The sequence below is a fragment of the Dioscorea cayenensis genome, chromosome 15 (assembly GCF_009730915.1).
Source record: "Dioscorea cayenensis subsp. rotundata cultivar TDr96_F1 chromosome 15, TDr96_F1_v2_PseudoChromosome.rev07_lg8_w22 25.fasta, whole genome shotgun sequence".
Lineage (NCBI taxonomy): Eukaryota > Viridiplantae > Streptophyta > Magnoliopsida > Dioscoreales > Dioscoreaceae > Dioscorea > Dioscorea cayenensis.
Genome location: NC_052485.1, coordinates 2,932,838 through 3,070,217, shown reverse-complemented (window position 1 = coordinate 3,070,217; position 137,380 = coordinate 2,932,838). Strand labels below are relative to the sequence as shown.

Sequence of the window (137,380 nt, the reverse complement as noted above, 5' to 3'; positions counted from 1 at the left end):
CTTCATTTTCCTTTGCACTTGCAGCAATGAAGCTTGCTCTCTTTGCGCAGCGGCAATGCTTCCCGGCGGTGCCATTTCAGTGACACAAGACTCAAACTGAAAACCAACTTGAATTCCTCCAATGAATCTCTTCAAACCATTAACATCAACACTGTTGTTTCTCTTCAGCTGAGGTTTAGGCTTTGGTGAAACTGGAGGAGAGACCTTGGCATTGATCACCTCATTAGCATTATTATTATTATTATTATTAATATTATCATTGACAATGAGCTTTTGGACAGGCTTCTTGGCAAGGACTGAGACACGGTTGCCACCGGGCTGTAAGACTGGCCTTCCGTTGATGTCCATGACTCCGGCATGGCCGGACTTGATCTTGGAGGTGCACATATTGTTTAAAGGATCGTTTGAGAAGGAGATGATGAACTGGATAAAATGAAATTAAGATGGTGTGTGTAATTTGTGAGTATGTATATATATATATATATAGAGATATGAATGAAATAGAGAAGAAGGGGGACAAGTAACATGGAGAAGATGGGCAATGCCATACAAAGCTTGTGAGGGGCGGCTTTCAGACTTTCTTTCTTTTTGGTTGGGCTTGTCAGACACATGGGTTCCATGGCCACTAGCTACTGTGTGATTGATGCCTTCTGATTAAGACCTCTCAAGTATAAATTATTTCATGCAGTAACTATGAAAAGACAAAGTAATTGAATATGATCATATCATTCGTTTATAATAATATGGTGATTATTGAATTGCAGGTTTGCAACCCATTGATTTGATTTAATTTAATTTAATTTATAAGGAAATTAAAGTTGATGTTTTATTTAAATCCCTCTTTATTTCCATTTTTGGTGTACTCAATCAGTCTTTTTCCACATCCTTTAGAATAGCAAGGGATTGGTCTAAGTAATTAAAGAGATTTAATTTGCTTGTTTAATTTTTATTTATATAAAAAAATTATTAAGAAAAAAAATATCTATCTCACTGTAGAGTTCGTCCTGTTTTGTTAGTTAACATGTTATAAAAACAAAAAAACAGAAAAAGTGCATGCATGAACAGGGTAAAGCATATCATCTAGAGTTTTCTGTCCATTGATTTGGCACACTTGAAAGGGACTCTTCGAAGGCTCTTCATTGCATCCTAAAAAAAAAAAAAATGAGATGCATGCATGCATGCATTAAAGTCTTAAATTTTCTTAAATCACCATTTTTTTTTACTAATTGACATGCAAATCAATCACATTCATTAGGAAGTAAACCAATGAGCCAAAGTGCTTTGAATTATTAACTACAATAAACCATTAGAGATCTTTTATCATGGACATTTTATTATGTTTTGAAGTGATATTTTAAGATTTATATATCCTTATTTCCAATCTCATCAAATTTCATTTTATATATATATAAATATAACTAATTTAAGGGTGTTAGAATTCATCATTAATTTGTAAGTTTTGTAATAACAAGTTGTTTGTTTTTGTTAAAATTATAACCAGGGGGTTTTGTTCCAACAAAACAAAATAAAAGTTTTGAAAGAATTTTTAAATTAAAGATAAATTACATGACGTTATAAAAGAATTGCTCATATTTTATTTTCCATATCAAAATATTTTTATTATTGAAAAATAATAATCAAAACATGTCAAATTTTGTGATTTATTCATGTTTATAAAAAAGAAAGAAAAGTAAATTATCTACAATTTTTAATCCATATATTGATCACATAGTACACTTGAAAAAGACTCTCCAAAGGCTCTTCACTGGACTCATTAAGCTTGATCCTCCTTGTCATGGCAGGCAAAGACAATCACATAAATGCCAGGGGGGTGAAGAACATGGCCATATTTCTCATATTTAGAACTTTATTAATCAATAACACACTACATGTGATCATCCAACTCTTTTCCACATATAATCACTTGTGTTGTCTTTGCTATTTAACTTGCATGTCCCTTTCCTTGTTAACCTTGTGCCAATGTAGTGGGAGACCAAACACTAGAACTCCAACTTAACTTCATCATGGAATCTAATGTTTAACTTGCCATTAGAATCTTATTCATGCTTATCACAATGTGAGACATTGCATGTGTCATCCACTAAGACCCTAATTAATTACAAGTTATAATATATATATAGTATTATATTGATTAATTAAAATATATAATCCTTAAATTTGTCATGCTAATTAATCTTTGTTTTATATGTATATATAAATCTATCAAACATCGGGAGAAGTGGAAAATTAAAAAGGTTATGAATATATAATTTAGTAGTGTTAGTTCTAAGATGTTTCCATTTGGACTTGTTTTATGGATGTGTTGTGGTAGTACAATGGAAAGAGGAAGCTTCTCATAAAGAGTGAATATGGACATGAAGATGAAGATGTTTTGACAATGGCCCTCACAAGATGAGACCAGATCCAATTGCTAGTACTGCTCTTGTTTTAAACTTATCAATGAGGTTATTTATGGGCACTAGTACTGTTTTCTATTTGCCAAGTATCATATCTCTTTTTTTAAAACTTAATAATTGAAAAAAATAGATAAATTATTTTAATATATTAAAAACATATTATTTATAATATAAAATGTAATATTTTATTCTGTTCTCAAATCAAATTTAAAGTTCCTGTTTCTTAAAAAAAATAAAGAGGTGTTTTTTTTTTTAAACTTATAAATGAAAATGTATTCTCTATTACCTCTTAACCCATTTTATTTATCAATATAATTGTTCTAATCTATGATTTTTATTTTTTAAGATTTTATAAATATTTATAAAATTATTTTTTACCCCCTAACAGTTTAAAAAATTCCCAGACAACCCCTCTGACTTTTGAATTTGCCAGACAGCCCTTCCTTTTTTGTTTCACTTCATTTTTTCCCCTTTCAGCTAATTCCGTCTAATTCATTTGATTGAATTCCATTTTTACTCTCAACAATGGTGGAAAAAGGCACATCATCTTTTTTAAAATAACCCAGTTTTTTTCCATCTTTCAAATATTTTTTGAAAGACCTTGAGCCTCATCGTGGATCTCTAGTGGCCTTCGACCATTTTCATCACCACCTTCTGTTGCTATAGGTACTTCGGGTTTGCCTTGACGATGAAGTCGGTTGGAAAGGCTCGGCCTTGTAAAGGAAGAGGCCGACGAGAATCGATATACTAATGAGAGATGTGTTGTACTTTAGAGAACCGAAGAAATCGGACGAACGGAAGGAGGATGAGGAGGGGGAGGGTATTCGGTGTTTTGTAAGAGAGGAAGGAACGATTTAGAACTTATGTCGATCCCCTTGGACATTCTTAATTGGTATGTGTGTGTTTTTTTAATTCAAATTCATCCAATTTATGTCGATTCTTTTTGTATGGATAAATTTGAAATTGTTGGAATGTTTTATCGTGGGGTTGATTGCACAACCAGGATTGATAAAAGAAAACAAGGTAATTTAAACAAAAATAACTATTGTTAAACAGAAACCAAGACTATTAAACGGAAACGCGATACCTTAAACATAAACCCGAATTATTAAACAGAAACAAGATAACTTAAACAAAAACCTATTGTTAAAGCGTAAAAAAAGTGTATTCATGAAACAAAAAACCAAAAACTATTAAACAAAAAAATTAGTAAATTTAATCGAGATACGCATTAACATATAATGTAAAAACTATTGAAACACAACAAATTAAAAAGTAAAAACATTTAACAATGCGCTCTAACATAATTGGATAAACAAAAACGAGTAAATTAAACAATAACCGAGACTGTTAAACGAAAACGTGTTAGCTTCAACAAAAACCCGGATTGATAAACGGAAATAAAATAACTTAAACAAAAACAACTATTATTAAACGTAAAACGTTAAAATTTATCTTTATGTTTAATGTACTTCTAATTTCGGAAGAAAATATTGATTGAAATCTACAAGATTTAAAAGGGTACTGGTAAAATAGTCTAAAGTTTATAGAACAAGTATTAATCCATGGTAAAATAGTCTAGAGATTTATCCATATATCCATAAAAAGGTGATTCTTTTATGTTCTAATTCCCTAAAGTTCTTATTCCAAGATATCTTCTTTTAAACATTATTTTAAACATTTATTAAAAAAGGCCAATTGAATTTGAGTTTAATTTTTATTTTTATTTTTACTCCAATAATTTCTAAAGAGTTTTGGGATCTAAATTAATCAAAATATAATGTATTATTGTACTAGTAGCTTAACTTAGTCTGCTTCCACTTAATAGTGTATGTTTGTGTGTAACTAACCTACTTTCTGCTTAAATAACCCAGTTTCTGCTTAAGTAACCCAGTTTCCGTTTAAAATTGTATGTTTGTGTTAAACGCTACTCTGTAACTTAAACATGAATCAATATTATTAAACATAAACAAATTTTTTTATACATAAAATACCAAAGTTATACGAAAACACATATATTTAAACAGAAACATACTTTAATATAAAGTTTTCTCCTAATTCATCTCTGTCTATCTCCTCCGCAACTACATTCTCCCTCTCCTTTGTCTCTTCAACCAGAAACTTATATGATTCTCCAAGTTCTCACCTTCCTCACTCTTCTCCTTCTCCTCTTCCAATGCCACTAGCTCCTCAACCTCTCCAACGATCTCCACGACCTCTTTCTCCTCAACCCCAACACCAGCAGAGCTTGTCTACAGATCCAACTTTCCACCAACGGAGTCCTCTAAAGGGTTCTCTGACTTCAAACCATTGATCTTTGTGTCTATCGTTTATTGCAGGCAAGAAAATAAAACAACATGGCAAACACCCATAAATCCAAGAAACGATTGAGGTCCGCTCCGGCGATGGTGCACTTCCGTCGAACTCCCACGCTGTCGCCGGCGGATCTAGGTGTCTCCACCATGACTCCGATCTCCAGATTGGATCCGCCAACCCAACCCGAGATCTCACAGATTCCAAATGGAACGAGCAAACATGCCAAAAAAGGACAACCAAGACTCCGGTTAGAAGAAGACCTTTCTTACAAGTACATAAAAGCCCGTATTAAAAAAAAGGTTGCGCTAGTAGATGAAGGTCATTGTTGTCAAAAAATTCTCAACCAACTCCGTTTAGTCATTTTAACGACTTGAAGGGTTTAAAAATAAGTGGAGAGAAAAAGAGGGTTTTTTTGGGGATACCAAAATTAGAGAGGGGAAAATGTATATAAACGAAACTTTCAAGGGGTATTTGGCAATTAACACTTTATTTTATAATAGACTTTCAAAAAATAAGTACCATCAGTATAGAAATCTAAAATCTAGTGTTTGTTATCATTTTATTTAATTTGTATAAATAAAAACTTTGACTTTAGTATTTACATCTCTCCATAAAACAGTGGAACTTTTTATATGCACTGTGTAATTCGAATTGAATACTACACAAGATGTAAATGGTAAATCGAATGTACATGCAAACAATATATATATATATATACATATACGTATATTTAATTCTGTTAGTTCAAGCATAATAAATGATCATGTGTTGGTTATATATATGTTTGTTAATAAATAAAATCAATAAATAAATAAAACCAAAGCCACATTCTATTTATTAAGTTTGAAAGGGGGTGATTTACCTACTTCTTTTCAGACAAAAATAACTAATTAATAAATTTTGAAAAGATGTATCATCTAACCAATCATTTACAAATTCATAATTACCATTAGTATAACATTTTCAAAAATAATCATGCTAGAAAGTGTCAATTTTGATTCTTCTTAAACAAAGAAAAGGTTTTGTTCAATAGAAATATAACATATAAGGACTATTCCAAATCAACCCTACAAATTTGAAGATGATAAAATTAATCTTTGTCTTTAGTCAACTCCTTTATAAAAAGCCTTTTAAAATTGTTTAGGATTATTTGAGCCTTCATATTAATTATTTTTCTAATAAAATTATAATTGTATTTTTATTATTTTTCAAATTACACTGTTACTATCATTTCCATCTCCTTTACAGTTGATCCTATTTAGGCACTCCAAAATTATGTGGCCTTTTAAGTAAATTTTTTTTTACAAATAATACATCTATTTATTTCCAAATAAACACTGCATAAAAAAATGCATATAATAATTTCACCGTGTGTGGCATTCTATAATTGAATATTCGCATAAAAAGAAAACCAAAATTTATAAATTTCATTTTGACGGATGGCATTTTATGCTGAATGAATCAACTTCAAATAATTTTAAAGATATTGTTATTTTACTCAATCAACAGGTATTATTATTTTTATTATTATTTTTTTTTAGAACCAAAATAACAGTAAGAATATTCTTATTAAAACTACAATCCGGTCTTATATATAGTTTTTTTCAATTTTAGTCAATTTAAAACATTATGTTAGAATTATAATTGTGGTTGTGTGTATATATAAAATAAGTGCATTTAATATCACATGGGAACCTTTTACTCAGTGTTCACATGTTTTGGTTGTTGTGATTCTTCTCTTCTAATTCTAATATTTTAAAAAGAAAAAGCTCCACATGAAATATCATGCTAATAATTGTAGTTAATAATTGTCATGCTTTACACTGTTGTCCAATTTAAATGAAAATTATAGCAATGGTCCAACAATTATAAACCAAAAAAAAAAAAAAATGAAAATTTATTATTTATGAGCATGTGATATATGGCATGAATTCCATAACCCATGGGACACACAATGCCTTGCCCCCATGCAAAGTCTCCCATCAAGTGTGGAAGAAGGAAAAAAAGGCACCCTCTTTATTGTCATTGTACAAGGTCCAAGAATCCATATTGCCATCAGAGTTGGGAAGAGACCTCGTTTCATGGGAAGAATTTGACTGTTTTTTTTCCCTTCATTATTTCCTAAATATAATATTTTATTTTTAACATAATATAAGTTTAAGGTAAATAGTTTTATTAATTCTTCTAATTTTACAAATTAGCAGATTGGATTTTGCATTTGTTGTTCTTCATTGGATGATGCCCTGGTAACTCATACTTTTCAGCAGATCTTTTTCTTTTAATTATATATATATATATATACTGGTTAAATCATCCTCTTTCTTTTAATTATATATATTGGTTGGATCATCCTCTGACCAAATTAAGTAGTAGAAAATATCTAAAGGTATCTAATTTCTTTCCTCTTAAGTTTGGTATATAGTATCAAACTTGTAATCCTAACAAAAAAACTATAATACAAATTACAAAATGAAATGGTTAAATAATAAAAATTTAGATCATTTTATTAAGTAGTTTCAAATTTTAATACATATATAAGAGACTTAATTTTAAAATTGAAAAGATATCTGTTAAAAAAACTATTATTTATTAAATTTAATATTTTATCTCAAATTTGTTTAGAGTAAGAAAATAACCAAAGACTTATAATATTATATTTATATTTAAATTTTTATAAATTATAGATGAAATGGAATGTATCTAGATATGAAGTTAACATATTTATATTTTTATTTAATATGAACTGATTTTTTTTATATATTAAATATAAATATTTTGTATAAAAAATTCAATACTAGTAGACCATACATATATAAAAATTTATTTATTTTGAAAAGAAACAGAAGTTTCTTTAAAAAAAAACAAAAAAAAGAAGAAAGAAACCAAAGTCATGAACGGTAGGGCTATGGAACCAGACAACAGTCAATCTCCAACCCACAACCACGTGTCCACCGCTATTCAATTTATTTTTTATTTTTAATTCTAATATTAATTAATTAATTAATTAATTAAGAAAAAACTCAAATCCCTTCCTAAATTTTAAAAAATAATAATAATAAAAAAAAAAAAACTCTATTATACAATTCCTGCACCACCTTCCATTATTCATTCACACTTCACAACCTTTTTTCTCTTTCCTTTTTTCCTTTCAAAACCTTCACAACCATCTCCATCTCCATCACCATCTTCACCATGTCCAAAGAGAAGAGCGTGGTGATGGGCATTGTATGGAGCTTAGTCGACGTCAAGCTCCTTATCACCACCATCCTCATCCTCTGCTCCATTGCCACATTCCTCCAGCTCCTCCCTTCTACCTCTTCCTTCCTCTCTTGCCTCTCCTCTCAACCCCCTCAACCTCTCAACTTCACCATTCCCAAACCCCCACAAGAAACACTAACCTCAAGCTCCGGCGTTCTCAAGCGCTCCTTCAACCCCATCGGCTCCGCCGCCTATCTCTTCATCCAAATGGGCGCTTACCGCGGCGGCGCCAACTCCTTCGCCGTCGTCGGCCTTGGCTCCAAACCCCTCCACGTCTTCTCCAAACCAACCTTCACTTGCGTCTGGACCCCTACCAAAGACTCCACCATCAACTCCTCCAAAACCACCGTCGGCTCTAAGATCCTCCCTGACTGGGGCTACGGCCGTGTCTACACTGTCGTCGTCGTCAATTGTTCCTTCCCGGAGGACATCAACGTTGACGGATCCGGCGGCCAGCTAACCATCCACACCACCACAGGAGCTCAAGGCGACGATAAAGTTGAGAGCTTTGTTGCTTTAGAAGAGTCACCGGGGAGCTTCAACGTCACTGAACTCACGGCGGCGCCGCCCAAGTACGACATCCTCTACTGCGGCTCGTCTTTGTATGGCAACTTGAGTCCTCAGAGAGTCCGAGAATGGATGGCGTACCACGCGCGGCTGTTCGGCCCACGCGCGCACTTCGTGTTCCACGACGCCGGCGGTGTTCACCCGGCCGTGCTCGACGTGCTGAGACCGTGGATGGAGTTGGGTCTGATCACGTTACATGACATTAGAGAGCAAGAGAAGTTTGATGGGTATTATCATAACCAGTTCCTTGTTGTTAATGATTGCTTGCATAGATATCGGCATGCGGCTAAGTGGATGTTCTTCTTTGACATCGATGAGTTCCTTTATGTTGAGCCTAAAGCTACGCTTAGATCTTTGTTGGATTCTTTGTCGGGTTACACGCAGTTTACTATTGAGCAAATGCCAATGTCCAGCGAGCTCTGTCTTTCATCTGATTCAGGGAAAACGTCAAGGTATGTGTGGTTGTTAAGTTGTTCGGTGCTTTGGTTTTTTAATGTAAATGAATTGAAGGGATGGTTATGGTTTGCAGGTTGTGGGGGTTTGAGAAGTTGGTGTACAGGGATGTGAAGAGAGGTGTGCGAAGGGATCGGAAGTATGCGATCCAGCCGGGAAACGTGTTCGCAACGGGCGTGCACATGTCGCAGGACGTGATAGGGCGCACGTTGCATAAGTTGGACGGTCGAATTAAGTATTTTCACTACCACGGAACGATTGCTCAACGCCGAGAGCCTTGCCGCAATTTTGTGAACGTTACCGTTACCGACGACTTGGTTGTCGAGAGCACGCCTTACGTTTTCGATGATACGCTCCGCTCGATCGTTGGTAGTGTGAAACGGTATGAGTACAAGGCTATTGGGTCACGCCTTGGCCGAACGAGACAATAAAACAAACACCTTATAGTTATAGGCATTGTTTTTTTATTCAATAATTTTTAGAGGGGGTGGGGTTGTTTAATTGATTCTTTTTTACTATGTTGATATGGAAATGGTTGGAATTAGATGGTTTTTTTTTTAAAATATATATTATAAATATATTTGTATGCTTGCTACCATGAGGATTGAGGAGATCATTATCTGGCGACATTTGTTGAGTGTTGTCGGCTATAACTCAATTGACAAAAAATACAGATGCGCCAGGTTGGATTGAAATAATCACGAGAAGTGGGACTAATGGACAACACGCGTGGGTCCCACTTTTTGGCTTCGTGTCACTACCTCCGTGCATCTTTACTCGGTGTTACAATCAACTGACACGTTAATACAATTTGATTCAGACCGCATCATTGATAGGAAGGAACCAGAAAGTCAAACACTCTGAGCTTCTAAGAAAGCATTGAAATCTTCTCTGGCTTTGAGAAGCCTGGGAGTTATGCAGGCAGAGGTTGGAGATGGGGGGTAAGACATTGGAGCTGAAGTAGAGAACCTAACATGACGGTTTGATGATTCATGAGACTTCCTTGGGGCTGACCTTGATGAGCACTTCTTCAGTACCCCCTTCCTATCTTTGTCAAACAGAAAGGCTGCCTTAACTGGAGAGTTGGCTTCATTTGCAGAGCTCTTTATCAGCTCCAATGGCAGATCAAAATAAGACCTAATACTTTCACTATTTTCATCACCATGCAACACAGGAGAAGAAGACCATGACCCACATTCAAATTTTTCAAGGGAGACAACCCTGGAAGCCACACTTACTTGATCTTCTCTCATTTTAATGGCTGGCATTGCTGACTTCTTCTTTGAAAGACCTGGCAAGAACAAGCACAATGCGCCACATTTGAAGCTTTCTTCTTCAACATGTGGTTCTGCTTCTTCTTCTTCTTTTTCTACTTCATATTCTTGATCCTTGTTACAGTCCTTAACATCATCATCATCATCTTTGCATTCGTAAAGAACTTGAACTCCATTCTCTGAAGGCTGCTGTTGAAAGCTGAACCTCCTTGACAAGATATCAACAAACTCATCAGATGGCATGCATGATCTCCCTTCACCACAAGACTTACTTTTGCGTAAGTTTGTGCTTTGTTGCAGTGATGATCTGTGCAATGCAGTGGAACGCTGGCGAGAAAAGAGAGATGTCTGATTGTGACCCTTCCATTTCATCATGCTCTTGATCAATACTGAATCAGAACGAGGTGATGAGCTCGTTGAACATGGGAGGCTGGCACTGATGAACTTAGGCTTATAATGGTTGTTGTTAACCTTTGTTATTCCCTTGATTGATGCTGGATCCACTGATATCTGCTTCTCCATCTCCATCGGAAAATTCAAGTATGCATCAAAACCATAATCCTCTTGTTGATGGAGCTTCTGAAGATTAGTAGGAGCTAAGCTTCCAAGGCTGAAGAGGTTGTCTTCGTCAATGTCACCAAAATCTTCTTCAGTTGCTGGTTCATTGTTTTTTGATGCAATGGTGGAGGGATACATGGTTGGTTGCTGCAAATGCAAATGGCTGTTGAGGAGCAACCAAGGATGAATTTCATGTATTTAAAGTGATGAGAAGTTGACTGACTTGGGTGATGGTGGAGAGCACGATCAGCCATTTGCTCTGCATGTCAGGCTTATCAAGTTCTCAAACCCACAAAAGAACTTAGTACTAGAATACATTAATGACATGACAGGCAAACTACCTGGAGAGAGGTCAATGACTCAATTCCCATGCATGAGTTTCAGTTTTCCTGTTATCAATTCAAGCCAATCCTGGAAAGACAACAGAGAAAGAGAGCATTAGCATTGAGGTTAAGAATTCAATGCAACCAAGGAAACAAAATGGCTTACTGCACCTAATATAAGAACAAGGATCACCTTCTCACGGTATATTAATCACAGATCCCTGAGAGTCCTCATAATATTGACAAATGGCACGTAGATCTATCATAAAAAATGAACCATGTGCTATTTGAGCAGATGATGAAACAAATACAACGTTTATGATATAATAGCTGTTAATTAAGATCATACTGCCTCTTCTTTTCAACCACCATAACTAGAACATACAATACCTTGATAAGAATACATAAAAATAAATAACAGATTCCATCTGAGGAAAGCATTCCAAAACATATGTATACAGACACAGACACACACCCACACATTCTCGAGGCCAGATCAGATTCATGGACTCTAAACATAAATTTTCTACATAATAGTAAATGGGGTGGCTTTAGCCTAAACAAAATTTCTCTAAAAAAACAAGTGACAATTCAAACTTGTCCCCGTCTATCATTACAACAAATATAAGCTGCAGGGTCGATCATGTAAGTGGGCTGCCTAATCTATCATGGATCGTTGACTTTATACATGGAATAGTAAAACCTGAAAACCTCTACTGGAGAGAATTATAGAATAAAATTAGCACGACAGAGATTCCAATCAGAACAGGCAAAGCGGTCACCAAGTAAAGAGCGCCATATCCCTGCATGATGCATATGAAGGAATCAGAACTTATGAAGATGACAATGAAAATCAACCATCTGTACCATACCACAATCTATCAGAGATACTAGTGGAGGCTAGTGATGGGGTGCTTTATACTAGAGTTGTTCATGAATTACAGGTACAGTTTTAGAAAAAGAAAAGAGCATTGCCTACAAAAGCATACCAAAACCGGAGGCACTTCAACCTCATCTTCATCATCTTCCTCCTCAATGTCAGCAGCTGAGTCCCAGTCCAGATTAAGTCTCTTGGCAGCTTCAGCTGGATCTACTCCGGTGTCAGTTACTTTGGCATAAAGGGATTTGCTGCGCATACCCTTTTTTGGTGCTTCAACCTGTTCAATGAATGTAAATATATCAGGATTAGGAAAATGTACAAGTTCATGCAATCTTAATGGACAAGATCAGGTTCTTTTGGACGTGTGTATAGACACCACATATAAAAATTGAAACCATACATAAAAGTACGATAGTGCTTGAATTTGCTCTTAAAGTTCAACCTGCACTCTTAAAGAAAGTCTGATCATGATGCAAGCATATAATGATGCTCATGTACCAGATGATTAATCTCCTCTCAGTGCATGTCTTACATCAAACGCTTGGTCCATTCAAGCAGAATAACGTTACAGTTAAAAACAGGATATGATATTTTCTCAACTATTGCGTTCATTCATCCATTTTTCAAGCTAATGACTTTAAGTCTTTCCAGCAAAAGAAAGAGAAATGATTTACCTTTTACACTATGTCCCATACAAGAGTGAAAAAAGAAATCGGGTAAATCAATAAAATATTCAATGCCATCATGCCTCACTTGGACCAAAAAACATTATTGCCTCTGCCTCCAGTATCTTCTATGGAGGAAATTGCTCTTGGTAAAGAGTGTCCTTTTCTCAACTTTTGTTAATGGGACTAGTAAATTGCCTTTAGTTGGATAACCCAACCCATGCTACTAATGGAAATCAACTAGCTGCAGCTTTTATAGATTAGTAGATGGTACTCTTACCTCAAGATCAGGCCATTCATTCATCTCTGCAGCAAGCAACTTAAGAACAGCTGTGTCTTTCGGAATTTTTCCATCAATCACCTACAAAATGCATGATCGACATAATACATACACTAGATACAAGATTACGAAAGCTTAATCTAAGCCATTTAATCATGGAACGAGACTTGCAGATGCTTCAGAATATAGAGGACAAACGCTTGTGAATGGCATGGTGTACAGGATCGTGTGACGACAAGCACAACAATTTGTTGGTTAGGCAACCTGATACTGATAAATTACATTGCTTTTCAATTTGATATCGATCAAGGAATTTAATCTGGTTTTGAATTTGCATCTCATTGTTTAACACTTGACAATGAGGAAGAACACATATCACAGAGCATTATTCCCAGAGGATAGGCCGAAACAGTGTCATATAACTGACCAAATGGGTAAGCGAAAGCGAGATGATACAACATGCCCCATGATTTCACAATACAACAGAGAAGTAATATCAGTTGATGGCCAAAGTATGAACACATACTCAGAAGGTCAGCATCTTCGGATCCTAAACATTATATTTAAAGTTTTGAGAAAGATTTGATATCAGATGATATCACATACTAAATTTTTCAATACAAAATATGACTTCATGAAAACAATATAGACAAAAAGAATTGAAACCATTTGCTCAAAAAAGCAAAAACCATGCAACAGTTACCTCTTGCAAAGCATCAATCAAGTTTTCCTTGGTAATTTCATCATCAGGATCATCAATATCAAGCAATCTCTTGCGCTCAGAAAAACTAGAATCCTCAATCAAAAGAACTAACTTAACCTAAAATCACAAAACAGAGGAAATCCAGTGCCAATAAATTTACATCCTTTAATAACTCATATCACAAGTAACACTAAATATCAACTCACCTCACCAATGGTCATGTCTCTGTTCTTCCTTAGAAGATCCAGCACCTACAACCACACCAACAAACCATTAGAGAGGGAAAACAAGCAATGGAGAGTGAGAAAAAAAAAAAGATACCGACTCGTTGGATATCCTTAACGCATTCCAAGTCCTCAGGGCTAGCATCTTGCAGCTCATCACTAGCAACAGGAAGCTGGGTCTCTTCCTGGTCGACAGAGGCGAGAAGGCGGGTAGTGGAGCGGCGGTGGTGGAGAGGCAGGGAATGGCGGGTGGAGAGAAGGACGGGGATGGAGAGAATGGGGGCAAGAGGGCGAGGATTGGTGTGGCGATTGAGGGTTAGGGTTAGGGTTTGGACATTGGGGAATCGAAGATGGAGTGCCATGGCGATGGCGGGGTCTCTCTCTTCTCAAACATCGTCTATCTTCATTCTCAGCCTCTATCTTGGTCTCTGAACCGATATTTGGTGCCACTTAACCACGTTCACCTTATCTTGAATTGAGCTAGCTCAATCTTTTATTAAACTTTTTTTTTTAAAATAAATAAATAAATATAAAATATGTATTATTTATTCAAATACTATAATACTTTTAGCTATTTTATTTTATTTTTTTATTATGGTATAATGTATGGAAAATGAGAGGAAATTAGGAAAAGGAGAAGAGATAAAAATTAAAAGCGAAATTCTTTCTCACAAACAGGGTTTATTTAACAGAATGCAACTCCATGCATGCATGCATGCATGCAAGCAAGCAAGCACGCATCTCGTTGCATTTACTCATGAACAAGAAACAGGATTTTGATTGTAGGACTAGAAAGAACAAAAGCTTGAAATCAATCTAAGAAGGTTTCCATTATATCAGAGTAGATGCCAGCCTCGGAACCTCTGTATTCCATGGCATGAGGTGTTGAAGCTTGGTGTTGTTGTTGTTGTTGTTGCTGATGCTGCTGATGGTGATGGTGATGGTGATGATCTAAAGAAGAAGAAGAGGCTGAAGAAGAAGTCATTCTGGCAGGTAAAGTGAAGCTCCTCTTGAACTTGCTGGTGTTTTCCATCTTCCGAGCTTTGTTGGAATTGCTCTCCAGGCTCAGGTAGTCTTCAGCTTCTTGGCTCTGTTGTGGTGCTGACTTGTTTCCTAAACCTTCAGAGCCAAACAAAAGTTTGGCATCATCTGGTCTGCCAGTGAGTGCAGTGAAGAAGGACAGGCCGTTAGGCCATTTAAGGTCTGCATCATGGTCAGGGATCATGTCCTCCATTGGAGCTTCAGAGGAGTGGGGAAGAAGGAAGAGATGAGTGTCCTCTTTGTTGTTGGGTGGTGCCATTCTTGGAAAGTTGGGCATGGTGAGTGGCATGGTTGCAGGGAGTGGTGCATGGCTCCAGTTGAAGATTGGAGGAGGAGGAGGACGTGTAGGCATTTGCTTCAATGGAGTTGTGGATGATGATGGAGAAGTGTTTCTAGTGGAGGAGAAGAGCTGGGAAAGATAGAAGCCTGATTGATAACCCAGTGACTCAAACATGTGTCTCATTCTCAGCACAAAGTGCAGGTCTTCAGGTATCTGAGAACCACCAAAGTTTAAAACTTCATCCATTAATTTGGCTTGCAATATTGATGAAGAAGAAGAAAGAAACTCAGAAACTAATAATTAACTACTCACAATCTTGCAAGAGCCAAGCTGCAGAAGTCCATGTCCAGCTTGAATCACAGCTATAGTCTGTTTGTTTGTTTGTTGAAAAGTTTTAATTCAGTAATTTTGGATGAAAACTAAACTTCAAAAGGTAAAGAGCTCTGACAAATAATAATCACCTGTATTCCAGAAGCAAATTGGTCAGTCCATTCAGAAGGAAGCTGCAAAGACAAAGAAAACAAGACTCAGAATTACAGTGTTGATACTGTTTAGTTTTAGTACTATGGTTATGGCTATAGACTGAAAACAAAAAGAGAGAGAGAGAGAGAGAGAGAGAGATGGCAATGGCATCAATTCTGTTTCTGTTTTCAGATCTGACCAAAACCCTGCAAAGCTTGGTCAGAAAGAACCTTATCATCTTCTCTCTCTCTCTCTCTCTCTCTCTCTACACACACACACACACACACACAGTACTAAAGAGAAAGCACAGAGTGCATGTCTAGTCCACATACAGCATCAAAGGAGCTCTGCCAGTAGTTAGAAATGTTGGGCTCGCATTCAGAAGGTTCTTTGAAAACCCATTTGTGACACTTATCAGAGGCCACCTTTCCCATCAACCTGTTTAAATCAGTCAATCAATTAACAAATCTCATGAAAATAAAACATAAAGCAACATCCACCCACTCCCTATTCAGTTTTATTCACCATTTTTAACTATCTCTAATACACACATAGACATATATATATATATATATAACTGAAAAAAACACCTACCCAGTACCCACCCTTCTCCATAATTGTAGAGTTGAATGGACATCTTGCTGAAAGCTTTGCGCACTGGATCCTCACCATCAATGTCTTCCAAGCACTCTGCCACCCTTGTCCGGCAAAACCCATCCTCCCACATCAACATCCTTTAAACAAACAAACAAACAAACAAATAAAAACAAAGTTGACAAGCTTTTCATGCAAGTGGAAAAAAAAAAAGCATAGTGATAATTAGAGCTTACAAGCTGCCATTATCATCTCCCACCTTGCATCCATTTCCACCTCTACACCTTCTACTCATAAAAACCACAAAACATTCAAACACACCACCCCATAAACCACAAGTAAAAAAAACAAAAAACAGAGAGACAAAAAATAAGTTGAAACATACGGGCGTGGTCTTATAGTCCAGAAAACAGAGTAAGTCCAGTCCGAGTTAAGGCAAACGTTGCGTAGTGCTTCATGGAGGGCCATCATCCCCACTGCCTCCTTGCTCCTTGTCCCTGTATCACCTCCTCCTGCTCCTCCTCCTGCTCCTGAGCCCACCATCTCCTTCTCTCTCTCTCTCTCTCTTTGTTTCCCCTCCTCAGTATATATCTTTAGCTCTCAACTCTCTCTGTCTCTCTCTGTCTCTCTTTCTAAAGGTGAGGCACAGGGCCCATATCTCTGTCTTCTTGTGTATGTATGTCTCTGACTGAGTAAAACTCTCTTCAAAGTCTTCTTTACTTGAAGAAGAAGAAGAAGAAGAAGAAGAAGAAGAAGAGTTTGCAGGGGAGATGGAGAAGAAGAGGAGTGAGAGGTGGAGAAGAGAAACAGGGGAAGGGGGGTTTAGTTTGTTTGAGTGGAATTGCTGACAATAAAATAAATAAAAATAATTAAAAAAATAAATGAAAAATAAGAGCTTTGTTACTTGTTAGGGTTGATGGCTTTATATGGGTAACTGGTCCTCCTAACCTGTACCCACTTTTCCCTCTCTCTCTCATGACAAACCTACTCTTTTTCTTTTCTTTTTCTTCTTCTTTTTTCCCCCCACCACCTCTTCTAAAATATTACAATTAAATTAATCTTTACTATCAGTTATTGTTGTTATTATTATTACATGGGAAAGTAAATTTGTGTATTTTTTTTAATAAAAATAAAGTGATATGTATATATATATTTTTATATGTATACTTTGGGGGACGAGGGAGGAGGCACGTGAGCACGTGCCATGGCAGTGGGGCGGTGCATCGTTAGGCATAAAGAAAGAAGGGTGAACAGAGAAGCTGACTCAATCGCTTTGTCCTTGCACTTCCATTCTTATTATTATTATTATTATTATTATTATGAGCTAGAGAGAGAAACTGAGTGTTAGAGAGGGAAAGTTAGGGCACGGATTGCGGGGTAGTGTGCCCTAGAGACGCGACATCCTCCGCCTAAACAAATCCATACTTCGCTCCGCATTGACCGCCCACTTCTAATTACACCTATCAAACACCCTATTTTTATCTTTTTATCTTTTTAATTTTTTTAATTTATTTTATTTTCTCTTATTTTATTTATTTTAGTTTATAAAAAAATCCCTCTAAACTAGATAAAAACAAAATATTAGGAGTTTAGGAGCCCTATCAAAAAAATTATACTTCTTTTACGTTTAACAATGATACTTAATTTTTGTTAACCATGTAAAAAATAATGATAATATAGTATAAAGGAGTCATTATATATACATTATATTTATATAATGTATATATAATGATGAGTGAAATGCAAAAATTTTTAAAATTTTTTATCGGATAAAAATGAAATACTAACTCTGCAAAATGGTAATAATGAATATACGTTTATATAACCATTTGATAACCTAATAGTATGACACAATAGTGCTAAAGGGGAAAAGTAAAGGTTTGAAACTTTCCCCCGACGGTATTGTTCATGTATTGTTAATGCTCTAAAGATGTAAAAGTAAAGATAAAAGTAAAATTTTAGGGAATTAAATGGGGTTTCAACCCCCATTTCTCAACCTTCCAACAAAGAGATTGAGGAGGTTTAATAAATTTTATAACTTACAATACCTTTGTAGTTTTTAATATTTACTATTATGACTTGCCAACCCTTGGCCATCGACAACCCTTCGGCACTTGTCACTGGTAATTTGGGCTACTCGCCAGTGCTTGGGAGGGGATTTCTTAATGTAAAAGTAAGGTAAGATTTTTTTTAGATACGATGCTCAGAGAGGTAAAAATAAATGTAAGGTTTTGGGGATAACATAGAGGTTTGAAAACCTCCATTTAACCTATATTTCTCAACTTTCCAAATTGGTAAATTGAGTCAGTTTTATAAATTTTATAACCTAAAATGTAAGTTTAAAATTTTTACCAATATAGTCTGCCACCCACTATATCCACCACCATTGGCTAGTAGCCACCTTCTCGTCATCGCCCTTTAGCCACCAGCAACCTATTGCCGTACGCTTTTCAATGACTCATTACGTGAGAAAACACTACATGGTTTAATAATCTTCTTTCACTTTAGCTTTTTCTCAAACAAAATATAATTTTAAATCTTTTTCCGATACTCTACTATATTTTATGAATCATACATATAGTCAATCCAAACGGATCTTAAGAATCACGAGTTCTAAATCATTCCATATAAAATACTGAAAAAAACATATATAAAGAGAGGAAGTCACCCAAACCTCTACCATATAGGCTAAACCCTGTTTGTTAATAATATCAACATTAATGATATTATTATTATTATTTCATTTTTTTCTAGTGGAGGCTCTAAGAAGTTGATAAACCTCAAACAGCTAGCTTGAACAGAGGCTATAATAAGTAGAATTGAATGAATTAAGTAATCTCACATGAGATTTGAGGTGATAAAAAATTTGATTGGGTGACAGAGGAATAGATTCGTTTAGGAGCAAAATACAAAGATAGGGTGTGATTGGGACTCAAAAACCAAGAAGATGTAGATGGGGAAGGACTGTCCCTTCATCAAAGTCAGTGACACCTTCTTATCTTTTCCACCACTGCTCTTAAACACTCTCTTATAATAAACTTCCTTTCTTTTTGCAGTGAGAAAAAGAGGGAAGACGTGTGCACTTCCTCATTACTCATTTACCATTTAATGATTTATTTATTTATTAACTATTGTCTTTTAAACTCATTGATTAATCAATTGTCAATGTGTACATGATTTGTACTTTGATTAAGAAAATAAATAATTGAGTTAGTGCCAGCTATCATTGGCCACAGTGTTCTCTAAAATATGACTGGTTGTATGGGATTTGGTTCAGTATCAGAATCAAAACTATTGATGCTATTGCCAAGGACTTGGTGGAACCTTTTCTCAAGATATATATGTATATATATATATATATACTCACATTAATGTGCTTTCATTGAGTGTATTGAACTTCTCCGGATATCATTCATGTTATTTTATTTTATATTATTTTCTATATATGATTTGGTTTGAGGTGGGAGTTTCTATAGTTGTTGTACATGACCATTTAAAAGGTTTGCGCCACAAGAGACATATCTTCAATGCCATTTATGAAATAAAGATATAATTTCTCCATATTCATTTTCTCGCATTATCCTTATGAATAATTGTTAGAAATATATATGATATGTATATATATATAGAAGGTGGGGGAGGGGCTTCAAAGGGGCGCTCTTCGGCCCCATTTTAGAAGTTATATATATATATATATATACACATACATAATATGTATATAAATTATTTTACATAATATATAATATATTAATTAATAAATTTATATTTAATATGATCTTGCATGTCATGCAGACTTATTTTTTAGATTCTATTGTAATAAACTACTTCAACCTATTAAAAATTTATTATAATGGTTTTTCTGTATAAAATCTTCAAATTTTAAAAAAATAACTTTAGAAGAAGTTTTGATTTTGTTAAATGCTATGATCTTGCAAGTCTTACTATGAAGCTAGTTAAAACTATATTGTATTTGGCTGAATGATTCAACTTTTATTGTGTAATTGCCATTAGTGATATGTATATTTTATATTTTTTAAAATATTGATTGTTATTATTTTCTAGTTTGAATTAATCTAGAATTTTTCTTATTTAAATTGAAACTAGATTGCGTTTGACCAAATAATTCCACTCTCATCTCACAGTGGTAATCATTAGTGGTATATTCTTCGAAATATTAATTATTATAACTTTACAATTTTAATTAATATAATTTTTTAAAATTAAAGTTAGCACCCTTAGTTTTGGTCCTAATCACGCTATTGTATATAAAGAGAGAGAGAGACATAGATTGTAATGCAAAAGAAGTACATTTTATAAAATCGATAAACTATAATTTTATTAAAAAATAAAGACAAATACAAATACGTGACAGTACAACTGGAATCAAAATATGAAAGTATTACCGAGATACAGTCATGATGGTTAAGAATCCTAAAAAGAGATAAAAATGAAAAAATAATTTAAAATAATAGACAAATTCTAAGTGACAATGGCTTTAGGGTTAATTTTTTTGTGACAACGTGCGAAGAAATAACAATTTTATTATAAGAAATGAAAAAAAAATTGTTACAAATAAAAATATAATGGTACTCCATATAAGATCAACTTAATATGATTAATTAGGAACTTAAATTTCACAAGTGAAGATGGGATCTTGACGAACAAAAAAGAAAAAACAAAAAAAACAAAAGTTTAGGTAAGCGGAAGATACAAGTGACACCAAGAAAGAAAATCTTAGCAATAATATCTACAATTTTTTAAAAGCCTTTTATAATATCTCATGATTTTAAAAATATGTATGAAATAACATTTGAAATAATTGAGAAAGAAAAACAATAAATATGGAAGAAACGAGAGAAAGCAGACAAATTAAAAAAAAGAGAGCTATCAATGTGAATAGCTTGTTTCCAATTAATGATACCAAGGAAACAAGGAAACAAAAGAATTGACAGGGTACATAAATGTGACCAATTTGTCATGCGTGAATAATGCAATGAGCCCTTTGACTCCCTTTCTCTGACTTGCAAATCATTCTCTCCCCCTAAATCAATGAAATCAAGCACACAATAAATAAAAGTGGCCAAACATATCAATCCCCAACTCATTCTCCCATTTTTGTCTGGTTAATGTTAAGCATTCAAACGGTTGATGTTTGTTGGGAGGTTTTTATCACTCCGGGGTTTTATGCCCGTGTTTCATGCTTAAATGTTTGTTTGCAAATATGTAGGTTTTTATTTCAAACTCTTTGCATTAATTAGACTTTGTCTTTTGTATTTTTTGATGTGACTTTTTGATTCAATTACATGTTTTTTTGTCCGTGTTTTTCTAATTTAATCGTATGTTGCAGAACAAACCATCGCATGTTTCTTGTTCCTTCACAACGTGACCTAATTTTAATTAGTTTTAAGTTATAAGAAATTTCTTTTTCGATGTTTGAATTAAGTGTTTTTTCAATTAGTTAGAATTTAATGATATATTGCAATAATAATTTGCTAACAAAAATAGATTTAAGATTTAAAAAATTTTAGTTATTTAAAAAAAAAAAAAATCAATTCAAACAAGTTTTATATATACCGTGTCTAAGGCTTCTTCCTTGACAAAAGCGCTTTATAAAACAACATGTTTATCATCACTATTATTATCAATGAATTATTCTGTATTTTATTAATATTTTTTAGCTATTTAGAATGCCCACAAATATTTTCAAGTGAGTTTTATTATTATTATTTTTTTACAAGCTATGAACTCTCAAACCATTATGTTGGAAGAGATTCTAACCCTTCAAATTTTTACTTGAGATGAAAAAAATATGTTACTTTCTTATTACGCAGATGATAATATTAATATTTTTAATCATTTATTGTTATTTATAGAGAATAAATTATATTCAATATTATTATTAATAAATATTCTCCGCAAATGTTTTATGAGTCACATTGGTAGTTCTATATATAGTACATTTTGATATATTTATTATTTAACTTTTGATATATTTTTTTCCCATTTCACTATATATATATGAGAGAGAGAGAGATAATTTATCAAGCTTTCAGTTTATCATAAAAAAATGTTTGTTTGTCCCCAAATTATATTAAATTTTATAATCAACTAAATAATGATTTTATTAAATATAGACAAATAGGAAAGAGCAAGAAAACAAAAAATTCAAAATGAAATGGGTTAATAAATAGTAAACTCAATGTAGGTTTTGTGGTTGTCCATATGGCTTGTGAATACAGTTGACTAGGTCAACAAAATTGTACCTCACAATTAATTAAAACATATAATTTTTTTTTAAAAAAACAATAATTCTCTAAGTTAATTTTTTTTAAAGAGAAGAAGAGGCGGAGGAGGAGAAAGAGAAGAGAACCTAAAAAATATAACAAAGATGAGCTCAAGTCAAAGAATAAATGATATGAAATGCATGTTAGGGTTGTTAAAGGTGAAGGTCATCCGTGGCATCAACCTCGCCTACCGTGATACCAAGGGGAGTGACCCTTATGTGGTTCTACGATTTGGTCATCAGGTATTACCATCTTAGATTATTTTAAAAAAAAAATAAATCAAGTTTATTTAATTCTAATGATTTTCCATATATTTTAAAATATTGATTTAAAATCTTTTCGCTTCCCTTTATGTTTATTTAAATTTTGATTTAGGAGCATTTTGCAAAATGGCAAAGTATAAGATATATAGATACATATATATCATCATCAAACTCCTTTTTCAAAAAAATCATATGAAAAAAGCACATGACTTCTAACTCCATATCATCATTTTTCTTATAAAAATAAAAAAAAAATAAAAAGTCTATTATGTTTTGCCCTGGCGTATATTGTTGCCATGTCATTATGTGTTAAAATTTTGTTTTAAGAAAAAAGAAATCCATTTGAATCCTGTACTTGTCATGTTATTATTACAAATAAAATAAATAAAAATATAAAATACATATATGATGATGGAAATTTTGAAAATATTAAAGTGACAATGAACGTTTTAATAAAATATATAAATTAAAATTGCTTAAATTTTATAATAAATATTGATATGAATATCTAATAAAAAATATTCTATTCTTACAGAAACTTAAGACGAGTGTAAAAAAGTCAAATGTCAATCCGGAGTGGAATGAATACCTCACGCTATCAATATCAGAACCCATTCATCCTATAAAAATAGTAAGTTTTTATTAACTCAAATTTTTAAATCATCAAATAAATATAAATGCTTATGTGTTTATAATATATTTTTACTTTTACTTAAAGTAAATGAGAATTTTGTTTTTAATATGGTATGAGAGCTATTTTTTTTTGTTCTCTTGTTCTCTATGACATAGGAAGTATTCGATAAAGATACATTTACACGTGACGACGAAATGGGCGATGCCGAGTTTGGAATAAGGCCTCTTGTGGATTGTGCTCAGATGAACCTTGAAGGCATGGCAGATGGGTCTGTAATAAGGAGTGTCTTGCCCTATAGACACAACTGTTTGCTTAAAGAGAGTCCTATTGTTTGGAATGATGGAACTCTAACACAAGATGTTGCCCTAAAGCTTAGAAATGTTGAGAGTGGTGAAATTGAATTACAACTTCAGTGGGTTCAAATTCCTTCTTCCGCTCACTCTTTGTAGAATGAATAATTCATTCATTATATGATAATGTTTGTGTTTCTTTACATGGCCAAACATCATCATGTATCCTCCTCCTCCTCCTCCTCCTCCTCCTCCTCTAATACTCTTGATGATGATTTGTGATTTAAATAATAAACTTTAATTTTATGATGATCCTTTGACTTGATATGATATTTGGGTTGTTTTCATTTATCAATTCTATTCAGATTTATTTTGTATCCATATATAATTGTATAATTCACTATTCTAGAAACTTATTTTTATTAGATTGATTAATATTTTCACATCGGTTAGGTAAAAAAAATATAGATTTAAAATATATTAATTTAGTTTTTTTATCTTATTAGTTTTAGTATTTTTAATAAAATTGAACGTAAATAATATGTTTGATTTAAATTTAACATATTCTCCATGCTTAGTTCATTTACAATATAGCTAAGGGGGTGCATTAGAGTAATTACCAGTCTCATATTAGTAAACTTAAAAAAATACTGATTTGAATATATAAACTTTAATTTTAATTTTCAATCTAATTAACTTAAATATTTGAGTTAAAATGGACCGAAATAATATGTTTCATTTACAACTAGCAATTTTTAATCAAATAAGCTATTTGTTCGGAATAAGGACATCTCAAAGTTAGGGAATAATAGCCTAATCTCTAATTATGTTCTTAATATCATGTCCAAATAACTTTAATCATATCATATGGCATCAAGAACAATTGATAGTCTTATTTCTCTTTTTATGCTCATGAACTTTCACATCAAGTCCACTATTTTTTCCACCTCTCTTTTGCATGCAAATCGCTTCCCACAACTCATTTTGTCACCATAGAAACTTGACTTGACCCATTGATGACTTATTTGGTCGGCCTTCCAACTTTTTTTTATCTTAGGAAATTTAAAATTCAATGGAAAAAAAAAATAAAAAAAATTCATCTTTGATCAATGAATGAAATAAAATTCCATATGTCTTTGTTCCTCATAATGAAGGCAAGCATAGTGTTCACTTTTGTGTCCATTATCAACTTCAAATGTTTCTTATTCTCCTTCACAATTTGCAATCAACACATATATTCTCTACATTTTTTTTCATCTAAAAGCAGATAAATCATTTAATATGTATTACATGATAAAATTAACAAAATACAAGAAAAGGAAAATAAAAATATAAAGAAAAAAATGCAAAAGTTTTAGAAGCACACTGAGAATGATTAATCAAAACACAAGATAAAATTTTAAAATAATTACCACTCACAAAATTTATCATTCATAGTCATTTTGATATATAAAAATGTCAGATATGATAACTCGAGTTTAATAGAAAGTATTCTCTATATTTGCTTAAGCTACTTTAGTTAAATGGAATTATGCTTAAGATATAATTTCATTCAAAAAATATAAACATAAAAAACATAATTATAAATTTTCAATAGATGCTCCAAAACAACATAAGAATAAGAATAATAAAGAAAAATTAATAAACTATATATATATTCCATTAAAATAACATCTATTTTTCATGGTAAATTAGGACAAATAGAAATTATGTCTTCTCTTTTATTTCTTCAAAATACAAAATTCCCAAAAGGTCCTTCATCTGTCAACAAAGTCAATTGCAAATTTACTTAAATCTCATAAACTATATCACTGACCTTATATAATTTGTTTTAATAAAATATAATTTTTTTAAAAAAACAAACATAGGTTGATGTTTAGTGTCGTTGGATCTGTTAATTTATAAGAAAAAAAAATATATGTTTTTTCATTAATACCTTGCCAAGTTCCCGAAGTTGTTGGGAATATCATGATGGACCCCACATCACCACCGCCAACTTAATTGACCAGCAGCACCGGCCTCCAAAATAATACATTTAATTATCTAAATATGAAATTTCAGATTATTTTTTTTCCAAAAATAATAATTATATAAAAAAAAAATCAGAGAACCCAAATTCTTTGCGCAGTGGACCTGTTCTGGAAAAGCCGGAGTTGATTCCGAGGGGTTTACGTGTTGTCATTTTTTAGATAACCTTGCAAAAACACCCCTATAAAAACAACAATTTACAAATTATAATATTTTATATTTTAAAATGATTTAAAAAAATAAACAAGGGCCCCATTTCCCCCCTGCCGTACGTGCGCATCAATCTTTACCTCATCTGAATTATTTTAATTTAATTTAAACCAAATAATAATAATTCGGACAGAAGCAAACGTGGCGTGGCGCACACCTCAGTCCACAGATGCGCCGCAGTACTTATCTAACCACCTTTTTTTTTTTAATAATAAATAATTATGTCAAATATCATGTCACTATTTAGATTTCATAATTGTGAAAAACAACTACGTTTTGTTGTGAATGGTCTTGGGCATCAGGGTCCATCAATCAATCAATCAAATAAGTAGTGTTTTAATTTAATACTAATACAAATTTAATTAAGGACAAAAAGAATAATTAATTAGTGAGAAAAGGTAGCGGAAATTAATGGAAAAGCGAAATCTCCTGCGTGGATTCCGACAAGTGAGAGAGGCCGGGCCCACCAAAAGCGGCCGCCGCGGGTTGGCCACTTTTTCTGGGCCGGCTTTCATTCCACAAACGTCCAAAATAATAAAACCCAAAAATAAAAATAAATAATTAATTAATTTTCATTAATTAAGTTAGAGGTCGCTTTTGGCCAACTTTATTATCTATCAGATCTCGAGACAGACTTTGTCAACACGCTCAGTCACTTCTAGAGATTCGTATTCTAACCTCGATCAACGGCTGACAACATCCACACCACCATTATTTTTTTAAAATATTATTTATTTATTTATTTATATTTCATTAAAAAAAAAGGGGGTTATTTCGTGTCTGAAAACGATGTAAGATAAGAGAGAGCAACGACGAAACGCTGCCGGCTCCTCCACCAACAAACTGCCGGCGCTTTGCATCATTATAAACATAAATAATTTTAATCAAATAGTAATTGTAAAAATAAAAAGAATTATTTAATATTTATTTATTTTTCATTGAATTTTTTTGAAAGGCTTTGGCTGGCAACACTGATGAACTTTCCGGTTTCCTCAGCGCAAAAATAAAAATAAAAATAATAATAAAAGTTAAAATTAATATTTACAGTAATTTTCCGATCGTTTAAGATCCATTTTTTTAAAAATAAAAAAGAAATTACAGAAAAGGAAAAAAAAAAAAAAAACCCTTAAAAAATTTGTTCCTCTTCTTCTCACGTTAATCTAATTAAGCTTCGCCGGCGGAGAAGTTCAAGCGATCTCGGGAGGAGGGGGGAGATTGAGATCGAGATCGAAGGGGAGACGCTTCGCCGGCGGCGGGGAAGGGTGGAGATCAACGATGGAGGATGAGTCGGAATCACTCTGGACGCCGCCGCCAGCGTGCAAATCCGAAAGAAACACCGGGCGACCAACGATCGCCAACGCCGACTTCTCCGGCGTGACGATCGAGTTAAAGAGGAAAAAGGGCTGTGGCGCAGCCGAGTAGGGCTGGAACGGGAACCGCGAGATTCCACGGTGGAGATCAAGCGGGGGTGAGATCGGCACCGGCGCTGCTTCCCGACTTGATGACTCCACAGTGCTACTCTGACTACTCGGGACTACGACCTTCCACAACGCCGGCGACCGGCGTCTGATACGATTCCGGGTAAGGAAAATTAGTCTTAGCTTTAGATCCACGAAACTCTCTAGCAGCGGTGTCGTAAGCCCTAGCGGCCTCCTCGGCGGTGTCGAAGGTGCCAAGCCATACTCGGCTCTTCTTGCCGGGATCTCTAATCTCCGCCGCGTATCGTCCCCATGGCCTCTTCCTCACTCCTCTGTAATGCATCTCCTTCTCCTTTCGGCTTCTCTTCGATCTCCTTCTTCTCCATCGTCGTCGTCGCCATTAGAGTCTTCTCTTGATTCCTTTTTCTTTTTAATCAATTTATTGTTATTATTATTTTTTTTTCTTATTTAGATCGAGATAGAGAGGGAAGCGAAATGGGGTGATCAGTTTATATAGAGACGAGATGTGTGCATCGATGGATGAACGGATGAAATCATTCGAGCCAGTCAACGCTGTGTTTTGACTGCCGCCGCCCTCACGCTCTTATATATTATAAGTTGCACTCGTTTGGTGACGCACGTATTTGTTTTTATAATTTTAAAATAGGATTAGAAAATTAATTAATGTGGGTTTTAGATTAATTAGAGAAGTGGGTGAGAGTTTTGGGTTTCTTTTTGGGTGAAAGGAAGGAGAGGATCACGGAGAGTGTACTTAACGTCCGGGAAACGGGGGCGGCTGTGTTTGGAGGGAATGGACGGCGGGTCACGGCGTGAGAGGTACAGGTGTCGGCATCGTGAGGGGGCCATGGCGTGTAACTCGGATCACGGAGAGGGGGGGGCCATTGAAGAGGTCCGTGGGGGAGAGTAGTTAGGTTAGGAAGGGAGCCAGTGAGGTGGGGACACGTGTAAGATCCGCGGGAAGTGGGGTATGGGGTTTGGTCGGCGGTGGGAGACTGAGGATGGTGACCGGCAGGTGGCGGTTGAGGAAAGAGGGACAATGACGCGGTGGAAGCGGGAGGGAAGGGAAGGGAATGGAGGGATTTGGGGGCTGTCCTTACGTGCCGCCTATTAATTAGGGTTTGGGTGGATACGCACGCAAGCAAGCATAATGTATGTGACGCGGTGCTTACTGTTTCTCTAGACAATTTCATGGCTTCCTCTTCTTTATGTATATATATTTATTTATTTATTTCTACCATTATTTGGTGAACATTTCGGTTAATTATGGTGGTGTGAAACCGGAGGACTGGTGAGTGATGATTTTTTTTCTTAATAAAAACTACAACCACTATATATATATATATATATATATGGCATATTTTGTTATTTTTAATAATTTTAAAATTTTGTGAATTATTTTTTGACAACATTATATATTAAATAATATAATTAAATAACTTCTACCATATAAACTATTTTATAATTTTAATTTTAAAAAGATTTTATGAATATTTATTACATAAATAATTAAGTGTAATTAATATTATAAGTAATATAAATAACAACTTAAAATTATTAAAAAAAACTAAAATTATTCATTGAAACGCTCTCGGCGCGGATTATACGTCTATTTTTATGATATGTATAAATAATATATAAAAGAAGTTTGCATACAAGATGAAAAATTGATCATTAAACCAGTACATCCTTACCTGAGAATGAATTGTAAACTTACACCTATAATTAATGATCTATTATTAAATTTAAACTTACATCCATAATTACTTATCTATTATCACTAATATTTTTAATGAATCTGAAAGATCAGAATTTAAATATAAATTCATTTCTAAGGGAGTGTGATATAGTGCGGAGTACCTAACTATACTATTCTCTGATGTTTCTCGTTGTGAAGGCAAATGTTGACATGAATTGAGATTGATTAAGGTTCTTATCTTCGATTAGAAGCTAGACTTTTCAAGAATGCCTTTTTGGGTTTGGAAGTCTTTTGTTCTTCCCAAAATATATATATATAAAAGATGTTGAAAATTTGATCCCACATCGGATGTGTGATAAAAATGTAATGAATTTATATATAGGTATAGAGGTTGAGCCACTAAGTCTTGAGACTTTTTAGTGTAAGACCCTTAAGCTCATATAGAGCCCATATAGAGCCCACTAGTAGCAAAAATATAAAATCTAAGTTGGTATCAGAAATTCAGGAAAAAAAATGATCATGATAAAAAAGACAGTTATAGTAGGACCTAGTAAAAGACCTCTGAGGTTCCAAAAAGAACACAAGTCAAATTAAAATAAGACCTCTGAGACACAAGTAGTGTACAAGTCCATGTGTATAGGACATCTGAGACACATAATAGTGTACAAGTCATGGTAAAAAAACAGACCTCTAGGTGTACAAGTCTGAACAAGTTTAAACTGAAAAAAATGACACAGTTGAACTTGAGGGAGGGTGTTATTAATTTGGTCCCACATCGGCTGTGTGATAAAAGTGTAATGGGTTTATATATAGGTATAGAGGTTGAGCCACCAAGTCTTGAGACTTTTTGGTGTAAAACCCCTAAGCTCATATAGAACCCATATAAGGCCCACTAGTACCAAAAATATAAAATCTAACAAAAAAAAAACCATAATTCTTTAAATCATAATCAATCATTGTAAACAATATAATTAGTTATACATCTCCTAAAATTATTATTTATATCTATTTGATCATTAAAATTATATATTTACATATATATAGACGTATAAGAATCAATATACTGTTACTCTATCTATTTAAATAGATTGGAAAATATTACATTTTGTCGTATTAGTAAGTAAACAGACAAATATTTTATTAGTAATTAATAGTCACTTTTATAAAGACAATACAGAGCCTTTTTCTATAAATACACTTCATTGTTGCTATTATTGGCTTATACATGACCAAAATAACACAATTCCATCTCCTGACTGTTTCCTTCTAATTAGACATAGTGACTGAACGATCCACAACTAATTTTGTTTTTCTCATAAATTAAAAAAATAATAATAATAAGGAAAATAATTGCTAGCATGGAAAATCATTTTGAAAAAAAAAAACAAATAAAAAATAATTAAAATGGTTTTTTATTCAAATACCAAGAGATTTTAAAGAAGCACATGCATGTAAAGAAGAACAAGCAAAGGAAAAGTAAACAGGCAAGAAGTATCATCTTCCATTTTCAGGGGTCCATTTCTAAGTTTGGATTTTCATAAACATGGAAACATGGAAGAGTCCTATGCATTCAAGAAAAACAGAAACCTAAAAAAAAGGAGAACAAACCAATGGTTTTATCAAATGGATGCATTCACGTGAGCTTCAAAGTCATGTCGTTAGTGATGTACATTATCTTCTTTGGTTTTTTTTTGTGATGTCTCTAACTAGTCATGCATGTGATAAAGGCCAATGACTTAACCAGATCAAATCAAACTCAACTACGTCTCCAATCAACATCAAAGATAAGGTTAATTGCAAGTATAAGAATCTAATGAAAAATCAAGAATCAATATGGTGCTTTAGATTCTAATTTTTCATGTACTTGAAAATGCAAAGCAGATAAACATAGCAAGATGACGTGTACTTATGAAACATCTTAACATGAAGAAAAATGGCACAAGAATAAAGATATATATCAGTGTTCTCATAATCCATCTTTTTAACTCAACCAGTGACTGATTATAACTACCTATAGACATCTTTACTCAACTGGCCTTTGATTTCTATTTGTACCTTTTCTTTTTATAGAAAAAAATTAATAAAATGCAACAGCAGGGAATTAAACCAAAACCACAGTTTTCGCAATTTCTTCTTTTTTTTTTAAAAAAAAAAATCAACCAATACAGATGAAAAACTTTCAACTTTGATTCTTAATGGCTTCTTCCCTTGCCAACATGGTTCTTCTAAATCAACACCAGCTTGATAGGAGAAGAATTCAATGCATATCAATGCCAAATCACACAAAAAAAGAGTGAAAAAAGAAACAAACTGATCTCCCTGACAATGTGATATATAATCTAAAGGCAAGATAACAGCAGAAGAAAGAGAAACAGTAAAATTCAATGAAATCTTCAAAATGTAGAGCATGCTAGAGCTATCTATGAGGTAGAAAATGGCTTCTGTGGTTTTGTGTACCATGGTTCTCTCTTTTACAAGAGACAATTTCTCCTCATGCAGGAAACTTTTGCATATAAGTTCTTCAACAGATCATTTCAGGTCATACTGGGCTTAAAGACATATTGTTCTTTTCTGCGGATATAAAATTATAACTACCACCATCTTTTAACACTAATAGCAGTGAAAATATTCTATGGTAATAGATTTCTTTATAGCAAATTTCTGATATGAAAAGGTAATTACAGGAATCAAGAAACAGAGATGATCACAAACAGGAAAAAAAATATTAATGTTTACAGAGGACTGTAAGCTATGATTTCAAATTTACAACTTTGCATCAAATACTAAACTATCAGGCAAAATGATGACAGAACATGGACCGTGGACTCTAACAGGATGGATGTCCTTGCTAGATGGAAAATTGTGGCTATAGTTGAGCAATGAGTGAGTAACAAGAGTGTAATCATTCAATCAACAAGAAACTGTGACTTAATGAATATCACCCAGACAATAATGTTTCACTTAAATGAAAATTAATCACGTTGACAGTAAAATCACTACTGAAAGTTGACTAGATTAGCAATTAGATCACACTTTGAGACATCATACATTTCCTACCAATGCCTTTGCTAGAATTTTCTAAAACAGATGAACACATTCAAATGTATTAAAGCATATGCAAAAAACAGAGGACTGTAACACCTGATTTCAAACTTACAACTTTGCACTGGATGCTAGTGTCAGACAAAATAATCACAGCATGTGGTCAGTGGATTCTAACTGGATGGGTGTCATTCCAAGATGAAAATTGTGGTTATAGGCAAGTAATGAGTGAGTAACAAGAGCCTGATCCTTCAATAAACAAGAAACTGTGACTTAATGAATATCACCCAAAAAATAACTTTTCACCTAAATGGAAGCTTATTACATTAACATCCTCACGGAAAGTTGGGTACATTAGCAATTAGCTCACTTTGAGACATCATATAATTCCTAACAATGCCTAGGTTTGAATTTTCTAAAACATAAATACACATTCAAATGCATTAAAGTATATGCAAAATATACAGTATTAAAACTAACAAGACAGCAACATAGTTAATTGCATAGATGGTAAAATTCTTCCTAAAAGGCGAATACATTAGGAATAAGATCACACTATAAGACATTATACATTCTCATGGCAAACATGTGCATTAACAATAGCTTTGCTATAATTTTCTTTAAAAAAAAAAAGAAAGAAAGAAAGAAAAGAACACATCCAAATGTCTGCAAGTATATGCAAAAGTTAATTGACAGTAAAATCATTACTGAAACTTGAGAACATAAGGAAGAAGATCACACTATGATGCATCATACAATTATTTACATGGGAAAACAAGACATGGTTATTAACAATAACTTAGTCAGAATTTTCTAAAACACAAGAAGACATTCAAACGCCAAAAAAGCATTATCAAGATAAGCAAAATAAAAACTTTCTTCAGGTGCCATAAACAGCAAAGGAAGCACAGATAAGAAAATTGTTAAATTTATATACACCATTGAAAAAGTTCATGAGCTAGGCTATAATTCCTTAACAAGTAAACAGTCAGAATGATTTCCAAGAAAATCAGCTGATACGGTCACCTGGATTCATAGTTTTTCATCAAAATGGAACAATTAACTGATACTAAAACTAGAACGTCGTTGTTATATGATTTAAAAAGCAACGCAAAAGCAAGGAGAGAACAAACCTTTTCCTCTTCCTATTCTTCTTCTTCGTCTTCGCTGCTTTGAGATTCGTGCCACAAGAGGATCATCAGAGGAAAATGAAGCACTCCAGGGAGACGAGCGGGTTCTCCAGTGACTCCTTCGCCCCCAAACCCTCGCCGCCGCCCGCATCCTGCGCCTTCTTTGGTGGCAACCGCCGTGGCGAAGTCCTCGGCGCCGACAGGCTCCGGCATTGTCCACCGCCAGCCGACTGTTTCGACGCCGGGGACACCGATCTCCTCCCCGACCTCTCTCCGAGGTCCCTACTCTTTATCCCCGTTTCCCTCGCCGACATCACCCTCCCATCCGCCTTCCTCAACCTCCCCCACCGCCACCGGCCATGCATCTCTCTCTCTTACAGGAAAGCTCCCCAGAAAAAGATCGCTTCTTCTGGAGTTTCGCCGGAGACCGAGATCTCACCCTCTGCTCTCCAACATCCACCTCCTCCCCATAGCTTCTCCGTGGTCGACGTCTGGACGGAGAAGCTCTCACTGACGCTATCCTCCTCCGATCTGAGATCATCCTTATCATTCCCCGTCCGGCGAGCATCGTCCTCAGCTAAGGGTTTCCTCCATTGTTGTTCTTTGACTTTAAGCCTAGGGTTTGGTGTCTCAGATAGCACCTCCTTGACAGTCTCCACCACCTCCGGTTCCGGCGGCGGATCTCGTTCCCGGAGCTGGAATGCAGGAGCTTTAGGGTTAGGGTTAGGGTTAGGGTTTTGTGGGAAAGAAGAGGGCTTGGACTTGTCCTGAATGCTCAAGCAACAACCCATGTCTTTTGCTGTTGCTGCTGCTCCAGACTGTCCATATGTATCTATCAAGTATCAATCACATAACACACGACACAGAGATAACACTAACAGTGCTATTTATTGGAAACTGGGGGCTTTTTATTTACGATATTGCCACGTCCTTTTATATTTATTTTATTATTTATTTAATTTATTATTCTCACATTCATCATGTTGGGGACTAGTCAATTTTTTTTAAAAATTTTTTTTTAATATTATATAATTATATAAATAAAAGCACAGAAATCTACGGGTACACTGTTTATTACTCCTTTTTTTTATATATATGTTGCTGTTAATTAAATTTCACATATTAAAAAAATTAGTTATTTTATAAAATTTTATAAAAAAAATTAGTTATATTTCTAAAATTTACTTCTACTCTCTATATTTTTAAATACATGTCATTTAAGATTGTTACACAAAAATTAAATATAGCATTAAATTATCTAAATTTTAATACTTTGTCTGTCATTTTCTAACATCAATAAATATTTATTATTTTTTTCCAAAATTACATCTAACATTACTATTCAACTCTTTTGCTAGAATTAAATAAAACAGATAAATGTGAAAGATATAAATTATGATATAATTTTGAAAATATAACTAATTTTTAAATAAAATTTTGTAAAATAACTAAATTTCTTGATATGTGATATTCTGTTAACCATGACAAATAAAAAGAATGAAGAGAGTATAAAAAATAATCAAATTACTAAACTATCCATTTTTTGAAACTATATATTTCTTTTGGAACTATAAATATCACTCTTTCCATTTAAATAACTTAGGAAATTGAAGATGGGTAAAATTAAAAAATAAATAAATATTACCTCGATATTGTAAAATGACAACTATTTTGAAATTTTTTTTTTCTAAAACGACATGTATTTTGGAACGGATGTATTTTGGAACGGATGGAGTAATTTATATCTCCACTTTTTTTTTGAGAAAAGCGACAAACACCAATACTCCAGGGACATGCACATGTGGGGAGCAAGGCTCAACGCCGATCTACTTGCCCTCACTTTACGCAAGACATGATGTTCGATCCCATGTCCTCCCCGAAACGAACGCCCTACGCAAGGGACCCGATCCCAATTGACCTAAAAGACCGTTAGTATATCTTCACATTTTTCTCTTGTATTTAATTCCAACAAGAGAGAGAATTGAATAGAGTGTAAATGTAATTTTGGGAAAAAAATAATAAATGTTTGTTGATGTTAGAAAATGATATGGATTTATGACAGATTAAAAAGAAAAGAACAGAGGGAGTAGTTGCCAACTTTACCTAATTCACACCAATTAAAAAAAGTTAGTTAAAAGTAATTGGTTACCTATATTTTATAAAAAAATCTATTACTTTTCAAAATTACCCCTATTCAAAACTCCACTAAAATAGAGTGTATGATTTAATACTTAATTGATTGTGATTTATTGAAAGTTGTACAAGTATATTAAATTAGAGGGTAAATTTAGAAAGAAAAAAAATATTTAATGATGCAAAAAAAAATTTAATATGACAAGTAAAAAAAAACAAAGAATAACTTATAAAATGTGACAAGTAAAACAGAAACGAAGAGAGTAAAATGTTTGGAAATTTCTAAATAACCTTGACTTCTCTACTGGTTCTAAATTGATTTTACTAATTAATGCCTCATGGATCTCTCTGCACTATGCATAGGAGACTGGAGGTTTATATGGGTTTCATGGTTATCAATCCTAAGAAAAACTTTTGTTTTGTAGACAGACTGCTGTCAAGTAATTAGGACTTTGAATCGAGCTTGGAAGCATATAAGTTAATGTGATTCGATGTGGGCGATTGAGACCATTTCAGAAAGATCTATAAACATTAGATGTGTCTTGATTGATTTTGTGCTGAAGCAGTGCATGCGGTGAAACACTACCTGGAATCATCAGACAATTGAAGAGTCAGGGATCTCTGCAATTTATAGATGATCCGATCTTGGATTCAATTTCTCATGAGTCAGGGGAAAGATCTATGCCAAGGTGGCAGCTTGCTGCTTGCTCTATTGTGGGGTTTTGGTTCTAGTTTTATTATTCTTCTTCTTTTAGTTATTTAGATTGTTGTGCCCAGGTTGACTGGTTCTGTTTAAGCTGCTGAGAAGCACCCTGTAAAACAAAAATAACAACAACAACAACAATAACAATTGCCTGCTTTGGAGGAGCCGTTTTTTTGTCTCTCATTTTTGCTTCCAGTTGTTGCATTTTTTTCTCGAACATGTTATCACTTCTAATGCTTTGATATTCTTTTTAGTGGCTTCAGTTTTTTTTGAGGTCCGTTGTATCTGTCTGTTTTATTTTAATTGAAATTGATTTATTCATTTTTTTCAGAATTATTCTTTAAGATATTTTTTATTTGTCTATTTTTTTGTTTTTGTTTTTTTTTAATGAAGTGGGTAAACCACGAATATTTTTGTTTTTTTATTTATTCATTTTAACTAATATATGTGGAATAAGAAAGTTAATATAACTTTTTATAAATTTTAATTAGAAAATTTAATAAAAAATTATATTAACTTTTTAAATATTATTTTTATATAAAATATAATTTAATAAAATATGTAATTAAATATTTTTATTCAAAATTGTAAAAATATATTATATATAAATGATAAATTTTAAAAAATAATATTTAATACTAGACGATTAAAAAACCTAAAGAAAAGCTCTAAATTAGAATGAGTAAAAAATATATATTTAATACTTTCTGCTTTTCTTTAATCGTCAAATCTTAATGTTTTTTTATTATTTTTATTAATCAATTAAAAAATTTGTGAAATATTAAATATTATTTTTTAAAATTTATTTTTATATTTAATATATTTTTATAATTTTTAATAAATTATATTGAACTACACATTCTATTAAATTATATTTAAAATAAAAATAGTCTTATAAAGTTAATATACTTTTTTAAAAAAAATTTTAAATTATTAATTAACTTTAGTTATTTTTTTAATCTATAAAAATTAATTAAAATACACAATAAGAATATCAAAAATTATATATAATAATTATTTAATATTATTTGGCATTCTCATATATTATTTAATATTATACATATACATAAATAGGTAGAACCGTAGAAGTATCTAGATTTCAAATTGTGGAGGGGTTCTTAATTATATATATAAATATATATTGTGGTATAGTACGTGTCAGTGGTCCTGTAGTTAATGCAAAGCCTATAAAGTCACCTCATCTGTTTACTGTTTAGTAGATGTAGGTGAAGTTTTCGAAAAGTATAAAAAAGATATTGTCTCACGAATTTTAATATCTCATTAACTGCATAATAAAAATTAGATACTTACGAAATTATATGTATCAAAGAAAAATAAAATTCTGAAAAGGTCATTTCCATATATCTTATATTAAGTTGAAATATGAAATATTTCATTCAAAAGTTTTATTTTGCATTCATTTTTTTTTTTACAATTTTTTTATGCCATTGTGTTTGTCTTACATTATTATTATTATTATTATTTTTTTTAAAAGGTGACAAGCTCAACTACTCGAATTAGGTGGTTTTCGCCATACATTATTATTTTCATATATGTATTTTAAGAATATTAGTTGTTAATTTTTTTTATTATATATAAAATTATTTTTTTAAAAAAATATAGATAAATTATGTGAGAGTCATACATACAAAAAATTAATATTTTAACTCAATATGCTCCCATTTTGTATTAGCTGAGATTCGAACTTATCTCTTTAACAAAAATATGAATACCATACATCAAGAAATTAAATATTAATAAATAAAAAAATTATTAGTTTGTAAAATTAACTTTGATTATTATAGTGATTTCACATATTCTAAATTAAGGCTAGATATCCCATATGATAAAAATAAAATAAAATAAAAGAATGACGATGGAGACAGATTCTTAAAAATAGACCCGGGGAGGGAATAATTACTTAACAAATTTAAAATATGCGGACATCCCGGTCGGCAAATTTGTGTATGTAAATGTATATAACAATTTGTAAGATAATGTAGTGGACCTAGTGGTAAAATCCAATAGCTAATAAAAAAATCAAAATTTTAACAATAAATAAAAAAAAGAAATTTACTTGTATGAGTATTAAAGAGCACACGTGTCAATCAGTGTGAGAAGACAAGCGTGTGAGCCAGAATCTTTTCCTGTCTATTGTCTTGCTGGTCTGATGTTGCTATCATGTCAACCATCAACCACAACTCTGGATCATGGTTTCCATTCATGCACTCTTTACTTAAACTCATATTAACTAATTCCTATTAAGATATTTTTATCATTTCATATTCCCACTTAATCCATTCATTCAATTTCTCCTTCAATTATTATTATTATTATTATTATAGCTTTTTATATATATATATACATATCTATATTTTTAGCATCAATCTTTGCATAGAACTAGCTCTCACATTGATATAAAGTCAAAAGAGAGAAGAATAATAAGAGCCCACTTCTTGTCCCCCCCCACACTAGTCCTTGTCTGTTTCTTTCTATTATTACTAACTAACCACTCTTTCTTCTCAGATAAGCACTTCATTCATGTGACTGCATTCACACACTGCACTTAAAATATAGATTAAGGCTGTGTGTGTGTGTGTGTGTGAGAGAGAGAGAGAGAGAGAAGGGGTTGGGTTGAAGGAAAAGGGGTTGAGGAGGAGAGAAGGATGTGGAGGTCCTCCATTTCCTTGCAAAGATGGCAGCTTTTCATCCTTGTGGGAGTTGCTGGTTTATGTGTTTCTGCTGATCATAATAAGGGTAAGTTTTGATTTTGTTTGCTTTTTTGAGTTTGATTTGATGCATAGAAGTAGATGGGGGGAGCAAAATTTCAACTTGAGAATGCTAGATCAGGCAGGATTTTCAACACCTGTATGTGTTGGGTTGTTGTTTATTGAATGGAGGTGGTTTTTCTTGGCTTTCCCTTTTCTGATTTTGCTTTAGTGCTTTGCTCTGTTTTGATTGGATTATTTTTTTTGTTTTTTTTGTTTTAGAAGCTTTGGATTAAATCTGAGGAATGTATTTGTTGTCAAGTTTTAATCTTGAGGAACAATGCAGTTATGGTGGCCAAAAAAAAATAGTGCTTGGATACTTAAAATGAGTAATCTGATGGATAGCATGGATGAAACTCTTGAAATATCTTGAGGGATTTTGTTTCAACCGGCAAATTTGGTAGCATTGGCTTCATAGAATGCACTGGTTAAACAATTTTATCCTTTAGATTTGTGGGATTTGAACATCAATTTTTTGTTTAATTTGATGAAAATGTTAATTACAACATTCCGGTTCAAGTTACCATTTTGTTTTGCAGTTACTTGCTGGGTTCCCTTGATCTCGATAAACCGATAATTGAAGTTCATATTTTGTTTCCAGTGATTTTGGAATTCAATTGGTTGATTTTGCTGTTCCATCATGTTCATATGGAAACCAATGTAGTTGCCCTTTCATTCACCCCCTCTACCTTAGATTATGCTTTCATCTTCTTTACAATTCGAGGACCATCAGCACTGGTGTACTTATCTGCTAGTCACCTATAGTGGAAAATTAACTTTTTTCTACTCTCAAGAGTATTCAATAGAAACAGGCTACATAATCATATGTTTATAATAATGGATTACTTGAATGTGTATGTCATATCAAAATTCTGTATTTCAAAATGCACAATTACATGTCTTTAAGATTTATTTTCAAGTAACCTTTTTTTTTATTATTTAAATTCTCATCAATAAGCATAGAACCTTGTCAAATGAGTTATTCTTCTGCTGCAGATCCATTTGCAATTCGTATTAGTTGTGGAGCTCGTCGTAATGTTCACACACCTCCTACGGATACCCTGTGGTTCAGGGATTTTGGTTATACTGGTGGAAGACTCGCAAATGCTTCTAAAACAAGTTATACAACGCCGGAGCTTGAAACACTTCGCTATTTTCCTCTCTCTGATGGTCCTGAAAATTGCTATATTATCAATAGGATTCCTCGAGGACGACACTATCTAGTGAGGCTTTTCTTTGCTATAGTTAAGGATCCTGCTGTTGATAGTGAGCCTTTGTTTGACATTTCTATTGAGGGAACTCAAATTTATTCTTTGCAACCTGGTTGGAGTACTGTTGAGGAACAATCATTTGTCGAGGCATTAGTGTTCGTCACTGGTACATCGATTGCTATCTGCTTCCATAGCACTGGTCATGGAGACCCATCCGTCCTTTCTATTGAAATTCTTCAAGTTGATGACAATGCATATTCTTTTGATCCAACTCACGGAAAGGGTACCGTACTCAGAACTGCTAAAAGATTGACATGTGGTACTGGGAAACCAGCCTTTGATGAAGATTATGATGGAGATCACTGGGGTGGAGACAGATTCTGGTTAGGAGTTAAAACTTTTGACCAAGGCTCTGATATGGCAATTTCAACAGAGAGTAAGATCATTCAAGCGTCGGTTCCACCAAACTTTTACCCGCAAAGACTGTATCAATCGGCAATTGTTAGCAATGACAGGCAACCAGAAATATCATTTCAGATGGAGGTGGACCCGAACAAAAATTATTCAATCTGGCTTCACTTTGCTGAGATAGATCCCAGGATCACCAAACAAGGACAAAGAGTCTTTGACATATTGTTTAACGGTGATCTTAAATTTAATGATGTGGATGTCATTCAGATGGCAGGAAAACAATTTGCTGCTCTTGTTCTCAATCAAACTATTGCTATGACTGGGAGGACCCTGACAGTGACCTTACGTCCAGCAAACGGAAGTCACGCAATCATTAACGCAATTGAAGTCTTTGAGGTGATTACCACAGAGTTCAAAACCTCAGCAGAAGAAGGTAAGCCACCTGTATTTGTACAAATTCTCAATCTATACTCTTCCATTTAAGCAATTCTCTGTGCCATCTACTTTTTTGAACAATTAGTGAACTTTCAACAGTTACTGCTTTACAAAGCTTGAGGAGTGCACTGGGGCTTCCTCTTCGTTTTGGCTGGAATGGTGACCCATGTGTTCCCCAGCAACATCCTTGGAGTGGAGTGGATTGCCAGTTTGACAGCCAAAGCAGCAGATGGGTCATCGATGGACTGTACGTGTTCCATTTCTTTTTAATTGATGAAATTAAAATGATAATAGAAGCAGGATCTATTGTTTTTTTCAGCAATCTTGTTATTTCTTAGTTTCTCAGAGTCAGAAACTTTGACTAATCATATAAAATTTCCAAGCTTGCTGAAACAAGATTTGGACATAACTTTCTTTATTATTGCTATTATTTTTCTGTTTTTTTTTCGAAGCACAAATTTCTAGTTCAAGTGTTTAAGAAGTTTGCTATGATTTTTGGCGGGTGAAAGATGTATATGTCCTAATTCTTAATTAGCTTAGAAATCATACATTGCATTTTATAAGTTTAAAACACTTGGGATTGGCAGGGAACATTAAGTAACTTGTTTAGACTTTGTCTAATTTGTTTGCTTGACTCATGAGATTTTGCATCTGATTCTACAGAGGTCTGGATAATCAAGGATTGAGAGGCTTCTTGCCTAGCGACATATCTAAGCTTCAACATTTACAGAGCATGTGAGTTCTGCTGCTCTTTCTTTTGCTCTCTTGTTTTATGTTCAATTTGGATCATATCGCTCATTCAGTCAGTATCCACCAGCCGGAGTATCTATGAAACTTTTTTTCTAGCTTGTTTCATTCCTCTTTATCATTTGGAATCTCTCTTGATGTTCTCTTCTTCACAAACGATGAATAATGTTTTCCCTTTTTAGAAACTTGAGCGAGAACAGCATTCATGGGACGATACCATCGGCTCTTGGTACTCTCACAAAATTAGAGACATTGTAAGTCACTATTGCCTCTACCCTTGCTTTTAGAGCAACACAATTAATTTTCTGTTGTGTCGATACTAAATAATATGCATTTCAGAGATCTCTCATACAATGAGCTCAATGGTTCAATTCCTGAGAGTCTAGGCCGGTTGACAGCATTACAGATACTGTAAGGAGATTGTTTCAATCATCAATGTTTGCCAATATTACTGTTTTTTATTCACAATCCGAAGAAATTTTAACTTGCTACCAATTGTTACTTCAGGAATCTCAACGGAAACTTGCTTTCAGGAAGAGTTCCAGCCAATCTTGGAGGACGGCCTCTTCACCGAGCTAGTTTCAAGTAAGAACTACCCATTACTGTGGATATCGGCCTCCTTTTTCTGTATTAAGATGGAGTTTAAATATCTGCCATTGTATTTAATCCAATTACTCATTTCAATGTTCAATTGCAGCTTTACCGGCAATGCAGGTTTGTGTGGCATCCCCGGCTTACTGTCATGTGGGCCTCACCTCTCAATTGCTGCTAAGGTTGGGATTGCACTCGGAGCATTGTTCGCATTTGTACTGCTGCTCGTGTGTATGACATGCTGGTGGAAGCGAAGGCAAAACATACTCCGGGCTCAAAGAATTGCTGCGTGTAAGGATACGAAACATTTACGAGTCCAGAACATCACTTCTAAATTACACCACACGATTAAGCTCAATATTTACATTCTGTTTGCAGCTAGAGAAGCTCCGTATGCAAAAGCTCGGACGAACTTTGCTCGCGATGTGCAAATGACGAGAAATCAGCACGGCCAAGACCAGTCCAGAAATGCCACGGAGGGCGGCCCGAGTTTACTCACCTGATGGAACAACATCATTCCAATGCTGAAAACAAGAACAAAATTTTGACATTATTGATGTCCATGTCTCGACGAATCTTGATGACATAATTTGTACATAAACAAACTGTCGGAAAATTTCTCATGGTCTTCATTTTAAAATGTTCCAAGTCTGTGCTGATTACAACACATGTAAACAAGATAAACAAAATTGCGGAAATTAGACGATGAGGCATGATATTTCATCATTCATGGGCAGGTCCAGTTTCTTCTGTTTAGTCCTGAGAGTGATCACTAACAGTGCGCATGCTTGACAAGTGAGACCACAAATTAAACCAAGCCACAATCCCTGCAGGTAAATAAAACAGTAAAAATCACTGAGATAACACTGAGAGCAGCCCTCATTTGCTCACCTGATAGAACTGCATCATTCTGATGCTTAAAACAAGAACAAAATTCAGACATTATCAATGTCCACGACTCGACAAATCTTGGCAATGTAATTTGTATATATAGTCGGAAACTTTCTCATGGTCTTTATTTTAAAATCTTTGATATCTGCTGATTATAACACTTGTAAACAATCTGATACAGTAATGATTACAACACTAGTAAACAAGAGAAACAAAATTATGGAAATCAAACGATCATATGCGATGTTTCATCATTCGCAGGCAAGTCCAGTTTCTTCCATTTAGTCCTGAGAGTGATCACTAACAATGTGCATGCTTGACAGGCAAGGCCACAAATCAAACCAGTCCACAATCCCTGCAGGTTAAATAAAACAGTAAAAATCACTGAACAAAGAAAGCTACACAAAATGTACAAAGTTGCAAACAAGGTGACAGCAAATTAAACCAATCCACAATCCCTGCAGGTAAATAAGACAGTAAAAAATCACTGAACAAAGTTACACAATGAACAAAGTTGCAAACTCACCTTATCCTGAAATCCAAGCTTAAATCCAAATAGAAGAGCTAAAGGGAGCTCCAATTCCATAGAATGTTACAAGATTAGTCCATGCTGCCAAGTGTTGCCAACCACATCCTCTAGCCACTCCTATCATTTCAATTCAAAGTACTTAGAACCATAAAAAAGAGAGTTTAATATAAAATTAGAGAGTAACTGATTAGAAAACAATGGCTTCAAAACACTACCTGATAGAACTCCTTGAGCAGTATCAAATAACATAGAGAATGCAAGCAAGGGAGTCATGTAAGCAAACTTGTGAATAATTTCAGGACTATCACTGAAAAAGCTAGCCCAAAGATCATGACCAAAGAGCAACACCAGAACAGTGGTTAAGGCAAGAACTACTGCAAGTTTTAGCGCCACAGAAACTGCATTCTTTGCTTTCTCAATGTTCCCAGCTCCCAGTTCATTTGACACATGAGTGCTAAGTTCAATAAAAAATCATATGCTAAGTGAATATCAAAGTGATTTAAACTGACAAACATATGCAGTGAATGATAATGATCTTACCTAGCAACTGCAGCAAATCCATATGTGACCATGAATGCCAACGCTTCAGTATTCACACTGTATTAATTATCACAAACAGTTTAAAGAAAAGAACAATATAATATGCATATATACGTGTGAATATGTCAGTGTATTTATAGATGTAGGTATAAATATGCACCAACCACATAGCAAGCAATGAAGTGCTGTTTTCAGAGTCTGGTAGTAATCCTGCCAACAGAACCAAGAACTCAAAAGCCCAATACTCCAAGCTGGAATGGTAGATGAATCAAATCAATTAGAAAAGTGATGATAGTTGTGGATATGAATATTTAAGTGAAAAGAAAAAAGAAAAAAATTAGATACTAACCAGACCATGAGTGCAGATGGAAGAGCTAACTTCATGTATGGAAGAACATGATGGAGTGATTCAAGTGAAAATCCACCCCAAGTGTGCCTAAATTTATCTGAGAACTTGATATAACATGCCAGCATGAAGAATGAAATCCAAAGGGACAAAGATGCAGAGAGTGAAGCAGCCTTGAAGCCAAATCCAAGAACATAAACCGAAAGATAAGTAATACCAAAATGCAAAGCCAAGGGAACTGCAGAACAAATCACTAGTGGGATAACCACTGACTGTGTCTGCAGAAATCTCAAAGCACACTGCAGGTATCCATAAGCAAAAATCCCTGGAATGAAATACTTCAAGTAAACTGCAGCCATTTTAGAAACATGTGGATCTTGGTGAAGCCAAAGAAGTATTGTCTCAGAAAAACACCACGTAATGGACACCAAAATACAAAAGAAAGTAGAAGTAATGATTGATGTCTGCAAGTATATTCCAAGCATTTTGTACATCTTAGCACCAAATCCTTGACCACATAGAGTTTCAAGAGCACCACTCAAACCAGTCTGAAATGAAAACATCAACAGAAACAGAAACAGATAGATTACATATCATGAAACATTATCATCAAAGTTTTTTTCAAAAATAAAACATGAGAAATTGAATACCATGAGTGCTATGCCAGTGACCATGCTCCAAGAGTTGCCAAGAGTGGAGCCAGCAAGCTCAAGTTGGCCAAGATGACCAGCAAACATGACTGAGACAAGAGTGATACCATAGTATGACATGTTGGTTAATATCATGGGAATTGCAAAGTAGAACTGGTTCTTGGCTTCCTCCAGGTCTAGACATCTTCTCCACCATCTTTCCTCTTCTTCTTTCCTTCTACCATGAGACTCCAACAATGGAGTTGAAGCCATGGCTCCTTTCTTGAGAAGCTCTGGTTTGCAGGATAAAAGAGAGAGAGACGTCCTTTAGCTTCTGGCCAGTTTACGGTCACAGATGGGACTCATGAGATGAGAGAGCTTAAATAAAATAAAATAAATTTTTTTGTGATAATTTAATTTTATGTGTGAAAATAAATAAATAAATAAATAAATGGTATATCTTGAATAGTGAAATATGTACCACTAATTTTTTTTTTATTTTCTTTTTTAAGATATAGGCTATATATATATAGGATATAGATTCATTAAATTTTTATTTTTTGGTTTTTTTTTAAGAAAACTGCCGTATTTTTTTATAAGAATAGAAAACTCATTAAGAAATTATTATTGGGAAGAAAATTTTGTGGGTTAGGTATGAAATATTTCCCACACGTTAGGTGTGGAATTTCCATGTTATTAGTGTTTACTAAAGTGAAATGATTATTTATCTTAAATTGGAAGGAGACTTCGATTATGAGATAAAAATTAAAGGATAAAAATTAATAAAGGGATTAGAATAGCTATATTGGGTAAAAGATTTTTTTTTTAAAATAGAAATAGAAATAATTTTTTTTTTAAAAAAAAAAAAATCAAATGTTGAGATCACATGGTTTGTTTTGAAATAATATGGATAAAAATAGATATTGAAAGAAAAAATAGGATAAAGCCAACCGAGTCCTCTCCACGTGAAGAGATAATCAAGGATCTAATTCTTGTTGTCTAAGGATGAGGGTGTGTTTTATCTAACACGTGGTTTATTGATATTTATCAAATCATAAAAATATTTTAAAAAACCAAACTTGTAATATTAAATATTTTTGAGTTTGTGCTAAAACAGAGATTTTTTAAAATTATCTGAAATTAAATGCTAAAAACCTCTGTTAAATAGATATGTGTGTGTGTGTATATATAGTCAATGCTCAAATTATAAATGGATGAATTATAATGATTAGCATGCTTAATTCCCTTGCTTCCTAATTTAATTTAGACTTGTGTAACATGTTATAAATTAGAGACACAGGTCATACTATAAATAAAAAGGAATTGGTGCAGTTGTCAATAAAATAAAACCAAAACAAAGATTATCATGTTTAGTGTTTACACTATAAATTCAATAAAGAAAAGGAAATGAAGTTGTATTAGTATATAAAGAAAAAAAAACCTTTGTTTACTAGTTGCTATTCGCTCGTGATTATTATTAAATACATGCACGTGAAATGAAAGGCCGACAAGTTCATCAAAGTGGCCATAAAAGCAAATCAGATCACGTTTCAAATTTAGAGTCAAAAGCCAATATAACTTAACAACATTTGTGTCCTCTGTGTGTAATGTGTATTAACTGGTCTAGCTGCAGTTAAGTTTGCTAGAGAGTGTGACTCACGTTGCTACACTCAATTTATTTTATTTCATTTTTTTAATTAAATGCATGACCAACCCTCATATTAAAACATGTAAAAACGAGGAGTTAAAACTTTATATCATGTATATTTTACTGTATAAGTTGAGATTCAAATTAATTTTTTCAAAAAAAAAAAATCCCTCTTATAAAAAATCTAGTGATTTTAACCATAGTTAAATTTAATAATAAGTCATTCAGGTAGCGAGAGATCTTTAAATTTATAAATAAGTGGCTCTCATTAAATCAGTATTTTAGAGTGCAAACTTAATTTTTTTTTTTACAAATAATATTAAAGTGGTGGACCTGAATCCACCCAAATTTAATCACACATTAGGTATAAATTAGAAAGTCTTCGGACTTGGAAAGTATTGGGTGAAGTTCCCCACTAGAGTCACTTATGATTTATGATGTTTTAGGGTGCAAGTCAGGCCTGTGACACAGTACCAGACATGCTTTCTCAAAGAAGCGTGAGAGATGCAATTATTGGAAATAATAACTTTAATTTTTTTTTTAAAAAAAAAACAACAAAATCAGACAGGTTGGTCCCTTCTACACCATTCTATATAAAAAGTCTAACCCTTTCAATCACGTCCTTTCTTTTTCCATATTATGATTTATGGTGTTGTTTTTAGACTATCAAGACGTGGTTTACTACATAACTATTATTTATTTATTTATTTATTTATTTTTTCAATATCTCTTTCAATCCCATTCAAAACAGCATTTAAGTCAATTAGTACTTAATTTTTTATATAAAGCGTTCATTTTAGAGAAGACCCGAAATCAAATTTCATGTCCACGCAAAGTGAGAACATATAAGTCAACATTGAACTCTACTCCTCATATGTGCATGTCCCTGACTTATTCTTAAAAAAAAGGCATTTATCGTTTATTTGTAAATAAAAAAAAAAATAAAAAAAAATAATCTCGAGTGGGGAGAGGGTTGTACCAAATGGAGATAAATTGTACAAAGTATGCATTAATCTTCTGGAATTATTGAAGCTCTTCATGTCAATTGTCAATGTCAGCAGATGAGTTGTTCTTCACATGACTGAATAACTGTTATTGTAATGGCATGGGAAATGCTAGATTATTTTATGTTTTTCAATCACGGGTAAGAATGATTCTTTTATGTATACTTTGAATTAGTTTAATAAATATTAATTACTAAGGTTTGACTGTCTTCGCTTGTATATATGAATATATCTTTGAAATAATATAGTGGCTATTACAAATATTTTATTCAATTAAATTCCCAGCCGTTGAAAAAAAGAAAGAGGATAAGATGTCACATTCACAAACTTATACGGTCAGTATCAAAGTTATCTAAATTTTTTTCTTTTTTCGTTAGAAGAGGAACCAATGACTTGTTTATTTATTTATTAATTAATCGGCTTGAAAAGATAAATTCGAATCTTAATTTACGTCAAATAAAAATATAAATATTTTAAAATATTAATTTTTTTTATTTAAAGACGTATTCAACATAATTTGTCTATTTTATTTAAAAAATACTATATATATATATACTTGAAAGAGAAATATAATACCAAATATTTTATTATAATATAAAAGAGATTAGCTAGATTGTTTTTTTCAGTGTCATTTTCTATAGTTATTTTTAATAAATTATATGAAAATAATCTTATAGATAAACATTAAAAAAAAAAAAAAAATTCAGTGTCAAAGGGACTAATTGAGCCAATGGAAAATCTATAATTGTAGGAACAATTCACTGTCAACGAACTGAACTAGTCAAAATCAACAAAACAATCAAATATTGAAGCAGCAAGAATTCAACAACAAGGTACTCATTAAGGCAATGAAAAATATAATATTGTAGGAAAAATTAAACGTCAAGGAACTAATTGAGCTAAAGAAAATGTTCAATATTCAATGGCAAGGAATGAAGGGATTTGGACAAGGAAAAAAAAAATCTAATATTGTGGGAAGAGTTCAGGCTATGAAAAAGTTACTATTGTCGTGAGTGCACAGCCTGGAAGGTTCGGTCCGGTGTAACAAAACTTGGAACATATGGATAAATATAAGTGTAACATAAATACCAAAGCTGCCAAAATTGACAAGATGACAATGTAAACATGGTTCATCAAATCAAATCAAAGACCCCCACATGTTTGATTGTTTGTTGTTCTCACCTTGTGAATTTAATAATTTATGAAGCCATAAAACAACCCAAGTTCGCAACCACTCCAACAAGGACAATTCAGCTCCACTGGCCTCAAGGACTTTTCTGGACATTTCTGGTCAATTAGCAACCACTTGCTCAGAGGACGGTCATAATTAGTTGGCCCACTGAAATATACAAAACAGAGCAGACAAATGATATGTGATGCTCTCGCATTCTTAGCATTTTAGATTTTTTTTTTTTTAAATGCCAAAATGGTAGAGAAAACTTTTTTTTTTTAATGTTATTATAAATAATATCAAAAATAGTATTTTAGTAAAGACAGGTATGAAGTTGGTTGATTGAGACAAAGCATGTTGTAAACTTTGTTTTTATAGATTATATATATATATATATATATAAACTCATTAAGAAGACTTAAAATTCTAATTATGTTTTAAATGAAAGAGTTATTATTCGAAATTCTTACTAAAATTCTAACCAAATCCTCTTCAATTGTCACCACAATCCCATTTAAGTGATTAGTCAAAGCTCAAACTCACCTTATTCAGATCAAGCTCAATTTGATTTGATGGAACCAAGTATAATTGGGACGAGCCAAGCCAGTCCAAGCTCAGTACCTGCAAATGATGGTTCATTCATAAATCACAGGTTTATATAAACAGAACAAATATTCATAAAACTGAAAAGCAAGAAAGGAATATATAATCACCTGCTCCCAAGCAGAATCTGGTGATGGAGATTGTGATAAAGAGTCAGGCAAGGAAACCCGGCATGCAACTTTGTGGCAAGGTTTACATACATAATTAAAAATGATATATAAAACTAACACAAGTTAGCATTTTGTTGATTATTTTTCAATTTCTATGTAACACCTGCATGTTGATGATCATGCTCAAAATTAAGATTTGGCTTTTGCACACTGCTCTTTTTCTTCTTGTAATTTTGAAGCATTTGATCCAACTCCGGCGGAGATGCAGAGAGTATCCACCTGCTGAACTGAAGTGCTTCCATGCCCATGTATTGCGCAATCCGCTTGTATTCTCTCAGTTTTTGCTCTTTGGTAGGCATCTTTCTCTTGTAGGCACCTACTGTATCATTGCTAACCATTGTCTTGGAAAAGATCAGTGTGGTGTTGTCTCTGTTTTTAATTTCTTCAGTGTTCTTAACTAGCTTAGCTGGTCTCATATTGACAACCTCCTCATTACGATGAGCATATACAATGCCTGTCAAAGAACAGAATGTTCAATAAACCAAGAACATGGCTGCTTTGCAGCACATGATAATGACAGAGGATTTGTTAATATAAAACAATGGAGAAAACCACTGGTCTCATATATATATATATATATATATATTTTGGGGTTATAATTCAGTAGCTTTCGCGAGTACATATAAAATCAGAGGAGACATCACTTACCCAGATCCGTTAGCTTAACTTTGTTTTCTGAATCCATGGGCAGAACACAGAATCCTGTAGTTTCTTCATGTACTTCTTCTGTTTCTTTATTACGACAGTGATGATCAATAAATTTTGGATTGATTAACAGGCACTGTATAGTACTGTCTACCTCAATGTTGCTTGAGTCAACGGTGCAGTGAGCATGTTCACACTCAGGCTGCTGTTTTCCATGCAGTTCAATAATCTCGCTTGTGAACAGTTTGTCTGACAAGTCACGAAACAAATTGCATATTCCAAATAGCTCACCTTTGAATTCCTTGCAATCCTGCAGTAACAAAGTCAATGAAAGCACATTGAACACGTTTATAACCAAAACTTGTGAGTTTAAGTAAAGAAAACAAGAGGGTGATGCACTGGTATCACCTGGACTCCTTCAAAGTAACGTTTTTCCATTTTTCCCGAAACAGCTATGTTAGAAAGCTGTTGTTTATAAACTTGCCGAGAATAAACAAGTTCTTCAAGGGAACCAGCAGACAGAAGACGAAAGACCACAACATGTCTTTTCTGACCATAGCGAAATGATCTATCCTGCGCCTGCAAATCTTGTGCAGGATTCCAGTTTGGATCAAATATTATGACACGGTTTGCACTGACCAAATTCAGCCCTAAACCACCAGCCCTGGTTGATATGAGGAATACCTATGGTGAAATACAGATAAAGTATTAAGTTCATCTATTTGTCTTTCTAAATAATTACTTATGAATCTTGTTCTAGAGAATTACCTGCTTACTTGGACTTCTATTAAAATCATCAACGAGAGACTGTCGCAAGCTTGTTGGAGTTGACCCATCAAGTCTAGAAAAGCAATAACCTTTTCTTATGAGAAACTTCTCGAGTATGTTCAGCATCCTGTTTGGAGAAGATCAATCAACTTAGGGCCCACAAACAACAACCAACAAGCCAATAATGTTATAAGAGTCCTTGATTAGTTATAAATTGTGATTAAAGCAACCGTTTATTTTAAAAATTAGACCATCATGTAGTATCAGAATGGATAATTCAACTTAATAGTCATACATAGGCAGTTGGTTACAATAGAAGAAATCCAGACTTTATTTGGATTTTGTCCCCGGTATGTAGACAGGAGAAAATGTGAACAACTTGGCTTGGAACCACATTTTGTTTTCCCAATATGAGTACTTCTCTATCTATGGTCATTACAAATATACACTAAATTCTGATGTTTTCTCCGCGATTAATTTCAGATCCATTAAATGGTCAAACTTCTAGTCAAAGAGAACTAGATATTCAACCCACTTGAAGGGGAACTAAAATTCATATACTATATGTGTGAATAGGCAATGAAGAAAATAGTTGTTGACTTTCACTAACTGATAATCGAGAACCACAGAAATGGCCTACAAGGAATCAATAAAAAAAATCATTGAAAGCAACAGATTATGTGCTCAAAGAAAGGAGGCACTTAATGACACATTACCTGACAGAATAACTGAAAAGCAGAATCTTGTCACCATTCGAAGTCCATGTTAGAAGTAACTTCTCCAATGCTTGCATTTTACCGCAATGCTCCACATCACTAAGGCCCATAAAATTCTCGTTTTGGGCACTACCACCAACTAAGTCAATATCGGCATCAAAGACAATGGTGGCCAGTTCAGCATCCTTCTTCTGTTTGTCTATTTCATCTTTAGGATTAGGCTTGATGAGTTCCAGGTGATTGCTTATCTGAAAGATCACATTGACATAATTTTAAGCATGAAGAATCTAAAACAAAGATACAAAAATGCAATAATACTTACCTGTTGAAGCTTGATAAGACAAGGAAGAACAAGACAGAAGGGGCATGAGTCACAACCTTCAGGATTATCCTTGTGAAGATAGGACCAAATTGCTCCATTAGGAACTATCCTGTGGCAGCATTCAGCCTGTGTTAGAGGGCTTCCACAGCTGCAAGGTAGATCCTTGTTTATAAGGCATTGGATTTCAGGTTGTTCCAACATCCGCTTGTAAACACGCTTTTGCAATCCACTCATGGCACAAAAAACAACATTGTCTTCCTTCCCCAACATTAGGTGTCCAATAGTCTCCTCCTTGGTCCTTCTTAACAAGTACTTTCTAAGAACTGAAACCAGGTGTTGCTTTCTCTTGTCCGCAACTTGAACAAATCTATCAGGAGCATTTAACCTTTGACCATGCTTTAGAGGCTCTTCATAGAAGTCTCTAAAGTGTTCCCTAGTTCCCAATGATCCAGGTGAAACCCAATCAAACAGGTTGAACAATTCTAAGATTTTATTCTGCATTATAGTGCCCGTAAGACCAAGCCTTTTTTTGGTTTTAATTCCTAAACATGCTTTATACAGTCGAGATTTTTCATTCTTCAAACGGTGTGCCTCATCAACAACTACAATCTCCCAATTAATCTCAGATAGAATTCTGTCATGAATTCTGAATGTATCAAAACTGGTGATAAGTATTTCAATACAATGAGCTTGCAGTTTCTCAAGAATCATTTCACAATTCGGACCATGATAAACAGCCACATCAAAGTCTGCCCATTCCAAAAACTCATTTTCCCAGTTGTGAATGACAGAAGCAGGACATACAATCAGAACTGGGCCTTTTTTCACATTAACATTGAGGTTATCAAGATGTTCTACAAGTTCAGCATCTTTTCCAAATACAGCAGCTAAAAAAGCAATTGTCTGGATGGTTTTCCCCAGCCCCCTGATTCAGACTAATGTCAGATCCAAAATTGACAATGTTAAGAATAAAAAAATAATGAAGCAATGAATGCAAGTTTTTTTTTTTAAAAGAAAAAACAACAACTCCCACGATTATATTTATTGGAAAAGAGAAGCTTTCCCACTTCGCACAGGCCACTGCAAATATAATGATGATGAAGCAGGTCCTTTGCAAATATTGAATATAACAAGTGTTTCCCATATTGGGATTACCAATGCCATCAAAATTATTTTGCTCTAGTAACAATGACATAACAAGAGGAAAGACATCGCCCATCCGTAAAATGCTGATAACAAAATCAATAAACAAATATGGAGAATTAGCTGGTACTGATATATGTTTCTCTAGTCCGACAAACTGAAAATCAATGTCCATATTCTTTATATATAGAATCACAAGGTACCAACATTTACAAGACAATCAGTTTACCACCGAAAGGAGGGGAAAGAAAAAAAAACAGAACACTTACATATCATCTCCTAGCACACCGCCATGGTCATTCTTGTACAAGCTATACAAAAACCTCACACCCTCTCTTTGATGCTCAAGAAGCCTACAATTGATCGAAGCAGGAACCTACAGAAAAAATACACATTTAACTAATTAGATGAGATTCTTAATGAATACGATCCATCCACTTTTTAAAAAAACACTAATTAGAAATGAAATATTATTGATATCAACATGTATTAAACACAACCCCAAGTAAAGAGCAATTAAATCTATGCCATGAATTTTCATGCTCCATCAACATAAATATCAGATACAGCAATCAACAGGATTTTAGAAGCCCTAGACTACATTAATTTGACGGATAGTCAAGAACACTAATCTTTAAGACCTTCAGCAAAGCCTTATCCTTTTTTAGCTTCCTATCTAATATTTCCTCGCAGGATCCTAATTAAATCTGTCATAGTCCATCAACAAAAGAATTCATCTGTTATCTCTTCTCCACTCCAAACCCTAAAATTCAAGATTTTTCACAAGCAAATCAAAGACACAAAGAAAAGAGAAAAGAGAAGACAATTCAAACCTGAACAAGAGGGATATCACCCGGAGAAGAGAGAACAAGAGGCTCGTATGGTCCTCTAGTATCCAAACTGAAGGAGCGGGAATCGCGCTGGGGACGAAGAGGGGCAAATGTGGGTTCTCCATGCTTGTCTTCAGCTAGGGATTCTCTGATGGGTTGGCGCGGCAGTTGACAGAGGCCATCCGGCGGATCAAGACGCCGGAGCTGCCGGGAGATGGAGGATTTGGGAGGCTTCCGAAGATTAGGGTTTGGATCGGAGATGGCGGAGGAGGAGGAGCAGGGCCTCAAGGTCTCTTCGAATTCGTTGTCGGGCATTTGGCGGTTTGGTACTTGTTTATGAAAACACGAGTGTTTTATTGAGGGATTTTTGCAAATAACACCCTCTGTTGTTAGTTTATTATGAGACACTCTCGGTATTGTTTAAACAATACTCTTTTTTTTTTCTCAATTAATTTTATAAAAAATTAAAAAATAAAAATAAGACAGCAGAGGAAGAAGGGGGAATAAAAATAAGACAGCTTTTGTATATATATATATATATATATATATATTTTTTCGGTTGATTATTATTTTTTTATGTTGTTGTTGTTATATGTTTTATTGTACTGTTTTTGCTTTTACTATTAGTGAAATTAATATTTTTTTTTGTAATTTTTCTATAGTAATGTTTGTTTGTGGTTTATTCACTTATAAAAAAAATTATATTATTAATAGTATTGGAGATATTAGAAAAGGGGGATGATTATATATTAATATTCACTCTTCATGGTTAAGATTGCAATTGAATTGAATCAATTAATCAATTATTTAAAATTTATGTTGCTTTGGATGGTGTTTTGGGTGTTTAGGAAAATAGATACCGCTTTTGTTATTTATTTTTTAAATTTTTTTAAGTGAAAATGATTTTATTAGCAAAGATCTAATACTGCTTGGAGATGATTTTATCCAAGTCATATGTGCAAACATAGAAGTAGCAGTTTTTGTTAAGTAGTAGGCGGCTTCATTCGCTAAAAGTTTTACAAAAGAGAATGTAATCAATTATCTCATAAAATTTGAGAGGTCTTTTTGTGACTTAGTTCAAGAATAAAACAATAAATAAAAATCTAACAATTAATTAAAAATGATTAATTGAATTTTGATGTCAAAAAAATACTTTGCTCAAAGACAATGATAGAGTCATTCCGTACATTACTTTCTTGAAAAAATACCCAACTTCCCATGTACCAAACGCAAATTTAATGGAAACACTAAAAAAATCCACCATGCAATGAACTATATTAAGTTTTACTTATTGCAAAAATCTTTATTAATTAATAAGATATTGTGTTGAATAGATTGATTGGTTTTAAGCATTTAGAAAATTAGAAAAAACCATTTGTACGTGGCTTACTTCTGGAAAGAAACAATAAATATAAAATTTGTCTCCCAATTAATCAAACTGATTCATTGAATTTTTACATGGGATAGTACTTGCCTTAAAGACAATGTTAAACTTACATAGAATGAGTAAGACAAAATTCGATCTTTATTAATAAGCATTGACATAACTACTCAATTATTAAAAATTCAAAATAATTTGAGCTTTGTCAAAATTTAGAAAATTACAAGTCATTTATTGGTTACCTGTCGAAAGAATCAGTTGTCTCTGAATTAATCAAAGTAATTAATTGAGGTTTCACATCAGAAAATACATAACTCAAAGACAACGTTGCACTTATGATAAAAAAAGAAAAAAACTAAAAAAATCCCTGCATAAAATTAATGAATGATGCTAATTAATTACCATTGAGAGTCTGCTGTGTAAGAAATTAAGATGAATAACAATTCACTTTGGGAAACAGTCTACTCCATGATATCTGATAGTTTCTTGCAAATAAATAATTACCCAAAAACTGGGATTAGAAATTACACTTGGAATTATTGGGGAACAAGAGTTTAATTTCTTGAGAAAATAATTTAAATAAAAATCTCCATAACGAATGATATATATAACAATAAAGACTTGCACGGGAGCGAGGTCCGGTGTTCAAATCTCGCCTCATGCATAAAAAGTGGCTTGTCTACTTTGTCATCTCTTTTCACAGACTTAATAGCACTTGTAGCATTTGTCAAATAATATAAGAAGAAAACTTTGGTCTCTCAGCATATATCATCCAAATTAACTCTATATTTCATGTGGAGTTAACAACATATACTTCACAACATATACAAGGAACTGTTGATAATGCATCAATATTTCACAACATATACTGCTTGGCTCCTAACCAGTCATTCAATGTACAAAGGTATATATTTGATGTGAAATAACAAACAAAAACAGTAATATTGTCAAACATTTTGCATGTCATTAATCAGTCATATAATTCTCATGAAGTATTCAATAATGCAATATGCTGAATATACCATTCATTAATAGAACTTAGTACTCTATATTTCCCACCTCATTCAAGCAATTTGATTCAAGCACAAAAAAGAAGTATCTACGGCACTTTAATTTATTCCTTATAATTCTAGATTGTAAATTTGTAATCATGCATATATATCTTTCTTGCCTTTTGTTTTTGTATCACCTAAATCAATATTTAATGATAGATGGCTAATTAAGAGTCCAACCCATATATACTTTAGAAAGCTCCATATCAACTCAAGATCAAACTCTTCCCTTAATTAATTTGCTTTTCATGACAAGATATATACTTCAAGGAAAACCTTGACAAATACTTTTTCAGTGTTCCTTTACTTGCACTATTCTTTCTTCTTCTTCATCTTCTTTTGCCTGGAATCCTTTGATGCTTGGAACTTGTGGCACCATGCATAAAAAAAACTAAGGGAAACAGGCTTAGAATATTTGGTTCAAGTACTGAATTCTTTCAAATTTTTTTATTCTTCAATCATTTGAGTTGTTAACCATATGCACTTTAACTAGTTTCACATAATTAATTTTGGACCCTAAGAAGTACAAGGTTGAGGAGTTAACAAACATTATCAAATGAACCCTAGATTTGTCCTCTCAACAAACCTCATTTATTGATGCAAATTACACACTAGCTTGATGTTAATTAAAGAGTTGGTGTGATCTTTCAATTCATCCTCTTAGATCATCATGATAGATCATCCTTTCCAATGATATATATATTATTCTCCACATCCCTTGTGGTTTGCCTTTTAAGTACTTTATAGCTCATAGCTCGTCTTTTTCGATAAGTACTTCGACATTTTGTTATCACTATGATTTATCTACTTATTAAAGAAAGAAAAGTAAACTCTAATCCTAAACATAAATGGGTTACTGCATCGATACTAAAAAAAGAAAAATCTTTTACAACTCTTACAATAACAAAAAAATAAATTAGTATTTTATTTTTCGAGGTTGAGAGTTCCATCCTATGGTTTGTCGTCCACATTTTATCAAAAATACAGAAAAATCTCTCAAAATCAATCACATAAAACTCTTCTTCTTCTTCGTTCTTAATTCCATTGATGATCTCTTTATATTCCTTCTAATTCTTAGTGCTAAACAATCTTGCATTCATTCTAAATCCAAACATAAATGCAAAATAATTTAGAAAAAAAGAAAAGAAAAGATAGATCTTTATCATGATCATCAAACAAATATATACCAAATTAAACCAATGATTCAGGTTAGGGTTCATATCAAAACCTAAAATATAAAAAAGAGTGTGATCAATTGAATTAATCAAAAGAAAAACCAGAGAATCAAAAACCCTAGATCATGAATAGAAACACCAATTAATTAAGTACCTTATTGCACCAAAAAACCATCAAGCTTGAGAGGAAAGAGAGGTGAACTTCTCCTCATAGATCTCCGGCCATTGAATCGGCTCATCGATGGAGAAGAACAAGTAGATTATGGAACCATCCTCAACGCCGTAATCCTTCACCTTTCGCCGATCATCGTCCATGATGAGCTCATTGCTGTCCGAAAGGATGAGTAGTACTCTGGACTCCTGAATCTCATCGTCGTTGCTGGCGATCTCCTTCTTCAGTGCGGCTACATCGGCTTCGTCTTCTACTTCGACGTAGAAGAATCGTCCGGCGAGGTTCTCGACGCCCAATCTCATCTCCGGCTGCTCTTCTTCTTCGTCCTCGTCGATGTGCGATGAATGAAGCCCAGTGATGATGCTTTAGAATCTTATTTTTTGCATATACACCCCTCGAATCATCTAATTTTGCAAAACAAAAAAAAATCCATGATTTTTTTTTTAAGTTTCACGTATTTTGCTAATTTGTTTTATTTTCTAATTGAACGTTTTTGTGATTTTTAACATTTAAAGCGTTTTCTAACGTGAGTCATCTGTCTTTTTGTAATTATTTTTATGAATATTAAAAATTAAGAGTTTTCTCAGTGTGTTATAAATGAGTTTTTTTTTTAGAATGGCGGCAAGTGTCGGAACCCAGGGACGAACATATGAGGGAGCCTCGCTCACCACCAAACCGTGCTCTCACCTTGCGAACATCCTACGCAAGAGACCCGATGCCAATAGACCAAATGGTCGTTGGCGTTATAAATGAATTTTGTTTCTCGTCTTTTTTAGTAAAAATTAGTTTTTTTGAAAAAAAAAATGTCTATAATGTTGATACCATTTTTTTTCATAACTTTTATTATGTCTAATTTTACTGTGATTAAATTTAGTGATTTATTACATAAGGAATGAATTAAATAACTTATATATGGAATAAAAGAGAAAAATCTTTCATGTTATATGATTTACTTTTAATATAGATATAACATACCTTTTGTGGCATCTACCCTTATTATAATTATATTTAATATTACATATAAGAAATAAATTAAATAATTACATATTTAATAAAGAGTAAAAAATATTGCACTTGTATGATTAATTTCGATTTTAAATGTGACTATGTTTTATAGGGAAAAATGATAAATTTCAATATAAAACAGCTTAAGATTAGTAATTTTTTATGTGAACTAATGATTGAGTCATTTAAAACAAGAATGCATGATAAAGTAAAACCACCTTCAATTAAGTCATTGTTTTTTACTTTTTATTTATTTTTAAATATATGAGAAAGAATATTTTAAATATATATATATATATATATATATATTAGTAAAATGAATAAACCACTTATTTATTTAAAGAAAACTATAACAAAGTAATATATTAATTAGCATGTTAAAAAAAAATTTCAAGTATGCATACTATATACTCTGTTTGGGGGATATGACTGTACGTGTGCATGCTTGTTAGTTTTAGTTTAAAATTTTTTTCTTTTATAATATTTTAACATGAAAAGACAAATTCGATGAGCTATGTGAACCATTTTTTATTAAATATATTTAAATCAAACGTATCTAATTTATCATATTAATATTAAGTTTTCATGGTTTCAGTGTATGTACTGAGTTAATTCTCTGTTCATTTTTTTCAAAATAATAATAATGATAATCATAAATTCTCACTCTTGATATAAATATAACTAAACTTATATTGTGTCTCACATAAAATCACTATCATTTTTCCGTCATTAAAAAATATTATAAAATTAAATTACTTTTCATGCTTGTCCTTTCCTTTAAAATAGCCTCGTGACGTACAAAGAATCAATCCATAATTATATCATAATTTTTTGAAAATTTATTTTTCCATTAGTGACTAATTATGTGTTATTCTAGATAGAATTATGGCATGTTTAAAATTTTCATCAAAACATTAATCTTGTTTTCCTAATCATCATACATACAAAATATTTTTTTTCCTATATATATATCTCAAATATACAGGGATATAAATTTTTTTTTTAATAAAATGTAGCATGGTTTTTCATTAAATAAAATTATGCCATGTGGAATTATGATATCATTCATGTCACCCGTAATGTCATAATCTATTGATTTAAACTACTAAAATCCCAAGTAAATGAAATATTTTATATGAAGTGAAATATATGTTATATGTTATCAAAGTAACAGTAACTTTTTGGGTGAAGTACAAGTAAGTACTTGGTTTAATGGAGTTTAGCTTCATTAAAAAAAAATATAATCCCATGCACTATGGATCATGGATATGTGAATTGTGAAACATAAGTATATATACGAGTACATCTACATGTATTTTATAAAATATTACAAGCAACGTGAAGTTATGATATGATTTAATAATTGTAAACAATTGTCTCAATCAACGCTTATTTAAATATTAAAAAAATATCTCTAAAAAATTTTAGTCGTACAAATATTAATAGTTAAAAAAAACAAAGTATTTCAACAAGATAAATTTCATTCAAACAGACATAATGATTTTTGGCTTTTTTTTTTATTATCTTTTCAAAAGTTTATTTATTTTTTATTGAATCAAATAATTTTGTTCAAGTGAACTATTATAAAAGCTAAGATAATGGATTTTACTTATTAATTTTGATTGAAATTATACATAAATCATGTGCTATGATAAAATCAGTCTTTTCAAAATATTCACAATAAAAAAGTACATCGGTATGAAAAACCAACTATAAATTTTTTCATATTTTAAAAATTCCTAAGAACACTGTTATTGAAGTATAACTACAAGGGGCAGTGGACTATAAAAAGATAATAAAATTTATTATTTTATTTATTTTTAAAAAAATTTGACTTATATGTTTACTTGGAAGGACCACTTTTAACTAATACTGGATGAGCATAGACCACTTCCAACCAAAATTTCTATACATACACAAGCTTTTATCATTTGATCAACTTTGGTTGATTCATTATTTTTTTTTTGTCACAAGTCAAATCAAATTCCAAAAAAATAATAATATTTTTTAAAAAATTCAACATAAATAAGTTCACTAAATTACTACTATTTATTATTTAAAACAAATTATTATTATTATTTTGATAAAATAAGCAATAAGCAATTTTATTTAAAAGAATTCAGGAAAATATATAAATGTGGAGTTAATATTTCAACACATATGTACTTTCATCTACCGTGAACTACATAAGTGATTCGGCTATCGGTAACAAATTATTATTAATATTAATTAAATTAAAAACAAATTATTTGAAAACAATTCCCTATTCAAATGATCTCAACTCCCCAATCAAGAGAAGTGGGCTCATTACGAACACTAGTTTTTTATTATTATTATTATTATTATTTAATAATAATTATTAATTTAAATACAAAAGAAGCACTAAACAATGAAATAAATAGAAACCCAAATTGGAATAATAAAATACAACAAAGAGAAAGAGAGCAAGAGCGAGAGAAAGAGGTTCGTTTGGGATGGAGAGAGAGAGAGAGAAAAAAAGAGAGAGCTTTGCATGTCTCTGCGCTTCTTCTCCTCAATGTGATCGATAAATCGCTCCGGCAACGCCACCATCACCTCCTCCTCCTTTCCCTTCTTCAGTCGCCGGCCACCGCCGTTGCCATTCCCGATAATGCCCGCTCACAAGCGCCCCCATCATCCGGACGACCCAGATGACCTCTCGTTGCCCCCGCACGATGCTGTCTCTGAGACTCAGCCCCTTCCCGATCAGCACCCGGAGATTTCGGCAGTCAAGGATGGTATACCCGTTTGCCGGCTCTCTCCCCCTTCACGATCGCTCACGTCGTCTCTGGTTTCTTGTTTTTTTTGCTTCTTGCCAGAGTCCGATGGTGAGGATGATAGCTCGTCTTCTCAAAGCGAAGCTGTGAAAGAGGAGTATGTCTTCTTTTATTCTCTTGTTCTCTTGTTCTTCTCTCTATATTCATGGGTGTATGTGGTTCTCCTCTGTGCTTTTCTCTTGCTCGGTTGTTGATTGTTGGTGTTGGTCCGATCGCGGAGAGGAAGGTTGGTGCTTGCTCTGTTTGGGTTTTTCTTGGGGGAAGATGGAATGGCGAGGTGGGCAATGGCGTCATGCATGGTGTGTGTGTGTGTTTGTTGGGAGTTTCGCAGATCCAGTCGCCGTCTTTCTTCTTGATTGCCGCCGGTTCTCTGAGACGGTGCTTGATGGTTGGGGACCTCCGTGTGATGGGTCTTTGCCGGGATAGCTGCTGGCTGGCTGGCTGGTTGGCTGGTTGGGTTTGGTACAAGAGGATAGACTGTGAAGGGAGTTGTGATTTCGGTTAAGGATTTGGAATGGGTTGCGTTTTATGAGATGGAGGTGTTGATATGAATGGAATTGGTGAATAGTTGATTTGGTGAACGTGGGGAGATGGGTTTTGTTATAATTACCTCATCTCCATCTCTCGTTGTTGTTCATCTTGCTGGTTTTGTTGTACTGCTTGGTTTCTGATTGCAGTTTGATGGTCAGTGGTCAGTCCTATTGATCTGTTGAACTGCTTCCCATTGTTCAACTGAAAAATAAGGAGCTGGCCTCTGTACACTGTTGGTTAATCATGATTATAGCAGTGTTAGTGCTTGAGATTTCTGTTGAGGCTAAAATGATGCATATTGAACATTAGTAGTTGATATCTGAAGGACCAAAAGTCTGAAAGTTTCTGTCAGGCATGCTGCTTTGTGTGCTGTATTTGGACCGGATTTGAACTGCACTCTGGCAAAGTTCAGTATTTGATTTAGAGGGCATTATGTTATCAGAGGAGTTACACACAGATGCTTACTGAGAATATGCTGAATGGTTCATTTGATTTCCACAAGTTTTCACAAACTGGGTTTTGTTGTAATTGAGCTCTTTGGCCATCAGGATTGATATTTTTAGTACTCTCATCTCGTGCATTTCACCTTTAAACTGTGTTCTATAATTTTCTAGCTTTAAATATCATTAGGAAGCTGCTTTGGACTGACTTACTTTTCATTACTGTTCTAGCATATTTACTGTTGCTTGGCCATGTGCCTTCTTTCCATTCCTTGTCCCTGGCCTAGTTTGGCAACTTTGACACTCTGTAGACGCATTTATAATTCAATGTGCATTCTCTTGCTTTAGTTTTCCTTGTGGCATGGACCTAGATGTAAACTAGAATTTACTCAAGTTTCTTTGATAAAGTTATAGTTCTACTCTGATGTGGCATTCTTTTGCATGAGGCTTTTTTTTATATAATAGAACTGACCCCGTGTTGGATCATTGATGTCATATTTTTTTCATTGTTTTGTGCATAGTCCATACTTATTGGTTATTCTTTTTTTGTGGTTTCACTACAAGCACACAGTTCTGCTTATTACTTATATTGCATTACATATTAGAAAACATATCTATGTTTCTCCAGTGATAATTTGTTTGTTCTATTAGTTTTTAATAACATGCTACCATCTAAACTTATATCCTCATGTGTGTAACTAAGCCGCTTACTGCTTGTTCATCTTAAGCCTTGTTATAAACTTATAATTACTTCTAAACCTTTTCCCTCTGTAGATTCAGATATGTTAAAGAAATTCTATAGCATGTTGATTTCTGTGCATAATTTAGATAAATTACTGAAGATGCTATAATATGATGCCATTGTGTTGGTTGTACACATGCATCTAAGTCTTTGTCTTCTCTTGAGGGTTTTAGCACAGTAGTGGAAGTTTGATTAGCCCCATATTCCTATAGTCATTTTCCTGCTGATCTATCTATCTATCCTCTATGTATGTTTGTCTGCATGTATTTATATTTATATGCAGGCTACATTCCTTGCATGTGCAATGAAGTCAATTTGTGCAATTTGAATGATGATGACTATTCTGTATTCATGAACAGATATATCATAGTGAAATTATCAGATGTTCGGAAAGAGGTGCAGTGCCCTATTTGCTTAGGTACATGCTACTTTGTCTGCTTCAAATATTTGCAATGTTTCATATGCATGTATTTCCATTGCATGTTAGCAAAAGTTGCTACCAAGCTTTTCCGGTAAAACGTGGCCAAGAATGAAAGATACTTTAGTTCCACTGTCAGCTATGAAGTGAACTCCTTAAGTTTGGTGTTAGTTTATTCTAGCAACCTTAGCCAAGAGGACTTTGTGCTGGCCTAATATTGATCCTCTAGCTTAGGTTATATGATCATTGAGCAACTGAATGAATTTTTAGGCAGTAAAGTGGTCTGGATAAAATGGAAGGTGTGACATGATAAAATGGTATAAATGCGATATTGCATGAAGTCCTAGCTAAGTTGTGATGAGCTGCGAACTTTGGGATACATTAGTCAATGCTTTTAGCCTTTTATTGTTGCCTAACACTATGTTTTTAGGTTTTTCTTGAGAAGTACATTGGATGTGGCCTTTTTGTATCTTGTTGCTGAGTTTGGTGCTGCTAATTTATTCCTATACTAATTTCAACTATTCAAGAAATACATAAGCTCCTAGTTTGCCTCTAATACTATTTGGTTTACAGTTTTTTAATCTCCAAATTGTTGAAATTTATAATCCAGGAATTAATTCTCTGAAGCAGAAATTCAGATAAAGTTCTCTCTCATTTATCTCCATATGATATCATTTGTTTAAACTTGAAGATTAAATGAACCAAGTGCCTCTTAATTCGATGTTAGTCTCTCATTATATTCTGCTAGTGTTGCATTAATCATTTGAGTTTGTTGCTTTTGCTAGTATGATTTGTTATCAAACCATCTTGGATGTATTCTGACCTTTTTTGTGGACTGCTCCTGAAAGATAAAGCTAATCACTTAAAAAATAGAATAAACAAATAAAGGGAGAAGATGACCTACTGAAAACCAACTAATTTCATGGCTGGTTTGCTGTTATTTTTTATTACTAAGTGCATATCTATTATTATGATCCTACGTTTGATGCCCAAATAATTTGGGCTAATAGAATTCGCTAAGATATGGTTTTACAGGAATGTGAACCAAGGAGTAGGTAGATTTGTAATAGCACTTAGCCTCATCTCTTTTTAGATTTTCTTAGGCCAACTTCAAAAGTTTTGTTTTGTTATTCAGGAATAATCCGGAAGACAAGAACAGTTATGGAATGCCTGCATCGCTTTTGCAGGGAATGCATTGACAAATCAATGCGGCTTGGGTATGCTCTAAGACAATGTTCTTCTGTTTGTCTGATTAAATGGGTGTGGAAAGCCCTCAGTAAAACTTTTTCAAATAAATTCATCTATCTTGGTTTTAGAGATTCATTTTTTTGGGTCTAATCACAATTTAAATGTAGGAACAATGAATGTCCAGCTTGCCGGACTCATTGTGCAAGTCGGCGTTCTTTGAGGGATGACCCAAACTATGATACTCTTATTGCAACTCTGTATCCAGAAATAGACAAGTATGAGGAGGAGGTAATAGACTGGTCCTTCTGTGTTCTTGGCATTTTCTCCTCAACCTTTGCCTGTATGTATACTCTACATTTATTTTCATATGGCTTCATCCTTCTTCTTGAATGTATGGCTACAGGAAACAGCCTTCCATGAGGAGGAAAGGACTCGCAACAAGAGGGTAATACTGTAATAGTCTTTCTAAAGATGTTATATTTATAGGACAAACACCAGTTAGTTCAGGAGTTTCTCATATTTAATGAATCTCATTTCTCTGTGAAGATTCAAGCAACTATTGCTGAGACTTCGCGGAGACAATCTGAAGCACTTGGGAAGAAAAGACCCATGGTCAAACCCACAACTGCGGTTTTCACAAGAAGATCTAGTTACCGCAATGCTCATGGACAGAACAGCTATATGCGTGGCAGAAGAAGAAGCAGCCGTAACACTTCTTTTGGTGGTGGTTCTGATGATGATGAAGAGGATGTGAATGAGAATGATGGTGGAAAAGATTCCACATCTGCAGAAGAGCACTCTCCAGATTTACGGTCAAAAAGGTGCAAGAGATGGACCGGACCTCGTTCATCACCTGCTCGAACATCAGCCAACACAGATGTTGGCTCTGAAGACAATGAGGATCAAGAAGGAAGCAGAATAAACTTGGGCACCTCTCCATTAAGGGCAGGAACTAGAGAAATACTTGCATGGGGCAAAGGCGGCACCCGAAGCCAAAACCGACATGGCAGTGCAGGTGGTTCCAATGGCAGGTTTGTCAAGGGTGGGCGCATGTCCAAGATGGTTGAATTCCTCCGTAATTTAGATGAAAAAGATGATGAGGTATGATATAACAAATCAAAATTTTGACACTTGCATTCTTGTTTACATATATATCATTATCTATGCTTTCTATTCTCTGTCTTGCAGTTTGATTTACAGTTAACCCTGCTTCCATTGGATGAGAGTCTTGTGCCTCACTTAGAGCGACCATACATTTGCTGCAGGCCCACCCTGTCCATCAGACACCTTTGCCATGTGACTTATTCCTCTCTAAACACCCTTTGTTTTCTGAATATTTAATTAATGTTGGTCCATTACTAAGATGCAATTTATAAACATATCTGCAGTTCATTGCTCTTGAAATCTCTGCACAAGCAGAAGAAGTTGAGATTTCTGTAAAAAAGCCTGAAAATGGTGGTAGTGCTTCAGAAGAGTTTCAAGTAATAGGATCACATGAAACTGTATCAGAGTTGCATGCTTCCTTCTCTTCCCATCATGGTGATCTGGTGAGGTTTCCACATCATAATACTGCTATCAAACATTACACAGTTGATGTATCATTCCTCTTATATATTTTCTTTACAGGTATTGTCTTATAGGTTAAGATGCAGAGCTAGTGAATGACATGAACTTGCTTGAATAGAGACATAGCAACAATTTACCCAAAATAATCAAGGAATATGTAAATAGCTCATATATATATATATATATATTATACATATGAAAACAAAACGGCAGGTCGAATACCATTCAGGGCTACAGGATTTATCCATTAGGGGATCACAACTATCATGAAGATCCAAATTTTAACTGATCAGAAGCTCAGGTACTCATTTTTTACTGTCTTTTTTTCTCTTCACCATCACCAGTATGTGTAGAGTGTATCTTCTAATTTTCTTTATCTTGTATTGAATTGGGATCATCTTTATATATAGAGATTTCATTTTCATTTATATGTAGTTTTTTTTTCAAGTTATTTTGGTTGATGGGGTTGATCAATTCGCATGGAGAAATGTGTGTGTTTATATTTTTGTTTGTTATTGGATTATTATAATTATTAATTTTTGGTTAAAATAAAAAGGTATGAATCAGATATCCCTTTCATTTCATTATCTTAATCACACACCAAACAAAGCAACTTAATTCCTTCTTGGTGCTGTCAATCTCATCTACCCAGCTAGCTCCATTCCATGATCTGGTCCTCCTCTGTTTTTATTCATCACTAATTTTATCTCTTCTTTATAAATCTAGAAAAATTTCATCGTAAATTCTCAATAATAAACACAAGATGTTTTTTTCAAAGAATAAATAGTTGGGAAATGAAACAACATAAAAAGAGACAAAAAGTCTCACAAAGAGATGAGAGTACAATAAAATAAATATGGAAAAAAAACAAATAGAAAAGAAAAAATTGGGCGAGCTAAATCATCCTCCTGGAGACACAGATCTGTCCCAAGATGAGATCACTCCCTGAAATAAATTGCTCTCACGGGTCACCGGTGTGATCTATGGGACTACTGCTTAAGAAATTAATGGATCTCTTTGATTTTTCTAGGGAAAGCTTCAAGATTGAACGGCTGAGAAGAGTCTGAAGCTGTAGAAAACCAAGTTAAGAGTGTAAAACATTGGTGTTATCTTTTCTTTTCTGCGTCTGTCTTGTTCTCTTATCTTTTTATTTTCAATAAAACTATAATTTATCGACATTTATTAAAAATAAATAAATAAATAAAAATAAATAGCTCCACTCTAGTTTAAATTCAAGATTACTTCAAAGAAATACTAATCCTGCCAATACTTTTCATAAACTTGCTCATGCTATGACTAAGCTGCCACTAAAATCAAATTCCAGCTCTTTCAAAGGTCCCACATGTGGGTAATGAACATTTAACTACATCCAATTTGTCAATTTGATTTGTACCCAAAAAAACTCAGCCATTGGATAAACATGGAGAAAGAATTGGATTCCCTCCATTTAATTATCCTGCCTGCCTTGTCAAATTCATGACAGCAGAGCAATGACCCCATGATGGAACATCCAAACAATAAACAATTAATACTGATCCATTAACCATACCAAACCTTATCTTCAGCCCATCACTTTTCTCATTTGGTTTTATTAAAACCAACAATTTGCACTGACATCATCCAACCATTCATTCAAGAAACCTCATCATATTATATTAACCACACTTATGTACAAACACTGATCATCAAACCATTCACATAATTTAACACAAAACACACAACATATTAATTTGATCACATATATATATATATATATATATATATATCCTCAAGCTCTTCTTCTTCTTCTTCTTCTTCTTCTTTCAACGATGGTTGCTCCTGGTCTCACTGCTATACAACCTACAAACAAGCAACATCACACATATATCAATTAACACAAATTAAGAAACATAAAACAAGATTAAGATAAGTTAATTAACTCACCAGTCATAAACAGTGGGAGAGTTAGGCTCAGGCTTGTCAAAGAGATTAGCACCAAGTTTCTTTGTGGCTAAATTACTCCCCGGATTGAACACACTACGCCACACGTTTGGCCTCTTGGCCGAGCCCGGCGTTGTCGGTGTCACCGGAGTCTTCGGCGTCTCCGGCATAGACATAGATCTCTGGTACTTTCCACTTCCACTGCTCTCCCCTTGATCTCCATCTACACATATATATATATATATATATATATAACACCAAATAAAAACAAAACTCTATCTACTAACAAACTGAATACGTGCATGCATGCATGGTTGGTAATAGGTTTAATTAAGAAGAAAGAACCTTTGATGATTAAGGGGTTGGGCTTGGTTGAGATTTTCCGGAGCTTTGCCAAGACCTTTGTCCGGTGATGGTCCGGCGACCACGTCGTCCCAGAGCTTGTCAAGAAGAACCATTATTCTCACCTCTCAAGCTTACTCAGTGTAGGACTACTTTTGCTGAGGAGATTAAGTGGTCATTTATATTATGGAAAGTTGGATCCAGTCACCTCTGGTGTCTTTTAAAATACCATGGTCTGAACCAACTTGCCAACTTGGGCGTTGCATTTCAGTGGGTGACCGGGTGGGAGCCGGTTTTTAAAGGTGTATAGGGACCGGGTGGTGAGCAGATGCGATGTTTGTGATTTATTACTGAGAAAATTGCTTTCGTGACTCATTGTGGAAATGGAGCATAATTACTGATATATCCTTTGGAAAAGTATTAGATATTTTGATTGTTTAAAAATTTCTTTATCATTGAAGATATTGTGAGATATTTTGTGAGATATTTTGATTTTTTATAAGATTTTTTAATTGTCTTCTAGTCACATAAGTGCGTAAGCTAATACTAGCAATATTTATTTATAAATATTTATAAATACATTACTTTAAAAGCGATGATGAAAAAAACAAAGACAATATATATATATATTAATAAAATCAAGAATTTTCATCTTTCCATTAATTACTTTATTCTAATTATTGCATGCAATGTATCCATCCTTTCCAGCCAACTTATTTTAGCCATTCCATATATAACAAAACCCTTCATATATAGAAACCCTATTAATTACTAAACAAACAATGCATCTCTCTATATATACACTCCACATATCATTCTCCTCTGTAATTTAATCGACCAAATATACACTTCATAACTCGCTTTTATGGTAATTAAATATTTAATTAATAACCAATATTTGAAAAACAAAACTCATATATATATATATATACATTATATGTTACATGTAAAACACTACTTAATTCCTTACAAGAAGAAGAAGAAAAATGGTGAATAAAAGGCCTAGTTTTTGTGCCAATTAATCCAGCAGCAGGGCACCTAAAAGCAATGGTAGAGATGGTAATTAATGGAGCTCCAAACACCACAACAATGGCTTCTCCGTCACCATCTTACTTATGAAACCAATCCCCGGACTTTCCCAAGGTCCAAACTACAACAACTACATCCATTCCGACCATCTCCTCCTCCGGCTTCGACATCCTCTTCGAAGAGCTCCCCCTCATCGAACCACCGTCTCCTGACGAACAACCCGGCTAACCGGCCTTAGTTTCACTATACATACAGAAACTACTAGCTCCCCCATATTATTTCATCCATCTCCGGCGTACTCTCCAGCACACCTTCTGCCACGTTGATCATTGAGATGAGGCAAAAAAGCTCGGTGTGCTGACTTACCTCTTCTTCACAACAAGAGCTTCAATGCTGGCTTTCATGATCTATAACACTTCAGTCTGCAACAAGAGTGAGTTATCAATGGTTCTTGAATTACCTGGAATGAATTTTGAAGCCTATATATACCTCCTTCATTTCCAACCTCTAGCACCAAGATAATTAACAATAGTTCATTCGCATGGCTTGTTTATCATAGCAGTAAGTTTTTGGAAACTAAAAGGAGTAAAAGGTATCATAATCATATATAGTGAAATGTTTAGAAGATGGAGCCTACGTGCATGGCAGGCCTACACCACCTGTTTATCCTGTTGGACCTATCATTTCATTCCGAAATGATCAAGAGAAGGAACTGCATCATGAGGCCATAAAATGGCTTGATGGTCAAGAAGCTGGTTTAGTGGTGTTCTTGTGCATGCTTTGGTAGCATGGGAAAATTCACAAGTTCACAAATGAAGGAGATTGGTCTTGGTCTAGAACAGAGCGGTCACCTGTTCTTGTGGTCGGTGAGAGCACCTTTGGTTAGTGTTCCTCAAAGTTTGATTCATGGTCATAGGACTGTTGGTGGATTTGTGACACACTGTTGGTGTTAATGTTGACATGGCCTTTGTACTCTGAGCAGCACTTGAATGCATACCCAGATGGTGAAGTATGTATCATGGGCTTGCAGTGGAACTTAGAGTTGATAGAAGGGATGAGGGATTTGTTAGTAAAGAGGAGGTGGAGAAAAGGGTTAGGGTTTTGATAGGGGATAATGAGGACGTGAGGAAGGTGAAGGAGAGGACTAAAGAGATGATGGTTGAGAGCAGGAGCGCCTTAAAGGAAGGGAAGTATGAAAATACACTAATTATGATAATTTGGCTAATTTTCTAGAGATAATCCTGCCATATAATTTTGGAGAAGAGAACAAAAGGCAATTTTTACACAATTTTTCACATGTCACATTGAACATGAATTGAACTATGAGAGGTTTGAATTTGAGATCTCGATCTCAATTACAATCATTACTAATTACGGTTGGGTTAACTTACAGTTTCAGGTTATTTTTTTGTTTCACTCTAAGGTTGGGACTAAGGAACTACTAACTTATGAATAAGTTTTATTTTTTATTTTTTAAGTATTTGAGTTAATTATAGCTTTAGTCTTGTGTGTGTATATATATGTTTAGTCAAAGTTGAGTCTAAAATATATATTCATAATAAATATTTTTAAATTTAAGGTTTGATGGATTGTTTCCAAACAATGTATAATAGTGATAATGTCATTTATCAGCCATTTAGTTTCTATTTATTTGATTCGATGTGATCTTTTTTATTTTTTTTATTAAAAATTATGATAACATTGATTTTCTTAATTCAAATATATAATAGATAAAAACATAAAGATCACTTGAGGGTTTTTGGTTGCATGTAAGTTATTTTACAATTAAGCAGCAGATTTTTGTTTGATATAAGTATGCAACTTATATGGAAAAATACTTTTTATTTTTTAAATGCAAGAAGTGCAATCAAGGTTGTGCGCACAACAAAGAATTGAATGTTGGGTTGTGTGCCCTCATTTGGCAATTGAGGTGTATAAACTAAATAAGACTTAAACTCAAGATTTAAATTCTTTTTACTAATATTTTTTTACAATAGGGCTTATACAGCTAGGCCAATGCCCAAAGGTCTCTTGACATATGTAACACACTTATATCATAACTCTCATGTGCACTATGTATTGAATTACAACAAATTGGTTCTATAAATCCTCACCTCAATTCTATTTTTATAAAAATTAGTCAAGGTCATCATATTAGAAAAGTTTTTTTTTAAAGCTTGCATACCTTATAAGTATGTGTATTTATTTATATACCCTCAAAAAATAACATTTATTTATATACCCTCATAAATAATCTTATTTGCGTATATACCATGATGGCCAAAGTTTGATTAAAAAGAATTACTTTTACCCTCTTTATTTCAATCATTTTACAAAATGAACCAAAATAAAAAAAATTAACCTATATTTTTATAAAAAATTTTAGGTGCATGGTGAAATTTATTTTAGAATTTCTTGGCTTTGTTAGTGTTCAATGAAGAGTTTTTGTTTTTTGGAAATTTGATGCAGAAGCTGATTGATCATAGTGGGAAATAGAGTATTAGACAACATATTTTATAATAAAAATAAATATTTGGGGATCAATTTTTAGGATGGATTTTAAAAATAGTTCCTAATTATTAATTTTCGGTATAAATTACAAAAAGAATCTTTAATTAAAAGAAAAAATAGACTGACTATTATCAAGTCCACAGCTCCAAAAGGTTCACCAGAAGCTTCCAAAACTTAGCCTTCAATTTTGTGGACACTCAGAATTGACTTCAAGTCACGCTTCTATAAATATACACCAATACTCAAGAACATTTTAGATCCTATTTTTAATTTTTTTCTTTAAATTTAATTAATTTTAATAGTTTATTATTAAAATTATTTTTAATCAATAATCATTTGATTTATTTACACCGAGTATCCGACAAATATGTTATACTTTGGTAAAAAAACTAGATTTGAATCTCCACTCACTGGTGAGGATACAAGTCTCAATTCCTTACGTGTCTCAATCTTTAACATCTTATTTATCTATATGTATAAAAATAATAATATTAAATAAAGTAATTGTTCCACAAAAACCCTTTAAACATGATCAATTAGAATTTTCCAGGTGAGAGACAACTTGGGTGACTTTAAAATATATGGAACGAAGTCTTTAAGTCATTATAGATCTTGACATACAAGTGGATGTTGGTACATCAGAATAATAAGCCATAAAGTTCTTTGTATATATATATATACACAAAGAAAAACTAATTAATTAAGCAACCTTTGAGAATGATGAGAACACAAAGAACAAATATTAATGATGCCTGAATCCTAATCTTTATAATAAACAAGATTTAGCATTATAATTGTCTCCACAAATTAACAAGCCAAAAGTAATATATACATCTACTTCAAAACATTAATGAAAAAAAGAAAACGTACAACATAAAAAAAATACAACATATAGGGAATCAAATAATGAAGGAACTAAAGCTAAGTAGTAACTTTTATCATTCTAGAGTAGTGCTTGGAGAGATAAAATACTAATAGACTTTAGTGACAGCTTGAAGATAAATAAATATAATGAGATTTAATTTTGTCATTCATGTCTCCTAAATAGCAATCAGAACCTCCTGATCATCCTCCACTTTCATCACTAACATATCACCAAATCTCATTATCATGACTCTTAGATGCCTAACAAAGATCAGATACTCCACCACATATAAGACACCAACCTGTATGATCTCTTAACTTTTAATTAACCATTTGCATTAATAATTCAAAGTTCAAGCAGCAGTACATATCATGATATCAACCAAGATAATTACCGTCCAATATTACAACACTGTATATTAATATATATATATATATATATAGATAGATAGATATAGATAGATTAATTAGAGGTTTCACAAAGGATGACAGAAGAGAGAGAGCAGCATCATGCATGGTATACATACATACATATACATATATATATATATATATATGCTTAGCTGAAGCCTTCCACTAGAGTATTTTGTTTACCAGCAACGGGGGGATGAGCTTGAGCTTTTCTCCGGCGCTCGTTGTGGCCGGCCAAACGTCTCCGGCAGCTCCTCTTTGTATCATCAAACTCTGCAAGCTCATGGAACCTATATACACATGTATTTATACAAGATCATAAACACATATATAGTTTAAAACATAAAGTTAGTGGGATAAATTTAACTATTATGTGATTTGGGGAAGGAACCTGCTGCATTGCTGGCAAAACCTTTGGCGGAGGCCGGAGACGATGACAACAGGGGATTTGGAGTGAGACTCACAGACTTTGTGTCTTCTGTGATATCTTTTGGCTTCTGAGAGATCAGCTTTGCATCTCTCTGCTTGACAACTTGGTTGAGACACTGCTGCTCCACCTTTCCTCTTTTTTTTCTCTTGATCTTGATCAGCTCCAGCTCCGGTCATGGCGGCCATCACCACCACCTCCTCTTCGTCGTCTTCCTCCTCTTCATCATCATCCTTGTGTGGAGTCTTGTCCTTAATGCTCTCCATTGAAGAAGATGGAAGGAGATAAGCAATGAAGAAAAAGAAAAGCAAGTGAACACTGGAGGACCACTTCCAGTATTAATAGTAACTCCACCTCCACTTTGTTTACACTGAGATTAAATATAAAAAATTAAAAAAATAAAAAATCCGATAACCCGAATCCGATAATGAGAGCTAAAAAAGTTGAGGGTCCCGCAAGAAAAGGAGGACAGCACAACACAAACTTTTTGTGCTTTGTTTTATTTGTATTATAAATTAGGTGTGAGTATAGAACAAAAGAGTGATGATAATTCGATTATTTTTTTTTTCTATTATTAGTGTGGTACAAAAATTTAAGGGAAGGATGTATATAACAACTAATGACATTATTATCTTTAACTAAAAAATTATAATGATGTTTTGACCACTGTCCACTATTACCCGGCGGCATTAATGATCATTGTTGGTAAGCCACCAATTGCTAATGATAGCCATTGGTTGCCCATCGGCATCATTATAATCATCACTGGTTAGTTATTATACCATCTAACCAGCCATGCATTGACGTTGTTTCGATCATTATATCGGCCAATTATTGGCCTACATCTAATTTCCTTCAGTCGATCAATGGTACCATTTGACCAACGATCACCAATATCATTCAACTACTACTATCACAATCAATTGATTACAAAAATGATACAAAGAGTATCATAATAATTTACTTATTTTTTTTTCAATCATATGGATCAAATAAACAACAACAAAATATTTTGTTTTTCTTGTTAAATATAGATATAAAATTATACAATCAAACATAGAATAATACAAGCACTGACATTATATTTCACTCATTTATACTGTGCTCTATATAATGCCAACACAAGTGTGAACAAATTGGAAGTGTTTGTTTGTCCGCGTTGGATTTAGATGTTTAGGTGTCTGGAATCCGACCCGTTAAGAGATGGTGATAAGACAAGTAGGGAAGAGTGACTTTTACGCGTGAAATCTTATACCAGTATTGTTACGACACGTGTCTGAATCGTACACGTACTCGCTCTCTTATTGCGTTGTTGTGGGTGCCCACATTTTATTAAATTTATTTAGAGAAAATGTAAATTTATATGAGTAAATATATATATATGTGTGTGTGTGAAATTTACTGGGACGTTGACAAACAGACCCGAGAGAAGGACCAGAGCATGAGAAACTGTGATGTCGGGTGGGTGTGATAATTGTGTGAGATTCTGACGTGTCACATGTGCATGCAGTAAAGCGCACAGCTGAGATGGTACTGAGACACGTGGGGTCTGATATGTTTTTATTTATTATTATTATTATTATACATATATATTTTTATTATTTTTTAATTAATAATCCAACAACTTTTTCTCCGAAAAACTTAAATGAAACAGGCTGTCTGGGTGTCAGCTGAGTAGCACGTGATCCAAGGTAGGTCAGTGGGTGCTACTGACATTGTTGTACTAAAAGCTGGTTCTCTTCTTTGTCTTCATTCATCTCCTTAAATCCAAATTTATAACTATATATTTAATAATATATCGGTAAACAGTAACCACGGATCACACAAATTAATTACTGTTATTTAAAAATATTTAATGATAGTCTTTAAATTATCGTCAAAACGTTATTAATTACTTAAACAGACAATCATACAGATTTACTATTATTAATTATATGAAATTACTATTTAGTATTATTTCACGCTATTTAACATGTCTAGTATTATACATATTATGATTAAAACTCGTAGTTTCCTCCAGCTATGGTATGTAGATAAGAACACTTAAGACTCATGAAGTCTCACACAAATCAATAAAAGAAAAAAGCACACAAACAAACACAAGGAGACACACAACGCTGTGAACCTGGGGTCAGGCTCCACTCGCCTACGTCTGGGGCCAAGCCCGAGATAAACAATCCACTAAAAGAGGTAAAAAAATAGATGAGTACAAACACTCGTCACTCACACTCTCAACAATAAAGATCACTACCCTCTCTAGATTGTTTGGCTCACACACTCTCCCTCAAAGAGTCACTCAAGAGTCACACCTTACAATCTACGAGCAAGGTAACTTATATAGACGCCTCAACGTCCCAAATATAAAGACATACCTCTTTTAGAATCTCCGCGGCTAATAATTTAAAAACCTCGCTGAAATTAGTCTGCTGAACTCCCCGTAGTAACATGAATCTGCAACATGGCACTCGATCACGACTGACCGAGTTCCTAGCTACGTGCAGACGACCTCAAGACCCATCAACCTCCCGATCATGCTTTAGTCCGAGTCGATCATGACCCAAATCTCCCGATCCCGACTGCCGCAGAACTAGCCTACTTCCTCGGTTCCTCATCACGTAGTCTCCTCGCAAGGGCACGACGCCCTCAGTGCGTCTTCCATGAAACTTGCCAAACTTAGTCTTCAATCCACCCTAAATTTGGTCTTCAAAAGATTCTCCAAACTTGATCTTCAATTCACCCAAGTTTGGTCCTCAAATCTTGCAGTTAATAGACTTCAATGATTCTCATCAGGGATTCTTCAAATCATATCTCCTTCATTCACACCATGAATAGATCTTTCTTTAATTAAGCTCCACCATATTTAGTCTTCAATCAAATCACCCTAAATACTGGTCTCGATATGATCTTGTCTTCAGTTAGTAATGCATCACAAAAATAACTCCACCAAGATCTTTAAGATAGCTTCACCATGATCTTCAAGATATTTGGCTACCCATGTTAGAGACTTACTAAAAAAATAAACTCCATCAAGATCTTCAAGATGTTTCCTCAGACTCCAAGTCTACATGCCATGTCACCATGCTTGTCACGTCATCAATTATGCTTTGTCACCTTCGTTGCCACGTCACTTGGTCTAGGTGTCAAATCATGCCAATAAATAATGCAGTTGCACTAACAAAAACGTTGAATATAAATCCAACAATATGGGATATTTTTAAATTTCAGATTTAAAGACATCTTTAGATGATGTGCCCAATATATATATATATATGTAGACATCCTTAGATGATGTGCCATATATATGTATATATGATTTTCACTCATCATTGTTTTTAAATGAGTGCTCTATAAAAAAATCTCTTATAATAATTTTTTTTATTTATATATAAAGAATCCTACCAAAACTATTTATTTGAGCCGTTCAAATTAAACCTCCACCACTTCAAACAACCTTCGTAGTTATATATATATATATATATATATATATATATATATATTACAACAATATATTAGGTGTTTGTCACATCAATGTATACATATAAACATTTAAATTAATACTGTTTAATTAAGAGTAAAAATGAATAAATTAATAAAGTTGAGAATGCTCTATTCGATGTGAAGTTTTTTAATATAATATTATTGTAACTTATTTATTTTAAAATTTGGAAAAAATAGAATTTGTTCCGTGATTGAAATAGATAAGCTATATCATCATCAATAAATTATGATCATATTGATGAAATTTAATTGCTTGTTTTGTATTTTTGGTCATCAAAACACTCACATGAATCTAGACTTGTTTGTCCTTTTTCCATGAATAGACAAGCTAGGCAAATTAAAGCTAGCAAAGTGTTACACTCTTTTTAATATATGGAAATTTCATTATGCTTTTTGAGTGAAAAATCACATCAATATATCCAACATATTAATCTATGTAATATATTAATTATGTTCAATTTATAATTAAATTTCACTAACCTTTGTAGTTTTACAATCCAATGTCTCTAATAATTTATATCTAATTTGAGTAGTAAACTTCAAATTTTAATTTAATTTGATAATATTATTTTGAATCAGTGTTTCTTATTAGTAAACATTTAATGATATGATTAATAATTTAATTAACTAAATTATATAATAAAACTTGCACTTACCGTAAAATGTTTAGTTTGGATGGAGGTTGCCCATTGTTATAGGAGTTTAATACTTCAGTTTTGTTTTGTGATTCCAGTTTAATTAGACAGTATGAAGGTTTTTTTTAAGGAATGAATTATATATATATATATATAGACAAAAACATGTTATTGATTTATATTAATATACTAAACTTCATTAACGAATCAAGCATTAAAAAAATGTTCATGTCCATGGGCCATTACCAAAAGAATGAAACTAAATTTCATAACCACCAAAGAAGAAAACATCAAACTCCTAAATCAACAAACTATATCATGTTAAAACCCTGGAGAAAATTAATATCTCAATTACATTCAAATGTTTATTTTAATTGCATTTCTATTCATTTTAATCATTTTGCAGTACATTGTTAATGCATGGCGTTGAATTTATTTATCTATTAAATTATTTTTGCATTTTAATTTAATGAAAATTTTATTACTAAAAAAACAAAAATAAATTGTGCTTGTCACCTTAACCCATAAAAAGAAAAACAAATGAATATATCTATATAATTCAGGAAACAAAATGAATAAATTAATACAATTTAAAAATTAAAAATATTGGGTTTAAATATGTTCTTTGAATCTTTAGAATTGCTTATGAAATAATTTTTTTTAATTTTTAAAAATGCCTTCTCTGTCGATGAGTTATTATAAACATATCTCTTGTATCCAAACAATTTAAAGAGCATTATGGTTGAAAAAGTTAGACCAACTATTTTTTTTAACTTATATATTTTTTTAGAGAAACCCTGAACTATGGTTTCTAAAAATAAAATAATAAACTTTTTTTTACTACTTCATATATAAATATATATATATATATATATATATATATATATATAATTAGTGCTTGTAAATATTAAAAAAATACAATAATAACTACTATAGCAATAGCTTCTCTCATATTAGAGGGTGAGGGTTAGACTCTCTCCAAATATGTGATTAAAGTATAATAATAAAAAAATATATATTTGTGGAGTAGCTTGTCCACTTTAATAATAATAATAATAATAATTCAAGTCTAAGAAAAGTCCCTACTATAAACATTTATATAAATATTTAAAAATAATAGTTGGGACCAGCGTTAGAAATGGGTCCTATCTCCTTTTTTTTTTATAATTTTTTATTAGAGAATGATTTGGTTTAATAAAAAACTTCCTTTTATTTTTTATTTTAAAATAATAATAATAATCTATGGTTGAGATGTGGGTCATTCACCACCATGAATTTATAATAGTATTTGTTTCAGTATATAATTATAAGCATTAGCTGAAAAAATTGATGCTCTATTCTAGCTATAAACTTTTGAATTTAAGATGATTAGACATGCACGTCCTTGTTCCATGATAGTTACAAGGTAACTATGTCGATGGTACTATCATCATTCTTTTGCTGAAACAACCTCATATTTAACATTCACAGAAGTAAAGACAACCATCTCAACAGACATTACAAAGTCAAAATAAAACTAAATGCAAATGAAACTTAATTAGCATGAAGCGTTCGATTATCTATTTTTTCAAAAAAATAGAAAAAAAAATTAAAGTGTTGCACCATCAAACCAGTATGATCAATGATAAAGTGTTTATTTATACATATTTTAAATTGATATTGTATATAGATTGAATATGTCTTTATCAATTGTATATGCTCATTTGATGTTTTTACATTTATTTATGCAATTAGGATGTGTATGGATAAGTTCCACGAGAGCAAAGTTGATTAGGTGAAGTAATTTATCTTTTTTTTTACTAATTTCTCTTCCTATTTTTTATAGATGTTCTACTAACGCCCATAGAGAACCTATTGATGCATATATATAATTAATGTTGATAAATATTAAAAATACAATAAGGATTAACATTTATAAAATTATGTGTGTGAAACAGTAGTATATCTACTTTAATAATAAGTAAATCTATACAATAAACATTTATAAACAATTACTCCTTAAAACCAATGTTAGACATTGGTATCATCACTCTCTGGCTAAAACAACCTCGTATTTAACATTCACAGAAGTAAAGACAACCATCACAACAGAGTTTACAAAGTCAAAATAAAACCAAATGCAAATGAAAACTTAATTAGCATGAAGGGTTGCACCATCAAATCTCCATCACCATTTAAGTTGATATTGTAACTAGATTAAACATTTTTTTTACTCCATTCGTTTCTTTTTATCTGTCGTGAATAACCGAATCTCACATACCAAGAAAGTTGGTTATTTTACATAATTTAATAAAAAATTAGTTATCTTCCCAAAATTACCCTTAATTTATATATTCACATTTCTCTCTCATATTAAATTTCAAGAAGAGAATTGAATAAAATGTTATTGTAACTTTAGAAAAAAATAATAAATGCTTCTTGATGTTCAAAAATAATAGATAAAAAAAAACATAGATTTATGACAGATAAAAAGAAACAAAAAGAACATTTATTTAATATTTTTATATTTATTTGGATAATTAGTATGTATAGGTGAGTCCCACACGTAGCAGAGTTACAACTTGCACTTGCGGTACACACGCAAAAGAGGCATATGAAACAACGCTTTCTCCATGCTCCATTACCGTCTTGTCCTCCAACACTTCACCCATAAAACCACCACCCACTCATGCACAAAGCATTACACCCTCCTCCTTCACTCAAATCCAATCCATGGACAAGAAACAAGAACTTATATTCTGTCCATCTCCGGGCATCGGCCACCTTATCTCCACCGTTGAGCTAGCCAAAAAGCTCATCACAGGCCACAACAACCACTTCCACGTCACCATCCTCAACATCCAACATCATGTCTCTGCATGGTCCAATGCCACTACCTCCTACATCAACTCCATTTCCACCTCTGGTCTAGACATCCATTTCCAAGATGTCCCTCAAGTTGATCCTCCTTACAAGGAGAACATGAAAGGTGAGACCTTCATTTGCCTCTTCATTGAAGCTCACAAGGCTCATGTCCATGAAGCTATCTCACACCATCTTGCCACCACTTCCGTTGCTGCTTTGATCTTGGACATCTTATGTGTGTCCATGCTTGACGTTGCCAAAGATCTCAACTTGCCGTGTTATATCTATATACCTTCAAATGCCACCTTTCTTGGCTTGATGCTTTACTTACCAACACTTGATGCAAAGGTGTTATCCGAGATAGAGGATGTTAAGGATGTGATTGACATTCCAGTTCTCCGTTCAGCACCACCGTTGTCGATGCCTGGGTTCATGATGGACAAGAAGGATGAGTGTTATACTATATTCTATAACTATGGATACAAACTAAGAGAAGCAAGAGGTTTCATTGTGAACACATTCAAGAATTTGGAGATGAAGTCATTAAAGGCTTTGGAGACCGGACAATGCTTGCCGGATCAACCAACACCGGCTGTTTTCACTGTAGGACCATTGCTTGCCTCCGAGAAAAAGGAGAAAGATGAGAAGAAGCATGAGTGTATAAAATGGTTGGATGAACAACCAAAGAAGTCAGTGGTGTTCTTGTGCTTTGGAAGCATGGGGTGTTTTGATAAGGAGATGGTGAAGGAGATAGCTTTGGGTTTGGAGAAGAGTGAGCAAAGGTTCTTGTGGGCGTTAAGAACACCATCAAAAGAGAATGCTTTGATTCCAAGTGATGCTGATCTTGGGGAAGTATTGCCGGAGGGGTTCTTGGAGAGGACAAGAGAGAAAGGGTTGGTGTGGCCATCATGGGTTCCTCAGCTCAGCGTGCTGGCGCACACGGCGGTGGCTGGATTTGTGACGCACTGTGGATGGAACTCAGTGTTGGAGAGCTTGTGGTATGGCGTGCCAATGCTTGCATGGCCGTTGTATGCGGAGCAACACATGAATGCAGTGATGGTGGTGAGAGAGATGGGTGTTGGTTTGGAGCTCAAAGTTGATAGGAAGAATGGAGGATTTGTTAGCTCAGAGGAGTTGGAGAGTGGGATCAGAAGCTTGATGGAAGGAGAAGAAGGAAGGAAGGTGAGACAGAGGGCTGAAGAGATGAAGGTGGCTGGCAGAAGGGCTGGAGAAGAAGGTGGTTCTTCTTATGCTTCTTTGGAGCTTCTTCTTCATGATATTATTAAGGACGCTTCCACTGGTTCTATTGGATGATAATTATGAGTAATTGATATTATTGGTGTGCTAATTAAGTTTAAGCTTTTTTTAATAAACTAAATCGGTCATATAGGTTATATTATATATATTGTTTGCATGGTCTACGTTGAATATATGGACAAAAATATATTTCAAGTTAAAAAATAATATAAGATTGAAAATTCATTTTATTTTATTTTATTTTATTTTTTGAGAAAAGTGGATAAACTAAAAAAAATCAGTTTATATGGAGGTCAATTGAGATTTTTTGAGAGAAGGAAAAACTGTGGGCGTCTTTGTTCTAATATTTCAAAATAATGTTTGTTTGTTATTTTTATATTTTTAATTTTTTTATATACGGATATATTGGGGTTTATTTGAATATCTGGTATTTCAAAGATTTTTTTTTTAATTTGTTTTCATTTGTAACAACTTTTTTTCCTCCATAATAAATTATTTATTTTTATTTTTTTTAAATGTAGATAATCCATATATCACTGAGGATGAAATATAAATAACTCATATATCAGGGGATTTGCACAGATATGAAGTTAATAATTCAACATATTTGTTTTTCTCATTCTTCGTTTTGAATTTTTTTTTTTTTTATGGGACACGGACTATGATAATTGGTGTTTATCTTTGAATTTTTTGTGGATATATGGTTGAAGAGGTAGCTTTCAAGGATAATATTATATTTATTACTAGTAAACCTTTTCAAATTAAATAGATTTATAATAATTTCCTTTTAAAAACAACAGCTTATGCTTCTTGCAAGCAACCAATCAACAAGGTGGAGCAGGCGTAGTGTGCAAGGTGATGGTCAAGGACGGAGACATAACCCATAAATCTACTCTCGGTTTTCTAACAATTTTCCATCTCCTTTTTTGTGTTCATATTTGTAGTTTAAATAAGATCGAACAGCTCACAAACTTTTTAATTAACTTTGTTATTATCATGATAAATCAATTTAAATTTAAATTGCTTGATTAATCAGATATTGATCATTCAATATAAATTTAATAATCCTACTTAATTCAAATACATAAAATCACTTAATCAAATCCAAATTCATACATATATATATACCTTCTTCCAAACAATCTTCATCCTGCTCACAGTGGTGCAAAACAATGGAGAAGAAGACACCAGAACTCATATTCTGTCCATGTCCCGGAATTGGACACATGATCTCCGCCGTGGAGCTTGCAAAACACATCGCCGGCGGCCATGGCCAACACTTCCACGTAACAATCCTCACCATGCAGCACCACTACTTTGCATGGGCCGGAACTACCACGTCCTACATCAACTCCGTCATATCCTCCGGCCTAGACATCCAATTTGAGGATCTCCCACTTGTTAAACTTCCATACAAAGACAACATGAAAGGTGAGACCTTCATGTGCCTTTTCATAGAAGCTCACAAGAACCATGTTCGTGACGCTGTCTCACGCCGTCTTGCCACCGGTCCGGTTGCCGCCTTAGTCTTGGACGTCTTGTGTGCATCCATGATTGATTTGGCTAAAGAGTTGGATGTGCCGAGTTACATCTACATGCCTTCAAATGCTACCTTTCTTGGCTTGATGCTCTACCTTCCAACACTCCATGTTAAGGTGCCATTAGAGATTGAGGATGTCAAGGATGTGATAAATATCCCAGTTCTCCGTTCAGCACCACCATCCTCAATGCCAACTTTTATGGCAGACAAGAAGGATGAAGCCTATACTATGCTCCTTGATTATGGCTACAAGATGAGAGAAGCTACAGGGTTTATAGTGAACACGTTTGTGGAGCTGGAGATGAAGCAGTTGGAGGCTTTGGAGAGAGGTGAGTGTGTGCCGGACCAAGCAACGCCGGTTGTATTTCCGATAGGACCATTGGTTGTGTCTGAGGAGCAGGAGAAGCATGAGTGCATCAAGTGGTTGGATGAGCAGCCGGCGAACTCGGTGCTGTTCTTGTGCTTTGGAAGTGTTGGGTGTTTTACTAAGGACGTGGTGAAGGAGATGGCTTTGGGGTTGGAGAGGAGTGGGCAGAGGTTCTTATGGGTATTGCGCACGCCGGCACAAGTTTATAATCCAATTGCTGGCGATGTTAATCTTGAAGATGAGCTGCCTGAGGGGTTCTTCGAGAGGACGAGGGAGAGGGGGTTGGTGTGGCCAGCTTGGATTCCGCAGCTCAGCGTGCTCGCGCACGCAGCTGTGGCAGGATTTGTGACACATTGTGGATGGAACTCGATCTTGGAGAGCTTGTGGCATGGCGTGCCAATGCTTGCATGGCCATTGTATGCAGAGCAGCACATGAATGCAGTGTTGGTGGTGAGAGAGATGGGTGTTGGTTTGGAGCTCAAAGTTGATAGGAACAATGGAGGATTTGTTAGCTCAGAGGAGTTGGAGAGTGGGATCAGAAGCTTGATGGAAGGAGAAGAAGGAAGGAAGGTGAGGCAGAGGGCTGAAGAGATGAAGGTGTCTGGCAGAAAGGCTGTAGAAGGAGGTTCTTCTTATGTTTCTTTGGAGCTCCTTGTTCACCAGATTATTAAGAACATTGCAACATAATTGGTACCTGACAGAAGAGTTATTTAATCATAGGATGTAATAAATACCAAGTACCTGCTTTTCATGTGTCTGATAAATTGGTCTCCATCCAGTTTCTTCTAAATCATCCTGCAATATGAACAGCTATTTATATTATTGGCATGTTCGATTAGACTTTATGGTATTTTTGTCTCCAGTATTCTCATAAACCAATTTCAAACATTAGGAAATATAATCATAAAAGCTTAATCTTGTTTTCTTACCAGAATTTGGGAGATAACTTTTGTTGTTCAGCTTCTCATGCAGTAAATATGCTGCAGAAATGAGTCCATACCAGGCACTAAATCAAAATCTTTATGCAGAGCTGGTCACCGTCCTGTTCTGCAGAGGCTCAGCAAATGAATAGAAAATCCAGAATTAATTAGACAACGTCTATTCTAATAAACAAAGCATAAATTACCTCAAAGATACATGATGCAGACAACACCACTTCTCTTGTGTCACTGTGAATCAGTAAATGCTTTCAATCATGCTGTAACCCTGCACCTTCTTGACTTGCATGCTTTCGACTTTCCTTCTGATCCTAAATGCATCAATACACCTACCAGCCTCCATGAACATATTGGACAACAGCGAATAGTATCCGCAATGCAAAGGGTCAATGTCAAACACTTTCTTAGCTGCTGCCAACCCCACTTTCAAGTTACCTTCAGCTCGACAAGCACCAAAGAGTGCACCCCAAGCACTAACACCAGGGTTCACAGGAAGATTTTCAAGAAACTCATATGCCTCCTTGATTAATCCTCTGCGACCAAGAAGGTCAATAAAACTGGAAAAATGCTCTCTTCCCGGTGAGAGTGAGTAAGCTTGTGTCATTAAATCAATATACTGCCAGCCTTTCTCAGCATCTCCAGCATGGCTGCATGCTGATATAAGAATGAGAAAAGTAACAATGGTGGGTAAGATTCCAGATTGCTGCAGTTGGGAAAAAAGATTGCTGGCTTCCTCTACATTTCCATGAATTCCATAAGCCTGAATCATGGAATTCCATGATACGACGGTTTTGGAGTTCATCTTATCAAACAACAACCGAGCACTGTGCAAGTCACCACATTTGGCATAGACATCCAAAAGTGAAGTTTCAACATGTGCATCAGAATCATATCCATTTTTGCATATGAATGTGTGTACCACACTTGTGCAACTCAATGAACCTAAAAATGCACAAATACGAAGTAAACAAAGTATGGTGACTGAATCAGGTGAGACATTCTCATGCTTCATCAGGGAAAAAACTGATACAGCATTGTCCAACATGCCATGATAAGTGTACTCTGACATAAAAGTATTCCAGATGACTGTTCTGTCTTTGCAAGCTCCATCAAACACTAGTCTTGCCTTCTCAAACTCACAAAATCTTGCATGCATGCTTATCAATGCATTGGCAACATACTCATCACTAGCAAGACCTGACTGAATAGCAAAGTTGTGAATATAGTTTCTTTCATTTTCATACCCTCTAAGACCAATTGATTCAACAGCCCCAACAACTGATGTTGAATCTGGCATAAAACCATCTTGCAATTGCATGAAAAAGAAAAGCTTCAGAGACACCCTAGGAAAACCATTTTCTACACAGCCATGTATCAATGAGTTCCATGAGACTATGCTCCTGAAAGACATTTTGGAGAACAACCAGCAAGCAAAGCTTAAATGACCACATTTCGAATACAGTTCTATTAGTGAGGTTGCAACGTAGACATCTGAATCAAACCCCTTTCTTAATATATATGCATGCATAACCCTGCCTAAATTCAAATCCAAACATCGGGCACAAGCTGATACAGCATTCACAAGGGTGACAGAATCTATCTTACAGTCATTCTGACACATAAGACGAAGGAGTTCAAAAACTTGTGAGTAATAATCTTGATGCAAATACACAGAAAGCATGGTGTTGTAGCAAAGTGTAGCATTCTTCTGTTCTCCCACCACATCATCTAAGCATTTCCGTGCAAATTCAGCTTCCCCATGATCACCATAAACATCTATAAGAGAACTACTCACAAATTCATCACAACCATATCCCATCTTTATGACAAGGCAATGCATACACAAAACACATTCTAACCGTGACGCCAATAGCTTAACAGCTTGTAAAGCATTGACAAGTACATCGGAACTTATTTGTGCTTCCACAAAACGCAGTTGTCGAATGACAGCAATGGCCTTCTTAGGCTCATTAATCTGGACATAACCATGGACAATGATATTTGAGGAGACGATGTTCCTAGTTTCCATTACATCAAACAAATAATGGGCAGTCTCAATCTTCCCACATTTGCAGTACATGTGAAGAAGACAATTCTCAGCATACACATCCATAGGAAATCCAAACTTAAATAGAACTGCATGGACCATCTCTCCACCAAAAATAGCCTCTTCACCTATCTGAGCACAAGCCTGCAATGCAGTCTCAACACTGACAAGGTCTGGAGCCAACCCCTCCTCCACTCTCAACAATTGAAATGCTTCCAAAGCTCTCCAAGCAAAACCATTTCTAGTATATCCGGACATCATGGCATTCCAAGAAACCACATCCCGGGCGCCCATACTCTCAAAGAGCCTCTCAGATGCACACACAGAATCACAATGATTATAGTAAACAAGAAGAGAATTGCACAAGAAAATGTCAGCAAGCAAAACACGCCTATAAACATAAGCATGAATGCACTTGCCAAGCCTGAGCTTCCCATCATGCGGACCACCACAACACACCTGAAGCAAAACAGAGAGCGTCAAAGCATTGAGCTCCACACCACAGCAACGCATATCACGAAACAGAGACATCGCCTGATCAACATACCCATATTTAGCATACCCTGCAAGCATAGCATTCCATGCAGCAACATCTCGTTCTGGCATTTCATCAAACACCTTTCGTGCAGGTCCAAGGCAAGATAACTTGCACAACATATCAACCAAGGCTGTACTAATAAAGACATCATTTTTAAGGCCAATCTTGATAATGTGGGCATGAAGTGAGATTCCGAGACGATACGAAGAAAGAGCAAGTGATGATTTGAGAAGCAAGAGAAACAAAGGTCTCTCCGGATTGAGAGTGCGTTCTCTACTCATTTGAATGAAGAGAGAGATGGTTCCCAAGTGATCGCCTTTTCGGAAGCGCTCTCTGATGGCAATGAATGGAGAATGGTAGTGCCTGTAGAGAAGAATGAATCGATTGAGGCATGGCGACGCTGCTCTGAAGATGCGGGCGAGCATATGGTTTTTACAGTGCTCTGTTTTTTTTTTCTTTACTTTATATTATACAAAATATTTATTTTACTAAAAAAATAAAATTTAAAAAACACAATTATCATAAAACTCAATTCTCCGCTGAGTGTTGGACTTGTATTTAAAAAAACAAATTCTAATTAATTTAAAAACAGTGGCTCATGAAAAATTAGTGAGTCAAGAACATAAATAAACAATTGCTAATAACATAATTTAACATTTCAGATATATTACAGCCATTAAAGATTATCATCACAGTAGCTACAAGTCTACAAACACAAGCATATTAACTGGAACCGAGTTTAGCTACATTAGTAGTATGAGTAGTAACTTGCTAGTCTGCTCCCCATTATAAGAACAATTACATTGGTTCAGTAACTTGTTTTCTGTTCAACAAGGAATGAACAACATGAATGGAAAGAAGATTGTGATTCCTGCAAACAATACTTCTTATTATCTCAAATGAGAAGTATGGCATCTATCTTCTCTCCGGATAACACGCAATTTTGGTGACTTGGGCTTTGTTGCTTCCTTGATTGACCTATTATTAATAACCAGAATACACCATTCATGTTGTTTCAGAACAAAGATAGTAAAAACATTAACATAAACAACGTTAAATTTTTCACTCACTTTTGTGGGAGGAATGGATTATCAAATTTTGGAAGGGGTCTTGCATGGGGCACCATTGTTCTTCTCATCTGTTTCACTGCCTTTTCCTCTTCTATCTGCCAACCATGAAGCAGAAGAAAAACACAAACGTTAGATTTCTATTTACTGTTTGGGCATCCATTAAAAGACAAAATACTTGTTTACCTGTTTCATAGATTCATTCTCCTCCCTTAATCTCTTGTACATCGTTTCTTTCTCCTTTATCTGCAGCATTAATGAATGATGTTGGATTTAATGTTATCAGTAGAATGTTCACAAATTGTCAAATATATATATATATATATATATATATATATATATACCTTCTTATCAAACTCTGATCTGTGCACAGCTCTATGATCAACGTGGAGAACAAATTCCTGGACTTCTGTGAGTGGTTTCCTCGTCCTCTCCGGCGGGGGAAGTGGATCTCTGTGGTGATAACACATCAAGGTAAATTACTTTACTGTCTTTTGCAAATGACAAAATGATGCATACTTAATATCAAAAACACCTACTCCTTCATAATAGGTTGTGCTTTAAACAATCTCCTTTGTGCCTCTTCTTTCTCCAACCTTGCCTTCTCTTCTAACTTCCTCTGCATCTCTTCTTCATGCCTGACTAGGCTTTCCAACTGGAAAATTTCAGGCTTGGTGCATGGCTTGGGGTCAGGTTTAGGAGGCATCTGTGGAAAAATAAACAGATAAATAAAACTCAACTCAAAAAAATTATGTACATGCCAAATCACTAGCAAGCTGAGCCATGTTATTGTTACTACTATTTACCACTGGATAATCCGTGGTATATGGATAAGGATTTGCTTTCGGAATTCTAGCTCTCTCTTCCTCAATTTGTTTGTATAGAACCTGGACTGTAAATTGCCTCTCTTTCTCCGATCCCCGCTCCTAAGATCAATGCAGATACATATATTGATCAGTTTTAATGAGGAACCAAAAAACACAAAGTTCAAAGCCACACACACCTCTGTATGAAGATGAAAAGGATTTGGGACTGTAATTCTAGGAACTTGTTGGTCACGACAAGATGATTCTGAGTGCAGCGAAAGCTGAAAAAGGGAAGGTTTGTCAACAATTTACCATTTCTATATAGTTCTACACCATGCAAAGCTTTCATGAATAAGAATTTAAAAAAACCACTACCTTATCAAAGAGATCCGCAACTGATGCAGTAACAGGTGGACCTAACCTATCATTTGTGGCAAAATGAAATTCTTGTGGGGTTGTAACTAGGCGTTTTTGATTGCAAGGTAACCCAAGGTCTCCTTTACTCTCAAAAATCTGTGAAGAATTTCAATAAATGTCAAGTATATGTATCAAGAGTGTAATGAAAAGAGTGTAAATGAGAAAATCTTCACCTTTCTATTTAATGGTCTGGCCTTGAACTTTGGAATCTTCTGAAGTTCTTCTACCTCCACTTCCTGAGAGCTCTTGACTCTGTACAGTAAAAATTCAATGTTGTACAGAGGTTTTATTTCTTATATATAGAAAATAAGTGGCTCGGTAAGTGTAATAATTTGATCATACAAACAACAGCATAGTCTATAATGTGGGTTGATATGATTCATTACCTTGGAGGTCTAGCGCGTAATGATGTTTCAAGTTGTGGTGGCCTTGGTTCGGTAAGTGTAAGATGTTTGCCTTGATTCTGTTCACCAGATACAATTTCACAATTATACAAACAGCAGCAAAGTGTAAAATCATTATCCTTACAAGTCAGAGCAGAATTAATAAAATGATTTGCCTGAGATGAAGAATCCACTGCTGATGACACTACTGATGATGTTTCAGCATGTTGATTAGCCCTCTCCATTGTCTTCAAATGAAATTCCTATGCAAATGAATATTGATGATTATATGCTTTTACATCATCTCATTGACTTATTCAAGTGATAATATCAAAGGAAAACAAAACAAACCTGAAACTCTGGTGGCTGAGGAGCACTTCTAGGCATTGCGGGGAGTGTAGGTGCCTCTAAAATCTTGACACAAGGAAACAAAAACAATTTTCAACTTTGTGATCACACTTAACATATAAAGCTACTGAGTGAAGAACCAAACCTTCTTGTTAACTGGTCGAGCTTTGAATTTGGGAATCTTTGCGAGCATTTCTTCCTCCAGTTCTGCAGAACTTTTGATTCTAACTGCACGAACTCTGTGAGCAGTCTCAAGCTCTGGTTCCTTTGGCCTTGTAAGGGTGAGTTTAGGTCTTCTTTGTATAACTGATGCTGAATCAACCTGAAATGGTAACCCAAAAAAGAGGTCATTGAACTTTCCAATAAATTGGTTGAATACTAACATGGTAACATATGATTCTATATAACTGACATGTGAAAATGATCTGCTTTGAGAGAGTTCTATGTCTCTAGGCTTTGATTGGAATTTCTTGACCATCTCTGCTGCTGATATAAATGCTGTTGCTTCCTGATGACCCTTAGCCACAGAAGACCTAAACTCACTAAGTGTTTGGCCTAATTTTGATTTGTGGGGCAACACCCGATTCTTCACATTAAGTATCTGGCACAGAATGATTAACATTAACCTAATAGTCTGCAAGTTAAAAAGTTCAACTGATGTAGTAATTCAAAAAACATAAAAATACCTGTCTGGATTTTCCTCCATCCAGTTTTTGCCTTTTTATGGCTTGATTTTCTTGAGCAATGTCAACTGCCATGGAGTTCTTGGCAGTTACACTGTCAGGACACCTGCAAAACATAGATAAGCTGGCTATGAAAAAAGCCTTCACACAAAAATGACTATGAAGTAGCACCCATATAAACAATGACACCTACTTGGCTGTAGTCTTCTGTTTGACACTCTTCATAGATGGGAGAGCGGGAGATTGGCTCATGTGTTTTGCAGCAGACTGCTGTCTAATCTGGTTAGCAATTTTTATGGCTGCTTTGGTTTCTAGAACTAGTTGGTGGTGCTCCTTTCACAGAAGCCCTATGTGGTTTTGGCGTCAGTGCTTCTGTAGCTGTTTCAGAATAATTAGTTGCCACACCTTTCAATGGACCCCTGACTAATCTTGGTGTTGAAGCTTCAGCGGCTGCTATTAAATCAAAAATAGAGAATTCATAATTTATGAAGTTAAGTAGATAATTCCATTTGGAGTTGATATGAAAAGGTAATGAATTATCAAGACTTAAAATTTTTGCGCACCTTGAACTACAGCAGAATTAGATGAAGGAATTGTAGGAAACACAAAAGATGAAGTTTGCTTCTGAGGATTTTTCAATCCTGCTGAGAGAGTAGAGATTCCAGCCAGTACACTAGCACAACAGTTAAAACAGAGAAAGTGACAATCTAAAACCTCAAACTGTTAAAAACTGATTAGTAGTTTAGAGATTCCAGCCAGTACACTAGCACAACAGTTAAAACAGAGAAAGTGACAATCTAAAACCTCAAACTGTTAAAAACTGATTAGTAGTTTAGAGACAAACCTAAGTTCTTCTTTAACATGGTTCTTGACTTCACAAGGCTTATTCTCTGCTACCTAAAATTCATAAGAAACACATAAAATCAAAAACTTATGCAACTCTGATAAAGATTATAAATCTCTTGCAAAACCAAATGTTTGACTTACAAACTCAAAGGAGTTCTTTGCATTCTCAGATTGAGCTTCTTTGACTTTAATGGCCCCCTGTTCGCTACTGATTGAAAAGAAAAAAAGAAACAAAACAAAGCAAAAGAAAGATCAGAAGAAATGTAATTTTTTTTTTTTTTACATCATATTACCTTTTATACATTCATTCAACCAAACACACACACACACACACACACACACACACACACACACACACTCAAAAGAAGAAAATGTTCAGAGGCCCACCTGGTTCTATTTGGAACTGCAGACGTGGGATCTTCACCTTGATTACTAGATATGGCTGTTTCTGAACCCTAAAATAACAGCACAAAGAAGCCAAAGACATAAATTCAGTTGCAAGATGTGAAAATTAAAAAAATTATACCAAGAAAAGATTTGGAAAAAGGAGCACCTTCTGCGATTTCTCAAAATTCCCAAAGTCACCTATACTATCAATTTGGATGGATCTCGCCATCTTTATCTTGGGCATAAAAGCTAAACAACAATCAAGAAGCACAATCAAAACCCTAATTTTAGAAACAAAATCCCCAAAATCTCATCACGGTATTCCAAGAATCATAAAATTCTCAGAGAAGAAGGTCAAGAGAGACGTACGAGAGGGGGCATAGCTGAGCGCAGTCTCGAACCACATCTCGGTCTTCTGAATCTCCTCTTGGGTCTCCTCTTTCATGAAATCAAAGAACCTTGGCGCGCAGAACTCGTAAGTCTCGTCCATTTGAAACGCCGTGATGCTACTCCCTGCTCCTTCGACATCGGTTGCCATGGAATCACTTCTTCTCGGCTTCTCTCCTCCTTGAATTCTAGGGTTCTAGTGAGGAATTAGGATTTTGGGGGGTGAGAGTGAGAGCAAGAGAAACAATGGCCGATCTTGGGGTTTCTAACGATCTCTTTGGTTATCCGTGGGAATGAAGAGGAGAAGTTATACGATTCCAACGGTCGAAATTTTTGAAAAGAGTCCAGTGCTAACGGCTAGTTCGCTTTACACTGAAGCTGGCCGCTGAACTGGAATGTGATTGAGGATTTGGGCTGGACCTCGAGTTTTGCATTTCAAGCCCAATGAAGTGATTGGGCTTCTTAGTGATAGGAATTTAGAAAAATTTTAGAAAATTAGAAAAATAAAATATCAAAATCTGTATTAATTATTGTCATATCTTACTTTATTGGAACATAATGGAAGATTTTTTAAAAATATCAAATGCAATTTTATGTGCACCTCTTCCAACATTGAGATAGGCCAGGCCCCTATATAATTGTATAATTGTTCCATGAATCTTGAGACTAATTAATAAAGTTATCATGATAAGCTGATTTTATATGAGCACCATCATTTGGAAACACATTTGTGTGTGTTTTTTTAATATTGCTTCAACCTTGATAAATTTGTTAGAGATACATAATTGTCATTTGGATCTGGTTATATTTCAATTTGCTTTTACATTTTTTTTTTAATTGACTCTTAGCACTATTTAATATCTTTTAGATAGTTTGGTTATTTATTTTTTATTTTTTAAAAAGAAACTTTCATTGAAAGCAAAACGAATAACTCAAAAAATTGTATATATATATAAAAATATATAACTACTATAAAGTTAATTATATCGTGATTAAATTGAATTAATAATATGAAAAAATTAATATAATTTTTTTTTGACAATTACAATAAAATAGTGTTAGTTTAAGAGGTGTGCACACAGACCAAAAATTAAATATCAAACCCATATACTCTCACCCTGCAATACAAAATATAAAATATAAATATGAAATCACAACTGAGTATCAATCATCACCACCAAATATTGTAATTTATTTAAGTTTGCCACTACCCGCTTCGTTAATTAAAGTATTAAACTCTGAACTTTCTCTATTATTTTTTTTAATAGAGACCGATGTGAACTTTGTTATCTTATTGGAAAAGTAAATTAAAAAATTTAAAAAAATATATATTTATTCCAGAAAAGACGAACGCTCCATCACTAATTTTGCTTTGCGATTGTGAGACGAAATGCGTGAATCTCAAAGCACAGCATCACTCTCGTTTGCGGGCGAACTGGATGAAGGACTAAACGGCTCCACGATGTTTTCGCGGCTTCACGTCCATCTTCTCCGGCGATTCCCCTTGCTGATCCTCGCCGGAGAAGCTCTCGCTCCCGCCACCAGTAGCCTCGGCAACCGACCCTCGCCTCTCTCCCCACATCCCATACCAACAGCTGGATGCAATGGAACTAGCTTCAGTCTCTATTCTCCACTCTCATTTCGGCTAGCGATTCACAAGAGAGGCTTATGCTTTCCAGCGATAGCTACAATGGAAACCGGCGATGGTGCCCCATCCTCGTCCTACCTTTCTGTTCTTATCCATTGCCCCAAAGACGATGCTGTGAGCTTGCTCAATGTTTTCATTTTTTCTTCATTTTTGTTTGTTTTGAGTGGAAAGAAATATTTTTTTTTGTTTGCCCAAAGACGAAGCTTTTGATGAACAAGTGATGATTTTCAGGTTGTACTCTCTGAAGCATTGCTGTGCTTTGGTGCGTGTTCTGCTAGTGTGGACGAGTTCAGCAGTCATGATGAGCTTGATGAGGTGACGCTAGTTTCTTACTCTCTTTTGTTGTTTAAGTATAAAGGAAGGTATTTTAGAGAATGGGACAATAAGTAGACTCTTTTAAGAACTTATAGCAATTTAAGTACTGTATGCAAGATGTTCATAATCGTGCAACAATAGCATGGGCTGTAAATTGCTTAAATTTGAATTTTTATGGATAGTAAATTGAGGTTTCTACTGACAAATTGGATTGTAATGTGTGCTTTTTTGGTTACATTCAACTCTTTGTTAGGTTCTTAACTAAATACCTTCGCACTCTTGCAGAGAAGAATAGTCAATATCCGGCACCTTTTTCTTTTGCAAGTTATTTAGAATGAGGTTGTAGATTCTCTTCATTTTGATTGTTATGTGAGGGTATATTTGACATAGACTAACTGTGATTGCTAGGTCTAATTTTTGTATTCTAAAAACAGTTTCAAGTGAAAAAAGACTAGATTAACTTCAAAATATTTGCCTGCCTTCGGAGATCAAATATCTGAGAGTTTTCTCTGATTCTTTTTTTTCCCCATGTTATCTGAGATCTACCAAATGAGAGCTATATCATATGAAATTCTTGAAGTTCTTGTGCTTTTGTTTTCACTTGCAATTTTTGTATTGCATTAGTATTTCCTTAGAAAGAGGGAACTAATACCAGATTGATACTGTTTCGTTGATTCATTCCATTTTTCTGTGGTCATTCTGATTTTCCTTTTATTTCCCCTGCTCTAACGATGTCCTTAGATATGTATCACTTCAATATTTATGGATGGTCAAGATGTTCATACATGCATCTCGCAAGCAGTGAATTCTGTTGGTTTAAAGTATATGCCAATTTATGATGTCACAAAGGGCGAGCAGTGTGATTGGGCAACAAGCATACAGGTTTGAATCCCATCTTGTTTCATCTCTCCCAATTCTTCTTTGTTCTTTGTTACATGTAACCTTTTTTATTTGTAGTTTTATTAATTTTTGAAGTAAAGATTATTTTTTCCCTTTTGATTATAAATGGGTAACCAATTTTATTGTAAGCCTGATCATTATTGATATCTGAATCTTAAATATTCTATCTATACTCATGATCTGCTAATTATGTTTTTCTTTCCAAGAAAAATCATTCATACATGTAATATCTATTACAGGAAAATTTTCAACCTATTGAGGTGGCTGATGGTCTCTGGATTGTGCCTAGCTGGATAACTCCCCCAGTATGATTTGATTCACCCTAGTGTTTTTTTTTCTTGTTGAAGGTTTTTCATACTATTTGCTTGATCTTAGCACAGGACAATCTCTACTTCTACAATGATATTTTCTTCTGAGCTTAAAATTCATAGATGTAAACTTCCAGCTTAATTTTATTTTGTGGTTTATGCTACAATTCCGATTGAAGCTCTTTAAAAAATATGTTAGTGCCATATCACATATTACTTGCCCTTCAACAGAGCTTCTATTTCTTATGTCATGCTTTTGGGTAATTCTTTTGCTCACTTTAGTGCCCATGTTCTAATGGTGCTTGTAAAGCTATGCACATGACCTGGTTCTGGACTTGTAAGTGCTTTGAGAATTGTAGCTTCCTTTTGATATAGCGCAGCAAGTCTCAGAAAAAGCTGTAGTGTGATCAAGTTCAAGATACTGTATATTCGTTGTATATTGGCGCTCCAACAATGAAACTTCTACTGAAATATATATGTTGTATGTTGCAGATGTTAGAAGCAACAAATATAATCCTTAATCCCGGATTGTCGTTTGGGACAGGGGAACATCCCACAACAAAGTTGTGTTTGTTGCTCTTAAAACATTCAATAAAAGGAGGAGAATATTTCTTGGATTATGGCACAGGCTCTGGAGTTTTGGGAATTGCTGCCGTGAAGGTTTCATGTTTTTTACATGTCAAGTTAATGCATTTCGATATCAATATTAGACTAATGTTATCTGTACAAACATATCGATGAGTCAGGCATCTACTTGGTAAACCTAGTTTTTGCCAAGAGCATACGACAGTGTCTGGGGATAATTAACTGCATTCACTTGGTTTTACCTGCAGATGGGTGTAGTATCGTCTGTTGGAATAGATATAGACCCACAAGCAGTGACCTCTGCACTCCAAAATATGGCCTTAAATGAGATAAGCTCAAATAGAATGTCTGTTCACTTGGTTCCTAACAATGTCAACTCCCTCCCAGCTGATGAAACAACCAGTGATGATCAAGCCTCTTATAGCTTGGAGTTTGGTAATGAGAAAGGGAAGTTTGACATTGTCATTGCAAACATACTTCTGAATCCTTTGGTTGAATTAGCAGACCATATTCTTGGATTTGGAAAGACTGGAGCAGTCATTGGCCTCTCAGGAATTTTATCCGAGCAGGTATGTCCTTACCATTACTTCATCATAGCCATGCATGCATGTCATTTATCGCCTTCGTATTGTTTATTACTGATTAACTTGCCTCGATCCTGGATCATAACCAATACAAGATAAGGCTGTTTATAGTAAGTGCCTTCTTGAAATCATTATTCCCGTCATAACCTGTTCTCGATTAATATTGACAGGCTTTGAGTATATCTCGGTTTCATTGCTTGATGCAGGTGCAACAAGTGAAAGAACGGTATTCAGAGTATTTACATGACATATCAGTCTCTGAAATGGATGGTTGGGCTTGTCTCCATGGCATTAAAAAGGAGATAACAAAGGAAAAATGATGCAAAAGGTACAACAATGTAATCCCAAAATCAAAACGATTTTGTAACAAATGTTTCCAAATGGCAAAATGAAGACAAAAACACTTATAAGTCATATTCCAAATTTAACAATCAGAATATCAAAAAGTGACCAGAGCTAACAAGTTCATCTCAAAGTTCAGTAATGCGTAACCTATTTTAATCTTATAAAACTAATCTGTGGTCATAATACAACAATTGATGTCGAACACCAAGCATGGCAATCATCTTCTACACAAGAAATTGTTGAGTGTTATAATTAAAACCCTACATAAGATTTAGCGAAGATTTCGCCAAACAACGTTTATTTGGTCACAAGTTCTCTCATGACGCCATTCACATCTTACTCCGGCGAAATAAATCACTAGGCTTCTCTATGACATTGTCTCCTATTTTGAGAGAGCCGAAGTCGGTTTGTCTCTCAGAAAGAAATCTGGCAAACTGAGAGCCTCTTCCTTCCTTGTTGTCTATGAATGGCTGTTGCCTTGTAGTCGATGGAGGTGTCAATGCCCATACTGCAGTAAGCAGTTCATTAGGTTTGTCCAGGACATGTAGAATCGACATATCCTGCTTTTCTGTAGGAAGATAAACATGGATCAATTGAACCTGAGCAAAACTTTTTTTTTTTTCCTCCGAAAGAAACCAAGAAGAGCAAGGACATTGATTAATTACCTGCAAACTCAAAAATAGGTTTAAGAGCTGCACTAGATATGCTGAAATTCATATTTGGGATGATAGCTCCTCCACCATGCTTTGCATTACTGAGAAAAGAGGAAATCACAAATACGGTCCAAAGTGAATGGTGTGTGATGTGAATAGAAACATCACATTAAATTGTTGATATATCGCTACATAATATAACGATGCTTGCCTTATGGTTCATGATTATTTAAGAAAAACATATAAATTTTGGTTGTTACTTGATGTACCTCGTTACAAGTCCAATCATACGTCCATCTGAGTTCACCACTGCACCACCACTTGCTCCTGGATGAACAGCTGCTGTTGTTTGAAGCATCACTGGTACGAGATTTTCCTTGTTCTCCGCTGAGGTTGAATTAGATTTGTGGAGAGGTGCAGGTAATCGAACAACATTCGCTAGCACTCCAGAGGAGACAGATGGACCAAGAACTGCATTGAAAGGCAAAATTAATAAGCAAGACTATAAAATGATACAAACAATTTGAAAGGTGAAATGAAAAGAAAGTTAAACTAGCCTTCATATGGGGTAAAAAATACTATGATGACCACCTGATCGGGGCCCAAAAAGGCCATGCCCTATAACACGGACATTTATGCCTGCAGTTGGGTGTGCAAACTCTGGTGTGATAGCCCTTAATTGAAAGGGAAGAGATTCAAGTTGCAACAAGGCAACATCGAAAGGACCCCTTGAAACATAGACCACTCTCGCACTACTCCAGATTTGGCACTTCTTATCATCTAATCTAACTGCTATATTATAGCTTTTGCGGCTTAAATTTAATAAAGATGCGGTCCGCTCATCATCCACCATAGCATTTGAATTCTCTAACTGTGATGGAAGCATATTTCTCCATTGACTGTGATTTCCTTCTAGCTTGAAAGGATTTATTTTGCATTCTGTGGAAGATGTAGTAGTTTTGTTCTGACCTAGTAGGGATGTTTTGTCAAACCTCCAAGGTTCCAAGAGATGAGCATTTGTAAGTATGAGGCCTTGATCATTGAGTAGCACCCCAGACGCCCAAGCTCCACCATCCACTGTCACCAGAACAATGGATGGCAATGCCTTCTCCAGTGACAACTGAGACATTGAAGGAGATCCAGGACTGCTAGATACACTACCCATGTCCTTGTATATTAGATTTCTATTGGGCCTCTGAAATTCCTTATGTGGTCTTTCACCCCATACAGTTGCAATGGCATCCCACGTGACAACAAGCTATCAGTTCAAACTCTAAAGTGAGTACTGTAGAATAGCCAAAGGGCACAATAAGATAGTTATACTATTGCTTGCTAACCTGGATTTCGGCATTTCCACCCTTTTGTTTTAAAGGCCTCATCAAGATTCCAGTAAGACAGCCATGCTTGTCAAAGACAGGACCGCCTTCCATCCCTATGGTATCATACACCAAATCCAAACATTAACATGTTATGATGGATTTTTCTTGAAATATAAATAAAAACAAGAATGAGGAACTAGCATCAAAGGGCAACCCTGCCAGGGAAGGTCTATGAGAAAGAAGTACAGAAAGATTTTCAGAAGGTTGCATGGAATGTTATCCTCTATGATGAGCGAAGTTTGGAACCACAAATGAGATGAATTTCACAAGATGCAAGGCATAAAGGCAGTTGGAAAGAGCATATAATTTCTAGTACCAGGAAGGCATCGGACATCAGCCATCATCAAGGAGCAATGATGAGAATCTTGAGAGCAGCAGTTTGCAACAGCGCCCACAGATACACTGGTTTGAGAAGAAAATCATAAATAGGACGATTCCAAATTCAATCAAATTACATAATATAAAGAGAATTAGGAGGTGTATCAGACTAATACCTGTTAAAAAAATGAAAAGGTGACAGGATTCCAAAAGGAGAACCAATTACTAGAAGAAGATCTCCATTCTTTTGAGGTTGTGATACTTCTACATTTAGCATAACCTTGAAAACCAGAAAAATACATGTCTCAGGCCAATGAAAGTAAACATCTTAACATTGTGTAAGCAAGGATAAATTTCAGCAATGCTATACTGCTCCCTATGTTGAGAAACACTAGTTTTAAATAAACATAAAGTAGATGGTGAAGTATTCTACCTTAACATCTAAACTTGAAACTCCAAGGAAAGCAATACGCATGGCTGGTTGCGCCATATGAGTGGAATTACTCGAATCTTCAGATGCAAAGTTCCTGCGGGACTCAAAGGTAAAGCCAATATCATTTCCCACCTGACAAAGATAAATTGCCAACACTTTCAATTGTAGCCCAAAAAATATAACCACTTTGTTTCTTCATTCTGCATAAAAGAGAATATTGTCCATCCACCCTAATTGGCAGCATTCCAGGTTTTTTTTTTTTGGGAGAAAATAAGTCAGCTTTCTCTATCTTTAATTTTATAAGTTGTTAACCAAATCAATGAATTCTCAGAGTTATATAAAGAGCTGAATAATTAATTCATTAATACCCGTCGGAAAGTATGCCTCTAAAGGTCCATAGCCATTGTTTTACTGCCATTATACTCTACTTTAAATTCCCTATACAAAAATTACAACCAAGAAAGAAGTTCAATATGAAAGGCAGAAAATGGAAAGTGATTGACACCATAGAAGGCTTCAATAGAATTGCAGGTCACTACAAAAATTTTAAATGACACATGGTATGCTTATTCTAACAACTATAACTTAGTTTTTTTTCTTTTGGCAGCACACTCCTAACATGGTTTGTTTAGGAATTAGAGAACTATAAGCTCACAGGATATCCCGTTGATAATTATACACAATCTTCTTTTGGAGCTCCTAAGCAAATCTAACTCTGATAGTACATGTCATATTTGTTAACAGTTAGTAGCTACTTCTTTCATTAAAAGAAGAGAAAATGGTGCACAAGGGTTTCTGTTAGTGCAATGTTTGCACAAGGAAAATTGTAAGAATCTAACTCCTGAAAGCAGAGAGAAAGGTTTCTAACACACCCAATTGTCAATCAGCAACATTACTACACACAAAGGCCAATCCTCAGAATGCTAATTATAAAAAAAAGATAAAAATCATGAAGAAAAGACAATAACTCATCTAGTAATTGAGCTTCGGTATGTACTATTTTTGCTATTAGATGCAAACTGAAAATATTATACAAGACATTACAAACAAACCAATTAACTATATTAGATGCAAACAAAACATAAGACTCGGCTTTATTCAATCCAAAAGCTTAAGCTTATAGAATGAGAAATCTAAGCTTACATGTTCATATCAATCCTTTATAACTTAATCAATGTGGGACTTTTAGTTACACTAATACTTGCAAACCATTTTTACAGGTTTAAACTCATTTTTGCCCTGAAGCTCCTAACTCTTTACGGTACCTAATTCATAAACTCTAAGAAAAGAATAATATCACAGATCACCTATCAGCATGCATCATGACATGGATAATCGCATAAAAAGTGAAGTGCAAAAACCGTTTCAATATCATTAAAAAATCTAACAGGCAGCAGTTTAGAAAAAGTCAGAAGGAAATACCTGTCTTTTAGAAGCCTCAGAATTGAGGTCATCTATTACAGGAGCCAAGGACCAGCCCACCTCCCATGAAGGATTACCAAGTGAACCACTTTGAGCTCCAATTAATGACCTAAGAGCAGCGGAAGATGCTGGAACATCAACCTAAGCAGATTCATAGACAAAATTGATGAAAAGCATGCAACAAGAAGTACAAAACAAAGAAGGCTATGAAATCTAAAAGCATTTTCGTTCAGAGATGAGAAAAAAAAGGTGGTAATCAAGTTCTGAGATAGACCATTTAAAGAACAAGGGTAGCACTAGCAATTTCCATTGACAGACAACCGCTCATCTCTAAGTTCACATTATCACTAGAATTGTTACCTTTAATATGGATGGCAACGGGCATAAAAATCTAGCAACCAATTTATTACTGCTAGCACATGCTGGATTTTCCCAAAGAATAACAACAGCCAATCAGTGTAGAAAGGGCTAATTCTAACACACAATGACACCAGTATGCAATAAACAGATATCAGCAGAAGGAACCAGTTCTGTATAACAGTTACAAATCAAATTACACTTAATCACTAGAGAAAATCATAAAATAAAGGAAGAAGCGTTTAACACTTAAAGAGTCATTAGATCATTGAAAAAGTAAGTGGCACAAGCTTACCACTGCCAATAACTTCACTGGAACCCAACAAGGACCAGCAACTCCATCTCCGCCTTTCTCACCTCCCTGAAAACCAGTGTGCAGAATCAAGTATCTTTCACTGGCCCAGAAAACAACAGGTAGAATTTGGATTGAAAGTGTATATAAGATCAAGTAGAGAAAATAATGAAACTAGTTTCATTGAAGCTACTAACATATTATGTTTTCTTTATCCAAACACATACACAGTCAGTTCATCCTATAATCCTGGAGACTAAATGGAGCATATACCTCAAAAAGAACATCAATGTGAGCATCATGAATCAATTTGGGCGAGAACAGCTGAAAAACAAACACAAAAAACATTATCACCCTCAGTGCTGCATGATCAAATACAGACAGAGCAACCATCTCCAACCGAACCTGGCGAGGATCATTCCTCTGCTCAGTTATCAGAAAAGGCTCAATAACTGAAGCACAAGTGACTATCACTGCTCCAGCATGCTTGTGAATCTCACAGACATGGTCAATGATAGGAGGAGTTTCATCCAGTGAACCCGGCGGTAGTAGAATCCCAGAAGCAGAAAGAGTTGTTCTTCCAGACCTGAACAAGCAATCAAAGAAAATCACCAACAAAAACAGGCAAAAAGACGAAGCTTTACCAATCGAGAAGTGAATCAAGGGTGCTTCCATTCGTACTGGTGAAGGTGAAAGGCCCTGCGCCTCATCTTCAACCCTTTGGGATCCTGAAAAGAAGCAACAAGAACAATCTAAGTTTTATAGATTGAAAACAAGCAAAAAATCACTAAAATTGGAGAGGAGAAGGAGCAAGGGCTCACAGGGCCTTGGACGCGGACCATGACCGAGAGATTGCGAGCGAATTGGGCGATCTCCGCAGGCTCCATCGTCTTCCTCTCTCCCGGAATACCATCTGCAACCATGGTTCCTGGAGAGAAAGAAGAAGAGCTGGAAACGAAGATACAACAAAGCACGAGGACTTTGATGCAAAAAGTACGTGGATAAGCTCAGCTCAACTTGGGCCCATTAGATCTGACTCTTTGTTCGGCCTTGGGCCCATTGGCTTGGTTTGTTATTTATTTTATTTTATTGTTATATATATATATATATATATATATATGCACACGCCTCCAGTTTCAAGTAATTAATGAAATACAAACGAGAATATTGACTAATATATTTTCATGAAATTTTAGATGGCAAATTAAAATATGATAAAATAGAGTAGTCTTATTAAATTTCAAAATCTTACGTTCAATTAATATTAAAATTTAAAATTTTAAAGCATTTTTTTAATTAATGTGGACAAATTACGTGTCAGAAGAGTACATGCATGGAACACAACCATAAGTTTAACAACTCATGCACCCTCACTCTACACAGACTTAGATTTAAACCCGTCTTTTTAGTAAAATAAAATGTCAATAAACTAAATAATCACAACAAGTAAAAATTTTAAATAATTTAAACTATTAATTCTATGTCAATTGTGTGATATAAATATTGTTGTAAATCATCAGCATGGTAGAGAAAAAAAAAACTCTGACGGAATAATTATAAAAATATATCATGTATTGTAGTATTTCAGAATTATTATTAATAAATAGGCCCAATGTCAGCCCAGTCCATTAGAAAGCATTCACATTGAGACCATACGGCCCATAAGCTATATTAATACACGTCTCTGTCTCTAATTTCTAGGGCTCTCTTTTTTTCCCCGTTCTTTGAATCGAAGCTCGAGACAGAGAGAAAGAGCGAGCGATTGAGAGATCACGAACCTTTGTCGATTGTAAGATCATCTGTTCTTTTGATTCGCTTTGTTTTTTGTATTTTTAATCTGTAGTTCCTATTCGATCTACATCTTGTTCGAATTGAAAGCAATCGCAGATGTGCTTTTTAGAGTTTGCAATTGAGTCTGATTTGTTTTTATGATCTTTGGTTTGTGAGTTGATTTTGTTTAGGTTTTTGAAGTATTGGAGTTGTTTAAAAGTCTGGTTTTTGATTGTAAGGAAGGAATTATTAGAAGAGATGCTTTACTTGAACTAAAAAAGAGAGTAAAAAATTAAGTTTTTAAGCTATACTGATACAGATGATTGTAAGTGATGCTTGATTTGTGCGTTTGTGACTGATTCTTTGACCTATTTTTTAATGTTTTTAGATTCCGAAATGGGTTATTGGGATCATAGTGGCAAAGTTGTTTTCTATTGCTTGTTTTTCTACTATGATATGATTTTTTTCATTAATTAGATTGGTTTGTTCTGGTCCTTGTGGGCTTGATTTAGTTGTAGGAGCTGCGAAAGTTTAGGAAGTAAACTGATTGTTAGATGACTTTTTGATGTCATGCGACTTAAAAAAAATCTCTGATAATATCACTGTTGTGTGATTTAGATTCTTTTTTGCTCATTGAATTTGACATTGCCTGTGATTATCACTATTACCACATGAAATGATTTATTCTGTGTATGTATTTGTAAGGTCTTCTTGACCAATGTCTAATCTAGTTTTGCTAGCCTCTGTTGGTGACATTGATTTGATTATTGTGGATATGTAACATTCATGCATAGTTGTTTCTCTCATAGATTCTTCTCTATTCATTGAACTTCCTAAAATACCAGAGATTTTGTTTGTATTATGCTAATATCTGATAGTATCAGTATGATGGTTATTTTACTTGGAGTGTCTTTCATTTAATTGCCATTATTCTTGCACTTCTTTTATAACCTATGGTAGTTAATAACTTTAATATATTCCTCTGGGGTTGTTACAGTTTGTTTGAACTTTTATTGATGCAAAAAAAAAAAGGGTTTTTTGCCTTTGTTGAGCTTGATTTTTATTCACCAAGTTATTGGTCAAAAAGCGCAGAACATGCTATAGAGTGCCCTTGGCGATGGCAGACTTGGAGAACTTGCTGCTGCAAGCAGCAGGGAGAACTGGTAGCACGTCTGGGAGGAAGAACAATTCTCGTCCACAAACAAGATGGCGGCAGGAAGGTTCATATTCTGATGGAAGTGATTCCAATGATGGCAATTCTGATAATAAGTTTCAGAAAAGGAAGCAATCACACTTCCCTCTTAAGAAAAGGTTTGACCCTCCTGAGCCAGACAATAGAAAAAATTGGGGTGATGGTGATGGCAATGGCGATGACAGGCTTAGCGGTGATGACTCTGACAGTGCGCCTTCTGTTGGGAGTGACCTCTACAAAGGTGATGAGGACAAGGATGAGCTTGGGAAGATGTCTGAGCTTGATAGGGAGATGATATTATTGGAGCGTAGTGAGAGGGTGGATGATTATAAGCTTAAGCAGCATTTGAGAGCTTCATCTTCAAAAATGGATAAGAAAGCTAGACAGGAGACTCCTCCCCCTGTGTTATCCCGTGGTCGTTCTTCTGCCAGGTCTGCTGATAAAATGGCTGCCAAGAGTGATGCATTGAATGAATTGCGTGCCAAGAGGATGAAACAACAAGATCCAGAAGCTTATCATAAGTTGAGAGATTCTACCATCAGAGCAAGTTCCATCAGCAACGCTGCAAAGCTTTCTTCACCAGCCAAGCCTAAAACTGGATCGGTCCCAGCTCCCAGCGATTCTGGTGACAGTGAAGCTGGAGGCAAGAGCGATGGTGAAGAAGTATCTCCTGGAGACAATAAAAGGGACAACTTAGAGGATGATGTATCACCAGGACGGGTGGGTCCCTTGAAGTTTGAAGACGTCAAGGAAATAACAATTCGAAGGTCAAAGCTTGCGAAGTGGTGCATGGAGCCCTTTTTTGAAGAGGTCATTGTAGGCTGCTTTGTCCGAATTGGCATCGGGAAAACTCGGTCTGGCATTCCCAGGTATAGGCTCTGTACAGTTCGTAATGTGGATGCAACTGACCCAGACCGACAATACAAGTTGGAGAACTGGACTACCTGTAAATGGCTCAACTGTGTCTGGGGTAACGAGGCCTCTGCAGCCAGGTGGCAGATGATTATGGTATCTGACTCGCCACCGCTCGAGGAAGAGTTCAAGGAATGGGTCCAGGAAGTTGAGCGTGGGGGTGGAAGGATGCCGACCAGCGGTGATGTGGAGACAAAGAGGAAAGCTATTCAAAAGGTAAATACTTATGTGTATTCTGCAGCCACAGTGAAGCAGATGCTGCAAGAGAAGAAATCGGCCTCATCTAGGCGAATCAATATTGCAGCCGAGAAGGACCGGTTGAGAAAAGAGATGGAGGTTGCACAAAGCCGGAAAGATGAGACAGAGATGGAAAGGATCCGTTCAAGACTGAAGGAGCTCGAGGACATATCTCAGCAGTCAAAACAGAAGGATGCCAAGGCGGTGCGGTTGGCAGAGATGAACAGGAAGAACAGAGCTGAGAACTTCAAGAATGCTTCCGGTCTGAAGCCTGTCAACACCAGTCTAAAAGCCGGACAAGCAGGGTATGACCCCTTCTCGAGGAGGTGGACTAGGTCAAGGAACTATTACATATCAAAACCAGAAGGGACTGGGGACGAAGCGGAGGCGATTGCAAATGATGTGAACAGTGTTGCTGCTGCTATGGATTCTAAAGAGAAAATCACAACAGGATCATCCAATGGAGTGGAGGCAGGGGTGGTGGCGACAGTGGCAGCTCTGGAAGCAGCTGCAGGTGCAGGTAAGTTGGTGGACACAAATGCGCCTGTGGATCAGGGGACAGAATCAAACTCACTGCACAACTTCGAACTACCAATCTCACTTGCAAGTCTACAGAAGTTTGGAGGTCCTCAAGGTGTCCAACTTGGTTTCCTGGCCAGAAAACAGAAGATTGAGGCAACTGTTGGATTTATGGTTCCAGACAATGATGGCAGGAGGCATCCCTTGACCTTAAGCGTCAGTGACTACAAGCGGCGGAGGGGTCTTCTCTAAATCTCAACTTATGATGCTGACCTTAACATTCCATGAATATGGGTTTGTTTCTCCTTATATATATATATATATATATATATATATATGTTTTCTTTTGGTTCTTATCTGAAATCTTCAGAATATGTTTGTAATACTGCATTTGCTGATTGTTGTCAATGCACTTGTCTATGATTTCTGAAAAACTTTGCTTAGTGAGATCAAAAGAATGTATTCATCTTCAATAACACCTTATAAATAATCTTTGATTGCATGTAGGGATAGCAACTGGGCAAGTTTAAGGCAAGGACTGCCCTCTGGAATCCACCTCATCTTTGACTGTGACTCAGACTGGCTGTATAATTCATACAAATTATAGAAGTTGGTATATGGTTATCTGTTTCTCCTTTTAATATCTGTTTCTTCTGTGCTAGCTTGAAGAATATAACTGAAACAGTAGCCTTCTTGCTTAAAAATTCTCTTGTGATTTGTTTTGTTGTTAATCTCTGCCTTTAGAATGATATACTCTGTGTAGAAGATGATGGAAAATCAGGAATTGTATATTATTAGGCCTTGCACACAACCTTTTTTATAATATATATATATATACTAATTTAGTTTCAGTTAAAGTAAATGATTTGTTTCTTTATTTAAGATAAGTTTAGTAATGATCTAAGCCAGAGGAATTGTCAATTTTAGTCTATTTCGTATCAGATTTTATGGGATGTTTTATATATTTAAATAAATCTTACACTAAAGTGTTGGATTTTTTTTTTCTCTTCTATTTGATATAAAGCTATTTAACTCATCTTATTATTATTTTTCTCTTCAATTGTTTCTCGTGTAAAAGACTAAAAATACTTTTTTTCTATTTCTAATTTTAACTTTTTATTTTTTATAACAGTGTAATTATCTTCTGTGGAAAATCTTAAAGATAAATCTTAAATATAATTTCTTTTAAAGTAGCACTAATTTATTTGATTAATTTATAATGTTTCCAAAAAAAGGGGATAAATAACTATTCTTATATACATATATATATACATCTTAATATTTAAATTAACAAAAAACTTTCTCATATTTCCGTTACTATGGAATTTATATTATTAAATATGATATAAATGTATAAATATGATATATAAAAAAAGCAAAAATCTCATGCGCTACACATAAAAAGGACTTTATATAAAATAAATTAATTAGACTTTATATAAATAATGTCTAAAAATATAATATACATACAATAAATTATATTTAAAATCAATTATGATGGTGATGAGAGCCCACTCCTTTCCCTATCCCAGCCCAGTAGCCCACGTTCTTCTCCCACGCCATTTTGGATTAAAACCCACAAACATTTGCGTGTCAATTGGGTTCGGTTGGAGTCAAACATTGCTAAGTCATCCATTTACAAGAGCAACCTTTTTCAAATAAAATTATTTAAAAAAGGCAAAAAAAATCAAAGTCATGCATGTCGGCAATTTTGCAGACTTAAAAAGTTATTTTATTTTATTCTAATGAAGTCATAATTTACCCATTTTTATAAAAAATACAAAAAAAAAAGTTATTTTGTCAATACTCAAAAGTTAGTGACCCACCTTTAGACTATGATGGCAGAAGACCCGCTTAAAAATTTTATCACATTTGGAATCTTGCTTGCAAGTCTGGGATATGTGGGAAATTTGTCATTACAATGATCGTTTTAATTTTCTGAATAAAACTAACTTAAGAACGTGAAATAAGATTCATGGAAAATAAAGGTTTTTTTTTAAAAACCAAGTCAGGTAATATGGACAAATGTGTTAGAAGGTTATTATGATAGGCAAGTTGATGCCAACGATCTTATGGTATAGTGACACTAAAAATCTTTTTGGCTGTGAATGACCGGGTTTATATGTCGACAGGCGTAAGGTCAAAGCACGTCCGGGTCCATATCTTTTTAGCCTCTAAGTCAAAGTACATTGCATATTTTTTTTTTTTTTTGAATAATAGACGACAAGCACTTTTTTTATGAATATAAATAGTATTGAATAATAACGGAGCCTGAATATACAGTATATTTACTGTACAAAAAAAATATAAAAATCTTAAATAAATAGTGTATAAACAGTACGGAAAACAGTACTGCCTCTCGTACTGCCGGGAGAGGGATTTAAACCCATGATTTTCTCTTTTATATTTTAGTGCCATAACATTGGGCTATCCAATGATTGACACGTTGCACACATCTTCGACCAGAGTTTGATGTGGATTGATATGTTTTGTTCATTTAAATTTAAAAAAAAAACATGTTAATTGATACTAATGAAATAAAGGTTGATCTTCAAGACTTCCAAATATATTATAAGGATAACTGTCATCATGGAATAATTGAACAAAATCTTGTTTAATAACCATTGATTACAATAATATTTAATCAGACAAAGTTAAGATTGAGTTTAAAAAAAAAAAACAACGAGTTTTTAATTTTTAATTGTCAAAATTTATGCTTTTAGTTATGCCAATCAATTTTATTGACCAAATCACTTGTTAAATAAAACTTCAAATACTAAAAAGATAAAACTAGAAAAGTGGACTGGAAACTGGAAAGCTTCCAAGTATTTTCTTCTAGATACTTAAACAATATAATATTCTGAGATCAAGACTCCTTCAAACAGGCATACGTACTCATACTTTATTTAATCGACCATGCTTATCCACCTTTCTTTTTTAAAAAAATAAATTCTTAAAATTTAAAAAAATAAATAAATAATTTTTTTTTTCTAAGCAAGAGTCTGGCTCATATTTCCTAATTCTAGAATCAGGGTATTTTATAATTCTATCCAATCATAATCTAACATGTGTTTTAAAAAAAAAAAAATTAATGACAATATGAACTCTTTTTCGCTCATAGAAAATGATTTCCAAACGCGCAAGCACACAAATGAAGAAAAACTTTGTCTCTTGGACCAATTCCCACCCACAAAACTAGTGATGATCTTAGTCACATCATTGACTCTTCATTACCACATTTGGCACCCACTAACTGATCATGCATCCATGCATGCCCTCTACTACCACTCTAAAAACACCATCTTTCTTCACCAAAATTAATCCAGTAATTACTACCACAAACAAAGCACAACACCATGAAAACAAGCACCATAATCTCCATCACAACCTTCTTTCTCTACTATCTCTTCCATCCTTGTTTCACAACTGATACACTCTCTCCAACCCAACCACTATCTGAAAACCAAACTCTAGTCTCCGCCAGTGGAACCTTCACCTTAGGCTTCTTCACCACTACAAACATCTCCAACAACCGCTACGTTGGCATATGGTATCACAACCTACCAATCCAAACAATAGTCTGGGTTGCCAACCGCCAGCACCCAATCTCTCAATCTTCAACCGGAGTTCTAACTCTAACCACCAATGGAACACTCATCATCACTTCCATACAACATAACTCCACAACCATCATCTGGTCTTCAACTCCACCAACAACAACCATAAACTTAAACAACAACCCAGTAGCACAACTCCTTGACAATGGCAACTTTGTAGTCAAGAACCAATTAACAAATGATGTTGTTGCATGGCAGAGTTTTGACTACCCCACTGACACACTACTTCCGGGCATGAAACTGGGCTGGGACTTCACCACCGGTTTGAACCACAACCTGACATCATGGTCAAGCTCTGGTGATCCTTCTCCGGGGGACTACTCTGTCGCCATGGACGTCCGTGGTGATCCACAGCTTGTAGTTTCAGACCGGTCGGTTCGCAAGTGGCGGTCCGGTCCATGGACCGGTTTTTCATTTGATAGTATACCGGAAATGGCGGCTTACACTCGAAACGGGTTCAATTTTGACTTCGTTAATAATAGTACTGGGATTTACTACAGTTATGAGGTCTCAAACCGGTCTATTATAACCCGGTTGGTTGTGAACCATACCGGGAAAACCGAGCGGTTTGTTTGGTTGGGTCAGTCCGGGTGGAGTGTGTTCTGGTACACGCCACGGACACAGTGCTCGGGACTTGACTCGTGTGGACCTAATGGAGTTTGTGGTCTGTTTAGTTCACCGATGTGCCGTTGTTTAAAAGGGTTTAAACCGAGATCACCTCGTGATTGGGATTTGTTAGATGGATCTGATGGGTGTGTGAGAAAAGAACCGTTGGATTGCCTGAACGGAACGGATGGGTTCTTGAAGATGACTGCTGCGCAGTTGCCTGACACGTGGAGTTCGTTTGTGGATCAGAGTTTGGGTTTGGATGAATGTAAGGCTAAGTGTTTGATGAATTGCTCGTGCACTGCGTATGCGAATGCGGATGTGCGCGCTGGTGGGAGTGGGTGCATTCTTTGGTTTGGGGACTTTACTGGTCTCGGTGCGTTTCAGTCCGGACAGGATCTTTATGTGCGGCTCGCGGCGTCTGAGTTTGGTAAGTGATTTGGTGATGGTGTTTTTTTTAAGTGTTAGTGTTTGTTTGACTTTTAAGTTTTAAACCACTTGCATGCTTCTCATTAATTATATAGTGATTTGGTGATGGTGTTTTTTAAGGCAAGTGTTTGACTTTTAAGTTTTAACCCACATGGATGCTTCTCATTAATTATAGTTTTAATGGACTTTGATAGCTTCATCTGGGAAGAAGAAGTCCGTTAATGGCGTGGTCATCGTCATTGTTGTTGTCATTGCTGTACTTGTACTTTTGACCGCGCTTGCTTGCACGGCTTATTGTGTTTGCAGGAAGAAGAAGAAGAGAAGAGGTAATTGTTAATTAAGATTAGTGGTCAACTAGTATTTGCTATGAACAGGCAACAATAATTTATGGGGTTTTTTTTAAAATAAAAAATAAAAAATGTTTGTTAGGAAACGGTACTGGCATTGACCATCACAACCATGAAGATGAAATGAAAGATGAGGATGTAGAGTTGCCAATATTTGATCTCAGTGTAATACTTGAAGCCACAGACAACTTTGCACCTGAGAACAAACTTGGACAAGGGGGATTTGGACCTGTGTATAAGGTAACATTTTAAAGCAAGAAGCTTAAACAACATTGAAGCCAATATGAAATGAATTGAGATATTATGAATGTGCTGATGGTTAATGGCAGGGTAAACTGGAGGATGGACTTGAGATTGCAGTGAAGAGGCTGTCAAAGGATTCACTACAAGGAATCCAAGAGTTTAAGAATGAAGTGATGTTGATCACAAAGCTTCAGCACAGGAATCTTGTTAGGCTTCTGGGTTGCTGCCTTCAAGTGGAGGATAGAATGTTGATATATGAGTACATGCCTAACAAAAGCTTGGATGCCTTCTTGTTTGGTATGTTCTTTATTGCTTCCTCTTTGGGATTTTGTTGCCACTGATTTTCAGTATATGTATAAAAGAAAAGAAAAACAGAAACTAATAGGATATCAAATTCATCAGACAAAGAGAAAAGTGCCAGTTTAGATTGGCAAACCCGGTATCAAGTTATTCTAGGGGTTGCTCGGGGGCTTCTATATCTTCATCAAGAATCAAGAGTTACAATCATACACAGAGATCTCAAAGCTGGGAACATTCTGCTTGATGAGACAATGAATCCTAAAATTTCAGATTTTGGCATGGCAAGAATATTTGGAGGAGATGACTCTGCAACCAAAACAAGAAAAGTTGTTGGAACATAGTAAGTAGTAATCTTTTACTTTGTGCAATCATAGATGCTCAAAATGTAAAAATAATATATGGCATTGATGACATGCAGTGGATACATGGCTCCTGAATATGCCATGGATGGTGTTTTCTCAGTGAAGTCTGATGTATACAGCTATGGTGTTTTGGTCTTAGAGATAATCAGTGGCCAAAAAAACAGAGGAGTTTATCTCTCCAATCCAGACCTCTGCCTCCTAGGAAAGGTGAGTGTGATTTAAACAATGACATTCATTTCTGTTCACTTGAAACTATTCTAATTTTTGCTTTCTCTTGTATATTTTTCAAAGGCATGGGACCTATGGAATAAAGGCGAAATATTGGAACTAGTTGATTCATCAATTACTTCCGATTCTTACTCTGTATCTCAAGTGATGAGATGCATACAAATGGGGCTGTTGTGTGTGCAAGAAAACCCAAAAGACAGGCCGACAATGTCATCAGTGGTTTTCATGCTAGGCACTAGTAATGTCGTTTTAGCACAACCTAAACAACCTGGTTTTTTAGCAAAGAGGGGTTCCTATCTCAGCACGTCTTCAAGCAATCAAGAACCAAGTCATGCAACTGATACCCTCACAATACTAGAGGGTAGATAAAAGCTTATTTGTTAAGTCCTTCGAAATTTTTGTGTCTGGTTTCGAGTGAGTTGTGTAAAAGTCTAAGCTGATAGAGAATACATGCGTAGCTTAATGAATTGTACCATAAAAAAAAGCACATTTTAACAAAGAAAACAGCATCCCCATTAGACTGAGTCTCCTGCTTAAGTTAAAATCAAAGGACATGATCCAGTGAACATTTACACTCACCCTCTGTCTCAACAATCACATCAGAAAATATATAATTTGGTTTTTAGTTTGTAACTTTGTACTTAGCACCAAAAAACCAGAGAGGCTTGCTCAAACTCTGAATCTGTATGAAATGATTTCAGAGCATGGAATGTGATTATTGACAGGGTTAAGCTTGGAAATTGCCTTGAAAAGAATGTGCAAGACTTCACCACACTAAGTCACCAGTGGCTTTCATGCTAGCCACTAAGTTAGCCTCAACATTATAAACAACCGGATTTTCTGGCAAAGTCAGAATCTTATCCAAGTTCATCTTCAAGAAATCAATACCAGGTAATTGTAATTCATGAGACCCTTACAATGTTTTGTAGGTCCATTGAAAACAATGCAACCTAAACAAAGAAAACAACATTCACAATAGACTGAGTCTCTTTGAAGAAGATAGAGTGGAAGGACGTGATCTAGTGAGCATCAATCAAAATTCTAGCATCCTGGGTCAAACTGAACATTTATATTCGCAGAATATGGTGTCTCGCGCTTACTCTAAGCCAACGGTATTTAGAGATAGTAACTCAATGTCAAGATCAAAAAGATATATCATTAAACTCTTATGTTGGATTTGGCCCATTGAAAACATTAGCAAGTCAAAGAAACGCACTCATCAGTGATAATGGCGGGTTTTATGACTAATGGAAAATTCTCATGCCAAGCAGCTCAATTACAGAAGGTCTAATTGCAGTTTGGAATAGTCTATCCACCAAGATGATAAGAATTCATCCCCTTCCAACCTTCCTGAGTGAATCAAGCCTCCACAATCTCAATGCAGACATTTTTACAGCTCATATTACTCATTGCTCTGTCCCGCCCTTGTTTCTCAGCTGATACACTGTTTCCAACCCAACCACTATTTGAAAGCCAAACTCTGGTCTCCGCCAGTGGAACGTTCACCTTGTGCTTCTTCAGCCCCACAAACGTTCACCTTGGGCTTCTTCAGCCCCACAAACATCTCTAAGAACCGCTATGTTGGTATATGGTACCACAATTTGCCAATACAAACAATTGTCTGGGTGGCCAACCGCCAACATCCAATGGCCCAATCCTCCACTGGAGTACTAACTCTATGTACCAATGGAACACTTATCATCACTTCCATGCAACACAACTCCACAACCATCCTCTGGTCTTCAGCTCCAACTAGCATGATCTTGAACAACCCTGTGGCACAACTCCTTGACGATGGGAACTTTGTGGTCAGAGATAAGGACCAAGCCAATCATGTTGCATGGCAGAGCTTTGACCACCCCACAGACACACTCTTCCCCAGAATGAAGCTGGGTCTGCGACTTAACCACTGGTTTGAACCGCAACTTGACATCGTGGAAGAGCCCCAACAACCCTTCTCCTGTGGACTACTCCATCACTATGGACATCCGTGGTGACCCACAGCTCGTATTTCATGCGGCTCGGTTTGCAACTGGCGGTCGGGTCCATGGACCGGCCTTTCCTTTTGTAGTATTCCAGAAATGGTTTCCTACTCGCGAATCTGTTTCAACTTCGACTTTGTTAACAACAACAGGGAGGTATACTACCGCTACTATAAGTCGAACTGGTCAATCATAACCCGGTTGGTTGTGAAATCAGACCGGAAAAGCTGAGCGTTATGTCTGGTTGAGCCAGTCCAAGTGGAGCTTGTTCTAGTACACACCAAAGTCGCAATGCAGCTCACTCGATTCGTGTGGGCCCAATGGGATCTGCTACCCCTTCGGATCCCCAATGTGTAGCTGCTTGCAAGGTTTCGAGCCGAGATCGCCTCGTGATTGGGCCATGATGGATATGTCCAGTGGGTGTGTAAGAAAACAGCCATTGGATTGGCAGAACAGCACGAATGGGTTTTTGAAGATTGTCCGAGCTCGGCTGCCAGACACATGGAACTCATTCGTGGATCATAGTTTTGGGTTGGAGGAGTGTAGGGCTAAGTGTTTGATGAATTGCTTGTGTACTAGATACGCGAACGCTGACATGCGCACAGGTGGGAGTGGCTGCATTCTTTAGTTTGAGGATTTCATCGGGCTCGCCATCTATTCGACTTCTGGCCAGGATCTCTACGTACGGGTCTCCAAGACAGATCTAGGTAACTGAGCTTCTTGTTTTTGTCTCTCTTAATTCCAACTTGCTGACTTAATCTATAACAAAGCAGCATGCATCTTTTGCAGGTTCATCTGGAAGGAAATCCCATAGAAAAGGAACAGTGGCCATCATCACGGTAATTCCAGCAACGCTGTTACTTGCTTAAGCTGCTGCTTTCCAGTGTGTGGATAAAGAGGAAAAGGATTACAGATACTAATATATTTGAGGTAATAGTTTGTACTTGCTCTCTTCTAAAATTTACCGCATCTATATATGTTTGTTAGGTCAAGTTCAACATAATAATCATCAGAGTGAAATCAGAAATGAAGAACTAGAGCTTCCATTATTTGATCTAAGCCTTGTACTTGAAGCCACAAACAATTTTGCACCTGAGAAACAAACTTGGGCAAGGAGGATTTGGACCCGTCTACAAGGTAAGCTTTTAAAGCATGAGGCTCAAATCAACCTATAATTTATATGAAATGATTTCAGGGTAAGCTAGAAGGAGGACTTGAGATTGCTGTGAAGAGACTGTCCAGGAATTCACTTCAGGGGATTGATGAGTTTAAGAATGAAGCTTTGTTGATCACAAAGCTTCAACACAGAAATCTTGTTAGACTTCTTGGTTGCTGCATGGACATGGATGAAAGAATGTTGATATATGAGTACATGCCTAACAAAAGCTTGGATTCCTTATTGTTTGGTCCGTTTATAATTACTACCTTTCCAACTGGTGGCATTCATTACTATTTTTTTCTTTATTCTGGAAATTAAACTAACAGTGCCAAAATAATTGCCAGGCAGAGAAAAAACCATCAATATAGATTGGCAAACACGTTACCAGATCATTCTAGGAGTTGCAAGAGGACTCTTATACCTTCATCAAAAGTCAAGGGTTACAATAATACACAGAGATCTCAAAGCTGGGAACGTTCTGCTTGATGAGACAATGAACCCTAAAATTTCAGATTTTGGCATGGCAAGAACATTCTGCGGAGATGACACCACAACCAAAACAAGAAAAGTTGATGGCACATAGTAAGTAACGTTTACTACTGCAATCTGATCATTGATGCTTATAATGAAATGCCAATTCAAAGACTCATTTCATCAAAAATACAAACAGTGGATACATGGCCCCTGAATACGCAATGGATGGAATTTTCTCAGTGAAGTCAGATGTGTTCAGCTTTGGTGTTATGGTCTTAGAGATTGTTAGTGGCCAAAAGATCAGGGGGGTTTATCTCTCAAATCCAAAATTCTATCTTCCAGAAAAAGGCAAGAATGATTTCTACATCAACATTAATTCCTATTCAATTGCAACTATTTCACTGATCAGTAACTTTTTTTTCAGACCTGGCGTCTCTGAAATGAAAACAATATCTCAGAAGCAATTGATCCATTATTGAGTAATTCCTCTTATTCACTGGATCAAGTCATGAGATGCATACAAACTGGGGCTTCTGTGTGTGCAGTCAAATCCAAAAGACAGGCCAACAATGTCATCTGTGGTTTTCATGCTATCCACTGAGAATGCCCATTTACCAAAACCTAAACGACCTAATTTTGCAGCGAAGAGAAATTCTTATGCATGTGCATCGTCAAGCAATGCATGTGATACCATTACAGTGCTTGTAGGTAGATAAACAAGTGCTTCTTCTTAAAGGCATATGATACCAAGCTTACACTATGCCAAGAGACATGTCGCAAAATTATTTTCCTTTTGGAATTGTCATACATATTAATCATTAAGTTGTCTGGGATGATTTAGTCTCCCTTTAGAACAATATCAGATGGAAAAACATAATATTGGTAATTGCAGTAACTACTACTGTTTAAATTTGTTGATTTGTCTTAGCGTTTAAATGCTTCAAGATTTCATGCAGTCGAGGGTGTGTATGTTTTGAAATGAATTTCTTGAATGTGTTTCTCATTGTTCTGTGTAATTAGGCCCCCACCTTTTTTCTTTTATTTTATTTATTTTTTGGGTGCATGCTATCCCTTCATTTTCCATCCCCAATCTCTTGATTCATTTGCTACAATCATTAATTGTTAACCATGATTTTATTGCTAATATTCTTGGTTTCATGAATATTTCTTGGTGTTTGATCAAATTCATAGATTTTTTTTAAAATTAATAGATTTTAGCAAAGATGAATATTTCTTGGTGTTTGATCAAATTCATAGATTTTTTTTAAAATTAATAGATTTTAGGTTTTGGAACTAGTGCTTCCTATTCCGGTCTAGGTTGATCAACCTGTATTCATCTTTGAAAGAATTTTTTGAATTGGTTTTCTTAGATTCTTGTATTAATTAAGGTTAGCAGTACGAGCTTCCAAAATCACTGGATTCATTTCCTCTTCTTATATATATATATATATAGTAGAAAAATGTCTTTAATTTAATGGATATGCAGTTGCTGTTTTATCAATTTGAACCTATAGGTTTTAGTCCATGAACTTAGAAATTTTCTTTCGTTATTTAGCAATTCTAATATGTGATCTCTTGAGGTGTTATTGTTAATCTTGCATGCGTATATGCATCAAGATTTTATAGCATCGGAGGCGTTTCTTGAAAAGCATTTCTCAAATGGCTACAGCTAACAAATAATATAAGAATCAGTAAAAGAAGCCATTACAGAAATCTTTCCTAGAAAACATATGCATGCAGTATTAACTATAAGACCTAAAGAAAAAGATCAAATATTAGAAACATGAAACACTCTAATTTCACAAGCTAAAACTCATAGGTTCAAATTTTCTCGTAAAAACTGATAAAAACAAATTTGTATATCCATTAAACTAAGAAGTTTGGAAACTAAATGTGAATATAAGAAAAAATTATTGAATCCAGAGATTTTGGAAGCTAACCATGCTGCAGAACCTAATTACTAGGGGAATACAGGAAAACCAATTAAAGAAATTCTTTCAAAAAGAACACACACTCAAATACGAATACAGATTGGCAAACCTCAACCCTAATAGGAAGCAGTAGATCCAAAACCTGAAATCCAAGGGTTCAAAACTTTTTTAATAAATTTGATATAACACCGATAATTTTCATGAAAGCAAGAACATTAACAGCAAAATCATGTGCAAAAATTAAAGAAAAACACAAATGAATCTATAGATTGAAGATGGCAACTGAAGGAATAGCACGGACAGCATTTGACCTAATTACAATAACAGAGTATAGAGAAACCCATGCAAGAAATTCATTCCACACAAACATGAGTGAAATCTTGAAGCATCTAAACACTGAGACAGATGGACAAACCTAAACTCCACCAATTATCCATGAAATCAAACTAATTCTCTTAACTTTGATCAAACACTATAATGAAATCCCTAAACTGCATCAGGAATCCATGGAGTCAAACTAATTCTCTCAACTTTGATCAAAGTTTCAAAACACTAATAAAATTCCTAAACCCCACCAGGAATCCATGGAGTCAAACTAATTCTCTGAATTTTGATCAAACACTAATTAAATTCATGAAACAAAGAATTCTATCAATATATTTAGAGTTTGGAATGATGCGGAGGAATTCATCAAAGAAATTCACAAATATTAACAGAAACGTAAACCTGGTGCTCAAGCTGGTTGATGCGATCACAGAGTACTTTGGGAAGCTCCATAACATCGACATTTCTCAGAGAATAAACAAGAAGCAAAAATAAGCAAAACAAAAAAAATCATCGAAAAATCTATATCAAAGAAATTCTTAGGGTTTAGAGAAGCAAAACCATCGAGGCATAGCCGAGGGATCCAGAAATGCTTGCCTCGCCGGAAGGAAGAACGATGACGGCGGCGAGGAGATCGGAGAAGAAGGGTTTGAGAAGAAGGGCAAGAGAGAAGACAGCCGGGTTTTGGGGGGCTTTCTTCGCACGTGCACGTGAAACTCACGTGCTTTGCTGGAGTTTTGGAAAAAAAAATTCAAAATGTTTGTAAATATAACTCAAGAGTGATTGTGATTCAGTGGTGCTGGTCTCACTTGTATTTTATAAAAATTTTAATTATTTAAAATTTAAAATACACTCCATAATTAATGTAAAAGTTCACTCGAGATTTTTATACTATTCTCATACTGTATATATACTGTACATTCGGGTTCTAGTGCTATTTAGTACTGTTTATATTCATAAAAAAAGGGCACTTGTCGTCTATTATTCAAAAAAATAAATTTGTGGTTTATCCACTTTATTCAAAACAAAATAATTAATATAAAAAAAAAAAAATCTTGACTGCATCTCATAACCTAATTGATGTTAAACAAAAATCTTAGATGCAAAAATTAGTATTATAACCTAATCTCTGTGTCTACACAAGTAAATGTTCATATAGTGAATGCATATTAATAAAATGATCGGTAGTGCACACACTTATTATGACTTGTTCATTGTATTAAAAAAATTAATAATAATAATAATAATAGGGAGTATAATGATTTTTTTAAAAAATATGTAATATTTAAAGCACTAATTTTGCTATTAAAAAAATAAAAAATAAAGAAAATGATTAGAAATAAACCCCAAATGTAAATATTATACTAGTATTAATTAAATTTGAAGTTGTTTATTATTAGCATTATAATTCAGAGTGCAAATCATTTTCCTGTATGGTTATTCAGAGAAGGAATAAAATCTTATTTATGAAGTGATTGTATTTATTTAATCTTATTAATTTAAAACCAAAAAATTACATTTAAAATCAATGTCACATGAATGTAAGTAAATATAGAAAAATATATAAAAAAAAAGTTAAAATATAAAATCCATCCCGAGTTCTAATGAACAGAAACAATTTATTTTGAACATTTATAATGAATGTATTGTATGTTCATTGTTCACAAGGTTGCCATGTCATAAGCAAAGTTTTACAGAACATAAATAGTTTTGAATAAATATTTTAAGAAATACTTGAAGATATAAACCAACATTAAGATTAAAAAAATTGAAAAAAAAATCAAAATATCAAATAATCCCAAGCTAATCAATATTTTAAAACAAATAAAAAATTTAAAAATTGAAATATACATATACTATTTTTTATTTATTTATTTTTAAAAAAAAGTGAATAAACACAATTTTGTTAAAAATAAAAAAAATGGTACAACGGCAACAAAAGATAGTAGTAAAGGACACTTACCATTAGGGGTGGATGAACAAAAACTAAAACAAATTAGGTATTTAATAAGGTAAAGTCGGTTCCTGATAAGAAATATATATATATATATATATATATTATTAAAGATTTACTTATTATCTCTAGATGTATATAAGAATTTAAAAAAAAAATATCAGTTTGAAAATAAATATTTCAAATCTCAATCTATAATAATATTGGAGAACTTTGCATTTACATACCCCTCCTTCTAAAAAATTAAGGGTTATTGTACTAAATTTTAAATTATTTCACAAAACACCTATCTTCTCCAGCATTTGACATTTCATTACCTTAAAAATTCTTCCTTCTCACATTTCACATTCAAAGTTCTCATTGAAGCCAAACAAAACTGTAGTAAATCATGAATACAAATTCTCATGGGTTTCAGTTTCAGAAAAGAAACAATCAATAAGGAATGAGTTTGCACTGCCTATGAATGATCTACAGATAACACATGGGCATGCAAAGCACTTGCTCCTGTTTAGCTCTAGCAGCTCTTTTTTTCAAAAAAATATGAAAAAAAGCACTTGCTTTTTTGCAAACTTGAACATGATTTGCAGCAGATTAAGATGTTCACAGGATCATGAAAACTAGACCATTTGAGGAAAGACCTTATTGGGGGGAATATTTTGTCGCTGCTCCACATATGCAGTTGGGAACCATCCAGCCTTGCCCCTGCATTCTCCTTCAGACCAGCCATTTGGGTTCACCTACGTCAGTGAGGAGTGTTATATTTTAAGTGAAGTCATAAGTATTCCAAACAAGGCCAAATTAACAAGGATAACAAAGAAGTACATATATAAACCCACCTGTCGAACGACAACATAGTCACCCGACTGCCAAGCTCAGTTCCTTTTCAGAAGCACCTGTAAATGGATGCATTGCCTGCAAGAGAAAGCAAAATGACCTTGCCGGAGAATTTTTGACATGGTGAATTTATTTTAGGAAGATTTTGAGATGCTTTGAACTTACCTCGGCAAGAAAATACAAGGCCTTCTCAGAATTTTTATGCGGTTGAGCTAGTGGAACAGCAAAAGGAGCTGATGGAGGAACAGATTCTTTTCTTTGTTTTTCCGAAATCATCTGGTGATGTTGTTGGATACAAACTAGTGTTAGTTTTCCATGTCTTTCATATTCTACTTAATGGCGGGGAAAAGAGGCTACCTCAGCTTCAACATCATCTATTATAGCAGCTACTCTTAGATGGAATGATTTTTCAGCTTCGAGCTTCAGCAAAAATAAAATAAAATAAAATAAAACTTTGTGATTATGCATTCCCATTTATCATGCTTAATAGTTCTAAGGAAATCATACCATACCAAGGCTAATAGGCGTTGGGAAGTTAGCCTTTGTTGCTGCGATTCAACTGCAGCTAATGCAGCAGCTGCTTCTTTTCCTAGGACTGCCATGTTTGCTTTGTGTTCTTGCATTTTGGATTCCGAAGACTGAAGCTTTGCAGTATTCTCCATTATGGGAGCCTCTCTACTTCGAGCTTGTCTTCTTGAAACTTCTGCTGCCTGTTCACATTTTGGGGAAATTTTAACAGTATATATAGATATAGGATAGAAAGGAAAATATTAGTTCCGAAAATTCAATAGTAAAGGCTTGCATAGAAAGGATTGCAAATTTCTTACAATCTGATAATAAAGGATTGGATTACCAGTGTCTCAGCCTCTTGTCTCATCCGACTATAGCGCTGAGCAAGATGGCGAGCATCCTCCAATGGGGCACCAATGGCCATTGCTTTTAATGGTTCTATAACCTACAAAGACCAACCAACGTAAGAGCTACAATTGAATTTATATTAGTGATTCATGCCAAAACACACATTGTTTGTTCTACGAGTTCTATTTATGTCTTTTATGAGATAAATTTTTTTCAAACAAATAGGGGCTTTGACCACTCTTTTTGCTAAAAAAGATTACAGCAATAATCAATGAAATTAACCAAAAAAACACTGGCATGTGATAGAAAACATTGTTTTAAGAAAACCCAAACGTTTAAAACAAAACAAAAGTAAAGAAAATTATATATTAAATCGAATATAGCATAACTTAATTGCCTAGATAACCTACACTACAAGAAGGGAATGGTTAAGATCCAAGACAGAATGCATCTATGGAGTCAAAAGTTATTTATTAAACATGAGTATCTTGAAGACTTTTTGTCCACAATTTGATGCCTATTGATTGATCTAGATCAATGTCAAAAAGGCTGAGAACTCTAACAAAAGGAAAGAATCCATCTTAACTATAGTGTTAAAACTTGTGCAAAGAGGTCTAAATAAATACATATAAGAGCAAGCATCTGACATGCTTGAATAAATGTTAAAACTTTCTACAGAAATAGCTCTATGATCACATTCTAACCACAAGAAGATTTGCATGATTGTGAAACTAGGCTAGTATTAACAAGGACCAAGGAAGGTATACCTATACCTGTGAAGAGAGAACCTTATTGAACTCTTCATGTTCTTTTTCTATATTCAACAATGCACCCCCATATAAAGATGCTTCTTTGGCCAGACTCCCATCACTAACATTGTTGTCAGTTCCATATTTATAACAATCCTCAGATAGTTTTGTACCTTATTCAAACAAGGTAATATCAAATGAAAGCATTTTTAAAACATAGTACAAATATTATGTGACTTCATTCTTGAAAATGCTAGATTCAAACAGTACATGTTTCAATGTGTTTCTGTTGGATGGAAGAAAACCCTTCAGCAGCACGAACTATATCCTTCTGAAAATCCTGAAATGCAGAAGCGTATGCAAACAAAAATCAAAGTTAAACTAGACAATAACAGAACGTGGACGAGTAATGCAATCGACCATCCAACATCAAATAGGTAACATCCCAAATCAAAAAGGAAAGCAAGATCCAAGTTCACCGAAGACATGAAGCGGTTTACGTTATGCCTGAATCTAAGAGCAAGTATTTGCATTGTCAGCGCAGAAAGTATGCAAGTGCATAGATATTGGTCTATAATCATCCTTTCAGGAAAACATAAATATTGCAAAAGATAGAGAAGATCATTCTCAGTAATGATGATCTTGAAAATACTAAACATATTCTTAGCATAAATTCCTATCCAAGTTAATATTAAACTATTCTGCAAAGCACAATGTTGAACTGAAGAAAAGTGAAATTTCACTAAATCACAAGCCATGTTAAAAAAAAATACCATCAAATGTATAACCAAGTTAAGATTAAATCATTCTGCAAAGTATAATTTTGAATTGAATACAATGAATCTCCAGTAAATTAGCAAAAAAACTAAGTTTCCCATGTTAAAAGAAATACCATCAAATTCATAACCACAACAAAATAAAGCTATAATTTTTCTCACCCTCCCAGCACGAGTAGACCTATATAACTTCTCTAGCTGTTGATGCCTCTGCAATTCAACTTCATCAATAACCATCACATTAGAGCTCTCATAACCAGTTCCTCCAAGCTGCTTTATAACCGCCTGCAACCATATTACACCAAAAATCAGGAAAAAAAGTAAAAATACATCAATTAAACACATAAAACAGCAAGAAGAAACCCTAGACCAAAAAAAAAAAATCAAACGCATCAACAAAAATTAACAAATTCAGCAAGAAAAAAACAGTAGCGAGATCTGAAATCAGAACAATTGGGCGAAAATAAAGATCATCCTCCATAAAAAAAAAAAAAAACACATAAACCATTGAATCAAACAAAGTAAATTAGATAAAGATCTGAACAATCAATGAGATGATGAGATAGTGTGAAGAGACGAAAGGGGTTACTTGCTGCTGCTTTGCTACTTGATCTTTGAACTTGCTTGCTTGCCTTCTCAGCGCATCCATCCTCTTCTCTTCTCCCCCTTCCTCAACCTCTCTCTCTCTCTCTCTCTCTCTCTCTCTCTCAAATTGGTCTTCTTCTTCTCAGTTTGGGAAAGAAAGACCATCGTCTTGGTTTTATATCTCCATGATTGGACTCTGGTAAAAAGTCATTTTTACCCTTCCGGCCCGTTTAGAACTCTGTTCTCCAACGGCTATTAATTAACTAACATGGACTAAAAAAGAGGATTTTATCACACTAACAAAATCTTTTTATTTGCTTATAATTATTTTTTAAAAAAAACATTCGTTCTGTTTTGAATTCTATATTTTTTAAAGACTGATATGTATTTATATATATATATATTTTTTTCCCCTACATTCAATATTAACTATTTTATCAAGAATTATTTGAAGTAAAATAATGAAAATTATTAAGTAAACGCTTAAGCAATTGGGGGTTTCAATTTAAATCTTTACTGTTAATGACATCATGTCTCCAGTCTCCTGCATGTCACCAAGCCTTATTCCCATCTTTTTAATTAATTCTTTAATGTCATACTTTTCATTCTCTCTATTTTTTTATTTTTTTTATGTGCTTTTTAGTTTTTTTTTTATTAATTAATTTTTAAATAAATTTAGTTAATCTATGTTCCCTCAAAACAAATCTTTAAGTATAAAAACATTTATAAGACTATATTTAGTGTCTTATAAAGCTTCTAGTATTGCAATCCCACACCTCTCCTCTCATTTTTCTTTTAAAAAATGAATATATCATAATTAATTAAAAATCTCCCTCTCATTTGGATCAATTACATGTATATATGCTTATCTTTGAATGAAATTCATATCAATTATTATTTTATTTATTTATTTATTTATTTATTTCTCGTCCACCAAACATGATCAGAATATATAATTAAAACATATAATAAAAACAAGCTAAAAAGGGAACAAACCTTTAGAATAGCAATCCTCCCATGAGTGTCAACATCACTTATCTTCAGCACCTTCTGAATCACAAGTTTCAGGTTCTATATACAAATAACAAAAACAATAAACATATGGAAGGTAATAAATATAGGAATTAATAGTGATATTAATATATGGTTATAAATTAATTAAGAAGGGTAAACTAAGGACCAGGTGTGGTGGAGTTTGGATGAAATATTTTGTTCTTGTGACGGAGCCTGGAAGTTGCAGTACTCATTAGAGATCCACTTGAATTGCTTCCCTGATGACGGGTGGAGGATGAAGCAGGCCGGCTTCTAGAGCGCCTGTTGGCTTTCTTCTCATGCTCAAGCTGAACTAGTTGCAGCCTTTGTCTCTCCTGTTGTTGCATATCAGCCAAGCATGCACTCAAGGTCATGGGAGGGCTCAGACCATGAGACTCAAATGTAGGATCATGCATTGGAAACACATTGCTAGGAAGTACAGATTGATCTAGCATTTGCCTAGGAAGATGTCTTGGCTCATTAATGCTACTCCAGCTATCCATAACCATGTATTGAGACTGAATCTCAATACATGCTTCCTACTAGATGTCAGTTTTCAAACTTCTTTCATGGGTGATTGAACAAATTGATAAAATCTAAAGGGATTTCCTTTGGAGGAGACCTGATCTAGGCCTAAAAGGAATCTGCCTCATTGCCTGGAAGAGGATTTGTAGGCCTCAAAAAGTCAGAGGATGGGATACCCTCAACCTCTAAGACTTGGAAAATAGTGGTGGAAACGTTGCACCAACCATAAAGGTTGCTGGTTGAAGATCATCCATTTTAACTACCTAAATCAAGACCCATCTTGGGCTTTACTCTATTCATCGCATAGGGAAAAAAAAACTTCTTTTGGGCTGATATTATACCTTTGCTCCCAATCATTCAAAATTGCTCTTCTTCACTTGTTAAGGATGGTACTTCCACAACTCTATGGTTCGATAAATTGGTTAGAAGGTAATGCCCCCAAGAACCTTTGGCTTCCTCTTTTCAATGATTGCATTACCCCTTGGATTTCCATCAAGCACTTCGTTCAAGGTTTTCCTTCCCTAATAATCTTTTTGCGGACCGTTTCTACCTTTGATATTCTTCCTCTAGTTTCTTCCATAGTTGACTGTTCAATCAATCAAGGTGATGCCAAAATCTGGACACTAGAAAGTAATAGGTCCTTCTCTGTAAGCTCACTTTACCAATTCCTCTCAAATGGGGGCTTCCGCTACCCCTTAAGCTATAAATTCTGGAAAACGGGTTGTCCGAGTAAGATAAACCTTTTCTGTTGGCTAACATGGGATAATAAAATCCTTACACTGGAAAACCTTGCTAAACGAGGTTGCAACCAATGCTCTACTGATACTTGTGTTCTTTGCCATTATGCAACAGAAATAATAGATCACTTGTTTGCTAAATGTAACTTTCGCATAGTGTATTTGGTACTTATTTGCTCAAATTTATGGACTATAGATTTCCCTCAGTCCATATATGATGCTTGGACCTCTTGGATCCTACAAATGGAAATCCGACATCGTGTCATATGGGATCTCCTTCTCAGTGCTATTTTCTGGAATATATGGCTTGAAAGAAACAGGAGAATTTTCAACCATCGTGTCATATGGGATCTCCTTCTCAGTGCTATTTCATTCTTGTCATTATTGTCATTAGCTATTAATTTTACTAATTTAATATTTCTTTGTGGGCATTGTTTTGTGTTTGCTCACGCTTGCAGGATAAATATGATAAGGATTCAGCTTTAAGTTTCTGTTACTTTTGTTTTAGATTCTGAAAAGTATTGGTGAACCAATGAAATAATTCAGATTAGGATCAATGGAACATCTCTGTACATGTTTATTTAGAAGTGGTAGGAGTTCATTTGATATAGAAAGATAAAAGTATTCCTCTCAAATGCTTGGTAATGCTTAAAATATCGGAGGAAACTTTGTTGTCAATGCCTGTATATATTAGTTTCTAGAATGGTGGACTAGATCTCATGTCCTTTTGATATGATTGACATTTCCATCTTTCTTTGGTGAATTATGAGCTCAATTGACATATTGGAGCTGTCTCTGATTTGTCGCATCTTCTGACAGTTTCTTATGATCACTTAGACAATTTTTGTGCTCTAATGATCTCCAACTGTCGAATACGACATACATCTTAACTGTCGAATTAGACATACATCTCGCCTAAAACGGAGGCAGAGATCATCTGTTGATTGAATGGTTGTCGTTTTAGTGCTAATGTATTAGTCATCCATCGCTTTTCATTAGTTTTGCCATGAATATGATGGCTTATCGTGTTTTTTCTTCTATTAAAAAGGACAGGTATTATCAAGTTATTGAAAGTTCTTCCTGTTATTGTTGACATAACAAGTAACCGGTCAATAAAAACAGTCATCTGTCAATGCAAATATCAGGATTTGGTTGGTCAATAAAAATAAATGTCTAGTTGGTAACTTCATAAATTTCAATCTCGATTGTTATAAATGAACATTTATGTGGATCTTCTGCCGAATTAGACTACCTTAAATCAATTTCAGCTTTGATTCAAATAGTTCTACAATTTCAATGCCAAAAATGAATGGCCTTCCGCCATGCCTGTCTCCAGTGAAGTTTTCAACAGATCATCTTCTTGTTCAATGGAAACATCATAGAAATAATAGTTGTGAACCTGACAGCCATTGCTGCCAGGAGAACCATACAGTTCCAAATTAAATCTCTTCATTACTAGGAGAAGGAATTTAATACAGAAAAATAGTTTCTCATCAATCATGAGAATCCTGTCTGAAATGGTTCATTACAACACGAACATCAGTGAATTATAAAGAAATTATAATTTGGTTGGTTTACAATAATATTGTGGGAAAAAAAACCTAGGTGCAAACTTAGGCCAGCAGAAATTATAAAGATACAATCATTTCCACAATTCTTCCATTGGAATCCCTCGCTCACGTGCAACATCACGGAACTGCCGCATCTTTTGTATGGCGACAACCGTAGCTCTGGCATTGTTAAGAGCGTTCTTGCTCCGTAGCTGTTTCCCTAGGGCATTTGCTACACCAGCCATTTCCAACACAATCCTTACTGCTCCACCAGCAATCACACCAGTACCAGGTGAAGCGGGTCTTAACATAACTTTTGCCGCTCCATAGTCTCCATCAGACCTGTTTTATATTGACCAGTTGAGTTAACAAAAGAAGCAAAAGACACAGTCATTGTTACAATTAGATAAGACTGATTAAGCTTGCAGATTAATATACCAGATCAATCAAAACCTCCAAATTTTTTTCCTTCACTTAATTCATTTCTTTGTCCCATATGTTGGCATAACTCATGGTTAAGAACAAAAGATAAGTGAAAGGAGGGATCTTCTGACCTTTATAAACCTTTCTCACTTCCTCTGTTAAGGTGAGGTTTTCACCAAACTTTTCCAATAAAGGAGCAAATTTTATAGAAATAAATAGAGAAAGGAATTTATTCTCTATGGACATTGACCAAGAAAAGGCTATGTGTTAAGTTCTTACTAAATCTTTATGTCAAAATATCGAAATAGAATTTGTAGCCACAAAACCCGAAGTATCATTACAAGAAACTAAGATGTGAGAAAAGATAAATACAAGTCCTTTTAATTCTGATGAGCAAAACAGGAACTCACGCCCTTCAATCATCTCCAACAAAAATATCCCAAAAAAAAACTCTTATGATTCTTATAATTTGTAGATCAAGATGTGTGAAGGAGCACATTTGACCTAGTAAAACTGATCGCAACTATGAACTCATGAAACAACCAAACAAAATCCCACCATGAACACAACATAAGGATTCACAAGTGCTAGGAGTGCTCTTTGCATGAGAGTAACTTATGTGAAAAACAAAGCAACAGGACTGTTAGAGGAGATAAGACAGGTGGAGATTGAAATAAAAGAAGGGAAAAAAAACCAGAAGACTGTACAAATTAGAACAAGCTATGCTCCCACTAAGACAGACTACATTTCTTTAAAAGTAATAGATCATATCAAAACACAAAAAGAAGTAGCATGAGGAAACAGGATTTTTTCTTGTTTCAATCATCATACAAAATATAAGATGCGATTTAGTAAACACATAACAGAAGTGAAAAGAGAATAATCAGGCAACTGGATTCTTCAAGCTAAGTAAATTAAAGGTGATCTTATTGAGTTAGAATATGAGCAGCGTTTTAATTTTCAGAAGTCATTAGATAAATAACAAACTATGGTATATTCCAGATTAAGGACACAACCTCGTCTCATTCCTCCCCCAATTAAGAACACATTAATACCTTTATCATTCAAGTAGTTTTAAATCATACTCCTAATATATCGAATTAAACTTCAACAAAAGAAAAACTAGAGCTTTTCCTTGCTTCATTTCCCAGGGATGGTGTCCATTTAAAACCTAGAAATTATCCATTTCTCTCTAGAATACAGCTTTAATTTGGACAGATAATTCAAATTTTTCAATGAGATTATTAAGATTAGCGAGTTAAATTTTGTAATTTGAGACTATATGAGATGACAATGAACTCAGCTGAAATGAGAATGGGGATCACCTGTGGGGGAAAGTGGAGTACTTGGTCATCGGGACGGTGACGATGTTTCTCCGGGCATTGGTCGCCGACTTAGCAATGGCGTCCACGACCTCCTTGGCTTTCCCGACCCCAATCCCAACCTGCCCATTCTTATCCCCAACAACGACGATAGCCCTAAAAGAGAGCTTTTTCCCGACCCTTGACGACCTTGGTGACCCGCCGAACCTGCACGACCCTCTCCTCGAACCCATCATTCGGCTTCTCCTTCTTGCGCCGGCCGAGGAATCCACCGGAGGACTTCTTCAGGTGCGCGTCCATGACGTAGACGTCGTTTCCAAGGACACTGACGCCGCTGTACGCTGGTCCGTAGATCTCCTCATAGGCGGTGGTGATATCCTCCTCGGTCTCTGGGGGAAGCTCGTCGAAGGAGGGCGGTGGGACATATCCCTCCGGAGGTGTCGGAGGATCAAAAGGAACGTCAGCATTGGGATCGAAGTTGTCGAAGAAGCTGGTGTCGATGTCCTTGTCGTTCCCCGCTCTGATGGGATGAGAGAGGGAGAACAGCTTGGAGGAACCGAACAGGGGGACAAGAGTAGAGCTCTGGAGAACCCTCGGTTTGAGAGGAAGGGAGCGGCCGAGAGAAAGGGAGGAGAAGGAGCTGAGAGCAGCGATGGACGCAGTGGACGCCATTATCGCCCCTTTCGAGCTTCCGAAGGGCTTATCTCTCTATCGTGTTTTTTTCCTATATAACCCTATATAATTATGTAATTTTATAGGCTGTTAAAATATTTTTACATTTTGTAAGGGTGTTTGTACAAAATAATTCGTTAACGGGTTTAGATGAATTTGGATCTGAATCCGATAAGCATATAGCATTCAAAAAAGTTTCCCTTTTTTTCCCTCTCCCTCGGAAAATTCAAAACTCCCTCCCGTTTCTCTGGTTTTTCTCCTTCTCCGGCGACGGCGATGGTCGGACCGGCGCGCCACTCGATCTCCACCAGCCCTATGAAGAACCCTTCCTCCCCGTAAGGCATTCCTTCTCCTCCTCTGTGCTCTCTCATCCCATTCTCTTTTGTGAATTCGTTGATATCTTTTACTTTTGTCTTCTCGCAGGGCATCGTGCTACCGATCCGATCCTATTGTCCCATGGCTCCGGTGATCTACTTTCCCTCCATCTCTCTCTTGCTCTGAAATGCATCAAATGCTGATTAGATCCGCATTTCACCGATTTTTCAGGTCCATTCACAAGGAATTGGGCGATTCTCAAAGGAACAGTCAATGAAGATTCATCGCGGCTCAAGAGCCTCCTCGAGGACTGCATCAAAAGGTTCGTGGATGAAGAGCGGTACAAGAACGACCTGAGATTCCTCAAGATCTTTATCCTCTATGTAAACGTTTTGATTTATTTCAATCTTTGGTGATGCTGCTTTCTGTGTATGTTTGTTGATGTAATTTTCTTGTTATCATTGGTAATTGAAGGGGGACGTGATTCAGGATTTTGAGAGGGTTTTCAGGATGCTGGAGGTGAAAAGCATCTGCCAGGCTTGCTCATTGCTATATGAGGCATATGGGATTTTTCTCATTTCAAAAGGGAGGCTTGTTGAGGCTCATGATGTTTATCAGCTCGGTGTTTCCAGGTTCGTATATATCCTTCTGAACGGTGTTGCTGCTAATGCTGGTGCTTTCAGTGGTTTGTTTTATATTTGAAGTGTGTTCATTTTGGTCTGTGTCAAACAGACATGCGCAGCCACTGGACAGGCTGAAGAGGACGCACACCTTGTTCCTGAATCACATTTCTGAAATCGTTTCCAGTGCTGGTCCTGACCCCAAGGTATGCGAAATATGATTATGAGTATGATCAAATTTGGTAATTTTGACTTAAAATTTAACCTTTTTTTCTGAATGTATGTCACCGTTGTTGTTTGTTATTATTTATTGCTGTCAATCAAAATTAGCAAACAGGTGTTATAGATTCGATTTTTCAAGTTGTCTTTGCCTAGGCACACAACTGGAGCTGTTTTTTTTTTCCTGATTCTCCAAGTTATTTTGTAGATAGACACAGGAACACATTCAGGAGTGGAACATAGTCATGTGAATCCTTGGTCAAGCTCTACCATAGATGATTTGCTGAAAAGGATGGATTCTGACTTCAAAAAATACGATGTAAGAAGCAATTGATATCATTCAAGGATGTTCATTTAAGCTTATCAAACTCATTCTAGCCTTTTTTTGGCACTCCTTCAGGGCTGTTATAGGAGCAACAAGGGTTATTCTGGAAAAGTATCTCTGTCTTCATTGAAAAATTCCTCAAGAAATAAGATCATCGACCTAGGTAGCACCTCTTTTCTGTGATTATAAACCAAGCAGATTTAGCTTGTCTTCAATGAGGTTGTGTTTCATACAACCGTATGCCAATATACGCATACTCATTATGCCAATATGTACATATTGTGATCATTTATAATCTTTCACATTGGTTATAATCATGTTATATTTGAAGGTGGCTGTACGTACCAGATCAAAGGCTGCTCGGGCCTTGGTGGGTTTGCTCAAGTATACAAGGCTTATGTTGGCAGTAATCCAGATGATGTTGTTGCACTTAAGGTCTTGTATGCTCCTGTCCCTTTTCTTCTATGGGAGAGTTTATGTTTCAACTCAAATTTAGGTAGTGATGGTTGTGATTTGTCAGGTTCAAAAGCCTGCTTTTCCTTGGGAATTTTACATGTATCGTCAACTGGACAAACGCATCACAGATGTGGAGGTGTGTTGTCTTGTTTAAATGCTTGCAATTTAAATACTTACCCTTTTGCCATACTTATTGTAGAAAATTATATTCCTTCAGAGGTCAAGTTTTGGTTTTGCTCATAAAGTTCATATCTACTCCGACTGGAGTGTACTAGTGTGCAACTATTTGTCTCATGGAACCCTGCAGGTAGCTAATGCTCTTGATATCTGCTTCTTTTTCTTTACAAACAATTTTGTGAATTGTCATTCTCTTTGACCATAACTCCTACTTGAGCTGCCTTTCACTTTGCTTTAAAATCTTTTACACATGACCCTTTGCAGGATGCTATAAATTCTTATGTTGTAATGCACAAAGTAATGGAAGAAGTACTCTGCATTTATTACACTATAGAGATGCTGCGCATGTTAGAAGCTCTGCATAGTGTTGGCATCATTCATGGTGATTTCAAGCCCGATAACCTGCTTGTTCGTTATGCTAGGTAATTCTATTTTCTGTTTGTTAATCAACTTTGGAGTAGTTGCTTTCCAAGGATCTTCAGTAAATTGTCATCTAAGTTTTTCCTTTATTAACCTTCACTATCTATTATTCTACTGTACTATTAAAGAACAAGAGCTGGATATATCCCGTAGCATAATTATTATGACAACTTCATTTGATCATTTATAGCCCTGGTTGGGTTACGGGTAAAGTAAACAAGAAGTTGGAGTTAAAAGGCCTTCTTTCTTTTGGCAGGGATGATTTGACGGATGATGGCTTTAGTAGCAGAACTGGATCTTGGCGTGATCAGGTTTAACCTTAACCATTTTCTATGTTCCTTCTATGATTAGTTATGCTTAAATTAATTTCATGATTAAGGTCATTGTTTGCAGGGACTTTGTCTAGTGGACTGGGGAAGGGGAATAGACCTAAGCCTCTTTCCTGCTGGTACAGAATTTAATGGGGACTGCCGAACATCTTGTTTTCGTTGTGTGGAGATGCAAGAAAATCGATTGTGGACTTACCAGGTTTGGCCTTTCATTTATATAACCAATTTCACTTTATCAGTCTTTTTATTTCTCATTTTTTAAGAAATATGATATTTCCCTTGATCTCTCTCTGACTGGGGAGAAGAATGGAATACCTCCTCTTCTAATGCTAATACTGTCACAGAAAATTTTTCATGGCACTAATGATTGACTGTATTCCTGTGATAGGTTGACACATATGGTCTTTGTGTTGTTGTGCATATGATGCTCCATGGGTCATATATGAGTATTGAAAAGAAGTCAACTCCAGATGGAAGTTATTATTACCAACCCAAGACAGCTTTTAAGAGGTATTAGATCAGCATGATACATTTTAACCACAAAAATTTAGGAAAGAGGATTTTCTGTTAATGAAAATTGTAAATATTGCATCTGGTCTGTCTCTAATGTTTCCATCCATCAGGTACTGGAATGTTGATCTATGGAAGCCTTTGTTCTCTAAATTGCTCAACATAAAATCTAATGAAAGTGATGTACCACTTCTGCAAAGTCTGCGATCATCGTTTGAGGACTATATGTGCAGAAATCCTCAGCTGATAAATAAATTAAAGCATTTACTATTGAAGCAGAAGGCTTCCTTGTGTTCAGCTTAGCATATGTTCTGCCTGCAAATTAACAAGCTGTTGTTTATACCCTGTTTGTAGCTTCTACTTTGTTGTGTATCATCTGTTCATCATTACTGGGAGTGGGGACAACCACATTCTAAAAGTTCAAATGTTGTTCTTTCCAAAACCATTCTTTATGTAAAACAGTTAAAGTTTGCATGTTTGAGACTTTGTGATCAATGAAGAGCTTGAATTGTATATGCTAACAGATTAGGATAATTTGGTGACCTTTATTTTATGATGTAATAGGAGTAAGTTAATTAAGGTTGAACTTGGTGAAAAGTAGTGTGGTATCCAGCTTTGATTTTAATAAGTTTTGCATGAGTTTAATTAAGTTCATGTACTACTTATACGTATAATTTGAAAAACATGTGATTGTATTCAAAATGGACAATTTTCATGAGTTGGACTAGGTATTTACAGAGAAGTACTTGTGACCACATATTTTGTTTTTAGACAAGCAAAGAAGGCATCAAAAGGGAAATGACAAACTAAAACAGGTAAAACTGGAAATTTTATTTTGAAAATAGTCTACACCACAAAACAAAAGGCATGCATATATTAGCAAGAACCATATCATGAGTGTGGGCAATGAAAACATCCAACACAAAATCCCACCAAAAATGTCTAGAAATCATACCCAACTTTTCCACAAGTTTTGCTAAAGCAAAAACCAGTGACTCAACTTAAAACACTATTGGTACCTTACTGGCTCAACAACACTTCAAAGCTAGTAGTCCAAAGTGACATAATTTCAGCCACCTTCCCAAAATTCAGGCACCGTATGGCTAAAAGCTCTAACCTCATGCATGTGTACCTTTCCTAGAGACAGTTCTTTATTAATTATTAAAAAAATAATAATAATAAGATTCCTAGCATGAACACACACTCTTATAGTATGGAATTCTATCAGCACACATGCACCACATCCTTTGTTATCTGGAGCCATTACTCTCTCCTGTTGTCATCTTGTTTCTCTGCCATAATCCAAGAGATTACTTTGGTTTCCTTTTACCATTTCTCCCGGAGTTTGCAGAATGAATCTGGGATTAAACTTGATCTTGATATGAATGAAGGCTTGAGTTCTTCTGCAAAGAAGTTTTAATTCTTTTATGGCCCATTTTGGGACCATGTCCTTGAGTACTGGAAAGAGAGTCATAAGATGCCTCATAAGGTGTTATAATCTCAGTACTTATGAAGACATGAAGATCACTGACCATGTGAAGCACCTAGTGAGTTTGTCTGAGTTTCTTGGATATCCTTTCTCTGATAAGGAAAATTAAAAAAGGTGAAGCTGTAGTGAATGAGATAATTAAGTTCTGCAGCTTTGAGAACTGCAGACAACTCAAAAGTGAGTAAATGGAAGAGTCAAAGTGTCAGAGATCACTGTAAATCATGCTTCTTTCTTTAGACTTGCAGGTGATGTTGAAAAGATTTGGCTAATAATGCTAACAGTGAGATGCATGGTGGAGAAGCTTGATCAAGTGATACAAGAGAAGCTCAAAGGTTGTGGTTTGGCCTTTAAGTATAGTGTTTAATATAAAAGACTCTGGATGAGATCATTAATATTAATTCAATCTCTCAGAAAAATAACAATTAATTAAGCTTGTCATATATATATATATATATATACACTGATTATTTCAATGTTATGGTCTTCTTATTAAGTTTATTATTAAACTGCTTTCATTTTAAGCTTTACAAGATACAGACATACACAAATACCTAACATATATGCCAACCATTATTAATATGGAACTATCTGTATGTCCTATTTGACAGTATAGTACCAGCACTAGCTAGGGTTTTCATGACTGCATGCATGAGTATAGCAAACACTCACCTGAAGGGGAGTTCATTTATAATGTTCAACAATATATGGTACTTGTTCCAGTCCATTAATCACAACAATCTCACTGTACTTTTTCAAAGAAACACTAAATGAATGAGTTTAAAAGGCTATATTAAAGCAGAACATTCAAACCAACTGAAAGAGTAAATAATAGTATGCCTTAAGATAACTTCTATCAAAAACTTTTGATTCCCAGCACACTGCCCAGTGCATTCCCAAACTAAAGGGAGCTTGTAACTTTGGAAGAGAGTACACTCTCTTTAAGGTACATCACAGTAGTGGCACTCACATTTGTGCACCTGAGCATTTGCAGATAAAGGTCTCAATTGGAAAAAAGAAAAGCAATGCATTGGAAAAGAGAAAATAAAAAATAAAAAGCAAGCTGCTACAATGAGTTTGTTTATACATTTATATATATATATATATATATAT

The 137,380-nt window shown here is 34.7% G+C and overlaps 26 protein-coding genes and 1 pseudogene across 31 annotated transcripts in view; 11 read left to right on the top strand and 16 right to left on the bottom strand.

Annotated features, from left to right (window-relative positions):
- The window catches only part of LOC120276816 (DNA-3-methyladenine glycosylase 1-like), a 1,974-nt gene extending 1,500 nt beyond the window's left edge, over nt 1-474 (bottom strand). The window contains exon 1 of the mRNA XM_039283531.1: nt 1-474. This exon is cut by the window's left edge and continues 106 nt beyond it. Within this exon, the coding sequence (XP_039139465.1) occupies nt 1-387 (387 nt within the window). The 5' untranslated portion in view covers nt 388-474.
- A 7,341-nt stretch (nt 475-7,815) lies between these two features.
- LOC120277022 (galactan beta-1,4-galactosyltransferase GALS3-like) lies at nt 7,816-9,485 on the top strand. Its single transcript, XM_039283763.1, has 2 exons — nt 7,816-9,010; nt 9,088-9,485. Exons 1-2 carry the CDS (start codon nt 7,926-7,928, stop codon nt 9,440-9,442), a joined length of 1,440 nt encoding a protein of 479 aa, XP_039139697.1. The 5' UTR covers nt 7,816-7,925; the 3' UTR covers nt 9,443-9,485.
- Nucleotides 9,486-9,609: 124 nt separating this feature from the next.
- LOC120277023 lies at nt 9,610-11,432 on the bottom strand. 2 transcript variants are annotated; one of them, XM_039283764.1, is made up of 4 exons: nt 11,338-11,432; nt 11,185-11,254; nt 11,067-11,102; nt 9,610-10,990 (listed from the first exon to the last, which is right to left on the bottom strand). In XM_039283764.1, the coding sequence occupies exons 2-4, from the start codon at nt 11,212-11,214 to the stop codon at nt 9,863-9,865; spliced, it is 1,194 nt and encodes a 397-aa protein (XP_039139698.1). In that variant the 5' UTR covers nt 11,215-11,254; nt 11,338-11,432; the 3' UTR covers nt 9,610-9,862. The 2 variants fall into 2 exon arrangements, with proteins under 2 accessions (XP_039139698.1, XP_039139699.1); XM_039283765.1 differs by lacking the exon at nt 11,067-11,102 and having other exon boundaries at nt 11,185-11,432.
- A 216-nt stretch (nt 11,433-11,648) lies between these two features.
- On the bottom strand, nt 11,649-14,356 carry LOC120277024 (protein CHLOROPLAST ENHANCING STRESS TOLERANCE, chloroplastic). Its single transcript, XM_039283766.1, has 6 exons — nt 14,020-14,356; nt 13,901-13,945; nt 13,695-13,811; nt 12,992-13,072; nt 12,156-12,323; nt 11,649-11,969 (listed from the first exon to the last, which is right to left on the bottom strand). The coding sequence occupies exons 1-6, from the start codon at nt 14,278-14,280 to the stop codon at nt 11,880-11,882; spliced, it is 762 nt and encodes a 253-aa protein (XP_039139700.1). The 5' UTR covers nt 14,281-14,356; the 3' UTR covers nt 11,649-11,879.
- A 231-nt stretch (nt 14,357-14,587) lies between these two features.
- On the bottom strand, nt 14,588-17,182 carry LOC120276918 (protein RICE SALT SENSITIVE 3-like). Of its 2 annotated transcripts, XM_039283655.1 has the most exons (7): nt 16,681-17,182; nt 16,532-16,582; nt 16,307-16,435; nt 16,034-16,139; nt 15,701-15,742; nt 15,552-15,608; nt 14,588-15,452 (listed from the first exon to the last, which is right to left on the bottom strand). In XM_039283655.1, exons 1-7 carry the CDS (start codon nt 16,836-16,838, stop codon nt 14,730-14,732), a joined length of 1,266 nt encoding a protein of 421 aa, XP_039139589.1. In that variant the 5' UTR covers nt 16,839-17,182; the 3' UTR covers nt 14,588-14,729. The 2 variants fall into 2 exon arrangements, with proteins under 2 accessions (XP_039139589.1, XP_039139590.1); XM_039283656.1 differs by lacking the exons at nt 16,532-16,582; nt 16,681-17,182 and having other exon boundaries at nt 16,296-16,387.
- Nucleotides 17,183-22,710: 5,528 nt separating this feature from the next.
- Nucleotides 22,711-23,925, top strand: LOC120277575 (GTPase activating protein 1-like). The gene is made up of 3 exons (XM_039284434.1): nt 22,711-22,821; nt 23,378-23,473; nt 23,632-23,925. The coding sequence occupies exons 1-3, from the start codon at nt 22,711-22,713 to the stop codon at nt 23,923-23,925; spliced, it is 501 nt and encodes a 166-aa protein (XP_039140368.1).
- Nucleotides 23,926-27,191: 3,266 nt separating this feature from the next.
- Nucleotides 27,192-27,765, bottom strand: LOC120277574 (ethylene-responsive transcription factor 4-like). Its single transcript, XM_039284433.1, has 2 exons — nt 27,623-27,765; nt 27,192-27,570 (listed from the first exon to the last, which is right to left on the bottom strand). Exons 1-2 carry the CDS (start codon nt 27,763-27,765, stop codon nt 27,192-27,194), a joined length of 522 nt encoding a protein of 173 aa, XP_039140367.1.
- A 5,328-nt stretch (nt 27,766-33,093) lies between these two features.
- Nucleotides 33,094-34,154, bottom strand: LOC120276845 (annotated as a pseudogene).
- Nucleotides 34,155-38,590: 4,436 nt separating this feature from the next.
- Nucleotides 38,591-43,066, top strand: LOC120277114 (receptor-like protein 4). The gene is made up of 9 exons (XM_039283859.1): nt 38,591-38,904; nt 39,912-40,970; nt 41,072-41,219; nt 41,636-41,707; nt 41,902-41,973; nt 42,059-42,130; nt 42,227-42,304; nt 42,417-42,601; nt 42,689-43,066. Exons 1-9 carry the CDS (start codon nt 38,814-38,816, stop codon nt 42,811-42,813), a joined length of 1,902 nt encoding a protein of 633 aa, XP_039139793.1. The 5' UTR covers nt 38,591-38,813; the 3' UTR covers nt 42,814-43,066.
- Nucleotides 43,067-43,277: 211 nt separating this feature from the next.
- On the bottom strand, nt 43,278-45,605 carry LOC120277115 (protein DETOXIFICATION 19-like). The gene is given in 8 exon segments (XM_039283860.1): nt 43,278-43,556; nt 43,728-43,775; nt 43,777-43,847; nt 43,946-44,184; nt 44,271-44,327; nt 44,435-44,521; nt 44,620-45,164; nt 45,267-45,605. Coding segments are annotated over 8 exon segments (1,428 nt in total). The 5' UTR covers nt 45,519-45,605; the 3' UTR covers nt 43,278-43,427.
- A 3,353-nt stretch (nt 45,606-48,958) lies between these two features.
- Nucleotides 48,959-54,580, bottom strand: LOC120277463 (switch 2). Its single transcript, XM_039284320.1, has 10 exons — nt 54,269-54,580; nt 53,705-53,811; nt 52,293-53,217; nt 51,971-52,218; nt 51,255-51,381; nt 50,895-51,170; nt 50,490-50,796; nt 49,782-50,295; nt 49,612-49,689; nt 48,959-49,236 (listed from the first exon to the last, which is right to left on the bottom strand). The coding sequence occupies exons 1-8, from the start codon at nt 54,578-54,580 to the stop codon at nt 49,934-49,936; spliced, it is 2,664 nt and encodes an 887-aa protein (XP_039140254.1). The 3' UTR covers nt 48,959-49,236; nt 49,612-49,689; nt 49,782-49,933.
- A 6,916-nt stretch (nt 54,581-61,496) lies between these two features.
- LOC120277300 (putative E3 ubiquitin-protein ligase RING1a) lies at nt 61,497-67,158 on the top strand. Its single transcript, XM_039284087.1, has 10 exons — nt 61,497-61,806; nt 61,888-61,942; nt 63,918-63,976; nt 65,112-65,193; nt 65,332-65,452; nt 65,568-65,609; nt 65,711-66,265; nt 66,353-66,460; nt 66,553-66,711; nt 66,791-67,158. The coding sequence occupies exons 1-10, from the start codon at nt 61,680-61,682 to the stop codon at nt 66,827-66,829; spliced, it is 1,347 nt and encodes a 448-aa protein (XP_039140021.1). The 5' UTR covers nt 61,497-61,679; the 3' UTR covers nt 66,830-67,158.
- Nucleotides 67,159-68,357: 1,199 nt separating this feature from the next.
- LOC120277301 (auxin-repressed 12.5 kDa protein-like) lies at nt 68,358-69,156 on the bottom strand. Its single transcript, XM_039284088.1, is given in 4 exon segments — nt 68,358-68,569; nt 68,654-68,873; nt 68,996-69,041; nt 69,043-69,156. Coding segments are annotated over 4 exon segments (369 nt in total). The 5' UTR covers nt 69,109-69,156; the 3' UTR covers nt 68,358-68,532.
- Nucleotides 69,157-73,355: 4,199 nt separating this feature from the next.
- Nucleotides 73,356-74,568, bottom strand: LOC120276956 (squamosa promoter-binding-like protein 3). Its single transcript, XM_039283699.1, has 3 exons — nt 74,199-74,568; nt 73,991-74,097; nt 73,356-73,698 (listed from the first exon to the last, which is right to left on the bottom strand). Exons 1-3 carry the CDS (start codon nt 74,498-74,500, stop codon nt 73,658-73,660), a joined length of 450 nt encoding a protein of 149 aa, XP_039139633.1. The 5' UTR covers nt 74,501-74,568; the 3' UTR covers nt 73,356-73,657.
- A 6,470-nt stretch (nt 74,569-81,038) lies between these two features.
- LOC120276967 (UDP-glycosyltransferase 71K1-like) lies at nt 81,039-82,655 on the top strand. The gene has a single exon (XM_039283709.1). The coding sequence runs from the start codon at nt 81,080-81,082 to the stop codon at nt 82,523-82,525; it is 1,446 nt and encodes a 481-aa protein (XP_039139643.1). The 5' UTR covers nt 81,039-81,079; the 3' UTR covers nt 82,526-82,655.
- An 886-nt stretch (nt 82,656-83,541) lies between these two features.
- On the top strand, nt 83,542-85,084 carry LOC120277995 (anthocyanidin 3-O-glucosyltransferase 2-like). The gene has a single exon (XM_039284870.1). The coding sequence runs from the start codon at nt 83,641-83,643 to the stop codon at nt 85,060-85,062; it is 1,422 nt and encodes a 473-aa protein (XP_039140804.1). The 5' UTR covers nt 83,542-83,640; the 3' UTR covers nt 85,063-85,084.
- LOC120277573 (pentatricopeptide repeat-containing protein At1g06140, mitochondrial-like) lies at nt 85,034-88,323 on the bottom strand. The gene is made up of 3 exons (XM_039284432.1): nt 85,502-88,323; nt 85,305-85,422; nt 85,034-85,170 (listed from the first exon to the last, which is right to left on the bottom strand). Exon 1 carries the CDS (start codon nt 88,321-88,323, stop codon nt 85,552-85,554), a length of 2,772 nt encoding a protein of 923 aa, XP_039140366.1. The 3' UTR covers nt 85,034-85,170; nt 85,305-85,422; nt 85,502-85,551.
- Nucleotides 88,324-88,589: 266 nt separating this feature from the next.
- On the bottom strand, nt 88,590-93,495 carry LOC120276887 (protein TPX2). Its single transcript, XM_039283623.1, is given in 23 exon segments — nt 88,590-88,876; nt 88,969-89,063; nt 89,152-89,211; nt 89,310-89,418; nt 89,505-89,671; nt 89,772-89,891; nt 89,969-90,052; nt 90,147-90,284; nt 90,362-90,440; nt 90,575-90,651; nt 90,748-90,834; nt 90,923-90,985; nt 91,065-91,241; nt 91,332-91,520; nt 91,606-91,708; nt 91,796-91,890; nt 91,892-92,055; nt 92,166-92,275; nt 92,447-92,499; nt 92,590-92,656; nt 92,836-92,903; nt 93,002-93,084; nt 93,205-93,495. Coding segments are annotated over 23 exon segments (2,445 nt in total). The 5' UTR covers nt 93,374-93,495; the 3' UTR covers nt 88,590-88,788.
- A 1,113-nt stretch (nt 93,496-94,608) lies between these two features.
- On the top strand, nt 94,609-97,902 carry LOC120277343 (ribosomal protein L11 methyltransferase). Its single transcript, XM_039284146.1, has 7 exons — nt 94,609-94,984; nt 95,102-95,185; nt 95,927-96,067; nt 96,325-96,390; nt 96,886-97,053; nt 97,227-97,547; nt 97,769-97,902. The coding sequence occupies exons 1-7, from the start codon at nt 94,613-94,615 to the stop codon at nt 97,880-97,882; spliced, it is 1,266 nt and encodes a 421-aa protein (XP_039140080.1). The 5' UTR covers nt 94,609-94,612; the 3' UTR covers nt 97,883-97,902.
- Nucleotides 97,903-98,030: 128 nt separating this feature from the next.
- On the bottom strand, nt 98,031-103,735 carry LOC120277341 (glyoxysomal processing protease, glyoxysomal). 2 transcript variants are annotated; one of them, XM_039284144.1, is made up of 14 exons: nt 103,583-103,735; nt 103,434-103,489; nt 103,167-103,347; nt 103,035-103,085; nt 102,765-102,830; nt 102,113-102,253; nt 100,691-100,822; nt 100,434-100,537; nt 100,256-100,341; nt 99,898-99,992; nt 99,152-99,818; nt 98,830-99,031; nt 98,573-98,661; nt 98,031-98,475 (listed from the first exon to the last, which is right to left on the bottom strand). In XM_039284144.1, the coding sequence occupies exons 1-14, from the start codon at nt 103,682-103,684 to the stop codon at nt 98,237-98,239; spliced, it is 2,211 nt and encodes a 736-aa protein (XP_039140078.1). In that variant the 5' UTR covers nt 103,685-103,735; the 3' UTR covers nt 98,031-98,236. The 2 variants fall into 2 exon arrangements, with proteins under 2 accessions (XP_039140078.1, XP_039140079.1); XM_039284145.1 differs by having other exon boundaries at nt 103,443-103,489.
- A 725-nt stretch (nt 103,736-104,460) lies between these two features.
- LOC120277336 (protein RTF1 homolog) lies at nt 104,461-108,108 on the top strand. 2 transcript variants are annotated; one of them, XM_039284134.1, is made up of 3 exons: nt 104,461-104,550; nt 105,624-107,685; nt 107,899-108,108. In XM_039284134.1, exon 2 carries the CDS (start codon nt 105,649-105,651, stop codon nt 107,641-107,643), a length of 1,995 nt encoding a protein of 664 aa, XP_039140068.1. In that variant the 5' UTR covers nt 104,461-104,550; nt 105,624-105,648; the 3' UTR covers nt 107,644-107,685; nt 107,899-108,108. The 2 variants fall into 2 exon arrangements, with proteins under 2 accessions (XP_039140068.1, XP_039140069.1); XM_039284135.1 differs by having other exon boundaries at nt 104,467-104,550; nt 105,619-107,685.
- Nucleotides 108,109-110,700: 2,592 nt separating this feature from the next.
- LOC120277335 (G-type lectin S-receptor-like serine/threonine-protein kinase At4g27290) lies at nt 110,701-116,760 on the top strand. The gene is made up of 7 exons (XM_039284133.1): nt 110,701-112,044; nt 112,238-112,369; nt 112,473-112,630; nt 112,720-112,930; nt 113,036-113,273; nt 113,352-113,502; nt 113,587-116,760. The coding sequence occupies exons 1-7, from the start codon at nt 110,748-110,750 to the stop codon at nt 113,890-113,892; spliced, it is 2,493 nt and encodes an 830-aa protein (XP_039140067.1). The 5' UTR covers nt 110,701-110,747; the 3' UTR covers nt 113,893-116,760.
- On the top strand, nt 115,909-118,048 carry LOC120277572 (G-type lectin S-receptor-like serine/threonine-protein kinase At4g27290). The gene is made up of 6 exons (XM_039284431.1): nt 115,909-116,110; nt 116,295-116,344; nt 116,580-116,642; nt 116,701-116,911; nt 117,009-117,246; nt 117,335-118,048. Exons 1-6 carry the CDS (start codon nt 115,909-115,911, stop codon nt 117,615-117,617), a joined length of 1,047 nt encoding a protein of 348 aa, XP_039140365.1. The 3' UTR covers nt 117,618-118,048.
- Nucleotides 118,049-121,675: 3,627 nt separating this feature from the next.
- Nucleotides 121,676-125,287, bottom strand: LOC120278219 (SH3 domain-containing protein 3-like). Its single transcript, XM_039285163.1, is given in 11 exon segments — nt 121,676-122,084; nt 122,184-122,213; nt 122,215-122,259; nt 122,347-122,457; nt 122,539-122,601; nt 122,694-122,891; nt 123,035-123,136; nt 123,813-123,961; nt 124,059-124,128; nt 124,727-124,849; nt 125,154-125,287. Coding segments are annotated over 11 exon segments (1,071 nt in total). The 5' UTR covers nt 125,214-125,287; the 3' UTR covers nt 121,676-121,964.
- An 858-nt stretch (nt 125,288-126,145) lies between these two features.
- Nucleotides 126,146-126,792, bottom strand: LOC120276819. The gene is made up of 2 exons (XM_039283535.1): nt 126,330-126,792; nt 126,146-126,220 (listed from the first exon to the last, which is right to left on the bottom strand). The coding sequence occupies exons 1-2, from the start codon at nt 126,688-126,690 to the stop codon at nt 126,180-126,182; spliced, it is 402 nt and encodes a 133-aa protein (XP_039139469.1). The 5' UTR covers nt 126,691-126,792; the 3' UTR covers nt 126,146-126,179.
- A 2,119-nt stretch (nt 126,793-128,911) lies between these two features.
- On the bottom strand, nt 128,912-131,443 carry LOC120276682 (30S ribosomal protein S5, chloroplastic). Its single transcript, XM_039283352.1, is given in 3 exon segments — nt 128,912-129,335; nt 130,742-130,914; nt 130,916-131,443. Coding segments are annotated over 3 exon segments (918 nt in total). The 5' UTR covers nt 131,411-131,443; the 3' UTR covers nt 128,912-129,085.
- A 191-nt stretch (nt 131,444-131,634) lies between these two features.
- LOC120277868 (mitotic checkpoint serine/threonine-protein kinase BUB1) lies at nt 131,635-135,352 on the top strand. 2 transcript variants are annotated; one of them, XM_039284715.1, is made up of 15 exons: nt 131,635-131,745; nt 131,834-131,875; nt 131,957-132,108; nt 132,200-132,357; nt 132,458-132,551; nt 132,773-132,883; nt 132,965-133,052; nt 133,221-133,324; nt 133,410-133,481; nt 133,545-133,652; nt 133,787-133,944; nt 134,199-134,253; nt 134,336-134,470; nt 134,660-134,781; nt 134,895-135,352. In XM_039284715.1, exons 4-15 carry the CDS (start codon nt 132,236-132,238, stop codon nt 135,082-135,084), a joined length of 1,359 nt encoding a protein of 452 aa, XP_039140649.1. In that variant the 5' UTR covers nt 131,635-131,745; nt 131,834-131,875; nt 131,957-132,108; nt 132,200-132,235; the 3' UTR covers nt 135,085-135,352. The 2 variants fall into 2 exon arrangements, with proteins under 2 accessions (XP_039140649.1, XP_039140650.1); XM_039284716.1 differs by having other exon boundaries at nt 133,563-133,652; nt 134,895-135,351.
- Nucleotides 135,353-137,380: the final 2,028 nt, after the last annotated feature.

Coding starts and splice junctions, on each gene's coding strand:
- LOC120277022 (XM_039283763.1), top strand. CDS start 7,926: ATGTCCAAAGAGAAGAGCGTGGTGATGGGCATTGTATGGAGCTTAGTC. Junction 9,011..9,087: donor GATTCAGGGAAAACGTCAAG/GTATGTGTGGTT, acceptor TATGGTTTGCAG/GTTGTGGGGGTTTGAGAAGT.
- LOC120277023 (XM_039283764.1), bottom strand. CDS start 11,214: ATGGGAATTGAGTCATTGACCTCTCTCCAG. Junction 11,103..11,184: donor AGTCATTGACCTCTCTCCAG/GTAGTTTGCCTG, acceptor CCTGACATGCAG/AGCAAATGGCTGATCGTGCT. Junction 10,991..11,066: donor TGCTCTCCACCATCACCCAA/GTCAGTCAACTT, acceptor TTGCATTTGCAG/CAACCAACCATGTATCCCTC.
- LOC120277024 (XM_039283766.1), bottom strand. CDS start 14,280: ATGGCACTCCATCTTCGATTCCCCAATGTCCAAACCCTAACCCTAACC. Junction 12,324..12,991: donor ATGAATGGCCTGATCTTGAG/GTAAGAGTACCA, acceptor TTCATTGAACAG/GTTGAAGCACCAAAAAAGGG. Junction 11,970..12,155: donor TTGAAGTGCCTCCGGTTTTG/GTATGCTTTTGT, acceptor TGCATCATGCAG/GGATATGGCGCTCTTTACTT.
- LOC120276918 (XM_039283655.1), bottom strand. CDS start 16,838: ATGGTGGGCTCAGGAGCAGGAGGAGGAGCAGGAGGAGGTGATACAGGG. Junction 16,436..16,531: donor GGAGATGATAATGGCAGCTT/GTAAGCTCTAAT, acceptor GTTTGTTTAAAG/GATGTTGATGTGGGAGGATG. Junction 15,453..15,551: donor AGCTTGGCTCTTGCAAGATT/GTGAGTAGTTAA, acceptor GGTGGTTCTCAG/ATACCTGAAGACCTGCACTT.
- LOC120277575 (XM_039284434.1), top strand. CDS start 22,711: ATGAAATGCATGTTAGGGTTGTTAAAGGTGAAGGTCATCCGTGGCATC. Junction 22,822..23,377: donor TTCTACGATTTGGTCATCAG/GTATTACCATCT, acceptor CTATTCTTACAG/AAACTTAAGACGAGTGTAAA. Junction 23,474..23,631: donor CCATTCATCCTATAAAAATA/GTAAGTTTTTAT, acceptor TCTATGACATAG/GAAGTATTCGATAAAGATAC.
- LOC120277574 (XM_039284433.1), bottom strand. CDS start 27,765: ATGCATTACAGAGGAGTGAGGAAGAGGCCATGGGGACGATACGCGGCG. Junction 27,571..27,622: donor TACGACACCGCTGCTAGAGA/GTTTCGTGGATC, acceptor GAATCGTATCAG/ACGCCGGTCGCCGGCGTTGT.
- LOC120277114 (XM_039283859.1), top strand. CDS start 38,814: ATGTGGAGGTCCTCCATTTCCTTGCAAAGATGGCAGCTTTTCATCCTT. Junction 38,905..39,911: donor TTCTGCTGATCATAATAAGG/GTAAGTTTTGAT, acceptor CTTCTGCTGCAG/ATCCATTTGCAATTCGTATT. Junction 41,974..42,058: donor CTCACAAAATTAGAGACATT/GTAAGTCACTAT, acceptor TATGCATTTCAG/AGATCTCTCATACAATGAGC.
- LOC120277463 (XM_039284320.1), bottom strand. CDS start 54,580: ATGCCCGACAACGAATTCGAAGAGACCTTGAGGCCCTGCTCCTCCTCC. Junction 51,171..51,254: donor ATAGAAGTCCAAGTAAGCAG/GTAATTCTCTAG, acceptor ATTTCACCATAG/GTATTCCTCATATCAACCAG. Junction 50,296..50,489: donor AGTTAAGCTAACGGATCTGG/GTAAGTGATGTC, acceptor GTTCTTTGACAG/GCATTGTATATGCTCATCGT.
- LOC120277300 (XM_039284087.1), top strand. CDS start 61,680: ATGCCCGCTCACAAGCGCCCCCATCATCCGGACGACCCAGATGACCTC. Junction 63,977..65,111: donor GCAGTGCCCTATTTGCTTAG/GTACATGCTACT, acceptor TTTGTTATTCAG/GAATAATCCGGAAGACAAGA. Junction 65,453..65,567: donor TAGACAAGTATGAGGAGGAG/GTAATAGACTGG, acceptor GTATGGCTACAG/GAAACAGCCTTCCATGAGGA.
- LOC120276956 (XM_039283699.1), bottom strand. CDS start 74,500: ATGGAGAGCATTAAGGACAAGACTCCACACAAGGATGATGATGAAGAG. Junction 74,098..74,198: donor TTTTGCCAGCAATGCAGCAG/GTTCCTTCCCCA, acceptor ATGTGTATATAG/GTTCCATGAGCTTGCAGAGT. Junction 73,699..73,990: donor AGCTCATCCCCCCGTTGCTG/GTAAACAAAATA, acceptor GAGATCATACAG/GTTGGTGTCTTATATGTGGT.
- LOC120276967 (XM_039283709.1), top strand. CDS start 81,080: ATGGACAAGAAACAAGAACTTATATTCTGTCCATCTCCGGGCATCGGC.
- LOC120277995 (XM_039284870.1), top strand. CDS start 83,641: ATGGAGAAGAAGACACCAGAACTCATATTCTGTCCATGTCCCGGAATT.
- LOC120277573 (XM_039284432.1), bottom strand. CDS start 88,323: ATGCTCGCCCGCATCTTCAGAGCAGCGTCGCCATGCCTCAATCGATTC.
- LOC120277343 (XM_039284146.1), top strand. CDS start 94,613: ATGCGTGAATCTCAAAGCACAGCATCACTCTCGTTTGCGGGCGAACTG. Junction 94,985..95,101: donor ATTGCCCCAAAGACGATGCT/GTGAGCTTGCTC, acceptor GATGATTTTCAG/GTTGTACTCTCTGAAGCATT. Junction 96,391..96,885: donor CTAGCTGGATAACTCCCCCA/GTATGATTTGAT, acceptor TGTATGTTGCAG/ATGTTAGAAGCAACAAATAT.
- LOC120277341 (XM_039284144.1), bottom strand. CDS start 103,684: ATGGTTGCAGATGGTATTCCGGGAGAGAGGAAGACGATGGAGCCTGCG. Junction 103,490..103,582: donor TGGTCCGCGTCCAAGGCCCT/GTGAGCCCTTGC, acceptor GCTTCTTTTCAG/GATCCCAAAGGGTTGAAGAT. Junction 100,538..100,690: donor TTTCAAGTTTAGATGTTAAG/GTAGAATACTTC, acceptor CTGGTTTTCAAG/GTTATGCTAAATGTAGAAGT.
- LOC120277336 (XM_039284134.1), top strand. CDS start 105,649: ATGGCAGACTTGGAGAACTTGCTGCTGCAAGCAGCAGGGAGAACTGGT.
- LOC120277335 (XM_039284133.1), top strand. CDS start 110,748: ATGAAAACAAGCACCATAATCTCCATCACAACCTTCTTTCTCTACTAT. Junction 112,931..113,035: donor CTTGGATGCCTTCTTGTTTG/GTATGTTCTTTA, acceptor CAAATTCATCAG/ACAAAGAGAAAAGTGCCAGT. Junction 113,503..113,586: donor ACCTCTGCCTCCTAGGAAAG/GTGAGTGTGATT, acceptor TATTTTTCAAAG/GCATGGGACCTATGGAATAA.
- LOC120277572 (XM_039284431.1), top strand. CDS start 115,909: ATGGATATGTCCAGTGGGTGTGTAAGAAAACAGCCATTGGATTGGCAG. Junction 116,345..116,579: donor GAACAGTGGCCATCATCACG/GTAATTCCAGCA, acceptor TTGTACTTGAAG/CCACAAACAATTTTGCACCT. Junction 116,912..117,008: donor CTTGGATTCCTTATTGTTTG/GTCCGTTTATAA, acceptor AATAATTGCCAG/GCAGAGAAAAAACCATCAAT.
- LOC120276819 (XM_039283535.1), bottom strand. CDS start 126,690: ATGGTTATGGATAGCTGGAGTAGCATTAATGAGCCAAGACATCTTCCT. Junction 126,221..126,329: donor TCCAAACTCCACCACACCTG/GTCCTTAGTTTA, acceptor ATTTGTATATAG/AACCTGAAACTTGTGATTCA.
- LOC120277868 (XM_039284715.1), top strand. CDS start 132,236: ATGCTGGAGGTGAAAAGCATCTGCCAGGCTTGCTCATTGCTATATGAG. Junction 132,884..132,964: donor CTGACTTCAAAAAATACGAT/GTAAGAAGCAAT, acceptor GCACTCCTTCAG/GGCTGTTATAGGAGCAACAA. Junction 133,653..133,786: donor TGTCTCATGGAACCCTGCAG/GTAGCTAATGCT, acceptor GACCCTTTGCAG/GATGCTATAAATTCTTATGT.